This window comes from Leptosomus discolor, chromosome 7 (genome assembly GCF_034619465.1).
Source record: "Leptosomus discolor isolate bLepDis1 chromosome 7, bLepDis1.hap2, whole genome shotgun sequence".
NCBI lineage: Eukaryota > Metazoa > Chordata > Aves > Leptosomiformes > Leptosomidae > Leptosomus > Leptosomus discolor.
This window is the reverse complement of record NC_141397.1, coordinates 66,220,712-66,364,890: the sequence shown is the minus strand read 5'-3', so window position 1 is coordinate 66,364,890 and position 144,179 is coordinate 66,220,712. Positions and strand designations below refer to the sequence as shown.

The 144,179-nt window shown below is 41.4% G+C and overlaps 4 protein-coding genes across 5 annotated transcripts; 1 reads left to right on the top strand and 3 right to left on the bottom strand.

Annotated features, from left to right (window-relative positions):
* Positions 1 to 5,524: 5,524 nt before the first annotated feature.
* On the bottom strand, positions 5,525 to 11,467 carry TM4SF18 (transmembrane 4 L six family member 18). Its single transcript, XM_086468621.1, has 5 exons — positions 11,291 to 11,467; positions 9,579 to 9,668; positions 8,796 to 8,938; positions 5,791 to 5,971; positions 5,525 to 5,569 (listed from the first exon to the last, which is right to left on the bottom strand). The coding sequence occupies exons 1-5, from the start codon at positions 11,465 to 11,467 to the stop codon at positions 5,525 to 5,527; spliced, it is 636 nt and encodes a 211-aa protein (XP_086324747.1).
* A 3,922-nt stretch (positions 11,468 to 15,389) lies between these two features.
* LOC104343046 (transmembrane 4 L6 family member 1) lies at positions 15,390 to 20,213 on the bottom strand. Its single transcript, XM_009946811.2, has 5 exons — positions 20,037 to 20,213; positions 18,198 to 18,284; positions 17,962 to 18,110; positions 16,356 to 16,536; positions 15,390 to 15,404 (listed from the first exon to the last, which is right to left on the bottom strand). The coding sequence occupies exons 1-5, from the start codon at positions 20,211 to 20,213 to the stop codon at positions 15,390 to 15,392; spliced, it is 609 nt and encodes a 202-aa protein (XP_009945113.1).
* A 30,920-nt stretch (positions 20,214 to 51,133) lies between these two features.
* TM4SF4 (transmembrane 4 L six family member 4) lies at positions 51,134 to 55,831 on the top strand. The gene is made up of 4 exons (XM_009946620.2): positions 51,134 to 51,307; positions 51,588 to 51,677; positions 53,818 to 53,951; positions 55,630 to 55,831. Exons 1-4 carry the CDS (start codon positions 51,134 to 51,136, stop codon positions 55,829 to 55,831), a joined length of 600 nt encoding a protein of 199 aa, XP_009944922.2.
* Positions 55,832 to 67,857: 12,026 nt separating this feature from the next.
* On the bottom strand, positions 67,858 to 141,726 carry WWTR1 (WW domain containing transcription regulator 1). 2 transcript variants are annotated; one of them, XM_086467990.1, is made up of 8 exons: positions 141,329 to 141,723; positions 98,943 to 99,076; positions 88,307 to 88,320; positions 87,970 to 87,979; positions 80,514 to 80,677; positions 69,780 to 69,913; positions 69,128 to 69,240; positions 67,858 to 68,042 (listed from the first exon to the last, which is right to left on the bottom strand). In XM_086467990.1, the coding sequence occupies exons 1-8, from the start codon at positions 141,721 to 141,723 to the stop codon at positions 67,858 to 67,860; spliced, it is 1,149 nt and encodes a 382-aa protein (XP_086324116.1). The 2 variants fall into 2 exon arrangements, with proteins under 2 accessions (XP_086324116.1, XP_086324117.1); XM_086467991.1 differs by lacking the exons at positions 87,970 to 87,979; positions 88,307 to 88,320 and having other exon boundaries at positions 80,514 to 80,713; positions 141,329 to 141,726.
* Positions 141,727 to 144,179: the final 2,453 nt, after the last annotated feature.

The window sequence follows — 144,179 nt, the reverse complement described above, 5'->3', positions numbered from 1 at the left end:
TAGAAGACTAAGAATCAGAACACAACTCAGGTAAGACAGGTTTCCTTTAATGACATACAAATCTAAATCTTATTTACCAGGATTAAAATGACCAATTTTAATCACTATTCATATAAAAAAAAGTTTCAGGCACAGTCAGAATACTGATATTCATAATCTCACCTTCTGGAACCTTCTCCACATCTGCATTGAATGGAGGATTCTGTTTCTGGCTTTGGCCACAGTCATTTAGCCAAGTTTTTGAAATCTGACCAAATCTATGATGAAATTCTGGAGTTTCCCAGGTTGGCATCACATGCTCAAAATGATTTCTGCGGGGCTTTTTTTTTTTTCTTTGCCACGGATGAAGGTCAGTGGTTCAGTGGAAAGATCAGTTTGTACAGGCTGTATATGCATCTGCAAATTAACTGAGGTAAAAATGATAAAACTTTTCCCACCTTTTATACTACTTAAATTCAAAGTAATTCCTTAATACTCAGAAAACAGAGTTGTTCACGTATATGTGGGCTATTTGGTTCATTTTTGCTCATATTTCCATCAGATTGAGGAAGAGGGAAAAAACACAGAAGTATCCTTGAAATCCCCACATTTATTTGAGGGTAAAAACATGAGCATTTGATTTGCCTTAGTCCCTTGACTTCTCTAAATTACTCTTTCTTGATTTGCAAAAGAACTGCACATTGTTTTTATTTAAAGATAAAACAAAAACTACTGACAGACAAGATTTTTCCATTACCGCTTTTAATCGTGCCTCACCGAAACTTTAGGATGTTTGTGTGCCTGCACGCACCTCTTATCTTCTCTTAAGGAACTAAAAAAAGCTGACAGACGTGACTGAGCTTCCTGAGCCTGTATTATTATCTTCAGAGAGTGTCCGAAGAGCAGGAACCTCGCTCCTGTGGTAGACAGGGACTAAAAAGACTGAGCACCTAATTTAATTGATTAAATGATGAGTCTGAAGTTTGGTGTCGTTAATATCTCCCTCATTTTTCACACTGAGGATGCTGAAATGCTACGTCTGTTCTGAAAGTCCTCAAAATTGCATTGAAAATATAAAGCTGATCTTTTACTTCAAAAATTTTCCTTGAGGAAAAAAAAAATTAAAAATTTAATATTATGACCAGAAAAAGTCTCAACAAAAGCTCCCAGTGAAATTGAACTGAAACCTCACAATTTCATAATTTCCTAATCTGAATAATGTGTTTATAGTTTGCTGCCCATGCTGCTGTCCTGACCTCCTGCAAACCTTTGCAGGTAAACACCCTTTAAAGTTCTGGGCAGCTTCATTTGTCCTCTGCCATCCTATTCTTTTTCAACGTGGAAAAAGCCCCCCATCCAACATATGAGGAATTAGCAACCAGGAAATCGTACTTCAGTGAGACTCACTTTTACCTACACGAGGAATAATATGCCATAAAATGCAAAGGTGGATGGAGATTCACAGTATTTTACTACAAATCTCTGCCCACAATTATTTGTTGTCGAAACCGAGCCTCTACAGCTATTTCTCGTTGCAGTGTATTAAATGAATAACATTCCTATTCCAGACACGGCATCATAATACTCTGGCAAAATGCATTGCCTGTGAGGAACAAATAATGCTGGAACTCTTACTTCTAGACTTTAGCACTAACTCCTCACTTACTGAAGCTTATAAATTCAAATCTGCAGCTTTCTTCCATGTGTGCCCGAGGTATTCCATGTGAGGATTTCAGCAGGCAGCACCTGCACTTCAGGTTCAGGAGCACTTCTTCAAAAAAGGCTTTCTTGTATGCTAGCGTAGTGTGAGCTTTGTCCTGGCTCTGTGGCCCACCTCTGCTGCCGTGGGAGTGAGGTCTGTATCCTGCAGCTGGAGAGCCAGATGGTCACGTTGCCTCAACCACCACCACCAGAGTCGCCGATTATGTCTAGATTTCAAGTCAGTTAATATTTTTTAGAGGAATCTTGGTTTTCCACCAGGCACAGTTCATAGCACCTCTTGTTAGAGACACCATATTTAGTATTGAATCAGGACTTAAATTGATTAGATCAAGTTTAACTTTGCCTTACATCTGAAAGCCCTGTGTGAAACAAGTTGTCAAATTTGTAAAAGCAACCCACTGTTAGCCTTTAGTATTCTAACCACCAATTGCAAATTAATAAGCTCCTCATTTAAGAGCTGAGCCGTCAAGTCACAGTTGAGTCTACCTGTGGCAATTCAGATGCCAATACCTGGATTATGGATAAAGAGGGTTACAGAATCAATACATCCAACAAGAATTAAATAATACATCTCTTTCTGTGATTTAAGACACTAAAATAGGAGACACCAGCCTGTGGTGGAGCAGAAATGTAAATTCACAAGATCACAAGAAAAAGGATGAATTAAAGACAGCCAAGCCTTGCCAGTGGTTAGGTACAGCCACTAACAATACTGCTATGGGAAAAGCTGTCAAACTACATACTGTTCTTTGTGTCTCCTGTCTGCCAAGCTCCAGACTTCCTATGATCAGAGATGGAAGTTACTGAAAAGTAGAAAGGACACATACAGGAGCAAGATAAAGGGTTAAGAGTCTCCAGGTGTAACATGCAGGTATTTCACTGCTCTCATCCAGCACAGCAAAATCTATCTCAATAGACCCTGTTTGCCAAAAGATAAGCCTGTGTTTTCCCCACGGCTGAGCTGGAGTCTGAATAGAATACCCTGTTTGTTTGCTTTCCTCAGCGAAATGACACCATTCACTTTATGAATATTTAGCAGTTCTAGGGTTTTCTGCTTTGATTGTCTGCTCCACACATACTATTTTTCATCCAAATAACCGAAACCTTTTTTCAAATATTTCTAACATTTTCAAAATAAACAGGTCCATGGTTTGCAGGCATGGAATCAGCAAGATTCTCCAAGACGTTTGGTAGGACTACGGGTTGATTGTTAAGTTTTCTTTGTTTTCCTTCTGTCCACAAACAATAGCCACAAATCCATAAGAATGTGGGATTATCATTTACGATATGATGTATATTTAAGCCTAGGGAAAAACAAGTGTGCAGTTGCAAACAGTCCCAAATTTATAGTCGTGCCTTTTTATCATGCATCTCTGAACATCCATGTCACCTTGAACTGTCTCCCAAAAGACTAGCCCCATTCTTAAACATCATTCATTTCTTTATTACTTCTTGCAGCTTAATAGAAACTAAGCAATTAAAACTTTAGATGCATTCCCCAAATCCTACAGGAAGAAATCAGCTTTTCAAAACAACCTGATAAAGGAGTAGCAAAGAAAAGTCTCAATATTGTCTTGAAACACAACTAAATGACTGATAAAGTCTATCTTTTCTAAGTATCTTACCCACAGCTACCACTTACTGTACAGTTTGCAGTTCTAACAGTGTTTAATAGTAGATGTTGATATAGCTGAATCCCACTAGTTCTGATGCAATAGGGCATTACTGTAAGTCTGAAATACCTATTTCCTTTTCCTCTGGGTGTTCACTCTCCCAAAACCCGAGTGCTGAATACAGCCACATGCTGCTGCAAATAAGCCATATGTCCACTTTATTGTGAACCCCTGAATTCTCACTGGGAATGAAATAATAATTCTTTGAGAAATTAAAAAGACTTTTTAGCTGCTAATTGAAAACAGATTATTCTTTTTTGTCTGATTATTATTGTCAAGAATGTTAGCCTTCCATTGCAGCAAGGTCAGGGTATTTAGAAGAGTATTAATGAGCTAGCAGTGGGTGCTCACAAGGTTCCCTCATATATTCCCTCAAGTCACTTGAGCAAAAAACCCATTTGCCTCTGAGCATAAAATAAAAAGAAACCCAGTGCAGCTATTAACTATTAATATGTACTAATTAGCATGGCTGACTTCAGAGCTGTGTATCTAATCTTTCAATCAGGCCTGGATGGCTTTCTAAAAGCCTTACCACAGGAAGACTTGACAGACTTTTTTTCAGTAATTGCTTTGTGCAGTTAAGAACTTCCAAGACAGAATCTAGCAGGATAGGCTGCTGCCTTTCGTGACCACCATGGTCTGTCTGAAACGAAAAGTTATTAATTTAGAAACCATGACTACATCCAGTGCACTAATTCTCAAGGGGACAACCCCCCCAACATACTGGGCTTTGAATCAGGCCCTTTCTGAACAACAAATATACCTACGTTCTAAACAAAGACAGGGGAGTATAAAAGCAGTTCTATAGCAGTTTTACAGCAGTTTATTAAAAAAAAAAAAAAAAAAAAGGTGATTTCATTACAAAAGCAGTTCCATAGTATTCAAACCTCCCTATTATCAGAGTAAGCTAGAGAGTAAAAAAAATGAACAGTCATTGCCAGGGGCAACCAGACAGGTTAGAAAACAACTAGAAAAACGTAGATGTCAAACAGTTCAAGTAACTTCATCCAAAATAGAGAGGCTTGAGAGGCAAAGATTTAAGATACGGGTTTCTTTTGTCTTTGCAGCACTCAAATCTACCATCGTAAATATTGGAGAATCCATTTCTCTCTTTTTCTGGGGGGAGGGGAAGAAACAATGAAGATTTCCTTGCATTTTCAGAGAATCCTGGCCTGCAAACAAAAAAAAGAAGGAAGTAGTTGCCCTCTTTTTTTCAACTCCAGTTAATATGGAAGTTGTTTGACTGTTCCACATTCAATCTAAATCCGACACACACTCAGAGCTCCAGAGCTGACCCTGCTCTGTGCCCAGGACCAAGCTGACAGTATTGCTTTTGACTTCACTGCAAGCCGGGCTGGGTCCCAGGCTGATGAGGCTCTCTCACCAGCAAGTGGAATGTTTTGAGAGAAATTGCCTCAGGCCTTGACCTTATCGTAGGTTGCTGTCACAGTAAATTCCTCCAAGAATCGCTTCCTTGCCTGCTTGCCCAAGGCCCCTGTGGCGCCTGCAGTTCCCCCGCCCTGGCTGACTAGTGTTGGTCGGGAAGCTTAGAGCTGCAGAGGCACTGCCATCCTACCAGCTCTGCCCTCCCAACCTTTCCCACTTACATGGCAGAACTAACCCTGCTCTGTGTGTGTGTGTGTGCACACGCAGGTGTACATGTATATATGTGCACCTGTGCGCGTGCATGCATGCTTTTGGGGGTTGCTCCTTTTCCTAATCTGAAATCTTTCTCACGTGCTATCATCACTGAGATTGTTGGCTACATAAAAACCCTGACGGCTCCTTGATCCCAGCACAGATGGACAGGGTTGGGTAAAAATGTCTAATTTCACCCATCCTCCAAAGCCGGGGAAACCAAATGCCACACTAAACCACACCACTTCACACCAGTGTGCTGGTTAGCGGCATCAGTCACTTGAGCTCTGGGGTTCCAACTAATGCTTCTGCCCAAAGCAGAGCCCTCTCAGTTATTGTCTCAATAACCTACTGAAAACATAGTAAAACCCGATGCTTAGATCAGGGCTGCTACATGTTACCTCTTGCATCTTCTGTTTGTTGTGAAACCCACACATTGGTAAGAATGGTTTTAAATTGAGTGCTAGAAGAAAGGCTCAGAAATCTCTGCTCACAGAGTAACGGACTCTGCATCAGTGCTGAATTTCCAGCCACATTTTTTTCTTCTCAATATTAGCCTAAAATGTCAGAGTGAGCAGTCACCAATCCCTACATATCACAAGGAATTAGTGGATGAATCAAATGCAATAGACTTATTATCAGTACATATCCTCTAGTAATAAAAGTGCAGTAGCATAGAGAATGCATAAACCAAAAGGGTAGGTCCTCAACTAAGAGAAATTGCTGAAGCTAAACTGACTTGGAGAGGCTGAAGAAATTACCTCAGATATTTTGTTACCTGGACAAAAACGGAATAGGTCCCACAGAGTGTCCGTTTCAACTCAGCAGCCACTTTGAGAAGACAGATGATCAACTCCATTCCACTAAGAGCTATCAGAATAGACAATAAAATGGTGTTCCACTCCACTATGTTAGCAGGTTCGGTGCACCGAGACCAAGCAGGGTAATCTGTGAGGTATCTATTAGAGAAACAGCAATCTGAAATAAATTAAATGTGGCGGGTGCAGTCCAATTTAAATACACATTATTTTACCTATAATATATAGAAAAAACATATTGGGTTTTATATGCTTCAAGTTTAGGAGTCAGGCTGTAGTCTTTCATTACACCAGTGTAACTCCTGCATAGGTTTGTCAAAATCATCTGAGTGAAGAGACTTATTTCCTCAAACAGATCTGCTTCATTAGTTTCCCTGTTGGACACCCAAGTGTTAGAAAGACACTCCATTTTTTCAAATGGCAGAAGCCACGTTTAAAACATGAATTTTCCTTTTATTGATTTAATTTCAGCTTTAGGTTAAGTCTAGCTGACATCAGTACTGTGCAGAGAACAGGAACACCCCAACACCATTGTTCTAATCAGTGCATGCAGCCTAAGTGGCAGAGCTGAGGTGTCGCTGTGTGCAATATCCAGTTGTTCTGGAGCCGTGCTTTGCATCCTTGAGGATGCACAACTGACACGTGCCCTTTTAACTGCGAGACATGCTATAGCTTGGAAGTTAATTGCAAGAACCTTTGTTAGACTCACTTGCTCAGTGTTAGTTGCTTTTTTTCTAAACGTTCATAACTGAAATGCTTTGAGCCAAATGTGGAGTGCATGATTCAGCATCTGGCACTCTATGTTGAACTCAAACTCTCATTTTTATATTTCCAAATGGGATAGTAATGCTGGTGATGTAGCCTGAAGGCTGTAGCTTGTAGCCAAGGCCTAATTGCTTCTAATCCTTATCAGGCCTGTTGCTAAGGCCTAATTGCTTCTAGTCTTTTATCTATTTTTTTTTTCTAAGAAATAGACTAACATTTGTCATGATGACAGCTAAACCTTGAAACTACATCATAAACAATGGTGGAGAGAAAACAACTTAGTAACTAATCACTTCAAGGCCCATAAATAAGCCAAAACATGGGCTTAGATGTAGAAAGGAGGTGCCTCTAGCAGCTTCCCTGTCTTCCTCAGGAATTTGGCAAGCAGCTAATCAGCACGTACGGGTGTCCTGAAACGACTCAATACCTTAAAAGGATAACGTGAGGAAGGGTATTCCACTGCCCGAGACCATCAGAGACCACCGAAAACTCCTGGGCCTGCGCAGAGGGGACTGCTGACCTTGCAAAACAGAGCACTAGTGACCAGGTAAGCATAATTGGTCATAGTAATGAATATATAATTAGATGGGTGGAAATCTGTGCATTCATGTGTATAAATGACTGACAAAGGTGTCCGAGGGTGTGCTAGCTTTGTGGTGAAATACCCTAGCACCTGGGCCTCAATAAAGCAGTATCTCTGCTCTAAACTTTGACAGTTTCCTGAAGAGTCTTTATTTCAGGTAACAGTGATACACAGCAGAGATTGCAGGATGCACTTGAGTGTTTAAAAATAAATCTGATGTAAGTCGGAGGCAGCCATACTTTAGGAACTGCTCCTGTTGGATGCTGAAGGAACTTGTTTGTGACCCTCTGACAAACGTAATCCTCAGTGCATTTGCATGCAGCTGGAAGAGTTTGGCATCATATGACTTGAAATATTCAAGTCTTACAAACCTTTGATCTTTTAAAGGGAGAACGTAAAATCTTGCAAAAGCAGCCTCAGCTTACAGATCTGAACCAAACCTTTCGTGCCTCTAGGAGGCTGGCACACAGACCACACTTTGTCTACCCCGCTTAGGTGATTTATGAGATACAGCAACTGTGTGCAAAAACTACCAGTGATCAAACCACAGACTTCATTGAGCTTTAGGAGTTGAAGAGAAACCCACTGAGTTATTAAATATAAAAATGCCATCTATAATCTTTGAACCAAAACTTTGAGGAATTTGAGAGAACATTCTGAGAAAGTATCCCTCTACACTCACTCTAATCTTACATTCTTTACTACATGTGTCCTACACAGCCCCAGCCCAGCCGTGCCCGGCAGGCCGTTGGCAGGGCCAGCCGGCCAGGGCAGCTGCCCCGAGCGAGCTATGGGTGCAGCCCGTCCCGTAATGTCACGGTCAGCACGGAGGGGGAAGGTTTGCTGAGGAGGGGGAGCTGCTGTGGGCTTCCTGCTGGGGTTCCTCTGGCTCCTCCCTGCTCCTGAGGGCTGCTCTCCCATCGGTTGTGACGGCTGGCTATTCACCAGGCTGAGTACAGCTCCGTACACCTTTGGTGGTACCAGTGCTGTTTCATTAAATTGTTTTCACTTCCAACCACGGGTCTGCTCTCCTCTTCCCGATTCCCCTCCCTGGCTGGAGAGGGGTCATTGGGTGATAAGTGACTGTTACAGTTTAGCCCCAAACATAGACAATGTGATTGTGACCACCACGAGATAAAGGACGCTTATTTAGATGGACCTCCAGGTCTGATCAGTACAAATGTACTTAAATTTAATCTTTCCTTACAAGGAGGCAAAGGCAATACCTTTGTGCATTCTGGTGCTCATTCAAGGGGCTGGAAAAGCCTCATTCACTGTGATAAATGATGTTGTCCCAAACAGGATTCCAATTAAAGTTTCCAATTTATTAGGTGAATAGAGGCAAGCAAACAGCGCTGGGTGCGCTGGTGCACCCAGCACTGTTTGCTTATCTCTACTCACTTAATAAATTGGAAACTTTGTTTAAAAACCTTGTTTGGGACAACATCATTTATCACATTTGCCAATACAGGTCTTGGGTTCAGGAGACTGTGCCTTTTCGTGTAAAACTCTCAGAGAATTTGTATGACTACTGTTTGGTGAACATTTTCATCCAGAAGAGCTACACTTGATGATCTTAAAGGTCTTTTCCAACCTAAATGATTCTATGTTTCTTACCCTCCAGCAGTGTCTTTGAAGATATAATCCCATCCACCTGATGAATTGCAGAAGGGGCCTTGGATCAATCCCAAGGTAAAAATGATGCAACTGTATCCAGAGAAAGCAACTCCAAGCAGGGTTAGCACGATCGAAATAAAACTCTGAAGTAAAGAGAGAAAAATATTAGTGTGGGGACAGCGTCCACAAGAAATACAGTCATTCAACCTGCTTACCTACTTCCTTGGGGTTGAATTTCACATTTGATCGTCCCAATCTTCAAAATTTAGAAAGAAAAATACCAGGTAAAGAATACACATACAAAACAAAGATTAAGACAGTTTCACAACTCTGAGTTAAATATTGTTTGAGTTTTTTTTTTTTTTTTAAACTTGCATTTTTGCAAAATTGTTTCCCAAAATGTCAGAGGAACACAACCATGCATTAAACGTTTGCATCCTAGATAGTGCATATTGAATCACTACTGGAAAAAATAGCTTCATCACCTTGCTTGTATTATTTGGAAGTGATTTAGTTGGGGCACTTCATTGAAACTCTCAGGCCTTCTAGGTTCTTATTTTATTTTACAAGGATTATTTTGTTTGTTTAATTTTATTTCATCCTGTGCATCAGAAGAAAGGAGCTATGCTTTCTGTGACCTCTCAACCCTATTTAGAATCCTCCTCTGTGAAAGGAAGCAGAAACAGAGCAGTGGAGAGGGCAGAAGGATGTGCTGGAAACACGGGAGCAGGAAGGCACTCAGAACAAATGCTAGAGATGCACAAAAATAAAACACAGACTCACCCTGTAGGTTTTGTTACAGCTCTCACTCTGGCAGCACCGATAGAACACGCTACACTCCAGTGTTATCAGAATTACTGCCAACAGAAGAATCTATAAAGGGGACATTATGAGGAGGTCAGTGACATGACTGCAGATATTAAGCCAAAGTCTCCTTTGCCTATGGAAGTCAGGAACTCCATCCTTTATGCTCTGTTGACACTTTAAAGCTGGTCAATAGGACAGCACAATTACTCAAGGTGCACCATGGAACCATACGGTTTTTACTAGGCTGTCACTGCATTTGTTTGTGGTACTTGAGACAAGAGTACAGTGTCTCTTACCACAGCAAAGCGTTACTGGCACAGATACAGCTATACCAGTGAAGATGAAAGAATAAAACCAAGCTCACAAGTAAAAGAATCAATACCAATGAAAGGAAGGATATTTTACTGATACCACAGCATCAGCTCAACAGCTTCTTGCTGACACAGTTACACAGATCAGGGTATCATCTTCCTTACCAACACTGTTATGCTAGAAAGAGTCAGTAGTATGAGCTTTTTGTTAAATTCACCTGGACTTTCATTTGCTTTCCCTGTCAAGTATCTATACTGTTTTTCTCAGAGTACTGGATTATTTAAATCTGACACTAGAATAATTTCAATAAATAAGATTTGAACTCTAGAACCACAAACTGCCACTCAGAGAGGCACTGGTTTCAAAGGAGAAAGATGAAAAGGGAACGTTTCTGAATCTCAGCACAATCCTCTCACATGCTGCTGCCCTATTTGTAACAAGATAATACATACGTTTTTAATAAACTGGTAATAATCCTAAGGCTAAAAATGCTTCAAAATATGAATGTCACTGTTGCAGTTAACTTTTCCCCAAATTTTCAACTACGCTTTTCTGTTTAAACTCTGATAGATTTTTCCCTCATCTAGAAAAGGTAAGGTTTTTCTTCTGCTTTAGGGAAAACACACGATTTCAAAAGAATGTCTCATGTTTTAATAACACGCCCAGTTCAGCAATTTCATAAAAACAGCTTACTTAGGCAGATGAGACCTTTTAAACTACTGGCTGTGTGCATGCACTTTTACTACATCAATGCTTTCTGTCCCTGAGGCTACAGTTCTTTATGAACAGAGTGAACAGCATGAGCAGTGGGCAACCCTGTGTTAGTTTATCACTGCAGATGAGCATACTACAAATGTAATGAGAAAATCCTAGTATGCCAACCGCAGTGAGACAATCTTCTGTATTTAGCCTAACAGTGGCACTTGACGCATTGTGAACTGTATCCAGTCCTCTACATACTGGACTGCATACAGCTCTTCAAAAACATCTGAAGAGTTACAAGAAGCTTTTTTAGTTTTTCTATCATTTTGTCTTGGTAAAAGAGCTCTAATTCAACCTCCATAGAGCATTAAATCAACACAGTGCCTGCCTCTACAACACACGTGTAAAGTACACATGAACAAAACGCCAGCAGGGAAAACCAAAACCAAAACAATTAACCCTGAAACATCACTTACACGAAAATAAATAGTATACATAGCATGACATTCAGTATATTAAGTTTTTTTTCAGTTTGATCGAGTTTTTCTGCCTACAGTGTTTTTGCTAGAGTAATCTATACTGTCTTTAAAAGCACAATTACGCCGCTGCACAGTAACCCAATATTATTTGCAGCAGAATGCAATTCATTAAAAATCTGTAGAACCAACACTTACCATCACACCTGAGAAACAGATCCCTTCAAAATACCACACGTAGTTGGGAAGGTGGTAAGTGGCAGCATGTGCAGCTTTCCCATTAGGGAAGTATAACAGGATGTTAACAACAATACTCCAAAGTGCAAGAGGTATCAGCAGACAACTCAAACAGCTTCCACACGTCTCCAAAGCCATCTCTCAAGAACTTTAAATTTGCTCTTCTAAGGTACCAAAAGATTACAACGTTTTAAATACGAAAAGCATTTGACCTCCTCAGTTTGACTGAGTCATTTCATATTCACAAGAACCAGGTGGCTGGGGTATGACTCCAGAGCTAGAGAAGTGCTTAACAGTTAGCAGAACAATAGATGAATATCGCTGTCCAAACTCATTGTCCTTTCTAAGCATATGTCTTTAAGTAGCAGTTTCCCTTCTGAAAGATCCTTCTTTGTGAGCTTCCAAATATGTCTAGCAATCAGACTCAGGAAGGAACTTGAAAAATATAATTTCCTAGTGACTGCTTAGAAATGCACTCCTCCCGACAAGAAGATTAGGATGCAGATATTCTGTGATATGAGGCAGGTTGCTCAGCCTTACTGCAGCTCAAAACTTTTTCTACCTTACATGGGGAAGGGCGCTGTCAAATGATAAATATGTCCAGTCTCTGTACAGAATTGCCTCACACTACACAGACTTAATACCAGGACTCGGCAGATATGGCCCCAAGGGTGAGCCAACACTCACTGCTAACACGGGGCAACCTCAAAAAAACCACCAAGCTGAGTCTCTGCCACCTTGCAGAGAGTACAGAAGCCCAAATAACACTGGTTAGAAACTGCCAGGCAGACTTATCGTCACACTTTAACTAATTACTCTTTTCCACAGCATTATGCAGCTCAACTGTTTTATGAACTAAATCCTTTATTTATGCAGTTGTTTTATTCTGTGCTTACAGCTAAGTATGCACAGCTACAGCTCTGACCTAAGTACATGTGACTTCTTGTACAGGACAAAAGGTCTGACTGTTTTTTGAAATGCCTGCTGTTTTGCACCGTGCAAAGCCAAAGCCAGACAGTTTCCCCATTTTCATTTGTCATCATTCCCCAAGCAACTAAACATCATTCCCAGTAACACAGAGCTAGAGCTGTTCAAATGCTCACAGCACAACCCAGCCTTCTTTCTATGTCCCTGTGAGTCATCAGGAAAGTAACTCAAAAATGAGCTTAGGGCTTACTCAATAGGAAAGTGGTGGTCAGAACAAAAAAAAAAAAAAAAAAACGGGCTCTATCAAAAGAAGGCGGCTGATTTTAGAAGCAATGATGTCATGGAATATTTTCCTTCTGTTTCCTCATGAACTGTTTTAGGCTCTGCACAGACGAGGCTTCTCTCAGGATCTCATAAAGCCTGTTTGGGTTGTGTGTTGTAACTAATTCCTTCAAATGACATCACCGAAGGAAATGGGCATGGTGGTACTCGTGCAATTACACAATTTTTCTACCCGTTCCCTGCTCTGACTCTTCCATTTCCCTCTCCCCTTCTTTTTCTAGGCGGCTTCATTTTGAAGGCCTCAGCCTTTACTCTGAAGATCTTCCCATACACCCTGTTTTACTCCCTGATCACTACAGACACTTTTTTCAGGCCTCCCTCTAATCAAAATCAGTGGCAAACATCCCTCTGTAGGCTCACAGGCATGGACAGAACTCGTACCATCAACACTGCACCTTACAGATCAGAGAAAACAGCTGAATTAAAACGAGGCACATCACATCCCCAGGACTGATTTTTTTATTCTAAAACTCATAGATCATGTAATAGGCTGAAATCTTGTCTTCTAAAAGCAAAGGCCAAAATTACTAGTAAGCAGCTTAGTTTATAATCAAATTTGCTGCTACTTCCCATAGTAATTTGTTCTGATTAGAAGCAGCTTACTTGGAAAATGACGCCTGAAGCAGCATTCATTCTGCAGTACAGCAGCCTGCATCATGACTTATTTTGCGTTTAAACTGAGATCTGCAAATACCAAATCAAGGTGTATTTTTTTGCTGGCACACTATACTGCTAGAACAGAAAGCAACCATTTTATACTAAGTATTAAGCAAATCTGGTAACCAGTTTCTCAAACTGCCAAGTGTTGCAAGAACTGCTTTCCCATTGCTGCCAATATCCATGAGCTGATGCCAAGCCCATTACCGAAAAGCCAAGTTTACTCTGGATGAGTGCCTTCTCTGCTAACTGAAATGAATATAACCTAAAACAACTGCTTCTCCATGATGCAACTGATAAAACTCGCCAAACACTGTCTTATGCATCAGGCAAAGGAATTCAACTGGCCTCTTCTTAAATGACAACACAAGCAGTGAGCAGTAATGCTGTGCATTAGCGCTACATGAATCTGAGCTTAAGTTTCAATTCTAGACTCTAGCCTAATCATACTGTCCATTGGAATGTCTAAAATTGTTTCAGTTCTTTAATTAGTTGTGTGTCACAGAAAGACAATAATTACACAAGCATAAAGGCAAAAATCTGTAAGTTGCATGGGAATTATACCCTATTCCATCAAGATCTTTTCCTCCTCCTCTCACTCCACACTTAAACTTGCAGATCCTTTTTCAAACACTTAAAAAGTTACCATACTGCACAGCTGCAAGGTATTTGTGTGCCCATGTACACATGCACATTCTCCTCCCTCCCACAGCAGGGCAAGACAGGGATAAACGCAGCATGCAGAAATGGTGTTAAAGACTGCCCTCAACTACTCCTGTGTATTTATGTATGAATAAATGGTATTGCAAGATGCAGATACCCTGAGATTCTAAACAAACTCCCATGTGAGACCTTTTCATTTAAAAATGCCATTGCCAGTGGCATAGTGACCTTGCCAGCAGCACTGTTGGCAGTGCATCATTCAGTTTTACTTTACCTTGTGACAAAACATTCACTGTAATACACTACAAGCTACACGTCAGAGGTTCTTGCACAGGATCTTAGAATACTGCCTCTAGGCTGCTTACTGCTGAAGTCAAGTATTTCAGATTTATCTATCATTGCTGACCTGAATTTGCACTGTATTTTCTGAACACTGCTAGGCCTAGGGGTCTGCTGAGCAAGGTGAAAAACAAGACCCAGACTCACATTTTGTTTTGTCTCAAGACTCTTACTAAGGAGGTAAGCTCCCCTTGTGCAACCAGCAGAAGGGACACAGAACTACGGCTCACCTGCACAGGAACCTCCCTCCAGTCCTTGGAATGGCCATCAGCAATGAACTGCTAGCTCAGACTGCAGACAATGCCTCCATGTACACAGTTGTATCTGTCACAGAGCTGTCACTGAACTGTCATACCCTTGTTGATGCACAAGCGCCTGGCTCAGCTAAACGATCCAAACCAAACAGTGAAGCAGGTCCCACTCTGCTGGAGCCTGCTGGAGAGGAAAAGTAGGTTACAACCTGACTGCTTTATATTCATGTTCTCAGGTCACCACTGTCCTTTGCTCTAAGACCAGGAAAGCAGTGTTTCAGCATGGGCAGGGAAAGAATCACTGACACCTGCTGGGTATTTTTAATACAAATCTTTATTTGTGAATAACAATACATGAGCAGTTCAGAAAAATCCTGAAGAGGTAAAGTGGTCAAGTCCATGTATCTGCCCTCAATCATCCACATTTTACACTGCTGCTTTGTTTCTGCCCCAGCTGAGTATTCATTTATATATCCAAACCAGACTAGATTGGGTTTTTGTTCATTCCAACATCAGAATGAAAGCGCAACTTTATTGGGAAAGCAGCATAAAGTACAGAGCTGTCGTGTCAGTAGAAAGGAAGGGAAAAAAAAAAAAAAGCAGCACCTTTAGTGACATGTTCAGGCAGTTGCCCATACCAAGATGAAATGGACCAAAGAAATTCAGGATACATTTTGCCTTTAGATAAAGGCAGGTTAGTGGAAAACCTGCATCTGACTCCAACAACAAAGGCTGGCCCCAAGTCAGTTAAACTGATGGCAAGGGCAGTTTGACAACAAACAACATGCATTTTAGTATGCACAGAATGTAAAAAAACCAACCCAACACAGAATACTCAATACGCCACACATATGCACCGACGTCAATGCATTGTCAGGTTTCTAGCAAACGTATGTCTGTGGGGAGAACAAAAAGACAGACAGACATATTAAGGGGAAGAATGCTAATATTGTATCCAAATATAAGAGCTAAATTTAACTTGACCACATTTAGACAACCACAGTATGGTTCTCTCATACTGTAGTTACAACATGGAGGACAGGAATGTGAAGACAGTAACAGCTTTGAAAGAGCCCCAACATCTAACTATATCAATTAAAAATGTGAAACACATTCTTAGCCATAATGTGTGTGTGATATAAACCATATCTGGTTCATACCTTAAGCTATTGCAATTCCAACACTACCTCTACAATACTGATTTTAACGATATGCTCAAACTTTTTAACGAGACTCTAAAGAAATTTGGAAGAAATTCCCCTTCCTCACTCAAAAAAACCCCCACCTTCAAAAAATCCTTCAGATCTGTCTGCAGGTTTTGTAAGCTACGTGCAATGTAATTCCTTCTCTTATCTTACTTTTAGTAAGGAAGGCCAGGATACTGCAGTTTTCATTACATATGGCATATTCTCAGTAGTGTATTAGCTGCTGTGAGAAAAATACAGGGCTAAAGCAACACGGTTAGAACAAGCAGCCTACCGCAAAACTGCATCACACTATGCAACAGTGGTTTAGGCTATGGTAAAGACCACCACCACCAGGGGATTTGTATTTCAGTTATATCACCTATATAGTGCTGACGACCACATGAGCCATAGGGGGATAAAAGCCTTCCAGCTCCTGTGCAGACCAACTTCACTCTGACAGCTGAGAAATCAGCTGAAAGCATGTGGTCACATACTGAATGAAAATGCTAAACACAACAGGGCTATAAAAAAAGTTGTACACTGAATTGTTGCTTAAGAATACCTAAACAACAGCTGCTCGGTAAGACTCCACAGTAGCATCAATAACAACAGTGTTTCACGTCCATCTGAGAAGCATAGTTATAACTACAAACGGCTTACCTCCTCATGACTGCAGCACAACCCACGTAGTCCTCCAAGGATGCCATTGACTATCTGTATGAAGCACAGAATGAACTCTATTCCTCCCAAGCAAAGGAGGATGGAAAAGAGGGTGACATTCCACTGCACGATGTTTTGAGGTTCTTGACATTCAGACCATTTGTCATACTCAAACAAGTACCTGTACACAGCAGTTAAAAGCATATTAACATTATGACAGATACATACCATATATCACCATACACTAGAATCAAACTGCATCTACTCTGTAACTCGATTGCATTGAGGACAATCACTCTAAGTGGGAATAGAAAATGCAATTGTTTATTCCATACAGAGGTTGCTCTGTTTAAGAACATGTTGAACTATCAATCATACATTTTTGTTAAGTCTTAAATTCTTTTTTTTTAAAAAAAAGAACCAACCTCTAAGCTATAAAGGCAGAATCTTCTATTATCGATTAAAGCAAGACACAAGCTCAAGAAAGCTGAAAGAGCAAACCTACTTCGCAAAACAACCACAGAGCTTTTCAGGACTGGGCCGTTAATCTAAAGACAGCAATTACTGATCTGAAGCAAATGGGTCACTTTCTCTTGTGCTGCTGTATTTGGGCACTCACATGCCTACTCTGGAAGAGCCAAACGCAGAACCAATTCAGAGAGGTACTGCCATATTCCAGCTGTTACCCTCACCCACATCTTCAGAACATCAGCACTGATGAGCCTTCAGCAAGGACTTAACTCAGTTCTTCTATATCCAGTCATAGTTGGAGGGGATGGGGGAGGAGGAACACCCCCCTCTTGAGAGAGATGCAACTGAAATGTAAAACTCAAACTCTCTGCTGCAAAGGAGCTTCACATGGCTTCTTAGTACTCAAACTGTCTCTAGTCTGGCATCAGCCATAAACTGTACTAGGAACCGCCTTGAGGTTGCCAACCATATAGATACTGTAAAAGCATGTCACGATCCAGACCAAATCCTCCTCCAGCCTCCAGGATTTGTGGTCCTTAATGGGGAATAGCATACAACTCAGCTACATAAGCTTGGTTTGCTTGAGAACCCTAATTAGGGATAATTAAGAGCTTCTGGCCCTCCCCACCCTGCAGCATACAAAGGTTCTTACAGACCTTTTCTAGTTTCATTACAAAAGTTCTATGCCATTGTCACTGATGAAGGTATCATGCCAGTTTACACTGTCACAAAGCAACTTCAGAAGCAAGCCTCACAGAACAGATTCTTAAACAGATAAGACAAATTTCATAACAACCACTATTCATAGTTTAGAAATCTCTCATAAGTCCTAAAACTTTGTTAGAGATATTGACTCGAACAGTATATGGTATGTAGATATCATTAACTATTTATATATATACACACACACATATGTTTGGATCTCTTTTTGTAGGACAGAGGACTCACATTGCTTTGGTTTTAAAGTATAGCAGCATGGGTAACTGATGCCGTCTGCTTAGTTCTTAGTGAGTGAGAAGCATAAACTTACAAATGGATCTTGGTATATGGTTACTGGATATTGCTGAAAGGTAAAGGAATAAAGCCCGTGCGTACATGGGGGAATGTATAACATCCTCATGAACAGACAACTTACCCTCCAGAGGATTCAGTGAAAGGATACACCCAGTTTCTTTCTAGGTGAGTAAAACAATACGGTCCATGAGACAAGCCCAGTGCTGACACAATTATACAGTATCCAGAACCCAGGATCCCAACAAAGGCTGCCAGAACCGAGGACAGCATCTGCACAGCAAACATAGACATGAACTTTCAACAGTCATCACCTTGTCTTTGGGATTATCTGGGACTGGAGTGTAAAGGCTCACTTACTGCACAGCTTTTCCCACAGTCCTCATGGCCAGAGCACCCACAGCAGTCATTGTGAAGCCCAATGAATACAGCAGCTGGAATGAGTACCTAGGTACGGAGCAAACAACCACATCGTTCTATTTTGTTGCACAATCAGGGCAGATAAATCATGCAATGTGAGGACTGTGTTTTATATTGCTTCCTGGCAGGGGTATGGGGGGCAGCCTGTATACATTATTCAATTTTACTCCTGTTTAACACAGTAGGCATCTCGCTACTGATACCAGTAGCGCCACACAGGTATATTTCTATTTCCACTTTGTGCATACACAGCACTTAAGTGCATAAAGAGCCTGTCGACAAAAACTCTGCTGTGGTATTGCTGCAATTTAAGGTACTTCAAAAGTTTTTGTTCTCATTAAAGGCTGCATCCTGCAAAAACAATGCTTTGCAAAAAAATGCATTCACTTGCTGCCAAATGAGGACCACAAGAAAAGGCTCTCAATTATTTGTTAAAAAACCAACTACCACTGACACGATAATCACTGAAGAGTAGCCATCACTGCCTGCGTGACAAACCAGTCTTGACTGCAGTAGAAAATCTAGGAATATTTTGCCCAATTCAGACAATCACCTCATTATAGACATCTAGCTTTTTCTAGATTTTCACAAGCAGTTTCCAGTGACAGAAATGCAAAGTAACAAAGCAGAAGCTACTTGTAGGAAAGTCTTCCATACTCTAGAGCTTTTAGCATAAAATCAAGGAGCAGAGTTGATTAAACAGAGTATCCTCCCCACCAGCACTAACAGGACTTAATAATAGTCTGCACTTATAAAGGGCTTACACCCAGGAGTACCTTGGAAAACCACAAAGAAAGAGCAAAGCGTTATCCCCAAACTGCACAGATTTCCTTAACAAAAGACTAAAATAACAGCTATCCAGTTGAACAGTCACATCCTCGTCAGCCCTTACTCAAACCTATTCCCCGAGCCCCAGTGCTGCAGGTCCAGAAGAGGTTGCACAAGTGCATTCCAGGAGCAGTTCCACTGATTTAACTTGTATTATTCTGTGCGTAAAGCCCAGTCTTTGCAAATCCCAGTCCAGGTCCCAATGGGGCTGTAACACAGCTGTAAGCACCTCTCACCAGACGGAGGGCCTCATCTTGCAATCACTTTCAACCTGAATTTTCAGACACCTTGAGATTTGTAGCCTATTTAAAGGGACTTTTAAAAAGCACATGAAAAAGGAAGCCTGGAGAGAGGGAACTTAAATATGCTACAATGTGGTCCACAAAATTGCAAAGGCAGAAAATAATGCTTCGGATTAACAATGCCCTATAATAAACATATTCATTCTTCATCCTTTGCTGCTGCTCGAATGAAAGCTTTGATAACTGCCACTCAATTCCTCTGAATAAAGAGCTAAGTTAGAAAAATAACTGTAAACATCTCAGATAAAAGAAATTAAAGAATTGTAACCAAATGCTACTTTAGGGAATTGCAAGTAAATGCTAGTTTAGGGACATTTAAAAGAGAATACTTCAATAATATAACAAAAATATAAGATTTAACCCTTTACACAAACCATGACCTGCTCAGAGGCTTGGCCCCAGTTTTACATTTGGATTCTGCGACCTAGACCCCATGCTTTTCTCAGCTTTAAAGTGACATGCTGAAGATAAGATAACCAATTGTAACTAATAATACCTATGGGGTAACACAGCTAATTTCTTTTGATACAACTCCAGAGATTCCTGCTGACAAGATATTTGATCAATAAATTAGTGTAACTGGTAAGGAAACAGTAATACCAAGTAGCTCCAAAATAAACTTGAAAGAAACCACTAGCTCATTACTTACCAAAAAGCCTCCACCTAGAATGCCATGAAGGCACTCCACGTATTTGCCGAGATGATGCTCTGAAGCAAATCTTGTTTCACCATTGGGAAAATAAAGTAAAATGTTGGCCACAATGCTGAGCAAGGCAAGGATGAGCAACTTATAACCAATACACCTAGTACACCTTCCAAAACACATGTCCTCAGCTTTAAAAATCCTTCTTTCACTAGTCCAATCCAACCTCTCTCATACCTGTCTACACCTAAAAGAAGATCAGCCTTTATTCTCACCTCCTTAAATACTCACGGTTACCTAGCTACCTGGATGACATTTACACCTCTTCATAACCACCATTCCCAATTGCAGAGTGAGGGAATAGGGATGGCAGAACGCCACCACCCTTTTTAAATGCAATAATTGTTGACAAACCTAATGCAATCAAGGAAATACTGAATACTAGGTAATTTCACTCTAATATATGATGCTTGGAATGATCACCACTGAACACGAGTAGACACGAACAACAGGCTTAAACCACAACACAAGTTCTGTTAGGAACTGAAGGGAAAAGGTTTTGTTTTCTTTGTTAGAAGCAGCTTTGACATTTAGGTTTATAGACTGATTCAGAACAACCTGAAGCCAGGGAAAGACTCAGATGACTTCAACAGTATTGAGTCAGAGTTTTAGCTATAAACAGAATAAATCTACAGCAATGAGGAGTATGCAGAGCAACCTCTTGTTTTACTGTCCTCTTAATGGAATAAGAGCAAACCTCATCAGAAGATTGGAAAAACAAATAAAATGGACAGGTAGGCTTCTAAGGAGTGTCCTTGCTCTCATCATTTTAAGACAAGCTGACTTTAGATTAATAGCCATTTGTTAAAGCTAAACCAAGCGAACACTGATGAAAAATATCGCTTCAAAAAGAGGATTGTAAAATACAGTCCTTGCACTGATATTTCATGTATAGAAACAAAAAACAAAAAAAAAAAAAAAAAGGAAGGGAAAAAAAGAACCCCCCCAAACAGGGGTTTCCAAACTGTGGTACATGCACCAGTAACATTAATTTACATAGTAAATGGAGATACAAAGTGACTTGGAAAAATTAAGATCAAGCCTTCTCCCTTTTCCCTCACGCAAATTTTGCTAAATAGCCAAGAGGTTTCTTCACATACATACAGCTCAACACAGAGGCATGAACTGCCATGCCCACTGCCACCGCATGATAGCGGACAAAAACCAAGAAGTGCTCAGGCCCAGGCTAGATTCAGGAGGTGCTGCTGCTGCCATCATCATAACATAATATAATTATCATTGCAAAAACCGTAGCTAGACAAACTGAGTTTGGGAATGTACAGGATATTAGAAGTGAGACGACTTCAGTTATTTAGGGGGAAAAACACTCATTTGTTTTTTGTTGGGGGTGTGTGTGTATTTTTTTTTAACAGCTAAATAACACTGTAAACAGAAGTCCACATCAAATCTATGGTGCTCTTGCAAGCGATGTCAGCAACACTTAACCTGAGAGAGAGCAAGGGCAAAAAGAAAAAGGGGGGGCAGGGGCAGGAAGAGAACAGTCTTGTGCAGATGTGGTTTTGTGACGCAACTTCTCCGGGTATTGTAGCTGTTGACCTTGGAGACTTCCTTCACTAGGAGAAATATCCTCTAATTGTAGAAACATAGGCTTACCATTATTGTGCACTTCACCTCTGATGACTAAAACAAGCATAAACATCATCCTGGAAGTTTCCTCTACAGAAGGAGATGGTTGCTCAACTGAAAACTCCCTTTATTGTGTTATGAATTTTAAAAACATTTAAAAAAAAAAAAAAACAAACTCGAACAACTCTCCTCCCAAAACCACCACCCAACGCCACCACCCCACCCCAAACACCACACCATACACATGGCCACTGGGAAGTAGCTTTAAAATCCGTTCTATTTATAACCTGCACAAAAGGCAAGCAATCACTCAGTGTTTATTAGAGATGAGAAAGCTTAACTTTAGACTGTAACTCTGGCTGAGAAGCACCTACTGCACTGTGGCACAGGAAGGACAAAACAATCAAAGGGGCAGTGAAGGAATTTTGATAGCACATGCTAAGGTCCAGCAGGTAGGACCATTGTAAGAGACTTCCATATCCTCTCCTGGCAGAAGGGGGCTGATTTATGAACAAATACAGCAACTGGCTTGTATCCCCAAATCATCAATTCCGCAGAATAAAGTCTGTTGGCAGAACAGCGCTACGTGGGGCAGGACACTGACCCTTCATGCCAGAGAAGTGGCTAAAATTAGGTGCCTTGTCCAATTACTGAGTTTATCTAATACGAAGTCTAATTTCACAAGTGGTCCAAGGATCCAGCAACAAAACCCCCACATCAATAGTCACTGTTGCTGTCACTCTTGTATTACAGCAGGAAGACAGAAGCCTGCTTCTGTCACAAAATAAAGATGCTAGAAAGACTAGCTTTTCCTGATGCCAAAAAGCAGGAGATCTCAAATTGTAGAAGAGCTCTCTACATTCAAGCTCTGAAAAGCTGAGCATTCTCCAGCTTTCTGTACCCAGTCCTCAACCAGCACAACAGGAGTAACAGAAATTACTTTCTCCAGCTCAGTGGTGTGTTGGAAACCATTGCTACTGTTTACCTGTCGTAAAGAGGAGCAGTTTATCAAAGACTGTCAAAGTTACCACAACTTGCAAAGTTACCAAATACTTGCAGAGAGGGAAAAAAAAGCCCAAAATCCACAAACCGACAGAATTTTATCAAGAAAACTGTCAAGTATCACATTTATCCTACAAAAGCAAATTACTTAAACTCCAACCACATCTAGCACCTCCACCCTAAGCCACATTATCAGAGTGACTCATCATAACAGAAGAAACTGAGTTGCAACAGCAAAGAGAAGTGCCATACAAAACCAAAGATCTTTGTACTCCACTAATATATTTTAATGCCCACAGTAATCCTGGAAATACCCGTATCCCTCTACTAAAGACGAAATCAAGGGGGGGGGGGGGGGGGGGGGGGGGAGGCAGGGGGAAGCACATCTGCAAAATAAATACAGAAGTGGTCAGACCGACCCAGACCCATCATGTCAGAGTCAGCATGCTGTCAAGAACAGGTCCCTGACTGGACACTGGGCTTGCTATCACATTTGAACTTGTTGCACATGCACGCTGTAAGGCTCCTGTGCTTAGAGGATGCCACAGAACCCTCTTTCCTTAGCTCTCTGGCACATGGTCAGGACAGTATGGCTGCTATTCCCTTCATGGAAATGAGATTTTTATAGCTCAGCTATCTCAAATCCCCATTTTGCTAATCCTCCCTAAACTGAATGTTGCTCTACTGAAAAACATAACATGTTTCTTCCCAATAATTTCTTCTAATGCTCCAAATGGTCAGTCCTACTGCTTTACACTGCTTTATAGCCACCCCTAGGCGCAGTTTGCTAAAAGACACAATAGCGATCAAGAGACACAGTGAAACAGAGAGATAACAAATGTCTTCCAATTACCTTGGAAACAATCTAAAGAAAAACAAACAAACAAAAAGCCTTGAAGCAAATAAAATTTTTTTACATTATAGAAACTGGTCAGATGGGAATCAAGGGGGCTTTACGAGTATCATTGGCATTTGGGCACCCTACACTACAACTTCTACCACATAGTTTCTCATTGTAACTTGTCTTGCAAAACTTCTGGTCCCACCCACCGTCGGCAAAAGGTTAATGGGAGTGAAGTTCCTATTGTGGAAGCACTGGCAGGGTCTGGTAACTGCACGGCATCTGTAGACGAGACATGGGCTGGGAAATAATAGCATTGGCCACACAGATGCATTTGGAAAGACTGGGCAACACAACGCGTGTGTATCGACACAGTTTATGGATTCATGCTTATATTCCCTTATAAGCTATTCTCATTTGTTCTTCTCTTACTGTTTAGTAGGTTACTGCTCAGAGGCAAATGCTAGCTCAGACAACTGCTGGGAATGTATGATGAATATGCAGTCACCTGTTCGCTAAACTAAGGGAAGCCTCTTGGCCAGCTGTGCAGACAGAGCTCCCAGTGACCTCCCCTTTAATCAAATGGAGAAACACTCATCCATTTCTCAATGTTTAAGTGATGCATTGCTCGTGTTTTCCAGCCATCGTCCACAAAAACACTATGCTGGAACTATGATTGTCCTCAGGCACGCCACCTCACAAATGCGTGTCAACTAGCACCTGGGCAGCCATGAGAGGAAACTGCTCCCCTCAAGTCCTTGGTGTCTATGGTCTCCTGGCCACAACCAGAAGAAAGCTTCCAAATTACCTTTATTAATTACATGACAGCTCCTCAGATGAACTAACAAGCTATTTCTGAGGAAGAGCTACCACCTGCTGCCATAAGACATACCACTGAACATAAAAGCAATCACTCCTTACACAGCTACAACACACATGTATATGCTTGCTTGCTATCTCTGCCATCACTTTGAGACAGAAAACTGATCTGAACCGTAGAAGTCAGCGTGAAGCGAGTGCTCACACTTTTATGCAACAACACGCATTGACATACATAAAGAAGATGTAATTTATTAGTAATAATGCTGACCTAAGAAGGAGTCAGCAATGATGCAACAAAAGTAGTTTTGATGCTTAACCAACCAGCTTGGAGATTCAAAACCTTCCATCAGGACACTAAATGAGTATCTAGAAATTCCTCTCTCTAAAGGAGAGCCCACAAACCTTACTTAAGAATGGCTATTACTAACCCCAGACTTGCAATGCTACTGTAACATCAGTCCATAATCAAACAAACCACTTCAAAACCAAGTGTTTTCTGGTGACATAAAAACCATGATGTAGCCTGCATTCATTACTTCTTACAACAGTGTTATTATAATAGAAGTAGGACATAAACCAAAAAAAATTCTATTTCTGCCACAGCCTGTGGGTGAAATCTTGGCCATGCAAAACAGCCAACAAAAGTTTGTTTCCCTTGGACTGTAGTATTTAGACACAGGTTTGCATTCTGTATTTCTAATCTAATCCCTAAACTGTGACATTCTTGCAGAAGTTAAACAAGCACGAAGCATTATCATCACTGTACTAGAAGCATACTCTCCTCTATACTGTGTGTATGTAACGGCTGTATGAATCTTAAAACTGGGATTAGTTTAGCATACGTATCTCTGCATAGCACATCACGATGAACAGACTGTCTTCAGGCATGGTGTGTCACTTTTGTGACCGCCCTCCCCTGTAGCAATATGCGTAACAGACAGCCAGTAAAAGCCATCCAATTCTGAGACTTCAGAGAACATAGAACAAAAAAAATATCACGATTATGTCTTTGGCTCTTGTGGTACTAAAGTAAATTGTTAAGCATCTTCGTGTTTCTCATATACCAATCCTGCAAGTAGCTTCCTACTTACTTCTAATCTAGCAAAAAAACCATTACCTCTACCATACCATATATTTTATATTGTTAGGCTCGAAAGAAAGGAATGAAAAAAAGGAAAGCAACAGATTTCATTGTGCATTTTGTTTCATTAGCATACGCGTCATGCACTGCTCATGCAGCCTTGTCTCTACAACTGGCCATTAGCAAGTTCGTGCCAGTTAAAGCCTTTTAAAATGATTCTTGCTGAATGACATCACAACTACTGCTTGGCTAGCAACAGCCTATGTACTGATTCCACAGCAGTAAAATGTGAAATTTAGCGTTTAAAAGTAACATGTCTTTCATGTTATCACGACCGATAACACAGCACGCTGTATTTGCTCGTGAATCTTTCAGCATCCATAGTAACTGGCTCACACACATCACAATCAGAAAAGCAAATCAGACCTGACCACTAGACTCTTGTAAGATGATTTCCTAAACTGCACTCCCACTCTTCCATCAACTTTTGCTATAATCATTTAAATCGGAACTCTGAAGTTCATTTAACAATGTACAGTCAGTGCACTGAATTTTTGCTACCAGCTGGTCCTTAGAAGCGCTGTCAGTCATACAGCCAACTATTTCATGGTCATGTTCCTCCACCGGGCTCACCAAGACCTCAAGAATGCTATACAAGTGTAGCACACATTTTTAGTAGCAGACTGTTAACTTAAAAAAACAATTAAAAACTACAGTTAAAGAATAAATCGGACTACAGAAGATCCCTTTTAATCTGAACAACATTTAATGGAGAAAAGCAGAAGAAAGTAACATTTAACACTGATTGTGTTTTAATTAATTCTTAGTCTTTCTTTAAGAAAACACACTGAAACAATACAACCGAGACTGTATTCTGTGTAGGTAAACAGAATACCTGTCTGCCAGATGGTGCCTGTACCGCACACAATGCTTTGCTGCGGCCGCTCCTTTCACAAGGTCTTCTAACTCATACATACAGTGCCATTCTAATGAACTGCAATTTGGTTTGGAGGGTGGGGAAAGACTAAGTTCCTGAATTAGGAGTATTATATTCCTTTGAACTATAATTACAGCTAAAAATATTTATGTCACCAGTGACCTAGCATGGAAGCTAATGCTGCAGAATTACACACATGTTCATACCAGAGTAGTATTCCATTGCACAGCCACCCCCTCAGGTGCTTGGAAGTCAGAGAGCCCCCAGATTTCCACCTTCCTCTAGTGACAATCAGGCTCTGACCAAACAGGTTCTGTGGTGCCCACCCATGGGCCACTGGCTCCAATGACTTCTGGCTCTCAAGTCTTCTACAACAGCTCATGAAATACCATCTTCAACTGCCAGACGCCACCTGCCTTCTGCTTAAGTCGTCAATGCTCAGTAACAGCTACTGAAGGCAAAGACGTCTCCTAGTATCTGAGCTGAGTCGGGTGACACTTTCCTCCAAGAAGGCAGGCCCTGTCTTTGAGGAAACTGCAGCCACATCAACAACAGCACTTGCCTGTCAGGCAAAACGCCTTGGGGTATTTTTGTGTTACTCCCCATCAACTCCCAAGATTTTGATCCATTACACCCTGCCCTGAGTTAAAGACATAGGGCTTAGTAACTGAGCACTACTCGGGGGCATACAAAGGCTGAAGGAAAATTAAAATGTGCCCTGTGGAACCACTATAATTATAAAGCCATTATACAGTTCTTCACATGCAGATTTTTTAAGTGGGTTGCTGATTAATCCAGCCCATGATTAATGCACAGAGAACATAAAAAGACTATCACAACAGGAATGACTTTCCACACCACCTCATAGCTAATTTACTTCAATTCAGATTATGTGCCAAGCAAGCAAAATACTCCTTTACCAACAGGCCTGAGAACAGCAGGCATGTATGACAGCACAGCAACACCACTACTTTGCTACGTACAGATAACGCTGAGAACTGCTGGTTTCACGGTCTCACAGTCACTTCTGCTACTGTGACTGTGCTATGGCTGGAAACTCCTGGCCTAACCATTTACTCTTCAAGCATTAAATTAAGATCATACCACTCCTGGAAGAACTCAAGCAAAGCCAGGCTGCAGCTAAATTGAGGATTCATCCCAAACTTCAACATATTTAGGAGCACCTTTAAAAAGATTAAGCAAAGTTCTACAATGAGGTAGAGTGTACATAATGCAACAACTCTCACAAAACATTTTGTGGCACTTCATAGGGAGACCGCTGTTTTGCCTGTAAACTGCCTTTGTGGCAATCATTTTAAATTCAACGTGAGATGCCTGATTATCTTTCCTTGTAGGAGTTTAACACAGACTCCTTGATGCTAGCAAAGTCAAAGGCTTATCAGTAACTGGGAACAGTGGCTGAAGAAGCAGAAGTCTGCTTGCATGCCCCATATTGTCCTATTCTTGAGCCTCTATGTTCTAATGAAAACGCATCTCCAGACTCTACAGAAAAGCCATGTGCTCATGTATGACACAACAAGAGCCGCAGAAGAAAAAGGGTGTTCCTGCAGCCCTTAAGAGCATCACAAAGGGAAGGAAACAGGAAGAGTATTAACGCAGTGAATAAAACAGATGTACAAAAAGCAGACTAAGCTTAATCCAGCTCTTCACCGTATCTGCTTTGGTTACTTTTTTTTTTTTTTTTTTAAACTGTTTGCAAGCCTGTATTAGCTCTCATCTTCCATTAGCAGGGACTACCAACAGGCACACTAAACTGAAAAAGACGTGTGACATCTAAGGAAAGCACAAACCCAGGGACAGAAGTGGTTATAGACTCCCTCTGGCAGTCTGAGGAAGGAATACAGCTTTTCAGACGGCTCCAGCTCACCATCCTCTCACTTAGACTTTCTATTTAACGCTAGCACATTCCACAGCAGTAACCAAACAGAATAAAAACATGCACAGATCACTAGAAAGGACTTTCCTCCTCAAATTTCCCTTTGGGAGAGCACAGCTCTTAGAGCTCTGGATGTGAAATTTGCTTTCACAAGTAACTTGTAACTTGCTTGTAATATGTGCCAATTAGGAGATTTAGAGGCTCTTTTTTAACACCAGAAAAGAAGGAAATATGCCTGCAGACACAGGTCAGTGGGTTAAGTGATAATACACAAATATCAAGGTAGGAGGCCTTGGTGTGACTGGGTTTCTACATCCTGCCTGGAGAGTTAAAACACTCTCCAGACCAAAAAGCAATTTAACCATCTGTCAGTACACCGCCAAAAAGCAAGCGTTACCTGCACCTGTCCTTGTGGTTGCATGAATTCCCCCAGCACTCTGGAGGAGTGCAGAAGTTCCTGACTGTCTGCAGCAGTTGCTATGGCGAGACTGACAGCGTGATGTGGATGTTGCCCTGGTGCAAGGCACATTCAGTGGCTACTAGACAGGGAGAGGTTACCTCCCCTACTCTGAAAAAGCACAAACATAATATGCCTTATATAACCGAACTGATGAGATTGTCAAACGTAAACTATGTTGCTGAAAGAACAGCCAACTTGCAGTAACCATGCATGACAGCCCACAAGCCTGATCTGATCAGCTAGTCTGTGATTGCGACATCTGAGATGGTACACAGCGACCCTGACTGTACTGAGAAGTGGCAGGATCGGCAGCAGCCTGAGAAACATTCACTGGAGGATGCTCAGCATATGCACCAGTAGATACTGACGGTTAAAAGGGGACTATCAGGGCAGACATGGCAATGACTAACTGTGGCCACTTGTATCTGAAGGAGTCCATTTTCAGCTGCACATCTCTTAAAATTTGGAGAAAAAAGAAAGTGAAGTCACACTCACAGTATTTATAGAGTTAGACGCTTTCTACAAAGCCACATGCAAACACCTATATAAAATACAGACACATCCAACAAAGTGATGTTAAAACAACTTCACATCATATGCTGTCACTTTTGCACTTGTAATAGTAACATACATGTTCAACTGAAGATGGAAGGGGAAAACAATGAAAAGCAAATGGTGGCCCCACTAAGGGATTTCTGCAAGATATATATTGCCATTTTAACACCTGCAGAATATTTGGGTCTGGGGCAGCCAGCCTGTCTGCTCAGCACAGCGAGCATCAGGAATGCACCAGCCCTTCAATGCATCTGCATACACCTGTTCTAAGCCTGCTACTTGCAGTCAATTGCAGCATTACTGAAACATGCATTCAGGAGTTTATTTCTCCCAGCTGCTGCAGCTCAGACATACTGTCACAGATGAGTGTTTTAGATCACCTAAAGAATTTGTAAAAGTGTGAACAGAGTTCGATGGCAAGGTCCACTCCATTACTACATGGAGGAAACATAGAAGGGAAAATTGAGTTAGAATCAATCTGGAATGACTTACACAGAGACTGGAGATGCAGACAGGTATGGGAGATTCTCCTGCTGAGTGACAAGGTTTAGAACAGACCTGCTTCTTTCTGAACTCCTTCTCAGAAAGGAGTCTTGGTGTGGCTAGATCCACTCCCAGTCCCAGACTTGGTCAACGGTTATGGCTAAAAGATTACATGTGCACACCCAATCGTTTGTGTCACTTAGGCAGGATTTCAGAGTTTCATCATGCTTGTTCCCAATTCACTTACCTTCCGTCCAGGCATCCAGCGTTAGTTAGCTCCAAACTTTGAACCTAGGTTTCCCAAAGCAGATTCTCAGATATTGGCTTTTATAAAAACAAATAATTTCATAGAGTAGTACAGCAGCAGGGTCAGCTCAAGTTGGGTGCCTCCAGAGAGACTGACCTGAACAAACAGATCCCAGGGCAATTGCACCCTTACAGACTATTCACACACACCCCTGCCCCCCACTCTCTTCACATGCCTTCCACGCACCCTTTGGTCCCACAGTCATTTTAGTACACTAAAAATCTAAGTATCTTTTTTTTTAGTTTAAGTTTTAAATAAAATTTAAGGAGAGCAACTCCAAATTGGTAGCATAAACTGTGACCTGAAACAAACGTGACACACCAACTTTCAGATAGACACTCTGGGATGACAGGTGTCATCGTATGAAAGACGAAGTACTGGATGGAGCCAAAGTCCTCTTACAGCCACGTAGCGCCTATATCAGCAAGGCATTTCAGCTTTATAACTAGTATTTGGTTAAGTTCAAACACAATCCTGCCAATAAAGTAAAGTAAACACACCTATCTAAAGTACACAATACCAGACTAACACAGCCTGGTACTTATACACATGAGAGTTTCTACCTATGCGTGAGTAATCGCTGTGCTCATAGGACTGTCTTCATTTTCCTTCTGTGAGGCTGGCATTATACCAAACGTTAAGACGACTTTTAGCTACAAGACCCTGCTAAGCACGGACCCTACTGAATTTGCCCAGCCTGCAAAGCCCATCAGCCGCCAATGTTTCATGCCCGCCCTTCACACACACACTAGTGAAACACAACCACGACATCGAAGGAGCAGGGCCGAGGCTGGCAGGCAGGGCAGCAGAGCCGGGCGGAGGCAGGGGCCGGGAGCGCCGTACCGCAGCGCCCGCCCGTGCCCGGGTCTACCGCCGGCTCCCGCCACGCTGCGCTCGGCCGGGGCAGACACCCGGGCCCGAGGGTTTGCCAGAGACAGCAGCGGCGCTCCCGGGAGCTGCAGTCGCCCCTGGGCGCAGGCAGGTCCTCTCTGCCGCCAGAGGGACGCTGCTGATCCCGCATTTGCTGCCCCGGCGTGACCGAAGCCGGTACTGAAGAAAGCCCTCGCCAGGAGGCTGTGCGCTCACCCGCAGACCCACGGGGACCTGACAGCAGCGCCCCCACGCCTCTGGGCACGCTGACTGAGCGCTAAACCGCGAGCCACGTTTCCCTCGTTTCTTCTGTTCCCTAAACGTCCAAGCAGAATTTTTTACTGTTATTCTTAGGCAAGAGGAAAATGCCATGTAGTCACTACGGAGTAAGGTTTGAAATGTAACATCTTAAAGCATTTTGTTTAAAATTAGGCTAAGACATCAGTACACCTCTTCCATTTCTACACTTTTTAGTTTGAGATCTGCAGACTAATTGTTTCCAACAAGTCTTTACTGTGATTTATCAATTGTTATTTTCTCTTTCTGCTGCCTTTCATTTTTTAATTAGTACAACAGTATACATGGACTAATGGTACAAACACAAACAAATTCTGAGCCAAACTGTTTATCAGACATACTTCAAACTAAATAATTCTGAGGGAAGTCTTACGACCATCATATGTACAGAAGCAGACTAAAATCTCCAGGAACAGCTCCTCATCACACTACAGAGCGTACTTGCATGCCTAATCCACAAACGGAAGGGAAGAGAAAATACTTTTTAAAGTTAGTTGAGAACACTCCGTAGCATTGGATCTGGACAGGCTTTTTTCCTAGGTAACAGAACTTTGCAGGGGTCACCAGAGACTGAGAATGCACCAGTGAAGCAGAGTTTCACAGCGTCAGTCAGCACATGCAGTCAGCTGTATTATTATGACCCGCATCTGAAAGCTGCGACAACAGTACAATTGCATTAGATTTACCACACATTCCAAAACATCCAGTGTTACTGCATAATAAAGAGCACTGTGTATCCAGACATTATTCATGTAACTTAAGGTATTAATTTAACCATATTGTTCACAGCATTGTGCAGTAGTTAGCAATAAGGAATTCTGAAATGGTACAAAGCTTTTCTAAAACTCAGTTAAATCATACTGGAGATTTTCTTCAAAGTTTCTATTGCAGCTTGCAAAACATAGTATTTTCAACATAAAAATGAAAACAGTTTCATACTAAGAACCTCTCTTCAACAAAATCACATTTTATTTAGTATTAGAAAAAACTATTCATTGTACAGTTTACTTGAATTGCCATGCCTTCTGACCAGGCTTCAATGAAGACCTTCCTTGAACTGTAAATGGCTGAAAGTTTTTTTACAGACTCGTTCTTCTGTGTCTGAATCATACTTTCAGAGTTGGCCAGACGTGAAAAACAAACACATGCCTTTCAATTCTCCTACTGGATACAAAAGCTATACCTTTATTACAATTCTCCAAAATGCTTAGGGTCAAAACTGTGATTCCTTCTCCACTTGGAGGTACTTTGCAAACATTCATACAACTGCAGGGAGGAAAAAACCAACAAAAAAACAAAAAACAAACCCCAACTTTCCCCCCCTGCTTTAAACAACAAAAAGAACATTATTAGAAATTTATATTAAAACCAGCATAGAGTGAAGGTATTTCTTCATAACACAAACACATAAAGTCCCCACAACAATGTAGTGGCTTTCCCCACTTCTCCAACTCAGTCTTTTAGAATAAGACATGTGTTATAAATCAGCAGTGTCCTGCAGCAGTAACCCAATCCACTGTCCAATCAAGTGTAAGAAAGTGCTAAATACTATCGTTATTGCTGCATGGGGGAAATCTTGAGCCTTCACACAGAACAGATTTCAACTGCAGATTAGATACGCATTTCTCATAATGCACTTGAAGGTTACTTGGTGCGTTCAGGGTCAGGTTGTGGCCTCTGTTTTTGCCTAGTATCTCCAAAAGCCGAAAAAGCTCAGAACCTGTCTGCAGCAGGAATGTGCCAATCGAAACAGTTTGTGAGAAGCACACAGAATTATGAAAAGTCCTCTTTTGCCTTCAGCACAGGACCTGTAAACTACCTGTCAAAGAATAAAAGCCTAGGCCACAAGTCTGCTTGCTCACGAGATGTCATCAGTAGAAGTAAGATGCCCTGTAAATCCTGCCAAATACACATGTACCTAAACTTCTGCTTTGTTGGACACTGTTACCGTAGTCCTGATCACCAGGATGCTCCTTGGGCTATCTGCTGCTCCACTGCAGCCTTGTGTCTCTCAAATCCTTTTTATACTTGAGGTTGAACATAAGGCCTCCCAGCAAGACCAGCCTACTGATAAGGGGTTTCACAGGGAGTAAGAGATGTGGTTTAAAAAGTCCTTGGGCTGAGGAATGCCTGTGACTTTCCGCGTGTTGGGGAGGCATTTTAATGATCTGTTGCCAAGAACTGGGCACCCCAAGTTCTTCTACAGCTGTGATCCAAAAGCAGCCATGTTTGCTCCACTTTTAAAATGTGCCTCTGCACACTGATTTGCCACAGCCTCCGAAATTCCTTGACAGGATCAAGGCATGACCCACTCCTCCTGGCCAGGAATATATTCCAGCAGCCAGCTTTGCAGCCACCTGCTATGGCAAAAATCCACCCCCATGGGAGGAATTCCCTCTCCCCCTGCCACAAGGCAGCCACAGCTCCAGCACAGGCATCCCACTGCCCACTAAGTCAGTGCCAGTTTGGAGGCGTCTTTGCAGGTCTAACCATAGGTCAAGACAGATCAAGCACTTCCCATTCCTCTTCCAGCATACATCATCCCAACAAGCCATGCTCCGGTACAAACGTACCAATGTTTTAGCTGCCACACACACACACACACACACACATCTGCTGAGCCTTACAGCAAACATTTCCTTTAACACTGAGCTAACCCAAAGTGTCTTGCTAAGTCTAAAAAATCTTGTCAAGTTTTATTTATTCTTCCAAAGCTGCTATGTATCTAGACGTTTTGATTTCGCTATTACTCAGCACATGGATCTTCCTGCTTTGAAAACAGGAAATTCACTAGCCCAACAGGTAGCCCATTAGTTCTAAGACTCTGTCCTCTGTTGCTCAACTTGGACACAACTCCCATTGATGTAATTAAAAAGTTTCCTCGAATAAAGGCTACAGGCGTGGATGTGCACGTAGCCAGGTATTTCAAAATAGTCCCTGTGAGCCATGGTGTGGACTTCTGCTTCTTTCTAAAAATGTTTCTCAACAGGTACTGGGTGTGCCACTGAATGAGTAATAACTTTTCCTTGTAAGCCCTGGATTAGAAGGAATGCTTGATCTTGGGAGTAAGAAGCATTATGGTATTACAGGACACTGCGTCTAACAGGTGGGTGTGCAGAGTATGCTGACCTACCTGTTGAGACAACGCAAGCAGTAACTTCTACGGCAAGAATAGAAACCTTTCCCTTTTCCACACACTTTGCAATCCAACTATCATTATATAGCCTCAGCATAAAACAGAACTATACAAGTTTTCAGAAGTACGAGGAATATTAGGCAGTATAACTAGGCAAAGCTCAAATACCTAACCCGCAAGAAATTAAAAGTATGTAATACTTTGCTTTGCGTAATACTTATGAGGTATACCTATACAGATGATCATATCTATACATTGAGTAGAAGCACTCCAACTGAAAAATAACTTAGCAGCAAATCCTTTGTAACATATGCCCTAGAACATTATGTAGAACGAAACATATTATTGTCTTTTTTTTTCCATTATTGTTACTACATTGTAATGATTGCTGTATATGTGACAGAAACACATTTTGTCAGGGATAATGACTGGGACAGCCAAGAAAATAAAGATCACCTTTTTAAAAGTCTTTGTCTTAAATCTTCCATATTTGTTACTTTTTAAAGACTAACAACAGTTCCGAAAACATCTTTTCCACATCATTACAGATATCACCAAAATGTATGACCACTAAGGAAGTATTGTTTCTACAGTCCATCAGCAGTATTAAAGAAAGCTCTTGTTTTCAAGTGCAACGGGGGAAAAATAACCACTGAGTACAGACCATCAAGACTGGCAGCAGATTTCTCATCATTTAAGTCTATAAACCAAACCCCACTGCATTCCTAGAGACTGCTTTCAGCATAACGTGGCTGAATAAGCACAGGAATCCCTTGGTGAATTCTGTGGCCTCCACAATGCAAAAGTCAGAGCAGATACACAACACCATCTGGCAAGTTAAAGCTTCAGACAGAAAGTCATCACCTGAGCTTGTCCTGAAGAGCAGCAGGCTCCTCAGATGAGCTGCATGTAACTTCTCCCCTAACTTTGAGGAAGGTGGCCCTTTACCATTAGGTGAAAACACCAATGCCTTCAGAAGGAAACAGAATGCTCTTGTGTGATCAGCACAGCAACAGCAGAGAAATATGGAGCCAGACTAAATACCAAGGAATTACTAACTGTAGAGGTAGCAGGGATGAAAGAAAGATTTCTGCATGAGAGCTACAAGTGTTTCTTGAAAAATGTGTAACTACTCCAATTGCTATTCATAGTGAAAGTTGGTTGTAGTTCACATACAAAACCCCAAAGATTTCAATTAGCATATTGGGATATTCAGCACCTTGAAATTCACGTCACTTACTCTGTTGCCTAAATAGGAATTATAAGTGAGTAATTTTAGACATCCAAGTTTGTGAGCATTGTCTTTAAATTGTACGCAGTTATAAAGAAGGAATGCAGACTACATCACAGAAAAGCAGGGAGATTTAATGTTTACACTGGTTTGTGATGCTTTAACAAGTGACATTCTATGAAGAGGAACGGTTTATTAAAACACTTAAGAAAAAAAATCATGCTAAGAAAAAAATCACTAAGAAAAAAACCCAAACACGTCAGTGACTGCTATTTAAAGACAGACAAAAACCTAAGAAAAGCATGCCATTAAAAACCAGGAGTTTCAACACAGTCAAAGTGCAGAACTGCTGTGCCTAGGAGCACCTGGTTCTACCTGCCAGCATAAGCGTGGCTCTGAGCAAAAGATGAAACAGCTATGCAACCAGAGCTCCTCCAGCTCTTGAATTCTGTAGAAACGGCAAATTTATCCCATGTACAGACACACATGAAATGGCTTAGAATATTTCAATACTGTTGTCAAATGTACAGGACGAGCTCCACACTCAAAGAGTCTGGTAAGTCAGTAAAAACAGCAGAATACAAAGACAAAGCTGGGTATAAAGACCTCATTGTATTAAGATGACACTTCATGTAGCAGGTCAGATAGCCTTGAGTTACTATAGGTAATTATATTGCAAGAGAACACTTTTGTATAGTGTGAAAGAAGACTTTTACTCAAAGGGAAGGGTGTGACAGCAGCTGAGGCACTTGCACAAGGCCATACAGTAATGACAGTCAAAGAGGCTGAAGAGAATCCCCTGTCAGGTCAATGAAGCACAACATGGCATGGTTGGCATGGTATTATGACACATACGGACTATGATCTGAAAAAACCCAAACCTACTTTGCTACAACCAAGCTACAGGGTTTACTGAGGTTTTGAAATATAGTCACCATTTAAAAAAATATTTTAATTGCCCCCCCCCCGCCCCAAGAAAAGAAGAGCAAGATACCTGGTTAAATTTGAAAACAGTAATTCCCAGCTGATCTAAATGATGTGAGGATTAGCTACCAACACATTAGCAAACATACAGCAATAAAATCAATTCACACACATTGAATTTGAAGCTATTAAAAGAAACCCTTTGTACCACATCTGCAAGTCCGTTCTGCTAGTAGTCCAAAAGGGAACACAGAAACAGAGAGATACCCCAAAGAAAAATTAAAACAAAGACACCTCTACATTAGGCAAACCAAGGCAGGAGACCTCACTGCAGTAAGTTTTTGCCGGTTTCCAAAGCAGTATCCTACTGCTAACCCACATCTCACAAATTTTGTTAAACCCAGTGCTGAAGCATATTTTAACCATGACCAAATCTGACTATAGAACCCAAGCTGAGGTACCACTCATCTGAACCACGACTTGAGGCTGTCCCTTCCCAGGGCAGGGAACATCAGACAGCTTTTTGGGGAGACCCACTTCCAGAGTAGCCAGCCACCACTGCTGTTTCTTTAGCAAGAACAAAGGAAAAAGCCTGCCTTGGCCTTATTTCCTCTGCAATCGCCTACCAGCTGAGCAAGAGGGAGCACAGGCAAAAGGGCCTGCTCATGGATTTTTGCCCCAGGCACACTGCACAGCATACAGTGACACTCAGAACAGAAGAGGGATAGAAAGACATCTTGAGAACACCACAACTTACATATTTCCACCGTCAGGACAAATGCTGGGTTTTACTCCCACCCTCCAGAACAGCAGTAGGAACAACTTGCACTGAACATGCCCAGGGATTTCTCTGGCAAGCAGGAGCTGGGAGCACCTCAGCACAGCACTACAACCCCCAACAGCAAGAGCATCACACTCACTTTAAAGGAGCTGAATTCCACCAAGGTCAGCAACATCCTCCCAAGGAAGCATCTTGTTAATTAGGCCAGATTCAGACCTCCTGTACAGAACAAGCTGCAGACAGCATTGCCTTAAGACTAAGTGAATATGATTGAAAAAAGTTATCTAAAGGAAAATAGCCATCCATAAAACTTTAATGTTACTGACTGACCAATGTTACTGCATGGACAGACCAAATACTACAACAGGTAGCTTCACAGCCTAAAGGTGCAATTTAACCGTTGACTTAAACTGATCTAACTGCAAATTGTTGCTGGAGATTCAGTCCTGTTTCTCTACTTGCAGCTATATATTCCTGTTTCTTCCCTAATATCGGTCCTGGCATTGCTGTGGCCTTGCTCGGACCAGATCAGAGAACTAGCGTGAATGAAAACTAGCCTGGTGGTGGAAACTAAAAAACAGTGAATAACTAGTTTTCAGCCAGATCGGTCCCTTGAACCTCTGCACAGATGAATGAGCATTGTGCCAGCAAGCCAGTGCCATGCTTCCTTCTCTCGGTGGTGGTGGAAGCCCAGGCGGACATGAGCCAGCTGCCAAGCTGCATTCCCGGCCGCAGCGAGGAGATTGGGCTCTGCTGCCCAGGCCATGGAAGTGTTGGCCCTGGAGGCTGGCACCCAGCTGTGGCAGAGGGAGGCAGCCATGGCCATGCTCCTCTGCACAGGGAGTGCGTTTTCTGCCCTCTTGTCGAAGTGTTAAAGACATAACAAAGGGAGAAGGGGGAGAAATCAAAGAAGCTTAGCTAACTGTCAAAGAGGGGAAGGGTCTATAAATTGTTGTGGTGTTTCTTTGGATCCCCATTTCTGCAGCACAGAGGTGCCTTCTTAAGCATTCCTCTTACCAATGCCTCTCGCTTGCAAAAAGATTATGATGTGCTGAGCAAGCACGGCCACCGGTGATGGCCAGGGAAGGGGCAAGTGAGCAGAGCATTGACCAGGGGTGGGGAAGCAGCAGCCGAAAGCAGCCCATCTCATAAGTGCCGCTGATCTCAGGCACCGGTGACAGAAGGAGGTGCAGGAAAAGGCAGCTTAAGAGACAGACATGAAAAAAATGAAATACAAAATCTAAGAGCTGCTACAGTCCCTTGATCTCAGGCCAGCTTCAAAGGGGTCAGCGTATTTTTCACAGATAACTAACTAGAATGATCTCTAATTTATTTCTATTTTTTTCTAATCAGTATGAGCAAGACTAGAATTAGGCTATCACAGTCTTAACATCTGCACAGTTAGAATTGATCACAGCCTTTACACAAAGACAAACGCAACAGAAGCACCGGACCTTTGAGGCCACACAGCACGCTCTGCCCCAGATACCTGGTATTAAGGCAGGAGATGCGTTATCTCTCAAAACAATATGGGAGTGTTCTGAAAGTAGCAGGGTACAGCCTGGTACCACACCATTAAATATTAACACAAGCGATAACTAATCTACTCAAGGTGAGTCAACTCTGACCACAGTTTTAACCATTTACAAAAAAAAAAAAAAAGAAGTTTAACAAATCAAGTCTAAGCACATAAATTATTTTAAGACATGCTACAGTTTTGAGAGGAAAGGCATATGTGAAAAAGAGCAGAATTTTATTTTGCCATTTGGGGAAAAAAAAAAGTTCTCTAACCAGCGCTGAGCTTGCAGTTCTTAAGAGTTTTATGGAACAACCCAGTCTTTTGCATTCAAACTGGATTACTTCCATGCCTTTGAAAAAACAAAACAAAACCCTAAACCCATTCATGACACATCTCTGAAATACATGGTGTCCTCGTAAACAACTCTCTGGGCCTTCTAACTGCATGGTAGCTGACTTCAAATTTGAAGCAGAAACAGGAGCAAGAGGGTTTTTCATAGAATAGATTGTTTCCTAGCTCTCCTCACACAAGTAAACACAGTAAAATTTCACAGCAGAAAGAAAGAAAACAAAAAAGCAATGCATTATGTTTCCTACAGGTTAGATCCGGTCTGTGCTTTTAGCATGGATGAACTAGCCCTATCAATAGGCTCTCACTCTCAATTAGCTTTATTTTTTTCTTGCTGACATTTGGTTCTCAGCAACCTGTAACATTACATTCCCTGCACAACAAGGTTAAGTGCCTATATTTATCTGTTCATGATATGGAAATTTATTGTAGTTGCCCACTTATTACCACGCAGAAAGGCCTATGTTCCACTCACTTCAGTCCTACATTTACTGAAATGAAGTTATGCAGGAAGTGGAAAGAGTTGCCATGGAAATAAAACCAATTTAAGGGAGGCTGCTGCAAAACCTCCATTAATTAACCTATTTATGGTGAAACCATTTCTCCTCTCATTAAAGGTAGCTGGTATCATTTCAACAACACAACAAGAAAAACACAGCTGCTCTTCACTTCTTGTATATTCCATGCTTTAGTGAGAAATGCATCAGCATACAGTCTTGCACCATTTTTTAATACTGAAGTGGTGAAAAGGAATTAATGATTTGTGCTGACTTTGAGTACACAAGTGAAGGTCCATCTATAAAACTGAATATAACTGAAAAAAAGCAATAAAGATTTGTCTTGCTTGTTTTGAAACAAAAAGGTCTGATTTAGAATACGTTTAAAATTTGTTTTCACTTCTGAAATCCAGACTGTCAAATTCTTTCAGAAAAATGTACCATGAACATTTCAGTAATTATATTGACAAAAGGAAATAGTCCATGTCAAATCCCAGCAAATAAAAGAAACTTTAGAGTATAATAAAAGACAAATCTGTGAAATAGTTAACATATTCCAACTCTGCTCTTGACATGCTACTAGCATACTATACCTGAAAACCATATAAGCTTTCAGTGAGGGAGTAACAGTTTCAAGCTGGGACAAACTTTGCCTACAAAAAAAAAGGAAGGTGCAACTAAAAGAAGGAACAGCTAGAATATCCTTTTGTTTAATAACAATTCATCAGCAGAACCCTGTCTAAGCAGATACTGCATAGTGACAATGACAAGAACTACGCTATAAGGAGGGACAGAGCATACCCAGAGGCAAGATTTTCAGTGCCAAAGATCAGTTGAAGTTTAATGTGGATGCTGCTACCAGCAGTATAGTTCTGCTCCCAGCCCAGCAAATTTGATAACAACAAATCAATAATTACCAGCCACAAACAGTATGTAACACAAAACCATTCATATGCCTTAGACCAGCTGGATGTCTGTTTACAGAGCAACCAATCTGTTGCTGTACCCAATACAAATTTCATGACTGCAAGGTGATTTGGTGGAGGGTGAGAGACGAAAATGCAGCACCCCTCATGTCAATGCTGTGAGAACAGGAACGGGGTAAGCTTCTCCAAGCTGCAGCAGCAAAGGAAGAACTGAAGGGGCAAAGAGGTTGGGAGAAGGTGTCGGGGAGGTTCCCGTCCTCCCTCCAAAACTCTAGCCAAGAAATCCAAGCTAAAAAACATAACAGTAATAGCATGTCATGTCCTTGCCTCCATAGGATTTTCTTTGGCTAGGATGGGGCTGTCAACAAACAGCATACAATTCACAAAACACCCAAAATTTTATGTATTTTCAACTGGTTCCTAGAAAGAAAAATACAAATTTTCACTGAATTGGTGAGAAATTAGACCTACCATTGCACGATCTGTCTCATTTCTTAATTCATTTGTTAACCAAGAAATCGATGAACAACTACAACAGTGCAAAGGAAAAGTGGTCAGATTCAGCTCTCCACTACAGCAGTGCCTGGGGCATAAATCCACAGCAGGTAAGGCCTGTGATAGGTAGTCACTCGTTGTCCATAAGGATGAGCACTCCAAGAGTCTGTGGAGCCTAATGCTGACAATAGGAAGTACAGAGACTGCAAGGTCAACCCACCAGCAATTTGAGAGGTGTTGGGCAAAATAATGCACCATCTTAATTGTGGATGGAGATTTTTGGTAAGACAACTCAAGTTACATTTCTTCTCCAACAAGGCTTCCCAAGAAGTCAGTGGGAACCATGGATACATACAGGGCATCTAACTAGGTCCTTAATGTATAACTAAAATTTAAACATTTCACTTATTTTGAAAAAAAACAAAGAAAAAAGTCACATTTGTGAGTTCTAGGCATCCCAAAGCTAAAAACCCAACTGGCTGCTTCCTTTATAAATTCTTGATTCTTGCTATCGGAGGAGCTCAGCATGGCAGAAAATACTATTTGGTCATGCAAATCTTTCTTTTGAACACAATTCAAGCAGAGGATAGTTAAACAAACAGCTGAAGCGGAAATGAAGTGTAAACATGGACTCTGACCCCATTTTTAACAAACGTCTAAGCATGGGAGAAGGACTAGCCAGCTGGAAGCATGTTTGTAGTGATGAGTAAGATAAATATGAGGCATTAAGCATGCCAGTCTCACACTAAAGGGATTAAAATGAACGCAGTACATAACAGCATTCTTATTGTCAATAAAAAGCTGTACAGAAATCACGTCTAAGAACATGAGACATACAGCCTGGAATATACAATCCATGGCAATTCTTAAATTTGAACAAGTTCAAAACTCTAACAGTCTTTCAAAATCAAAATAGGAATTATCCAGCCTGTCTCTCTACAGTCTGCCTCTCTACACCATCAGCAATTTATAATCTGTAATGAGAAGCGCCCTCATTTCAGACAGGTGATCTGGAAGTAAAACTGAACCTACCTATACCATCCAGATATTCCAAGTATCAATATCATAACATAAGATCAAACATAATCTTTCATACCATAGGAATTCTTTCCTGAAAACCAGGGTCCATTATTTTCCTCTCTGACACAGGAACCATTTCCACATAAGGGATTTTAGAGCAAAGATGACTTTAAGGCAGACATCCCTTACAGAAAGACGGGTGAGAGAAGCAAAAGAGCAAATGGGCCACAGCCATGTCATTTCCATGGAGCATGTAAACAATTCACCTGGACAACACAAATGGAGCCAAGCAGCAGGGATGCACCTAGAGAGAGCTAACTCAGTCTGACTGATCTGCAGCTCTGATCTCCTCACTACCATGGGAGCCCACGTGGTGTTGAAGAGCTAGCATACGGGGAATGCTATTTATCAGCAACACAAACAAGCAGCAGAAACTAAGAGCTAGTCCTCCTTTACTCCCATCTCTTCCGAGTCTAGAAAGAAAGATGAGAAAGAGACAGGTATTCTCTTCCAGGGTAAAAGCAAAGCTACTCCATATAAATTTGCAGCATTATTCCTGCTTTACATTCGGGGCCACTTAGGCCACAATTTTGTTTTTAGGTAAGGTGAGTTAATGAATTCATCACAGGAGGATTTTCCTCTCAGTTGCACTGGTATCTTGCAAGGGATAAGAATGCCCAGGCTTTATCTCTGGAACCAACCTTCCTATAAGACCATGCATGCACTTGATGTTTGCATCCCAGTAAAGACAGATGCAATCTCCGCCTACGCCAGCACCGACAGGTTCGGTGACAGTGAGGGCAGCAGCCAAAGCCACAGCAGCACCGCAGCAGCCACAGCAGCATTGCTACCATTCTTTCAGTTATCTGCACCAGAGAGGCCAATCAAAATCTGGGCAGCCTGAAAGTCCTCTTGAAAGGAAAGTAGGACAGAAAAAAATCCAGCAAAATTGTCCAACCACTACATGACCAGATAATAAGGATCTGAGTGCCTACAGATGCAAGGAAGGAAATTCCAGGATCAGAGACATAAGACGTGAAAACGTCTTAGTTTAAAGATGTTTGTTGTTGCAGAAGACACGGAAGTATGATAATTTAAAAAGGAAGACATAAAAAACCCTGTCAGATACAACAATACAAGGATTAAAATCTGGCCTTACCGAACCTGGTGGGAACTATGTACTTCAAGTTTTCACTCAACAGCAATTTCAATTTCTGATGTTTTCAAAGCTTTACAGAACTTGTACAAATATTACTTACAATGGAAATTTTCTTATGAAGCATCAGGTGCACTGACAGCTAGAAAAAGAAAACAGAGGCATACCAAAGCATGAAAAACACTGCTTTTGGCAGGGATGATACACATGGAGGCACACTGTATATTGCTGCATTCTTCAGAAACATACTGAGTCAAGAAAACCAAAATTGTACTCAGCAAGAGAATGATGATGCCCGATACAGTTGTGCACTTCAGCACTCATGGTGACAGGAAGAATATGTAACTGTAAACTCTGTATAACCTCTGTGAATAATTCTGACCTGACTTGACACAAAATCATAGCAAAACTAAGTACATACACACACACACCCCCACCCCAAATAATTAAGAGGTAACCCTAAAGGAAACAGTTCCTTTGTTCTCCCATTTTCGAAAATACTTCAGGTGGAATTTTAGTTTTCAGTACTAATTATTAAAAGTATTTCAGTGGTGCTTAGATGGCCTGCAGCAGTAGTGAAGCTCATTTGTTTTCTGCTACAGTTAGTGTGGTTTACAAAAAAGCAATTTTCATTAATACGTAACAAAGCACCTTTTCTGCAAAGAAACAAAAATAAATATCGAAAGACTCAACAAATGTAACAGTAGTAAAAAGAGGCATTACATACACAAAATTACATAATTTTTACTTACTTAAAACTAATACAAATCAGAGAAGTCTCAGAGATTGTTTAGGGGCCAAACGCCTATTTGCTACTGGTTGACAGTTACTTTTGGCCCCATGGCTAGAAGATGTCTAATTAGTAAAATAAATTTCTATGTAATTTCACTTTAAATGAAAATGTCAGTAACTTAAACATTATGTCTGACACAAATGGAAATCAAAACTTCCTTCCAAATATTTTTCTCTAATAAGAAAGGACTAGGCTATCAGATATCAGAGTGATGTCAAGGAATAAAAACTTTACTTGGAATGGGATGTTAAAATTCAGGGTTCTTCATCTGACCTATTTCCATTCTCAAGAGAGGCGGAGGAATCTCCCACTCTAAGCTGGCAATTATCTACCTACAGTAGATACTCAGTCCAGGACGTAATTAATTTGATCTTTCTTGGAAGCTGAAATCATGTGGAAATCCTGACTATTGACAGCAGAACTGCCCACGTAGGACATGAACCCAGGCTTGTTTGAGTTCCAACATGCCTTCCGGCCCACTTTTCTTAAGCACTCTTCATTAGCATACACTGCTTTTCTGTATTCACAATGATATCAATGTGCAACTTAAAATACCACCTAGGCCAAGCTACATCTGTCACCAGCTCAGAAACGTCAGGAAGAGAACAAAGGTCAAACCAGACACTAGGGCAACTGTGCATGTTGCAGCCTGTCCTCCGAGCCCAGGAGGAAGCCTGGCCACTGGGGCTGAGGCAGGAAAACGCTGTCACAGGGACGCCCACGAGACCGTTTCCTCTTAGACATTTTCCCCTTCTCTGCTTTCACACACCTCACCACACAACTGGCCCCCAGGTTTGACAGAGATGTCTGTGAATAGAAAAGGGGATGAATTTCTTCCATGTCGAAGCTGTGGATGAGGGTGTGATGATGGCTTTTACTTTGCACGTACACAGCCCCACTCTTCTAGCATCTTACCAATATGCATTCCATGTGCCTTCACTGAGAAAGAGTGGCTCATCTGAATCACTAGCAAAGACAGCAAAGAGGAGCAGTGTCTGTCCCCTCTGTGTGTCTCCCTGGGTTCATTACACTGGTATCAGAGCTGGGGGGCTTTCCTGTGTTCTCAGAAAGCTTGTACTTGTTATCCTCCACTGCAGTGAAGACTGGGGTAACATGAAGGGAGACATTTTTCAGCTCATTCTTCTTTGTTCTCTCTTCAAAGAAAAGAAACTTGGTCCTATCAGCCTCTCTCGGGTCCTCAATGCCCACAACACAAAAGGAAATACAACACCGTGTTAAGTGTGTTCAGAGTGGTTTTATGCAGGAACTTCCTTCTGTATTTCTTGCTTGAGATCAGTGTGATACCATACATATAAGATATAAAACACACACACACGATAAACACACATACACAAAAATTTACGTGCAGCAGCAGAGGCTTGAACAGCCCTGGTTTCAGCTATGCTACTGAAAATCTACTCCTACCCATAAATTAGTAGCAAAATCCTCCCCAGCTTAATTGGAGGCAGGATCGGTACTTCTCACAGAAGCTTATGAAGCTCCAGATATCCAAACTGCCCAACTATCCATTTAGAATATGCTAGCAGCTACACAAATCACAAGAGCAAGAACTGATGACCTTGTGTCCTAACTGTCTAATGAGCAGAGTCATTGACACAAGAACTGATCAAGACACACCTATTCATAATTAAAAATTAACATATACATCAAAATACATGTTAAGCCACATTCAACTATCTGAATAAAATCAAAACCTGATTACTAAGATTAGCAAGAAATCCATGGCAACAAAAAAAAAAAAAAAAAAAAAAAGGAAGTTCTTGTGAAAACAGTACTGGTGGTACCTCAGGGGGCTAGCTCAGGTACTGAGAAAAGGACGGTTAACTAGTGTATGCTGCATCCAGGATAATTCACGCTACTTTTCAGATTATCACCTATGCTGCAACTGCTTCTGTTTCAGGATCCCTGCTTCCGATTATTGAACTCTCTCATTCACAGCTACCATGCACTCTGCAGGTTTATATGTAGCCACAGAGCATGTAGCTGTATTTATAGTTATCCTTTATATCTATCAAATTATCTGTTCCTCTCATTTCTCAGCCTACACTTAACTTGCAGATCAGTGCCTGTCTGTGTTTTAAGAAACCAGGCAAAGAATCGATCTGTTTACATCCTTCTGAAACAACCAAAACTATCTGAGCAGCCTTCCATTCCTATTATTTTTCCATAGGAGAGTATGTCATTTCACCTTCCCCTGCACAGCATGGACTCTGTATGACTTGGGAGTGAAGGAGAGGACGAAACACTGTCGCATAGCATGCTAGAAAGGAGAGCCTTCCATTGTGACTCCACGATTGCTAGGAAAATGCTGATAAACAGGACAGGATGACACAACAAAGACTGGCTCCACCCCAGTTACCAGCCCTCAGTGTTTCCACAGCAGAGTATTTATTCCAGGACAAGCAGTTGTGGCTAATGCTTGACAATGGGCTCACTGGTCCTCCTCCCAGATAGATGGCCAGAGTTGGAAAATGTGGGCTAGAACAGAAGGGAAGAACCCCTCTGAGAGGAAATGAGTGTGCAAGTCACTCAGTTTTTCCCTGGAAAAAGGCTAGAGTCAATCTGAGTTTTGTTTTCCAGCTCAGACTGGATGCCACCTCCCCTTAAGCCATCCCTGCTGACAAGTAAGTGTAACTTCAACCTTCACATAAAGGTTGGCAGTAGTTTAAAAAGTCCATGCATAAATAAGAATATAGTTGAACAGAGGAGTCTGGCTAGCCTTCTGTGGTACTGACAATGTTGGTGAGTGGAGTAAGAGGGAAGGAGCAGGACTGTTGTGAAGCTCAGCTTGAAAACCTGGCAAGGGCCTGGTAGAAGCATCTGCCTTTGAGTCACTCACAGTAAATCAGGATGGCAGGGTGCTGGATGCAAGACAATTTACACCTTTCCCCTTTACTGCAAGCCAGGATTCACAACTACAAAAAAGCTGCATTCTAGTCTGATGGGGGGGGGGGGGGGGCGGGGCGCGGGGCAGAAACAACAAGTAAGATTTATGTTCCATCTACAGCAAATATTTTCCCTATGCCTGTTACTGAGTCACTATGCTATAACTGGGAGCCAAATTACAGATGCTCTCTACCCCACTGGAAACGTCATGAAAGTCTATTTAACATATCAAGTGAAGTATGCAGAGTTTTCAAGTTCTGAATCTTTGCCACAGAAGCCATAGCAGGCTGTAGAAAGCCATGAAAACTGCTTACATTGGCCTAACTCCGACATCCTACTGGACACCACACATAGTCAGGACATCTTCATTTGTTTTTCTGCCTGCTCTTCTGTTGCATGATAGCTGTCCTTGGAATGAAATGTTAAGTTTGTGAGCAGGAGCCTTTCAAAATGTTCTCGTCCATGGTCACGTGCATGTTGCACATGGGACCAGATGCTCCACTCTCCTTTAGGGGCCCAACTAACAATCAGTGGCAATGCCTCCAACAGTGGCTATTCCATGAGCAGAACAGGCACGTCCAGCTCCCAGGTGAGACACAACACAGGCCGAAGCAGCACGTGTCTGGCAGCAGGCAGCTCCCCGAGCCTGACGGAGGCAATTGCTCTGGTGGAGCCGTGTGGGACGTAAAGGGCCACGCTTCCCAAACGTATACCAAACAGCTTACGTTGTTTACAACCTCCACTATCCTAGCAAAATGGCTAAGAGAGGAATCACAACGACACAACAATAAAAATGAACACAGCACCACTCCCAGAAATTGTTCAATGAATCACCAGTTACAAGCTCCTCCAAAAACGGCCAGTGCCAATAGCGCTAAACACACTGTGCTTCACAGGGATCTTCCAGTCCACTGGGAACAACCACTGTCACTGTCCGGGCTGTTCTGCTACATCTGCTCTTCCCAAGAATGTGTGGACTTCACTCGTGTTGCATTATATGCAAACTTGAAGCCACTCAAAATTTGTCGTACTAAATACCTGAATAAAACTCTTTTTACAAAGTAAACTAGTGTGATTTTCTCAGGAATTGTGAGTCCACTCAGACACCAGCACTAAAGGCATCTTTGTTCCTAGGAGTGGTCCTCACAAAGGAACCATCCTGTAGTGTCCTTAGTACACGAAATAATGCATATGATTATTTTGGCAGCGGTGACAACCATTCCTGGCCATCCTTTATTGAATGAGCTTAAGTATATATGAAATGAAACATTCTCCTTTTAAACAAAAAACTGTTTGTGTTATCCTAAATCGTGGCACATACTATAATTTCAAAATTTCAATCTATGGAATATACATTCAGGTTTTGATTCATCTTCACCATATGACTTAACACTTCAGTGAAGAGGAATATTAAAGCATTTCTAAGTCAGTCTTCCCTGCAAACAGTCTTGCACCACACAGCACAGTTTCCAGAAATCACAAAATAAATATAAAATCAACCTTTTAATCTCAAATATGGAGAAACACATACTTTGTGTTCTATACCAATAGAAAATGTCTGTACGTTTCTGATCTCCGTCAAGTCATCTACGCAGACTAGTCTGCCAGAGAAAAGGTCAACCGAAGAGTAAAAAGAGTCTCTAGAATCATCCCAGGGACTTCTGATACTCTTAGGGAAATGGGAGTTGTTCAAATAAGTTCTTAGTTTCCTAGCACCACGGGAATTCCTGGTGCCAGAGGTATGGAGCTGATGTGAGTCACACGTATTTTATCTCAGTGGTACTTCTGGAAATGAAGCACCATTTTTACTCCCCAAGCCATTAAAAGCTGTTTTTGTGACTGGTATTGGGAGTTCCATAAATTCTCAATAATAAAAACTTTCAGTGAGTATTTCCTACTTCTGTTGATCTACGCAAATACTTATTTTAATTAAAGCAATAATAGACATATCAGAAAGATATGATTATCAATTAACCCATCAAAGAACCTGACAGCCTTTAGCATTTGCCCGCTTGGTTACTAGTATCTAGGGAAGGACACATTGGAAAAAGTAAGATTTCTTTGTAGAGATTGCTCCACTCAAGGCCAAGTGAGTGCATAGTCAATAAGTGAGCTGATTTTTTACCTGCAAAGATTAAATCATACTGTGGTAATTTGCTTAAGTCTGAGAGCGGGCTCCCTGAAGTAAACATGAAGCTCACAAATCTAGTCAAGTCTGACATGAAAACGGGTTTCATAGTTTCATCTTTTAATCAAAAAGCCAAGACCATGATCCTTTCTGCCTGAAGTTAGACAGAATTTAGCTACTGAAAACAGTAAGAGTGCACCCAGTGCCACTCCTAAATTAGTAGTAATTAATTTTGTTTAAGTTTGATGCATGTTTTACAGCAGAACCCCAAACACACTACCTGCTAGAGACAGCACCTGTCTGTGTTCAATCCTATTAGTGCTTTCAGGAAAAAAAGCATTTGAGAGCTCTCTCACAAGTTGACAACCCTTCCAGTTGCACCTCACAAGTACAAGAATTGCATATCTAATTAAAGAGGATTTCTAGCATTACTACTGTCACCTTAAAAACATATTTGCCTAAAAAACATGAGGTCTGGCCCTCTAATCTGATAAAACTGCTTTATATCCTTCTGTTTCTGCAAAGAAGCCTAAAGCTGCCAGGCCCAGGCTCTGGTTCCAAATACGCTTCTTCAGCAGCAGTGGTGGCTCAAGATGTCCCAGTCCCTGCTCTCCTGGCTTCCTTGTATCCGCACAATTGTCGGTGTGGCTTGTGATGAACCAGATCAGGGAATTAAGTCTAAACAGTGACGTGGGTTTCTTTCAGCTGTGTCATTTCTGTAAGGATGATGGCTGCAAAACCCAGCTTATTCAGCATTGGCACTTAACCTGAACCCATAGCTCTGGGCAGTTCAAGACAGCTTTGGACAGTTCAGTATCATGTACTTCATGGGATTTTGTGGTTGTGCAAGGTAAAATTTTAGATATTTCTGGGCTGACTGTCTTTGAATATTCAGCAGAGATCCACTATAAGGATCAAAAAAGTCCTTCAAACATCTTTAAAAGCTTAATTCAAATTTGAATGAAAATTTCCTGAGCTTTACCCTCTGAGCAAAGTGGAAATTGTTGTCCATCTCAAAACATATAGAATTCTTACGTCCACACAGGGATGGCAATGGAATTGCATTTATCACTGTCTCCTAGGAATGAAGATTGGTGTGAAAATCAGCATAACACAAGTTCTATAGGACAATATACCTAATCTAAATGTGAAAGAGAAGGTATACAGTATCCATTAAAGAGCTGCAGAGCCTGCTTTAAAAGAGCTGCTTGCTTGAATAAAACGTTGCATGCTAAGCCAGTGAGGGTCTCATTGAGCTCGAGTCTACCACATGCAGCGTAATTTTAAGTGGAAATTTTGCCTGCGCACAGATGAAATGCTGGGCTTTGAGGGAACACGTTATCCTTAGTGAACACAAAATGGCACAACAGAAGGAGCAAGTCCACTGAAATGTTTTTTATCATTAGCCTTTTTTCAGAGATATCAGCTGCAAAGCACTGCCTCCATAACAAGTCATTACCTATTGTAAATCTATTACTAATCTGAGTGCTTTGAAATAACAAATGACTAGCTCAACTTTCCCAAAGAAAAGAAAATTCACTAGGACTTTTCCATTGCACACGGCTGTATTAACATCAGCTGCTTCGTTCTGCATTTTCCTGTCAGTCTTTACAAAGAAGTATTCTGTACTGTGAAGAAGGACTGTGCATTGTAAAAATGATGATCCAGAACTAAGAAGGGTATCTACCCATGACCTGAGCCCAGATAATGAAGTGTCTCATCCACATTAGTAAAATATTAACAGGGGTTATTGGTTGTCATAGTAAAATGAGAGGCTGTACTGAACGTAATTTCATTTACGGATGTTCAGAAAATTGACATCATGGCTGCAAGAACATATAAATAACCAGCACACTCCATTTCTGATCGACTGCAGCAACATCTCTGAAGGAAGCATTCTACAGGCTCAGCTCCTCTAAAGGCACAGCAGAAACTGGATGTTGTAAAGTACACCAAGAAGCTCCTTTTTATAAAAGAGTTCTGAGAACATCTGAGAGATTTTTCCTCTGCCTTCCGTTGTGTTTGCCATTTCTTCAAAAAAGCATGTGCACAGGAGGTTGTGCCAAGTGCCTGGGAACCATTCTTATCCCCCTGGCTGTGCTATGTACCCTCGCTAACATTTTGTTGTTTTTCCCTGGAGGAAGAGTGGTGGAAGACAATATACACATTACAGATGAGGTCTGGTACTTCGGAGGGATCGTGGGATCTGGCATACTGGTGAGTACACAAATGCAAACATTCCCCCCTCTGCCCTCCCTCCCCTCCACCTCCCCCCCTCCCCGCCCATGACTTTGCATTGCCGAATTTCCTCAGTACCTCAAATGCAGGTTGCAACACTGCAAACTGTTCTTTGATAAATAAATTACAAGTCATCCAACAGTTTTGCAATAGGTAACAATGTAGTGATAAGAAAAAAAATAGACATAAAACTATTATATTTAAAAGCAAATGTAACTTGAATTCATTCCAATTCAAACTGTATTTCTGTTATTGGTAGATGGTCTTTCCTGCCTTGGTATTTATGGGCCTTAAGAATAATGATTGCTGTGGATGCTGCGGCAATGAGAGCTGTGGGAAGAGGTTTGCGGTAAGTGAGAGGAAACATGGCAAAAAAGTAAAAGCTAAACTGTTACTGAAACAATATGTGTATCTTCTGCTGGCAGTCACCGAGAGACTAGGCAGATGCTGTCCACAATGTTGCACACAAAGCCCTGACATTTGTCTGAGCGCTGCAAAGTGGAAATAGCAGGCTGTAAAAACTGCAACATGCCTTTGATGTTGTGCTGTAGGTACCACAACTGTACTGCCTTGGTGTACTTTGGTATCACATGATACCTATAGTTGCTGTCACAATCAAAACTAATTTCTGAAAGATCTGCACTTTGTTTTGCAAAGTATAACAGTTCTCTCTAGCTATTTTTTGTGGCAGTTTTAAAAATTATTCTGACAGTTGAGCACTGCATTCCCAACTCGTTGCAGACCCATGCAATGGGCTGTGAGTATCTCATCAGGTTCATAGGAATTTTCAGGTTGGAAAAGAGACCTTGGGAGGTCACCTACTCCAACCTCCTGCTTAAAGCCAGGCAGAGCAGTCTCCACTTGGAACTTATAGCTTCCTTTCACACTAGAAGTGAAAAGTTTCAAATGGATACCTTCAGAGAGTAGTAACCATTTCAAGCCTTTTAGCTTAAAAATAAGATTGGAGAAAACCAAATATATTTATACTAGGAAAGTCTGTCCTTTTGAAATAAACTGTTTGGCTCAAGTAGATCATTATCCTTTTTTATAAAGGAACAGGCTTTCAACTGAAAAAAAAAAAAAAAAGAAAAAAAAAAACCAAATAGGAAGAGAATGATGACTGTGAGGTTTACAAGGAGCCTTCCCTAAATCCCCTGCCTTTGATGCAGTCTTCATGCAATCCCAACAAAGCAGGTGGAACTTCACGGAGGGGGAAATGGAGCCACCTATTTCTCTTCACCACACTGTATTACAAATTTTCTGTTAGCAGTGCATGCATCTTAGTTTAGCTTTGAAGAACTCTTACAACTCAGCGAGCACCAAACCACTCGCGTTTTGCTGCCAAGCTGCCGCTCGCCCCTCTGCCAAGCAGCTGGACGGGCCATGGTTACGGACAAGGGCTGAGCTCGCTGCCTGTGCTCATGCCGCTGGGGCCAGCTGAACCCGGCACGCCCAAAACGTGACTGCGTTCTGCAGCGCAGCACCTCGTGAACGACTCATGTTAGAGTGCAGCTGACTGAGACTGGGAGTGCGCGTACAGTCACAAGTATTACATACACCGTACTAAAGAGTCCTGGTGGCCTTACCACGGCGTGACTGAGAACTGAATTTGCTCTTGTGTGTTAGCAGCAGCACCGTTATCATGATGTCTACTGCAGAAACATAATGTTTAAGTCAGCCCCATCAGATATGTCAACATAAAAATGCATGTCAACACTGAAGGCAAGAGTCTCATGATGAGGGCTGAACAAATGCTCACAGACCTGAAAGTACTTTTTTTTTCCTCCACCTGTATCACTTTGATCCAATAGAAGACCCTAACTCTACCTACAAACTATTATGACTACAAGTGCTTCAGAATGCAAGCAGGGCATTAGTTTTGCCCTGATTTACTTACACATTAGTATATATGAAAACGCCACAGTGGAAAGCCAGAAAAACAAAGACAGCCTTTGCAACCACTATTACAGTTAATGATGACGAGTACCTGCGAGGAGATACAGCATGCTAATATGAAACCCGAAGGGGAGACTCAGAAAGGAAAAACATAATCACCCGGTCTAGATATGACCAAGATAACAAAGCTAACTTTGTAAAAGGTACTGTAGATATTTTTTTTTAATGCCTTGAGTCGTCCAAGACTTAAGTCTTGTTTATCTCTTGAGAAAGACTCGCTTCAGTGAAACACGGGACCTCAAACAACAACGAGGTCTACTGGATAAATACTGTCCAAAGGGGAGGAGTGCCATCTACTGTGTCAGCATCCACCCCTCTCCTCTTCAGGCAAATGGTGCTCAGCTTCTAAATGCCAGTGCAGGTACACGTTATACATTTATTACGTAATTGCAAACTGATATATTTCAGCTGTTCAGAAGTTAACTATTTTGACGATTAAGAGCTGAATTTAGGGAACGTACGTGGACACTAATAGGGTACATTTCATTGTTTGAATGAGAACAAAAATAACATTATTTTTTTCTTTTCATCAGATGTTTTCTTCTATAATATTTGCTGCCGTTGGATTTCTGGGAGCTGGATACTGCTTTATTCTGTCAGCAGTAGCCCTAAACAAAGGCCCTAAATGTTTCACTGGAACAGAATGGACCTATCCTTTCCAGGATGGGTAAGACAAGACTATCAGAAAAAAAGTTACACGTTTTAAGTTTGTGATATGATTTAACTTCCAAATCCACTGTACAAAAATGGGAATGACACTGTTTGTCTAAAACACAGCTCTTAGAAGAGCCAGCAACGCACATCTATACTAAATAAGGTTCAGGAGCATGGATGTAAAGAATAGCAAGTACAACCAAAACTACTGATTTCCAAAGGAGCCAACAGAGAGAAACGCACAGCCTCTAGGTTATTCTTAGGATGATAAGCAGTATATGGGGATATACTCCACTAGATGAATAGCAGTGACACTTTATATTGACATTTGATGGTATTCAAATAATTAGTATCTATGTGTCATTTTATTTTGGTTATGGAATGTGGAAGTTGTCTGTTCCTCACACTCTGCACCTCAAACATGTCTGCTGTCGGGTATATTTACCACTTTCAGAGAGGTGGTGTGAAGAACATGAGACCCTAGCAATCCAGTAGCTCGGGGCTGAAGTCAGCAAAGGGCCAACTGAAAACAGGGTACAAAGTGTTACCAAGGAGAGAAGGTGTGATCAGAACAGATCGATAAGGGGTGCAGTAAGCCCCCCAGCACCTGAGAATCTTTAATGCAGTCTTCCTCAGTCAAAAGTGGCCTAGCAGTGTTTCTTGCATAATACACCACAAAATTATAGTTCAGGTTGAAAAGGGAAAAAAAAGGTAAAAAGAAGTATAATGTTGTAAGTTACACATTATTTGTTCATGGGCTAGTGAGGGCTGGAAACCAACTGCTTTTGTCTAATTCTGTCTGGAAAAATATGCTCTGTTTCAAACATAATTTCGGTCGCAGTCAAGGAATTACTTGACAGGAACATAGAAACAAAACAGCATTAAGAATATGCAGAGGAAATCTACTAAGTGGTTAAGCACTTAAAAATCAAAATACGAGTGCAAAAATTATGGAAAATACTTTTACCTAATACTGCTGTTCTTTAGATGAGGCATCTAGATAAGCAAAAGCTGTTCTTTTCAGCTCAGTGGGCAAGAGGCAACTGCTCGATTCACTTGTTTTGTTTTCATTATGATGTAATACAGTAAATAAAGACAAATATTTAGGTGTAGAATGCAACATTGCTTCCTTGTTCCCAGCCAATTGTGAGGTACTGGACTGAACACCCCAATCCAGCATTCAGACCTTACACACGCATGCACACATACACAAACTTAACCTTGTAATCCAGCACAAGTGCGAGGTTTCTGCCCAGGAGGAGCCCCCGGCCCATGGGGCACAGTGGGGGGCACTCCATGGCAGTGGAGGCCAGCACTGCTCCGTCCAGCGGAGAGCCGCTGCACCAGGAGCAGAAACGCCTGTGACAACGGCCACTGGCACAGCCGAACATCCTTTGGCACATGCTTGGCTGAAATCTCTTCTTCCCAAAATACCAGAAACCGCACAATTGTATCAAACACACACTCGTCTCCGTTCCCTTCTGATGCCTTGTCTTTTCAAATCAATTGCTTCAACTGGTGTACAAACTAAAACAAAATCATGTTCTAGACACGTAGCACCAGCATAATGGAAATTCTTTCTCGCCGTACTGAAGCTAACAGAACCTCAGCCATACCACAACAGCGACAACTTGTCAGCTCTGTCAGAGCTAACATCATCGTCTTCATAACTGTTTTCTCCCTGCCCCCAGGAATTACCTCGGTAACCACACATTGTGGAACGCATGTCAGTCACCTGAAAACATCATCCCGTGGAACCTGACCCTCTTTTCCTTGCTGCTCATCATGAGTGGGATCCAGGCAGTGCTCTGTGGCATTCAGGTGGTGAACGGCCTGTTTGGAACAATCTGTGGGGACTGCAAGTGTTGCGGATGTTGTGGGGTGAGCAACTGACAGTTTTCTTTCATTATTTTGTGTACTGATAATAGCTATATATACACCTGACTAGCTGACAGTCTGAAAAACTAAACTAGACTTCATTCAGTGCCATGATCATGTCTTCTAAAGTACATGTGAAACCCTACAGTGTTGCCAGGTGTTGAAAATATGATCTCAGTCCGTATTTATGGTGTTTATCTGACAGCTTCCCACAGCCACTGGGAACTAATAAAATCCTTTGAAAGTTACAGGAATAGTGGCCACTAAATTACCTTCATGTTTTTGTTTTTCCAGGGAGACAGAACTGTCTAAAGAATACGAATACTGTAGAGAACCCTCCATTTCCTGAGACGCTCCCTTTCGCAACCGTTCCATAAAGCAGCCCTAAGATGCACCGTCTCTGGCTAAGAAGATGAGAATGAAGGGCACTTCCCCTCACTAACATTATGAAGCCCTGACTCCCTTTCCAGGCTTCCCGAAACCCCTGATCACAGAATAAAATAAGTGAAATTCCACTCTCGCATTCATATTTATTTTCGTAAAACAGTTTCCATTTAAAAAGAGAGTATTCTCAGGCAAAATATTTTCTCTCCTGAGTCAGCTTTCCAACTGAGGACTACCAAATGCTGCTGGTACAAGCTCAGTTGTAATGCAGTTGTGTCTGTTTTCTTTTGAGGTCTATCAGATGGAAATATCACAAGTCTAATGTTTTTTTAATATGTTCACATTGCGTGGAAAAGCAAGGACTTCTCTCTTCCAGACCTGCTATGATTAAAATGCTCTCTACAGAGTCCCTGTTACAAGAGAGATTCATGAACCGCATGGTGAGGTCTCTTTTCTTGACTGTGTCTGACAGATGGCTGTATTCAGCAGCACTGCTGTGCAAGTGTAGGGTCAAAGTAACAGGCAAAAGAATAGAGTGCTGTGGATCCATAGTCTGAGGTGTTACGAGCCATCTCGGACACCACTATAGCCTGCTTCACACCAGGAATTCAGTGAGAAAGACCAACCCACAGCCATTTCTCACCACAATGGGCATCTGGATTCTTCACTAACTCACACTCAATTTTCCTCCAGTCACTCTCCCCAGACAGAATGCAACAACACAGAAGGGCTGTAGAAGATGAAACTGAAAACAGAAAGTATAAGAATATGGGAAGCTTGTACAGAGACTTTCCCAGCCTACAATTCTTTGTATTCCAGGGACCTCCTGAGACAAAGGTTCCATCTCTGCATTTAACTCTTCTTGAGGGACTCCTCCTCCATGAAGCTGTGCAGTCGTTTCTTGGATCACAATATCTCTTCCATAGTCTAACTTGATGCTATGGGAAAAAACTCCTTTGCTCTGACTCTGTCACCTGTTCCTTTCGTTTGATGCCTCCTAGTTCTTGCCTGCAAGAAAGAGGACACAGCCAGTCCTATCCCTGCTTCTTCATGATACCTAATTTCACAGGTTCTCTCCTACCTCCTCTCAGTGGCCTCTTTTTTTTTTTAGCCTGAAGAGCACTAGTATATTTACCCATTCCTCATACAGAAGTTGTTTCACCTTTATTTGAAGTTTTTTCAACTTTCTCCACTACACATTGAGATGGGAGGGACGGAGCAGCAGTGTTCCAGGTACAGGCACAGTGCCCTAGCCATTTATTCCAGCAGCAAAGTTCATTAGCTGCAAAGACAAGCATGAATCACAACCTGATCGGTCACTGCTGTGAATCCCACAGGTCTGGTCTTTTTAGAGAGCAAGCCGGTTTCTCATATAGAACATCATCTTCAAATGTATAATTTAATGATGTAGAAATATTCACAGCAAGTAACCAAATTCGTTTCTACTTGTGAAGTAAAAGGGCTTTTAACCTCCTGTCCATGGCACTAACTAATTAACTGAAATCCCTTGTCTAACAAAGGTGATGCAGTGACTTAAAGCCATAGAAAGGCGGGTCTGTGTAACCTGTTCTTAAAAATCTCTAAGTTCAGGGATCAAACAGCTTCAGCATTTTATAACACTGCTAACTGTTCTGAAAGTTAGAAAGACATTCGTCGTATGTAATCATGCACCCCCGTGGTACAAAGCTGTTCTCTTCCCGGTAGGCTTATGGAAAAGTCTTCCTCTTCACATAAAACTTTCACATACTTGGAGACTCCTATCATATTCCAATCCTCACCTCTAACAAAACAAAAAAAACTTCACTCTGTCATCATAACTCATGTTCTTTCACAACCCAGTATTCATGTGTGCTCCTGCAAGCTTCTCCTACAACTTCCCAGAAGCTGAACGCTGGACTTGTGACTTCAACATGGGTTACAATTTCTATTCAGTCCAGCCGAGTAGCTCGTAACTCCTCTTCTTAAAGCTTCCAATCTATACATGCTTGCAAATGCTATTTATTCATCTTTTTGCAGAAGTTTGATTTAGCTGTGTTTGGCACAATGCTACGAAAGAGATAGGAAAGGCAAAAGAGTTGAAAAACAAAAATACTTTTTAGAAAGAATTAATCTTTTAAAACTTAAAAATAAAGAACTATTTCCCAAAGAAATAAAGGAGGAAATAAGAAGGACTGGAGAAGTTTGAGGGATTCAGACCAACTGATATGCTTCTTAAGAAATTCCTGAAACAAATTTTCACATACCAGCTTGCCAGACTGGATGTCTCAAGGCTTCTAGTTCATCAACATATTTGCGACATCTCTTTCCTAAAATTTTCCTCCTGAAATAATGATTCTGTGGTGTGTGCTTTCAGAAAATGTATTTCATGTACTCTGTACCGACACTAGAGATTCTGAAGAACTTAAAAGTATTCAGAAGCAGTAAAAGCTGGTGAGCAAGATGCAAAAAATGTTAAATAGCTAGATTTAGGTACTAAAAGTTACATTAATAAAAGCAAAACGGCCTCAGAGATACATTGTGCAAGACGATAAAAGATATTATAAAAAAACCTCTTTAGAAACAGCTGTCTCTCCCACCTGTTCTACTGCACTGTAGGGAATTTGAGAGTACCCTTTAGATCACCACCCACTGATGCACCCATCTTACATCTATTCTTTCATCTGCGGTTAGCAGCTGTCCTGCACCTCATCTTGCATTTGTCTTGTTTTATTTATGTGAAGCCTTTGGGAACATGGAATGTTTCTCATCAGTATTCCACAAAGGGACGGGTAGCTCCATAGTGTACAATTTTGATATATTAATAAACAGATACATAAATGTTTGTGGGAGCCTTGAGATAAGAAATAACAGACAGGAAGCTATGGTAGCTAAAACCGAAATCAACGGGTGCTTCATGAGTCAATGCTTCTAAGATGCCCAGCTCCACGGTGCTTTTCTAACATGAGCTAATATACAGCAGATACCGAGACAAGGCACACATGTTTCACCTGGACTGCATTCGTAGCTTGGCCTTGGGGTGTACTGAACAAGCACAAATGAACTGGAACCAGCAACTCGGCTGATCTAGCATTTCAAAGTGCTAAAGGCAGTGCTCCTAATCTACTCCGTTACGGCTAACAGCTGAGACTCTCCCCTAGCATTTAATCTCCAGGCAATCACACTTAGCTCCAGTGTCAGTTCTGCAGTAATTGGAGATTGCTCTCTGTGTTTTTACTGAGCAAAGCATCCAGTAAAATCAAGGCGATGGACTGATCACAGATGGTTGTAACAGAGAAAGATATAATAAGCCAGTGGTACTGCTGGGAGAGAAGTCACAGTAAAGAGGGTACAGTGGCAGACCAGGACAGAAAGATGATGGCAAGAGAAACCACGAACAGGGAGAACTGGAAGTGTTAAAACAGACCTCAGTAGTCCCAACCAACTTCAACACCACACTCAGTTTTGGAGTGTACAAATGTCAACATATATACACTCACACAGCTACAGAAATCCTAGCAGTCTGAGGGAAACGTATTCGTATCATTTGTAAAATCTCAGAGATGCACACGTTTTCTGAAGCCTCATTATTCACTCATTAAAAACTGGCTGCTCAGTGACTGGTTAACTAGGGTGCTGAGAGCATGGCCATTTTGACACTGTGTGGCGTCATTTTAGCTGAGAGTTTATACAAAAAGAAACACGCAGGTTATTTAACAACTGAGGTTACAACATGTTGAGTGTGTGCATGGGATTTTGAGCCCACGCATTTCAACTTCAGCCCGACCAAACGATGGCCCTGCACAGCTCAACTACACACAGGTGGAGCTCTCCTTATTGATTGTCTCCTATCAACAGACTGCAAGGAGGTGACACGTTAACCACAGCACAGCGTCACCTGTGAACGATGCACCACTTAACCGGCAACTCTTTGCAAGAAGTCTGCTTCTAAAATTAGGAAATAACATACCCAAAGTTAGGACGTTTGCTCAGCCGAAAGGAAGGGATGGGTGCTAACATCATTCCAGTCTTGAACGTTCATCACTGCCCCCAGTCCAGCCTCGGCTCCCCCTCACGGCTCTGCACTACTCGCGGCGCAACCAGCAACCGCGCAGACAACGGCGAGGCCTGTGCCCGCGGCCCGGCGCCCGCAAAGGCCCCGCAGGCCGAGCCCGCGCAACCGCGGGCCGAGAACCGCCCGCCACCGCCTCACACAGTGCCCCGGCCCTGGCGGGGCCGCCCGCGGCGGCAGCTCCCGCACGCTGAGCCGCAGCCCGCGCCCTCGGCCCGGTCCCGCGGGCCCGGGTCCCAACCGGGGCGGCGCCGCCACCTCCCTCGCCCACCTCCTCCTACCTGCTACCGGCCTCGGTCCTCCCGGCCCCGCGGGGCCGCCTCGCTCCTGGGCAGCGGGTGGGAGCTGCGGCCCCCCCGGGCTGCGGCCCCGCTCCCCTCCCGCCGCCGACCGCGGCCAGGGGCGCCCCGGGAGCGGCCGCCCGGGGCGGCGGCGGGAGCAGGCGCCAGCGGCAGGTGCGAGGCCGCGGGCCGGCGGAGCTGCCCTCGGCGGGGCCGCCCCTCGCCTCGCCCCGCGCGGCGCCTCCTGCTCTGCCCGGCCGCGCTCCCCGGTTCGAGGGGAATCCTGCAAACCAGAGCTTACCAGAGAGCTCGTTTTCAGAATGAAATACAACACAGCGAAACAAAACGACCCACCCTAGCACGTGGTCTTAATTTTTCTGGAGTATCACCTGTGATTCTAGCCATGGCATTTTGAAGAATCAGCAGCTACCCCGTGGCGGACTCAGGCATTGCTGATGGTACAGGGAAGGGTGAGCTTTGAGGAGCAGGCAGGGAAAAAAACATAAGGAAGATTTTAACTGAAGTATCACACTGAAAATAACATCGTTGGGATGCCCTCCCTACAAAACTCTGTGGGAACTGGTGTGGGAGGTGAGACTGTGGTGGTGCAGACCCCCTGGGCCGCGTTGCGATGTCAGGACGAGCCAACATCGTGTTCTTGTCTTGGCTACATGTGCAGTGAGTCGGGAAGATCTGGCACTTTCTTATGTTGGCTACAAGTGCAGTCAGTTGGGACGATCTGGCACGTTCTTGCCCTGGTTCCAAGTACAGTGAGTTAGGCCAGTTAGGCGATCCCTAACCATTCCTGAAACTCCTGCTGCCTGGATCACAGACCGCTCTGGAAGGTACCAGAATTACCTGACAAGAATTCTGGCCAAAATGGGAAAATACCGACCAAAGTCAATCATCTCGTGATCCTATAAATACTTATCCTAAGTGAGAGCCTTTGAGCTCTCCGGGATTGCAGCAGATTGTATTTCCCCCTGGGTTGGAATACCTCTCACAGTAGATTTTGCGAGGATTTCCAAGGTCATCCACTGATAGGTGCCAATGAAGAAGGGTGCAAAGATCGTCTGCTGACAAACATGGATAAAGGAGAATAGTGAGTAATTCACTACAATTAGATTTCGCAAGGTTTAAAAGATTGGTAGCAATAATTTACTACAACTTGTAAAGAGAAAAAATTCTTGATCGTAGGTTAACCTCTGTATCTGTGTGCATGTGTATGTTTGTGTGTGTGCGATTCGATTTAGGAAACTGTTCTAAGTCCCGTGTGAACCTTGCCATTTTCAAGTCTTTAATTAAGTTGTTGTGTTGTTTATAGCAAACTTTATTAAAGCACTCTGATAATTGTCCAATGGTTAAGTATTGTTAAAAGCCATACAACCTAATCTTGTGATTTACTCTAATAGTGCTAAGATTTCTTAAATCGCTGCCACCTCAAAGTTGTGTAGGATCCATATTTGAAGAATAGCCATGAGCAGGACGATTCCTATGAGTAAGAATCAGACTGAGGCAACAAAGGGAACCTTGTGATTGCTGTCTACTACAGGCTCCCCCATCAAGGGGAGCCTGTGGACGAAGCCCTTTTACTCCAGCTACAGGAGGCTTCGTGCTCACAGGCTCTCATCCTGCTGGGGGACTTCAACCACCCCAACGTCTCCTGGAAAAGCAGCACGGTGAGCTGTAGGCAATACAGGAGACCTGGAGCACCTCCCTGTGAGGACAGGCTGAGAGAGTTGGGGCTGTTCAGCCTGGAGAAGAAAAGGCCCCGGGGAGACCTTACAGCGACCTTCCAGGACTTAAAGGGGGCTACAGGAGAGGTGAGGGCAATCTTTTTCAGCAGGGCCTGTTGCAACAGGACAAGGAGTAATGGTTTGAAACTAAAAGAGGGCAGATTTAGACTAGATGTAAACAAGAATTTTTTTACAATGGGGGTGGTGAAACACAGGCTGCCTAGAGAGATGGCAGAAGCCCCATCCCTGGAAACATGCAAGGTCAGGTTGGAGGGGGCTCTGAGCAACCTGACCCAGCTAAAGATGTCCCTGCTCGCTGAAGGGGGGTTGGACTAGATGGCCTCTAAAGGTCCCTTCCAACCTCAACTATGATAATCACTCATTTCATGACAGACTCCCAGGAGTGACGTGCACACCACTCACCCAGCAGAAAACACCAGCGCTGGAATCCTTTTCAGGTGCGCGGTTGTTGGTGCAGCCTGAACTGGCTGTCTGAACTCACGTAGAGAAACGAGAACAGAACAACCCTCGGTGGGACCACGACGTTAAGTTGTTGTCTGGGAAAGCCAGAGCACTGACATGCTTCCCCTGGAACAACTGGGGTTTTCAGTACCTCACAGTCTCAGGAAGTGCCTCCCTGACGAAGGGTTTATTACAGCTCCTTGGCAACACCACATTGGAGTGGCAATCTGCACAGAGCACCGCTGAGCCGCTTGGACGAAAGAGAGGTCCCTTCCAAGACGTGAGTTGGCATCATTAGGAACAAACTGAATGACCTTTATAAACAAACACACATTCAGTTTTGCTGCCAAAGAAACTTGATAAATATTCCTGAGTAAATAAACCATGAATTAACAAACACCTTGTTCCTCAAAACAGGGTCAGAAGCTAATACACTTTGCATTTCTGTTTAGTGGAGGTTCAAGAGCTTCTTTATGTAAACGCAAGATATTGTTAGAAGCATTCTATCAATTAATTAGAATAAATTATGTAAGGGAATGATTCAAGGAAGAGTATTTAATTAATAGTAACAGCTGTATTGGATCTTAAATCACCCACATCGTGGACCATGACAGTAAAGACCAGATACTCAAATACAAGCCAGGATGTTTAGGTTTCACGGCTTGTTCCAAGGAAAGAAAGGTATTTTCTTAATGCAGAATTTAAGAAACTTCTTGAATAAGGGATCAAACTGAAAACAATGCACTATTTAAGTCCCCAAAACAGAACTTAGCGGCAAATGGACTTGGTGCTAACTCTCTGCTTAGAGGTAACAGTATTAAACAAATCGTAACAAAACATTTGTGCTAGTGAATTACGAATGACAAGGCGCCGCTAAATGAAACAAGTAATGGTGGCACTGGGAAGCAGGTTGTAAGCATTACCAGTAAAAGCGTAACCACCACTCACGGCCCTAATAACTACTAATAAACTGAAACATAATGGTAAAATAACCCATTTCATTTGCTAAGTGCTAATCATGTAGTTCAAAATGTATGCTGTTTGCACAGACTAGTATGTCTGTACCTTTATTCCAAGCAGTGTGTCCTGGGACAGAGCCCCAGCCCAGCCGTGCCCGGCAGGCCGTTGGCAGGGCCAGCCAGCCAGGGCAGCTGCCCCGAGCGAGCTACGGGTGCAGCCCGTCCCGTAATGTCACGGTCAGCACGGAGGGGGAAGGTTTGCTGAGGAGGGGGAGCTGCTGAGGGGTTCCTGCTGGGGTTCCTCTGGCTCGTCCTCTGCCTGCTCCCGAGGGCTGCTCTCCAGTCAGTTGGGACAGCTGCATATTCATCTGGCTGAGCATAACTCTGGGTGTCTCTGTTGGTGTTGGTGGTGTTTCGTTAAATCTCTTTCATTTCTACCCACGGGTCTGCTCTCCTTTTTCCCAATTCCCCTCCCCGGCTGGCCAGGGGTTGTCAGGTGATAGAGCGATGTTATAGCTTAGCCCCGGGTACGGGCTAAACATGGACACAGTGTTATACAGATCCCCAGGAAGCACATACTAAAATCCTCCAAACAAAAAAAGAAACAATTTAATAAACAAATATGCGTCCAAAATCTTTAAGTTCATTTATATTTGTTTTTCATGTACAAGATCAAAGAAATAAAAAAGACAGAATCAAACCCTGGATACAACAGTTTGATCTGACTGCTTTTGATACATACAATCTGTTGCAAGGTACTCAAAATTAAAAACAAATATTCACACATCATATAACAAAATGAAAAGAAGTAAATAAAAAAGTTAAAGTACTAGCAAGTACATGGATGTAGTATATTAGGAAAGAAGTTTATTTGAATACCCATATTTTTCTGTATTTAAAATAGACATTTAAATTCTTCCTTTTCCCCAAACAGCATTTGTTACCAGAAAGTCAAACCCAATCCCTCCCCAAGTTACATTCCATCAGTATTACCAGAATACAAACTGTAATTAACAACATGCCATTACTTCTGTATCACCCAGACTTCTGTATGCCACCCTCAGTGATGGGCAACAGTAAAACTGTCCAGCTGGCACATTTACTGCACTTATACCACAAGCAGGCAGTGTATATTTAGTAAAGTCAATGTTCAAAACCTGAAATAGTACAGTGAAATAGTCAGCAATAAATTCAGTTTCATAAGAATGACATATGCTTTGAACACTTAAAAGTTCTGCCATAAGCCTGTTTAAAGCCAGAAACTTTTAAAAAAAGAGAACTTTTAAGAAATATTTTGTTGTTGCTGCACTTCATCCCCTCCATTACAAAAAGGAAAAGTTTACAGTGTAAAGAATCACTTTCAACTTAACTATGATTTGGTTCATGACCGAATAAAGATGTGACCCAAGACCCTGGCAGTTGTCTTACACTGGAGGTACTGTTTCACATAGCGCCCTCCTATGTGAAACCCAACACTGCTGGTTTATTATGGAAGTCATATGGAAACATAGTTCCTGATTTGCTTACCTCTTTACAGTCTTTGAACCAAGACACTTAACCACCTGAAATGCCAATGAAAGAGGAATCAAGTTTGCAGCCTCACGATTCTGATGAACGTCTTACGTGACTTTACTAGAAAACTGCACCAGGTCTCACCGTAAGAAGCGCGGCCTTCAGTCGATGAGATTGGTGTAGCCAAACAGGGGTCAGCACAGGTTCGCTGACTCACACCAGCTGAGAACCTGATCTGCTTGGAGTATCTTTTATTACGACAAACTTAAATTTACAATAGCACAGACTTACTAGCAAATGAACAAACTGCATTTTCTAAACATAATCTAATGAGGAGCTGTATCAACCGAACCACATGGGAGCTCAGACCTCCAGCTACTGCAAATTGTTCTAGCACCAATGGCTTTCACTTTGTTAGGCCAATCACGCAGTGCTGACGAGCTAGCCTGACAAGTTGGCATTGCAACCCGATGCCAAAAAGTCTCCAATTCTTTCTCCAAAGTCAGTCATGTCCCTAAAGAACAAAACCTGGACCATCTGGTTTTCGTTTAGGCTGACAACCTGATGAAATCCTTGAAAGGGAAGATTAGTCGTTATTACAGTAACACTGGTCAGCCCTGCCCGGTCCCCTGTTGGTTGAAAAAATTTCTGCTATCTCAATAGTTAGCACTAGCAAAAATAATGAAAAAAACCCAACAAATAACCCCTCCAAAAGAATAAAAGAAACACAATGCCCATTCAGTAAGTAAATTCTGAGCAGACACAACTCTGCTGTTACATCTCATTTTCTATTTAAAAAAACCCAAAAAATAACATAAAAAGAGCTACTTTTCCCTGTGTAATGAAACTTCCATGACTGTACGCCTTTGCCTTCCACCTCTTTTTTCAAATTTTGGTGTGCGTGCTTTTTGCTGTCCATCTTCTGGTATCGTGTATGCCCAGCAGTTCACCATTGACAAGGCAGCTGATATCAAGTTCTTCTGCTACGTGTTTTACTGGACCCTGGGGATTCCTCTTTGTACCCCATCCGCAGCCACCCTTCCCGGCAAGGATCCGCATTCATCACGTAACCATTTGTCTTCCAAACCTACTCCATATCCCCATCACTTCACCTCTGACCTTTTCACCTACCTTCACCCAACCAGATGGAAAAAAGTCTTTAGCGATCAATATTCTGGTGCATCGGTAACATCCTGCCGAGTGTTGTTAGACCGGGCAAACACATGTTTACACTGAGCGCTACATCTCTTCCTCTCTCTACATAGCCCGGATTAGGCTTAGAGAAAATTTTAAATGCCTTTCATAAAAAGACATGGTTTTCAATATAAAAAGCTTGAATTCTTAGATTATAAATAATATCATTTCAAAATACTTAAGAATTTTAGGACTTCATTTGCATTTCAGGGGAACTGCAAGCTTAGTGTCCTTGATGCCTTCTCAGTCCCAGACCTCTGATAAAGAAGCATTCATAGGGTATACGACAGGTAGAAACACACAGAACACGCCTTGTGTCCCGCACACCAGTTACAGTCCGTGACAGACTTGAGAACTAAGCGACTTTACCAGACAAGTGACGATACTGCTTTAGCATTGCCCTGATAAAGTCACCATCTTCTTTCATGTATACAACTACATGTATTTTGACATTATCAGTTAAAAACACTACTGAAAACAGTATAAGCAAGGGGTTTTTCCCCACTACATATGACATTAACAAGTTGTGCCACATTTTTCAGACCTGATTTTAAAAGCATGTTTTTGCATTTAAGCTATTTGCCACATATTTTATATATATGAAAAATCATTTGTTCATGTGTTAAGTTACAAAATTGTAGTGCTTAATATAATAAACATCAAAATAGAAGATATTTTTTAAAAATGCTTTGTTTATAATACATTGCTTTGCTTTTAAAAGGCAGCAGTCAGTACCAGGCTGGTTTATTCTGCAACAATGCTGTAGTGTAAAAATGTTGCTCAACCATGCTGGTACATTCAAGATTGGAAGTATTTGTTTTCCAAAAACTATACAGTAATATACTGAAAAGAGAAACTGCATTAGTACTGTTTGTGCCTTTTCAAATACATAATGAGAATTAAGATGGCTGATATGGATCAGATTTAATCTGTATTCCACACAGCACAGTTTAGTTACTAAGAACGAAAAAAAAAAGACTTTTAAAGCTTCCGATACTATTGTCATAAACGTAGTAATAAAACTGCTCTCCTGGTCCGATGCTGTGAACTAAGTGACCCAGTAATTAGCTTTTGTGATTCATGAAAGGTTTGTGATGTTAATCAGCACCTAGGAGATCAGTCAGCGACCTGCACAAACACCATCCACTTTCTGTCCTTAAAGTGAGACATTTCTGCCTGGTCTGAAGAAGTGAAATACAGATGTGTAAAGTAGTGTGCTTTTTTTTTAAAGAGGAAAATATATATATGCATATATGTATTTTTATATATATATAGTGTAGGTATTTTATATTTAAATTAGTGTCAATCAAATCCAGGCAGAGATTAAACTGACCATGAAGATGATGTAAGAAAAGTCATTAAGGCAGTAAGTTGTATCTCTTGAGGATTTTCAGATACTCTACTGCTATCTCAAGAGGAAAAAGAAATGTTGAATTGCATTGTAGGCCCAATCAGCATTGAATGATTACAGCCAGGTAAGGAAGGGCTCATTTTTGTTGAGTACTGACTCCACATCATTGAGAATAGGGATCAAGTCTTCTGACTCTAGAGTCCCAAGATCAACATTTGTTCCTGGAAGACAGTCGAGGAAATCAGGGAAGCGTGTTTGTTGTGGATTTATGTTCATCGTTGTCTGTGCTAGAGTTTCTCCTAGCAAAAGTAAAGAAGAACTTTTGAAATACCAAACTCTTCTTGTGGGTAATTCAAAACAACACAATTGATATAAAAATTAGACTCCCCTTTCCCATAAGCACTTCCGAGCATTCCCATCCACTACAAACATTACCTCAAAACCGTATTTGCTTGCAGAATGCATATTCTAAGAGTTAATTTCCTATCCTTGCTTTGCTCTCAAACGCACAAAAGGCCCTTTCCAGCAGCGTTCGGAGTAACCGGCCTCTAATCTTCCACTTGGGAAGTGCGATAGTTCCAAGTTCACTAGTCTGCATGGGGAGCGATGCAACTGAGTCTTACGTAAACCCTCTACCCTGCTCCCCGCACAAGGGTGAAGCTGTCCATGGGGCACAATTGAAAAAAGTGGTTTACAGCAATTTAGCTCTACAATATTGTATTACTTTTTTTTTAAAATAAAGTAATAATAACAAGCATGAAAACCTTTATAATAGAGAAACCTTTCACTCTTTGCATCATCTAGAACTTTGGATGACTTCAAAAGGAAGTTTAGGTGAGGAAGTGCTGAGAATTTCACTATCTGGAAAAAAACTTACTGACTTCCTAGTGATTTCTTTCAGTATTTTAAACAATACGAGGACACTGATACAAAAATAAACCCATACCAAAACCTAAACTGGCTAAATACATTCTGTCTGAAGGCAAATACAACTTTGCCATTGTAAAAGACTTATTAATGAGACTGATTTCCCAGAGTTAGAAAACACAGTGATTCCTACCAAGAATGTAACCCAAGACCAGATTTTTACTCCTCCTACCTTGGACTATGCTATGAAGACACAAATTAAGGCTCACATTTTCCAGTTTTTCCTTACTTTGTTTAATATCAGTTTAAGGTAGAAGGCTAGAATCTGGACCTAAGTTAAAGCTGAGAACCTTCTAGGCACTAAGTGCGTTTTAGGCATTTACCCCCAGTCTCAGTCTGTTCTCTTGCATAGGAAAGCCAGAGATTATCGTTCAGTTGTGCAATTATAAATCATTATTGGTTATAACACAAAGTTATTAATTATCATTATACTTTAAGCTAAATCAGAGTATTCTACCTGTGTCCATCTCATCTACGTTGCTGAGGAAATCTTCAGGTGTCGTTGGTATACTGTAGCATCCTAATCCCAAGCCACTGTCTGTGCTCTGTTCCCTGGAATGGTATGGCCCACTATAAATTGAAACATGAAAAAGCCTCAGTAAAGACGTTCTGGTAGACATGGTCCCTGACCCTGGTGTTTGAAAAAAGGCAGTACGGTACATATTAAAGTTAAATACTGAGTCATTAAGCCTTATCCTCAACTTTGGCCACTAATGTGGTCATGTTATATCAGCCCAAATATAAAGCAACTGAAGTGAGGCCACTCTTAAATTCTGAAATACACACGTGTATATGTAACTCTCCAGATAAAAACAGTTCTGATAGGCTAAAACATTTTTATTTATCCTTAGGTAATGTACCTCTTCTACCCTGAGTCTTCTACACACACCTACAGTACAGTTAAACCCATCTGTTACCATTTGTTTGATTTTTCTAAGATTCCTTCTTGAAGTATAAATGGAAAGATCTCAGGTCAGCCACTTAGCTGTACCCCCTGTTCACAGCAAGCACAACAGCAGACGATACAGGAACCTACTTTAGAGAGACAGCTTTAGAAGTGTAAGGAAGGCAAGTGAACCAGTTGCCTACTGAAGAGGACATAAACTTGCCTGTTCAAGAAAGGGTCGGATCCATTATTTGTAACAGGCCTCATGTCTTGTGTCATGGCAGGTGTATTCACAGCTGTCTGAACTGGGACCATGTTTTCTGAGTCCATGGGAAGTTGTCTGCATAGAGCAGCTTCCTGAAAAGGCACATAAATATAAGAGAAGGGTTATTCGAACAGCTCAGAAGTACTGGAGTCCTGTAACAAGCAAACATGTAATAGATACACATCTTCTTATTTAGGAAAGTAATTCTAAACAACGTGGTGACTATTTGCTTACGCTGGTGTGAAGAAAATCATAATGTAGACAGACAGCATCTTTCATGCCCACCTGTGCTGGTGTAAAGTGCTGCTGAATCCACATTCCAGTTACCGCCAGGGCTGGAATCCAGTCCCGTGGCTCAGCCAGCAGGCACATGTGTTTGAGGACTTTCTAATCAGCTTCACAGTGAACCACAGAGCCTGCTTGCCCGTCTAAAATACCCTCACTCTTTCTGTGTGATGCAGACCACAAAATGCTCATATAAATGGCTTTACTGGCAGAGCTGTCATGTTGGCAGCCTCTAGTGAGGGATATAGTGGCAGACAGCTTGAACAAGTCAAACCTCGGACAAGCACAACTGCCTGCAGAATGACTGCACCTCTCTAGCCTTCCTGGCCACGGAGATAACCCCTACGAGATCCAACTTCCTGTGTCATGACTTCGGACACCTTGTGCATCACCTCATCCTACAACACCGACAGGCCTGCGCATTACAACGGATTACTGACAGCCTGTCCACGCCTGCCAGGCCAGCTCACTCCAGCTGAGGGTTTTCACACGCCAACTAGAGCTGTAGAACACTCAAATTACAATTTCAGTTTACTGTTTAGTGAGGCCAAGTTCTCCGCGAGCTGGAGCAGCAATAATAAAACAGTTTAAAACCTACAGGCTCAAATGTAGTCTCCCATATAGCTGTTTCTAACAGCTTACCTTAAGTGAAATTGCTCTCAGCTTAAACTGGTGCAAAAGAGAGCAAAATCAGGCACTGAAACTAGGGAGTTTCTACTAGATGACATAATTTGCTATATACCACAGCAGAAGAATATCACTTGCAACCACAAAGTACTTAACAAGTTAGAAGAAAACCGCTGGAACCAAGACTTTGACCCAATAATCTTTAGAATGAACCCTCTGCCTCATAATAAGCATCTGCCTAATGACCTGTCTCATGCACACTGTCTTTAGGATGACAAACAATCAGTCAGAGCCAAAGGAAACTTGTTTCAGGACTCTTCCTGAAAGGTAACTTCTCCTAGCACTATGTCTGCGAAACATCCATGACATCTAGTGGTACAGAGGTCCATACAAAGGTTGTCTGGCCCCATGGGGATGTTCCAAACAAATATCCTAAGACCTTAAAATAATAATGCCATGTCTATTTTTTATCTCATCCATTCAACCTTATTATTATTTTTTTAATGAAATAAGCAAAGGATATATTTAAATCCTAATAGAAACCTTTTCTCCACTGAATCAGTCATTCATTCTCACAAGTACAGAAAAGACTGACATGTTTTTAAGGCTAGAATATGACGTTTTACTATGTTTTCAACTGAGTTCTTCATTGAGGAGAACCAGTCTGGTCTCTTCGTGAACAGAATAACAATTATTGATCGGGAATTAACATACATTGGTGCTGATTAATGCAATTGTTTCCTTTATAATCCAATCATCAATATATTCACTGATAAATAATAATTTACATTAGATGATGTCATTGTTTAGTAAGTGTTAAGAATAAATAGTCTGAAGATTCTTAATAGCTTATGTATGATAGCTTTATTTGTCAGGTATTAATTCTAATGGTGATATTTCTATTTATAAATAAATCAGCTGGAGTCTGTGAAAAAGCACAAACCTCAGAAAATGGGCAGACTGGATTTTTTAACTGTCTACATTAAGATACTGAAAGTATTTTTTTAAATATAAGAGTAGCAACTGCAGCAACACAAGAAAGGCTGATACTAGAAAGATGGCAAGAAAGAAAAAAAAAGACAGCAAGCAAGAAAGAAGACAACCAGAAAGAAATACAGAAACAGAAAGCAAGAGAGAAGACAAGGAAGACGGCTAAAATGAGGCAGGATCCACTTAGAGCTAGATTTTTTTTTTGTTAAAGTCCAATCCAATGAAGTTCATGGTTTTGATACTTGGGCAGTGCATTTTCAAATCTAACTGGACACTGTTCCACACGAATAAAGATAAGATCAGAACAGAAAAAAAGGAAGAAGAAAAAAAAGCCTTTCCCCTAGTTTGCCAATATGTAAAATACATCCTGGTAATCATTCTGGTTGCTGTAATTTCTAAACATCAAATGCCATTACTAAAAATAAAATAACTGAGAACATCCTGTTTCAGATCCAAGTATTTGTCTCTTTCAGAATGTCCTGACTAAGTCCTACCTTGATGGGGATGATTTCTCTTTGCTACTCTGGACATGTATTAGTGCACTGAAAATGCTGCCCCCAATACTACCCTTTTTTACTGTAAGGGCGATCGAGCACTGGAACAGACTTCCCAGAGGCGCTGCAGAGTCTCCATCACTGGAGATACTCAGCACCTGACTGGACACAGGCCTGAGCAACCTGCTGTAGCTGACCTTGCTTTGAGCAGGGGAGCTGGACTAGAGAATCTCTAAGGTCCCTTCCAACCTCAACTGTCCCGTGACCCCGTGAATCAAAGAATGACCATGTGCATACGTACATCTTTCTGTACAAGATTCCGCTTTTCAGTTTTGGACAATCTTCTCAACAATTTCTTGCCAGCTGTCGTGCCATTTTTTTCAATTACCAGATTGAATTTCAATCGTATTGCTCAACACAACTGCACTGTATCAAACACGAGCTTGAAGATTTCTTGCCTGTAGCAGGTGGCGCAAAGCCTTTTTTGTATCCCACAACTTCTCAATGGATCATATAGTACAAATCAGTGTCTCAACTTGTTGGGGACTGTGTATGTGTGTGTTGGGGCAGTAGGAGAGAGCTCCCTGCTCATGAAAGAGAAAAAAAGAACTAAAAATATGCTGCCCAGAAAAATAAGAAACCTAAAAGTTGACAGTAATGATTAACCAGAGATGACAAAGGCTAACAACCAACTGTTCTACCAGAGAACACAGCCAAAGAAAATCTATGAAGGAAAAGTCATGCACCCGTGGAGAGGAAAGGCCATTATTTAACGGTGTATTTGTTGACTATTAGTAGGTGGATTCACAGCAAAAGTTTTGAAACTTTTGATTAAAAATACCAGATGTCTAGCAGGGATGATATTCTAGTGCCTTGTGTTTCCACAACAGGTAATGATGTACTGACAGCCTAAAGTTCTATCCGAGTAATTGATTTTACATAATTGTTCTCACTATGCTGCCAAAGACAGCTTGTTTCTGAGACTAGTAAATTCTATTACTTTGAAAGACTTGTATTCACTCCACTGCTTTTCTCAGCCAGGAAGGACATGTAGAAGTCCCGTATTAAGACAAAAGATGTATATGAAGAAAGTGAGGAAAGGTTTCCAAACAACACTGAGAAATCTGCACAGTTCCATGGAATTGTTTTTAAACATAGACACAGATAAATCTCTTCTTTATGGAACACATTTCATTAAATGATCACAGGAAACGTGAGGCTGTTCTCATTCTTCATGCCTTGTCTTCTTCCTTTGAGCTCATTACAGAAGCACAAACACACCTCTCTTCCCTCAAGTCTGTGACTCCTCTGGTAGCTTTCCAAACAGCAAAACACAAAGCACTGGTAGAGACTTCTGAATCTCTGACTGCTTAAAAAATGCAGTTGCGTGTAAAATCAAAGCACACTGCAAAAAAACATAGTGGTGCTCACAAAGGGAGTTCCATATCTTTAATCCTCCATGAAATAAATAGTCTTCCTCTCACACTGAACTGCACAGAAATAGGCAAGAATTTCCTTACAGCTTTTTATTTCTGTTACAGACTGACTCAAAAAATGCCCAGCGAAACAAACAACACTGAAAAGAGCAGAGAATTTCTTACATCTACTGCTGCTGGCTTGTTCCATCTGGCAAAACAAGCAATAAAAACTGCACCTGCACTACCTAGATTTAGTTAATACAGATACACAGGCTGCGTTTTAAGGACACTCCTCCCACAACAGCTTAAGTTACAAGACAAGGTTTATCTAACATGGAGTAAACTACTCGACTACCAAGTATGTTTTCCTGAGTGCTGAAAGCCCTGGGCACAATGTGCAAACTCTTTATTGCATATACAGTTAACTGCTCCGAGCACCCTTAGCAAGTCCAGTTGTAACCTCTAGTTTTCACGTTACCCTAGAAGAAGAACGTTCTGATCGTGCAATGTCTGTGCCACTTCAATAAACAGCGATGACCATACTTGGGACAACTAATGGTAGCTAACAGGACCAAAGTGACAACAGAACAGGTTTTATTGTCAGCTGGATGCCCAAGTACATGCCACGGGCAACCTTGTACAGGCCAAGCTGAAACCTGTGCTATGTCAATGTCACTGTTACTGGCCTTCTAACCCCAGGTTAGCCTGTGCTTGCTGCAACCATGCCTTCCTCTTTCCAAACAGACACGGGCACTGCCTTCCCCCAGAAAGACACAAAGATGCTTCTACATCATATTGTAAGGGGGGAAAGATCTAAAGCACCAGTAACTTCTCTAACTTACTCCCTGTTTCCACAGTAATTTAACTTCCAAAAGTAGCTCAGAATAGACTATTAACAAGTCAGAACAAGGGCTACAGTACTGCTGGGCATCAGGCTGTTCATCCCGTGGTCAGGAAGATGAACAGTCAGCCATTTGAGAAGGATTTTTGTAAAACTCGGAGGTTTTTCACTGAATTGCCTTCCACCAATAGGAAAGCATTGCAAAACGTCCATTCTTTCCAGGGCACTGGACGTACTGCTCCTGCACAGAGTGCTGTGAATTTCACAGGTATTTGCAGACCTTAATGCTGGCTAGCTGTTCTCTGTCCTGCAGCTGACCGATGCAATCAGGGAATTCAGATCGCGATCGAACTGGAAAGCATGGTGCCAGCTACTGCCATAGCCAGGTTTATTAATCACATCCCCAGTAACTGGCCCTTCTAACCGCTAACTGCAGCAGGGCCAACAATCCATTCCATGATTGAGACCGGCCTTGCAAAGCAAGACAACTTGTGAGCTGAAAAGCCCCCAGCACCCTGAATCTGGCATCTACTAAATCTAAGTTCCTGTCTCTTCTTTGTTGCAAGAAACGCTACATTTATTAGAAAGTTACTTGATCTGCTCTCACTTGGGGAATGGTGTGGCATCTCCCATGCCTTTATTTCAACATATTGCATGCTGCTTGTTGCTCAACATGTACTTTATAAGATGGAACAACAGACTCCTGCCTGCTGGAGTCAGAGTTAGCCTGGGGAAGCAAATGCAGTACCGTCTCTTCTGTACATTAAAGCATGCTCCTCCTCTGCTGCTGCCTGATGCAGATGATTTGTTCAGAAGTCATGTTACAATTTTAGTACTGCTACAGATGTTCGACTTCTTCGCTTCTTTGACATTATTACAGCAATGGTCAATAGTAATGGATCAATTACACAATCACAAAAGCTGCGTTGATAGCCTGTTATGTCCTGCTCTCTATTCTAAGCGTGACTACAAGGTTCTTAAGAACAATACTGAGGAATATCCTAGCCTAGGTTAAAAAGTCTGGCAAAAAATACCAAAGACCTCTTACAGCCCTGTGAATGGCAGTATTACAGTTGCAAGCTACAACAACAGCCGTAGCTATTCTAATCAGCTCTTAGCTCTCCAACACTGGAGGACCTCCTGTCGGCCAGCAGACAATCCTCAGCGTTTAGTTCAAAAAGGACCAAATTCCCACAATTATCTGCTTGGCACTACAGCATATGCTATTTTAAAAACCCAAAGGGGATTTTCAAAATAAATTACAAAACAAAACAAATTAAAAAGAACCCCACAGTTCGCTGTCACATTTCCTGGAACCCTCCTTGGCAGAACTGAACTGAGCTCCACACTTAGTTGCCAAACAGTCATTTCCAGCCGGGGGAGACGAGTGAGGGCATTTTTATAGTGAGTTCTACATTGCTAGTCACTGCAATTCCTCTTCTGCTAATCCTTATGCTTAGGGCGGAAAGTGAGACATCTAGATACCGCCTGTGCCATCAGTCAGTCGGACTCTGGGCCAGTCTGTGCTGTGGAAAGAGCGCAGCAGGGCATTTTTCATTTCAGGCCATAGCAGGCCAGTAAGGTTCTCACCTGCGAGGACAAAACAGTGGTAAGTCTTCCTCTGCATCCTCATACACTGCTCCTTCTACAGCCTCTTTTGAGCCCCTGTACCTTTCTGTGCACAACTTCATGGAATAGGATCAGGGATCAGAAAGGAGCCTCCAAGTATTGTGGCCTTTTTGTGACTGTACCATTCCAAACAAGGTGCAGGACGGCACTTGTGCAACTGGAGAAGTGCTGGGACATCTCCCCTGTAGGACCCTTTCAGAGATTTCTTACTGACATCACCTCTAACTACTTCCATTTCCAAGAAGCTCTTGAGCAGCAAGCAGATTCTCCCTTTTCCTTTGGAAAGCTGACAAATATCAGTAAGAAAGAAAATGAACTCTTTACAAAATGACAAAACAGAGTAAGAAAACATTTAAATAGAAGCTGTCATACTGGTTTTCTGAAATGATGCCCTTCTTATATGTACTCCGTCTGCAGTTCTAGAGGCTCTACCAAGTAAACAAAGAGGAGGACAAAGAAGGAAACTAATTCCCTAAGCAGAGAGCTTCCAGAACTGCATACTCCTCCCAGTTGGGTGTGCTGCTCCACCCGAGCAGCTGCAGCTAGGAATGGCTGTGGGGAGCCCGCAGCTGCTGCCAGGCTGAAAGGAGGTTTGTGACCCACCAGAAGAATTCCTCCCCTCTCACTCAAACTCTCTGTACCTCCTCGCAGTTGCTAGCAGCACACTTACTCAGCATTTTTCCCTTACATAGGGTTCCCTAGAAAAGCAAAAGCAGCAGTGAAGGGTCAGAGCAGAGATAACTGGACTTGAGCACTAAGGACTCCAGAGGGATTTGTCGCATTCTTCTCAGCTGCCAGGGTCCAGGAGTGCTCAGGTTACTGGCAGGAAGTTCACAGTTGTTAGGAAGAATGGATTTTACATCTTGCTTTCCTTGGATGGGAAATACTTTGCTCCCTAAGAGCTACACCAGTTCTGAAACCTTTAGTAAGGCAAAGTGATACTGTCCTGCTTTATACAATGTGGAGCTAAAACACACAACGTAGGTGCAGGGTGGTACTGGCCACAGTACGTTGGAGGCTTGATTGAGTATGACACAGCTGCAGGGTGTTGTGTGTGTATTAGTTTCTAAGTAAAACACAGTCAGCAGAGCAGGGAAACCAGCCCTTGTGGTAATGGCACAACTGTTTCGAAGCTTAATTTGCTCTTGTCCTGAAGCAAGAACAGAGCCAAAAGAGTAAAAATAGCTGAACACGTTATTAGCACGATGGCAACTATGACTAAGCCCATACCAGATATCCCTGCTCTCTTCCCACACCCATCTCTATCATGTTCAGAGCTCTTGAGAGTACAGGAGAAGGTATGCAAAAGCCTTGGGATCACTGCTCACCGCCTTCAACACACAGGTAATGTATCACAGCGGGACTCCCCACCAAAATTAAGGGTAACGGAAACTGAACATGGGCAGAAGATGATGGTGTCTGAACAGTTTCCAGTCTCAGGTCTCAGCCATGAAAGTCAAACTCAGCCCTGACACGAGCCGGTAAAAACGTCCAGAAACTTTAGTGGAATCGTATCTGCCTTTCACCCCTGTTGAGCAAGAGGACTGAGCACTGGCTGAACTTTGCACATGTACATGAATTCACCAAAGACAATGGGAATAATCGCATGCCAAGGCAGCCAAGTGTTGCTGCACAAACTATATTAATATTTTTATTAATAATTAAATAGTAATTTTAATGCTTTTTCTTTTCCCAAATGCAGCTAGATGGTGCTGTACAGTTTCAAATGTACTAATGAATTTTTGTTAAATACTTTTGTTAAGCCATTTTTTTTAAAGTTCTAATAATAGGAGGTAAAAGAGTAAAAAATACAAATGAAGCAAACATACTGTAAAGTGTTTTTACAAATATTCTCTTTCATGTTTTTGCGATTCTACTCATCAGACATCCATTTTAATTTTGTCATCAATCTCTCTTTTACAAAAGCCTATGATATGACAGTATGTACATTCATCTTACATTTAGTCTTTCTGTCTGCACAGGATGAAGTTCCTAAGGTTCCAATGGTGTAACTGGAGAGAGATTTGTACACGGGAATAAAAGTACAATCACATTCTTGTTGTTAGGCGTCTCTATTAGTATAAAGACCCACATCAAACTGCATTTTGTGTATATGAAGGAAAAAAAGTAACTTTCAATACAATTCTAATAACCTTTAATTTGGTGAGTGATTGCAATAATGTCTATTATTACTTTTTGAAAAGTGATGTTTTAATAAAATGCAATTAAAAATTATTTGTTCTGAAATAAAAGCATGGAAAAAGAGCACCTCAAATTCTCAATCATTACAAACTTTAAAGACCTTTTCCTCCCTTAATTTTACTGAGATACTATGTTTAAAAAAAACACCCCAAACAACATATTTAACAAAACCAACATTCGAAGGCTGCAGAGAGAAAAGCAAAAAGCTGGCCATTAATTTCAGGTTTTTGTGACTGCTGCCTCTAAAAGATGACAAATCCTTCTGCACATCTCCCTTCTGGTAAATCTTCTCTCATCATCCAGATCTCTATTTCAGACCTAAAGGTCTCAAAGATGTATGTGTCCCTTTCCTTGCTATGCACAAAGTCTTCCAGAGGTCGTTGAGATGCCTCAGTCTGTTTTCATCACTAATCTGTTTTCTCTCAGTCGTTCTCCTCCAAACTTGGAAGACAAAGCACATCCCTCCTCACTCATGTGTGGCTAGTCAACCTGTGACATATACTCTGCTAGTCCTCCTCAGAGGGCATCGAAGCGTGATTTTTCCTAGGCTTCTTTTGCATTTTACACATCACTAACATTTCAAACATGACAGCAACTTACGGTTCTCTTAACAGATCATCAGAAAAGTTCAGCCAGTTGGCACCACGAGCCCAGTAACAAAGATACTTCTACCTGCTACAAAGAAATGTCATACTGTATTTCTAAATAATGTTACCCTAAAATAACCATGAATTATGGTACAATCCCAAAGGCAAAGGACTGAAGGCATGAAATAATAATTCCACAAAATTATTATTTCCCCAGAGGATGGAAGTAAGGATGGGTAACCAGGGAGGAATGCAGAGATGTTGTCGGAGCACGCAGGGATGAAGTTAGGAAAGCTGAAGCCCAGCTGGAATTGAGTCTGGATAGGGGCGTCAACGACAACAAGAAGGGCTTCTGTAAGTACCCAGGTGACAACAGAAAGGCTAGGGAAAATGTGGACCCACTGCTTTTTCTGTGAGGAAAGGCCGAGAGAGCTGGGACTGCGCAGCCTGGGGCATCTCATCAACGTGTACGAACACCCGCAGGGAGGGTGCAGAGAGCACAGACTCAGGCTCTTCCCAGTGGTGCCCAGTGTCAGGACCAGAGGCCACGGCCACAGACGGACACACAGAGGTTCCCTCTGAACATCAGGAAGCACTTTGTCGCTGTGAGGGTGGCCGAGCACCGGCACAGGTTGCCCGGGGAGGTGGCGGAGTCTCCATCCTTGGAGGCATTCAGAAGCCGTCAGTGCCACGGTCCTGGGCAACCTGGGTCCTGGGTGGGCCTGCTTGAGCAGGGATGTATTGGACCAGACGACCTCCAGAGAGCCCTTCCAACCCCAACCGGTCTGCGATTCTGTGATTTTGTGAAAGTTACCATTTTTAAAGGTGCTCAGAACTGTAACTGCAGCATTTACAAAGACACCAATAATGGTGTTATTCTTGATAAAATGTACTTTGTTCATACTGTTCCTGACAGAAATAGGTTATTTATTTTCTCTAAGGAAGCTGATTAATATGCCATGCAAAACACACCACCACCAGTGGAGTTGTCCGCAACAGAAGAAACACAATCGTCAAAACTTTTTTCCTTAGGGCAGTGTAAAGGAATTTACATATCTATTTTATATCTACAATAGGAGTCATTATATAGAGCTGAAACTCCAGAAACAGAACAATAAACAAAACACCCACGACCAATCATCTGGAAAGTCTTTAAATCAGAGGTTAAGATGTGAATGTGATTTTATTTTAAATCAAAGGCAAAGTGTGCAAGTTACAGAGTTGGGAGCAGAGTCAAGAGCCACTCCCTGTTTTCTGCCTTTATCTTCAGTTAAGCATGAACATGGTCTACGATGCAAACCAAGTTAAACTTCAGAATTAATCAGTGATAGTTGATCTAGATTTACAAACAGACGCAGAATAGAATGTGGTCCTTACGCTACTGTTATAGCCGGTAAGAAAGACACCAGGTCTGTTACTTCTGACAGATGGCCATTTTGTGTTTCATTCAATGCTAGTTTAGGGGAAAAAAATGAAGTGTTCTATTTATATTAGCTTTTTGGTTACTCTTACTTAACAATGGTTAATCTTGACATAAAGTACCAAAGCTACTAATTGTAAAAATGTGGATGCTTCGAACTAAAGGCTCTTGAATAAAATAAGGGTATCCTTGGCATTACCTGTCGCAGTAACTCCTCCTGACGCATCCTAATTCGCTCCCTCTCCATCTGGATTCTCTGGAGCCTCAACTTCTGCTGCTGCTGTTGCTGTGAGGTCAGTGCACTGGGCAAGTTCAACAGCCCTGGCTGCGGCGCCTGGGGAGGACGACTCTGCTGCGACATGGCTGTGCTGGGTGTCATTTGGTGCTGGTGATTCATGACTGCAGGAAAGAAAATAAATCACGGCTGGTTAAGCAGAATTGTACTCAAAGATAACAGAGGGCCTAGGACACATGTTGCTCATCTACAATATAGAGTTATTCGAACTACTGTATTTCAAATGACTGAGATAACTACTCCATTACTCCGTACTAGTAACTGCTTAATAAATTATTTTTAAGATTTCATAGGTGTATAAAAGACAGATACTTACAATACAGCAAGTATTTATATTCATCCTGGTATGTTCAAATATTTACCTAATGATATGCAGTAAATGGCATGCAAGTTTTTTAATTGAAAACTCCTCTACAAATGTGTGCCTATCATATGCAGTAAGGTAGTAGAAATGTTTTCAATCTTAACACTTTCTTTATTGACCGATCTAAACTAATCATTGTAAGAATAATTACCAGCATAAATAATGAGCACTTTCTGTGTTTTCCACTATACACACTTTTTTCAACGACATGCAGATGAGAGACATTCCGGTTCCAGGTAAGAAGCAAACCTCGTGGGAGGTCCTGTTCCCTGGCAGGCTGTAGCCTTCCTGTATTACCATGGACAAGTTATAGTCTCTGTGGACTCATCTATAAATGAGGGTTAGTATTATTCTTACATCTTGCTGAAGTGTTTTACGCACTCCTTACCTCACCGGCACTCACACATTACAGTAATGAAAAGCAGCTTGAGAACTGTAACCGAAGGAAAAACGTGCATCTAGTGAGACTCAGCAACAAGCTGGACTGCCAGAAGTCACAAAAGTGGCGCAACACAAAGAGACCAGAAACTATCAGAAGTTACATCTTCCCGTAATATCCTTAACATACTTCCACTTACTTTTTCAAAGCAGGTGAAATGCCAAGGAAAAGACAAATTGAATCGATTCTGTACCACATTCATAAATAAAAAAGCAAAGTAGTGAGAATCACTGCTAACTTTTCTTGATAGATGCCTTTGTCTCTTTTGAACGAACGCTGCCCTTTTTTTTCAAATGGCCTCAGCCATTCCGTGTTTCAGGATGCAGTCAGAGTGAAGTTAGCTATCCGAGTTCACAGCATGAGAATTACTATCAATAGCAAAACAAGGTAATTGCAAGTTACAAATACATTATACCAGTTCCATTATCAAACTCAGCAAAAATCTTTATCAAACTTGTATTTGCCCAAATTCACTGCTTTAATCAGTTACATCAGGCAAGGCTCGAGTTTAACGAGTTCTTAAACGCAAGCCTGTACAAAACTAATCCAAAAAAGATGCCAAGTTCAGGCCTGCCATAACTCCTCTCAAGAGTTACATAAATCAGGTAAGGCTGAACTTACAATTCATGGTTTCGTTTGCAAATGAAAAAGTTCTAATAAATTAGAGATTAAGGTGTCTGATTTTAAACCTGATTTAACACAACAGAGGGATTTGTAACGCTCTTTTGAGTTCTGGATATGCAAGCACCATGTTGTATAGTTAATGTCTTACAAAGAAAACCAAAATAGTCTTTTGCATGTTTGATTAACAACTGAAACCTTCTCTGTTAGGGTAGTCAGATTTGCAAATGACCCATTAATTCCCCACCTTTGGCAGGATATTCAAAAGGTTCATCTGGGGAATAATTCCATAGATGGCAGGTGAGAAACAGGACCTTTTGTAAGCAAACCTGATCTACATCCATGTAAACCAACTAAACCCTTTCACCTGCAGACAGAAGGCTGCTGCTCAGACAGTTAATCTTGCTTAGACTGTTAATGTTACTTAAATCAACATAGTATTTTCTGGTCCAATTCAGAAACTATAAATCAGAGCAGAATCCGCTGTTGGATGGGCATTTTTATTCAGAGAACTGTTATGAAAGAAATTGCAAGTCTTTGTGTAGCTCCACACTCACTCTGGTAATCATGGCACAAAGCTAAAATAATCATTTGGCACCTTCGACAGCAGGTGTCCCTTGGCCATGGAAACACAACCACCCCTTCTCTCTAGAAATGCTTCCCTCTTAGCAATAGGCTTGGAAAAAAACAGGAGGAAAATGAGGCAGAGCGGATAGCCTCCACTGGTACTTCTTATTTTTGAGTAAAATGTAGCAGTCCCCAGCAATGCGACCCAACACCTCAGGTGAACCGTGAACAGTGCCTTCTTTTCCCTCCCCACCTTCACATTTCCAGTAAAAAACACACACAGTACCTAAAGCCAGTCTGGACTACAAGTGGTGGCCATGTACTGCTTTAAAAATTAATTGACATTTTTGCAAGGATTCTTTCACTAATGGGGCAACAGTATAATTCACAAAGCTCTTACCTTTTAACAAGAACACCCCAGATACTAAAATACTCTCTAGAAGAGATACAGTATTTTTCTGTCCAAAGGACTAAGGTTTGTATCTTCCTTTTTATCTTTTCCTCACAGTTTTCACCACATGAGAACTGAAATCTCAGATCAGTTCTATGCTTCTCAGACCAGAACGTATTTATGCCGTGCACACGTCTGACCCCGAAAGGTTTGGTTCAGCAAGCAGCGTTAGAAGTGTGCATTGAAAGAAATGGGTTGACGATTTCACAGCCTGGATACGTACGGTACCCATACGATGCAAAACACTGAACTTAACTCACTCTGCCGAGTTAAAAATTTTCTTTCTGCAACTGGAATAACAAAGGTACGCAGGCATGAGGCCAGCATAACGCCGTGCTTCGTCGGATAGAAATATTTACATGTGCTCACGTCTGATCTGAATCAAACTCTTCCTTCTGGTGACCCAGGATCACACAGTCCATTTGACTACGGAACCATTTGAGAGTGCAGCTGCACGATATTTTAGCTTCAGTGGCGAATCCAGCTCAAGAAATAATCCAAGTTAAAAGCAGCCCTGCAGTAATGTAACCTCTCACGGATTCGGTTTATGTGTGGTCCGCAAACAGCTGCATCCACACAAATGACATTATGCTTCCTCACGAAACCAGAGTGTTGCCGTTTATCACCTCTTCCACACCCAGCTGCTTGTTCCTGCTCACATGCTACCCCTTTACTCAGCTGGCAAAAGTGTTTTTGTGGCCACAGAGCAAACTAAAAATTGCCTGGGGATAACAAGAAAATATTTTCTGGCTAGATCAGCTCCCAGCAAAAGTAACTGGGTAGCCATGAAACTGCTTATGTGCGGCCAACATAGGAGTCCAGCTGGGAAAAACAAGCTGGTTGCAGGAAAGACAGACCAAAGCCAGCACTGGTCAGTAACTTTTCAGTAGTAAAAACCCAGACAGGTTAGCAAGCTGTCGTGCTAAGAAGGGAAAAGTAGGAATGAGAGCTGAGTGCAGAAATCAAACCGCTTTCATAATGGGAAAAGAATATATGGAACCACATTTTAAGGTCCAGTGAATCTAGTCTTATTCACATTAAGATAAGTAAGAAATGTTATAAGTACAGTCATATAAATTGTATCAGCATAAACCTGGTGTTAAATGGCCAGGACCACGAGCACTCAGGCAGGAATTCAACTCTTCTCGTATGCATAAGCATGTGCTTAAATTTTTGGCATGTCAATGGTTGAGTGAATAGAACAACCATGCTAAGAATCCAGACTGCCTGAAGGATTATCACAATACAGTAAGTTCTCCATAAGAAAATTGCTTTCATTTAAGCTGCATATGCAAATGATAGAAGCAGGCAAAGTTAAGAAAAGAGTATAATAGCCTGTAAGGTGTGTCTGTGACACACTCAGGGCTAGGGTGTGAGTTGCAGTACTATTCGTCATGGCTATGTCATTGTCTTTGCTATATTAAATACTCCCTTCTTCTTCATCAGCTGATCTGTACCCATGTATCACCATTGAAATTATACATGCAAGAAGGCAAAGAACAAGACACTGTGAAAATGTTGAGGAATTCTCCCTGAGCTATGGTCTCCAATAATCCTCCAAGTAATTTCTTCTCACGGGGACAGACAGAATATTTTGGTCCAATGAACTCCATACCTTAGAGCAAATTACTTTTCTTTCAAGCAATACTATCCATTGTTACATACGATCAAGGAACTACAGGAAGCTCAGTACAATGAGTAAAGTAAGCATTCCCACACCTTGCCATTAGGAGTATAGAAATTACACTGAATAGCACGAGGGGTAACGGTTTCAAACTGAAAGAGGGGAGATTTAGATTAGATACTAGGAAGAAATTTTTCCCTGTAAGGGCGGTGGGGCCCTGGCACAGGCTGCCCAGAGCAGCCGTGGCTGCCCCCTCCCTGGAAGTGCTCAAGGCCAGGCTGGATGGGGCTGGGAGCGACCTGGTCTGGTGGGAGGTGTCCCTGCCCGTGGCAGGGGGTTGGAACTAGGTGGTCTGTAAGGTCCCTTCCAACCCAAACCACCCTGTGATTCTATGAATCTCCTACAAGTCAAGTATGCCGTAAGTATGAGATCACATTTCTAAGAAATAACAAAAATCTACTTATAAAAGAAGTTATTTACATCACCTGGGTTTGATAAAGCTGTAGCAGAAGTTTTACAAGTTTCAGTGCAGGAGATGCACAGAAGGCGAAGGACCAGGTAGAAGCTAGTTGGCCAATTCCACCACCTGTATTATTTGGCTCTGCTCCTCTTTCAGTCAGTGCCTTTCTCCTCAGGGGTTTGTAGGTCTAAATCTCTGGATACAGGTCCACGGAAAAATAGATCTGCTCAAAACTACCACTAATTGGAATGGTTTTCAAAGAACCATTGATTTGGGTCATGGACACAAACTTACTAGAGGTCACCTGAACCCGCTGACACGTTTTTCTCCAGCATACACTGCTTCAAGAAAAAATGGGATTCAGGTAACTCTTGATTCAGTTTGAATACCAGACACCTCCTTCCATAGCAGCGCAAACTGGGTAGACTCAAAAACATTATGGACAGAGGAGTCATGTATCTGTGTTTTCAAACAAATACAGACAGTTTTATCAAGGTGTCTGGATAGAGTATGTTTAAGATTAAGTCTAACTAAAATGGAGCTTTAAATTGATATGGTGATAAAATCAATTTATTAAAAAATATAATTCAAAACAAGTTTATAAATACACAGGTGCTAAGGCCCAGGTTTTGATCCAACCAACTGCGTAACAGCATCACTCCACTTGAATTATTCTTGAGTGCAATCACAACAGCATCCCATAAGCAAATTTGGGACATATGTCGTCTACTTTGTGAAGTCAAATCTAGTTTTTGGGTGTGTGCATGCACACACATAATGCACATTAAGTTATTCTAACCTAGCTCAAAACAAACATTAACTGAAAATATAAGTAGTATAAACCACAAGACTGTTAGGCGATTCTTTTTTAATATCTATTACAGAAAATGAAACCAAAAACTGGGGCATTCTGCAGCACCTCCCACAACAACTGCTGCATTCAGCTGCTCTAAAAATACATCCTAAGGGTCAAAATGTTACATGTACATAAAACAGCTGACTCTGGGAACTAGCTGAAGAGTAATTAAATCACGGCAGATTTACAAGCACTTTCTCACTGGCTCCACTGAAAGGCACTGAAATTATTATAGGCAAACCTTCAGGTAATGCGCTAAGTTTTAGGGCGTTTCTGTAGCAGCATTTCACACGTGATGGCATGTGGAATGTGTTCCTCTGCAAAACTGCCTGTCCGAATAGTCCTCCAGACCTCTGAAAAGCACTGCCCATCACCTTCCTGGAGGCTACTGAAGCCTGGGCTACATGAAATGCAGCACATAATCTCCAGTTTGAAACAGTCCCACAGGATAAACCACGGGGCCAAAGAGATGCTGTGCACGGAAGATTAAGTGCTTGCTCTTTTCCCCCTCAGTCAATAGCCACCCTGCAGCCACTGCTGCCTTCCTCAGCAGGGCTCTTAGCTGAGGTGATTCAGGCACTACAAATCTCCATACAGTTTGTGCACTAGCAAACGCCCATAGGCAGCAGATAAATCCCTCACACGTGTTGTATTTCCCTGCTTGCTCAGTTCCCTGTCATCTCCTCATTGTGCAGGAAACCAGCTGACTCACCGGCCTCACACGGGTAGAAACGCTTGAGCGTGAGGTTGCATGTGAACGTGCACACACGCGTGCTTGCCTGCGACTGGGGCAGCACGCTAAGCAACGCAGGACAAGAGAGAGGTGCAGAATGTACTCCTGAGGAGGCACAGTACAAGAAAACAGTTCTAAGAGCTACTGCCTGCAGAAGCACATGGCTGCTGCAGCAGTGCTGGACAATGCTCTGCAAACACAGAATCTGCAACAGAAGATCTCACTTTGTACACAGAACCGACCACAGAAGACGAAGATGAGAAAAATGGTGGAAAGATTGTATTATTGGGAAAGTGTACAAAAATGAATGGGACAGTGTTACCGGGAATAATCCCCCAAATCTACAGATGTAATAGATACGCTAGAGACAGTAACTTATGGGTAACCTTACATACATAAAGAGTATCCGATTAAAGATAGGAAACAGTCATGGAAAGCATGACTGTGGCTCTCAGGAAAACAATATAACTAATAGCAAAATGTCTTAAGTACCAGGGAAAATCTGACTGAAACATCCAGGAAAATGAAGAAAATGGTAACAGCCAGTAATGCTGAACAAGTGTATCGGCTCCAGCTAAAGGAGCAATGAATTAAGAGTCGGGCTGACTGAGTATTCTGGCAAGCACAGCAAGATAGTGGTGAAAATTCCCAGACTGCACACAACAGCCAAAAGACTGTGAGGAACAGAACCACTTAAACATTTCTGGTGCCAGAGATACCCTTGGGCAGCTCATAGTCTTGTGTAAGTGTAGTGATGGTCGGTACCAGCCATTTTCAGCGAAGTCTGCAATTGCACGAGCCAGTCCAGTGCTTCTGATGTCAAGCAATCCAGAGACACTGTATGGGCTCCTGCTTTACCCAAGAAAAAAGCTCTTCCTGTTTATGGTGCTATGAAGAGCATCCAGCATTGATATCCTCCAGATCAGCCAAGAGTGAAATACAGTGAATTTTCAAAGTGTTAACTTTGTGGTTTGCTAAGATTAGCTCTGTTACTTACACAGATCAGCACTAGCTGCATTGAACAGGCGTGGATTAGACTTGTGCTATATCCAGGGCCAGTCTGGGTCTAGAGGCAGCTTTATTTCCTGTAGGTGGTGCAAAGCCCACACTAATAAATCCTTCTGGACCTTGTGGAAAGCATGCAGGCATATATAAACTGTTTGCAACGTGCTTCCAGAACAAGGTATACTTGAGGCACTTCATTTTGTGGAAGTGTACTAGCACCAGCTTTGAGAGGATCATTACCAGAACTGGGCTAGGTCTTTGTACAACTCCAGGTTTGGGATTCTCTGCATAATCCTCTCAAGATAAAGAAAGATGACTATGCTATCGGAATGCAGACAGGCTTATACTGAAAACTGCAGCTTCCTGCATCAACAGCTATTATCTCTGAGAAATTCTGACCTGAGAAAATCAGAAGACCTAATGAAATGTCCAGGTCAAAGAACATAAAGAAAGTCTATCAATGGTAAATGATCCTTCCACATTCCATGCAAATCTAGTGGCAGTTGGAATACTGAGACCAACGATGCACAGAAAGGAAATGTGGTGATGTTACGCACAAAGCCAAAGGCACCAAGACAGGCACTGGCACTACTAATGTGAAACCCACAGCACCCGTAATCATCCTAAATGAACTACTAGCCCAGAAATCCTGCAGTTTGGCAGAACAGTTAAAGCTACTGAATGGTGTTTCAGAAAACCTAATGCAGTAGTGCTGCACAAGCTGCAACCAAAAGCACTTGCCATTGGAGTCTGGATAGACAGGGAAAAGGGACTTCTTGGTAAACTGAACAGTTCCACTAGGGAGACAGCTGGCTACAAGCCTTCGAGATGTCTGGCAGAAACCTGCATGTGCTGTACAGTGTGTGCAAGTACATAAAGCAAACCCAGCCCTTTGGGGCTCACTGGCCGTAGGTGGTTCAACGCAGTGCAAACGTGCCGTCAGTCCATCCACAGTCTTTGAAAACTGCAGTTGTCCTGCTGTGGCGGATTGGGCCCCCCACCAGCCAACAACTAAGCCCCCAGGCAGGCAGCCACCCAATTCCTCCCCATGCCAGCAGGATGGGGGAGAGAACTGGAAGAGCAAAGGCAAGAAAAACTTGTGGGCTGAGATAAAGACATCTGCTCATATTGGTCCTGTGTATGCTTCTCCACATTTCATGACAGAAAATTATTGTTCCCTTACACTGTGGCAAAAAAATGCGGAAGTTTCCAATGTATGTAGTCCTGGAATGATACAATTAATAGGACTAGACCTTCCACAAAATAAATTAAAACCAAGGTTCAGATTTGCTGGAAACCTTTTTTGTGACCTGTTTTTTGTTGAAAATCATTACATATTTTTACCGAATCTATGCTTGCAAAAATTACACCAAAGTGTAAAAATCTGTACCAATTAAAACACCGTCCTAGACAGGCCAATTCCAAGAGTAAGTCTCAACAGAGTACCTGATTCTTGCTATTAATTTCTGGTTTATACATCAACTGATAACGAAGTGTGCTTTTAATTACCTGCATCTTTCTAGACATTCTCTTTACAGAATCAACACCATTAAAATCTGCAGTCGCATCTGTCTCCCATATAACTATGCCAATACTTATCACTTACAATAATTCCCCTCTTTTTTCTCTATCCCCTTCCCCCTCCACATTTTCAATGCACACCACTGTATATAATGTCAGGTAGGTTTTATCCTGCAACGCTATCCACTTGGGCAAAAACCAGCATCCAGACAGAACTGTAGTTTCCTCAAAAGACGCGTGGAAAAGTATGACGAAACAAGTATTACAGGACCAAGACTTCTCACTGCTTTGTATTGTCCACTGTGTGAGTTCTTCAAACAACAAGAAAAAAAAATTTGGAACAAGCAGTTAAGTTGCTTGTCTTAAGGGCAGAGCTATGACAATACCCATGGGGAAACCAGAAAAATACAGTACCTGGAATACCTTTAAGCATGTTTGATATGTCTAATATTGTCTAGGTTTCAATTAACAGTGAATCTTTAAATACACCAGTCAGAATGACAAGAATCCCAACAACGGAAAAATTACCCCTGTTGTACATACACAGGCTTAGTTTGAGGAAAGTCTTCTACCTGCTTTTCCTGGAACTAGTCATCTGAACCAGAGCTGAACTCCTGTACTGAACAGCTCAGTAACACTGGTTTTGAATATAGCTGGTAACTCTTTGTCACTAAAGGCTTGAATGAGCCCAGTGAAGTCAAAGGAAAGTCTTGTGTCAGCTCCAGTGAGCAACGTAACAATTCCACAGCAGTCTACACATCTCCGTTCCTTATGATATAATTGTATGGCACATCTGTTGTGCTCTTCATGCAATTTTATTAATGCCTGCTATTATTTACATTTGAATTCTAACTTCGTTTTTGAGTGCTATGAGGAACATAATGGAGTTTGGGTTAAAACAGAAAAACCTGTAGCTTTTGCTCCAACTAGACTATTCAATATGAACACTGATTTCAGTACAATGACAGTCACCCGACAAATCAGTGCCACTAACAACCCTTTTCAGTCTGTGGTCTGGGGAGCCTTAGGACCTCTGGACTGGCTTTGAGAGGTCAAAATGTAACTAAGGAACTGGTCTTCCGCAAGCTTAAATTCACTAGGCAGGGTTTGTCACTCCCAGTATTAACATTTCTAAGGTTCTGCAAACAAAAGAAAAATATGAAAAGCTCACATTTACCACTCTATGGTAAAGGAGATTAGATGTAACATAGCAGGTGAAAAGTATTCACCATTCTGGCAGACAGCCTCAGGGCGGCCTTGAATTCAGTTCTCTCGGGGAAAAACAAATTTATTTTGCAAAATGAAGTAAGTCTCTTCAATAAACAGCCATTACACAATTTTCCAGCTCAAATGGAAGTGAGTAAAAATGTGGAGCTAAGTTCCAAACCTGGACTACGTGGCCACAGCTTCATTGCAGCCCACGGAACTATTTAGTTCACATCTCAAGTTAGACCTATGTAATTTTCTTTTTCAATTACTGAAAAATAAAAAAAATTCTTGTATTGCTTTCGTTTGCCTTTAAATTCATAACGATATTCTAGTGAATTAGGTTTTCTGACACTGTAGGAGACCTTTCTGTTGATGACTTTGCTAGACATACACTAAGCAAGGATTATTTTGTGGGCAAGAGACTCTGCAAGTTGCATAAGCCAAAACATGCAAGTGTAAATTGTTTCTGACATACGCATTGAACTGATTGTACCAAATTTTATTATTTTAGTGTCAGAATTGTCTGCATGCAACTGTGGATCTTTTTCTCTACCCTGTTTATGGGCAGCCCAGAGCTTAATTCATAAGAACTGGCCAGCTCAGGTGTCACGCAACACAGTCTGATGAAAAACAAATGTCTACAGAGGTTAAAAAAAAAAAAGAATGAACCCAGCCATATTACAGTTTTGACTTAGTCACGACACTGTGAAGAAAAAAAGACTAGGCTCCCCTCCTTTTCTCTCTCCGCTTCTGCCAACAAAGAACCGCTTGTTTTACTTATTTCCCAGAAACAGCATTAGCCTTCCAACAAGGTCAGCAAAAAATGCTGCTTTTCAGTTCTGGTGCATTTTGTTCCAAAAATCTGTAAAGCATTAAACCAAAAAGTTGTACTATCCCAGTGCACAGAGAGTCCTTTATTCAGATTTCTGGGCTGAAAATAGCTGTACAGAAATTTCTCAACAGTTTCAACTGTCATGTTAAGTTCTGTGATATTCACGTTTAACTAATCTTTCCTGCCTTCAATGATTCAAGCTTTAAAAAACCCAAATGAACAACCTGCAGGTGCAGCATAAAAGCTAGGATCAAGCAGGAAATTATTTAAAAGATTAGAGATTTATTCTATAAGAACTTTTAACAATAAATCAGTAACAACAAATAATGGTGGGGGCTGCTTGACTGGAGAGACTGCTTTAATGCCAATGACTGATGACCATTATTATTTAAAACATTTATTAAATTATTTTTACTTCTGTTTCATGCAATCTTCAGCTTTTGCAATTCATTCACTTTAAAACTACGAAAATGACACTCTGCTCTTGCACTGGCACATGTTTGGATTACTAACCTTGAAGGGAAATGCTTACACGAACAGGAACTTCTTTGTGTTAAAATTAAAAATTACTAGATTTTGAAACAATACCAACATCTCTTTTGAGCACACCAACCTTTAACACTTCAGATTTATTAGATAGTCAGCTGCTGGTTTAAAGGCGTGTGTCCTTCGAGATATTTGGATTTAACTGACCTGATACTGAAGTTAATTCCTATTAGTCTCTGGAACTGTCAGCCACTGTCCTTAAAACATAAATAAATTACTCCATTTGAAATCTGCCTGATAAACTATTTCTTAGAGGTTTTAATTGCAAATAACAAAAAAACCCACCAACATTCTTTACCAGAGTTGTGTCATAAAAATCTCATTCCCACAGAATGTGCAAATCCTCTACAATGCTTTCAGCTCTCCTGTAAGTATTATTTCATTAACCAGGAGCAGGTGCCAAAATTATTCACATCGACCACAAATGAATTGTGTCCGCTTCTTTCAGGATATCCAGTAATTAAAAATGACCTGGGACAGGAAGCCTTTCCACTGTGAAGGTGGTATGAGGGTATGGGCTACACTGAGGGCAAAACATATTCCTCTCAATGTTATATATCTGTAGCCAAATTTCCAGCCAAAGCAAACCAAGCCTTGCAAAATCTAGACCATTTCATGTATGTTAGTTATCACTAAAATACATACTCCCTGTTCTGAAAGGCTTTGGGAGCTTCTGCATTCTTATCTCCAGAGACTCACTTTGACACAGTAACCAAAAATGCATTTTATCATCCTCAAACAATAGCAGCTACACCTCTTTTATCATGGCAGGATATGGAAACTTTGGTTCATGTGTTTATTGCTCTTAGACAGGATTATTGCATTGTTTTATTGGTTGGATTTCCTGGCTGATTAAAAAAAATGAAAGCAGAGGCAAAGTGTCACAGCTCCCAGTTGTATCCAGACCCAATTAAATTACCGTAGTAACACAGCTGAAAGCTAAACTTTTTAGATTCACAGATGAATGTCTATGGCACCAACAGCTGTCAATGTAAGAGCCTCATCATGTTAAATTCTATTCTGTAACACATAATGTCTTTCACCTTAGAGAACTGGTGTATTTAATAGTTAAAACTATCCTGCTTGTATCCCTTAGGTCATGCCTGCTGGTGGTGCTTGACAGAGTAAGCTTCTAAGGTAAGGAGCTTCATCCTCTTCAGTAGCAAAAAAAAAAAAAAAAAAAAAAAATAGTTCTTCATCTGGAGTTTGACACCGTAAGTTAACACGGCTGAACTCTCAGGATCAATGCATTCACTGACCCTAAGCAAATTAACCTTGGGCTTTTCATTATTCTATGCCTGAACTGCTTGATCTATAAAATGGAGATAAATATTACCAGCTTCTACCACAGATGTGCCATGTTGTTTTATTTTTCACTATATGCTATATTCACACATGATCTGATCAGGTGAAAGTGCAGATGCCAAGTGCAAACAAGAGTATATGTAGCACACTTCTCCCTCTGCCAGAAACTGTTCTCTTGCTTTTCAAGTGTGTATGACACATTCTGAAACTCCAGCACCTAGTGCTGGTGACATAGCACCCGCCTTCTTTATGGTGCCAGTCTCCTACCTGGTGAAAGCAAGAGAACTGCACCAGGACTCTCTAATCTGTCACAGAGGTTTTCCAGATCTGATTGCATCAAGCCCCAAGCACCTGGTTTGATCTCACAGCTGACTCTGCCTTGAGCAGGAGGTTGGGTTAGAGATTTCCCAGGGCCCCTTCCCACCTGAATTATCCTGTGATGGCTACAACATTAAGTTTTGCAAGGCCCCAACCCTCAGCCACATGTGGGAACTCATCCTTCCTTACCTCAGAATACGCACCCTTACCTTTGCAAGCTCAAATCATTACTTACCTTCTAGCAGGTGTTCCTCAATTCAGTATATCTGAACGACTTCACAGGTTCTTACAACACCCCTTTGAGGATGCCACTAGCAGACAGCTGCTATAAAACCAGCAGCACAGAGATAAATTAAAACAATCTGCCCCAGGTAAAGATAAGAGTATGGGAACAGTAGAAACCTCAGGAATTATAACATTAAGCATCTTACGATTTTTTTTTCCTGCAAATATGCATATTAATGAATTAATCTTGACAGAACCTGAGAGAACATATAGTTATGAGGTATTACGTCAGAGTTCAGAATTGAGAATGATCTGGTACATCTTCTAAAGTCAGGATTAGCTGGGCCAATAGACACTATGCACTAAGACAGTAATTTACAAGTTATAAAATTATCAAGTTATCAACCATCATCATAGAACGGCTCAGCTTGGAAGGGACCTCAAAAGATCATCTTGTCCAAATTCACATGAAAGATAATACATTATGAGGGAAAAAACAGACAGGGTAAGAGAAGATGACTCAACTCTAATGCACAAGGGATCTACACAAACAGCTCTGCCTGTCCCTCTGCTTTGCTACTTGTCACTTCTTCCCTGACAGCCAGCTCATACATGACTGTAGCTTTTTAAAGCCCTTCCAGCCACCACCCCATCCCTGTGCAAAGTGAGGAGTCACACAAGTTTTCTCATGTACCAGAAGTGGGAAATGTGAAGTGGTAAAACCAGGTACGTGTTTCTGTTGCTGCTGACACTGGACTGTCCACCGTGAAGAGAGAGGCAAAGACGGCAGTGGGAGCCAGGCTCTAGGGAGCACCAGGGACGTACTGCCTGGCCTTCGCGGAGTTTAGTTAGACCAAACACACACTTTAACCACTGTTTACAGTTAGATAAACTGAAAGCCCCTTTCCACACCCAAATAAACTCAAAGGTATTTTACAAAGTGGTAGTGTGCGCAAAACTCTCAAAGCACCCAACTCTGGGCTCTACCTAACAGGCATCTTAGTCAATCACGCAGGACCTTGAACAACTGTGCCCTGCAGTCTGCAGCTGGTACTGGCTGTAAGGCTTAAGTTCTGCAACCGACTGCACCGGGATGGATGCCACTTTGCCCAGAAGGTCTTCTGAGGTTTTCTGCAGATAAGAGTCTGTTCTTTTGGTATGAGGATTTTACAGAACTTGTGCATATAAACGCAAGCTAATTCATACAGAAAACATAAATACCTTCAGAGGGTTTTATTACGTTATGTGAAAATAAGTTGCAAACATGTTAAACTTGAAAAACATTTAAATGAAGACCAGATTGTGCTCACCAACTGGATGAAGAGTACAATCACAAAAGAAATCTCTCTATAACAGTTCAAAGAAAGTGGGATGAAAATAACAATGGTTTTGAGTGTTGCATAATGTAGAATAGACTACAAAACAAGCAGCATTTAATTAAAAATTGTTGCAAAAGAAACTTTTGTAAGGATCTAATTTTTTCCCCTACATCTTCCTACACATAACCAAAAACCACCCTCCACAATCTCCTTACACCAGTGGCTGCCATTAAGGCAGAACAGCTTCCCTAGCTTGGACTTTGACACTTCCAGAGAATAATTTGGTCATTTAAGTCAGGCAGTAGTTTGACCATTAGCCTAGGTGCACTGCAACTGCTCTCTCCTTCCTGTCATTCACAGAAGTCCATGGAGCACGGCCTCCTAATTCAGGGACCTAGGTCAGACGCCTAAAATAAGGTTGTACAAATATGCCTCCTTCCACATATGGTCTTTGATTCTACCACAATAATGGAGTTGACTGGCAACAGAGGACACTTTATCAATCAGTTGAAAAAGACTACGTTTCAGAATTGGCAGAAAACTAATACATGTGCAGATTCAGCACCACAGTATATGGGATTTATGAAGATGCAAGAAATACAGTGTTTCTGGTTGACTTCAGTCAGAGGCTCATCGTTTCCCCTGCTGCACTCCAACAACAAAATACATACTTAAAAGGCTACTGCTAATGTTGTCCTTTCCTTAGTATATCCATCTACAAACTCTCTCAGAAGATCAACAAAGGTAACATATTTAGAAAAAGCAGACTGAACAAGTCTGAATATATGCTAACTGGCAACAATATGCTTTCAATCTCTGGGACAAATTTCCCTTTTTATTCATGAAACGTGGTGAATTTAGCAGTGGTGTGTAAACGAGCATAGAAACCTGCCTAGCAAGTATTACTTTTCTCTAAATTTAACAAGACTCATCAAAGGATGAAACACCTTCAGATTCCTTTGTTATGTCGCATTTAAAAAGCGATACTTTAAATGTCAGTGAGAAAATGAACACTGCTGAAGTTATAAGAAAACCAGTACGTGTAGCTCAAAAACAGACAACATAAAAACCACGGTAAGAAAAGAGGTAGAAAAATACAGCAGGTTTTTTAAGGTCTATCTACTAATTTCAATAACCTTTCACAGCACGTTTCTCTAAGTCTCAAGCATAGGCATGCTATGATTTGGTATCACTTAGTCACGCTCTGTGCTTTTGACAGAATGTTTATAAGTACACTTTGTACACCTCCCAGCAAATACTGCTGAAAGGCGTTCATACACCGAAGCAACAAGCTGTACAGAACAGACCACATTTTCCATTTCTTCATAAAAAGCATAGCAAGGGAAACACATGTGTTAGTAATTGGAAGCGCAGACCAGTGTGCAGACCTGGAATACTGAAATCCTCTTCTTTTAAGTGGCACGTCTTCAAAAGAAAAACTTCTTTTAATTCCTACAGTACCAAAAAACGCTAAAGCAAAAGACAGATGCATGGACTTCGATTGCTAAAAAGTTACAAAATTATGGCCAGAAGAGTGGCTTAACTTGGTATCCCGTCTCCATTTCTCCTCTGATGTCTGTAAGAAGTTGGCACAATCACTTCTGGCTCAGAGGTCTGACTGCCAGACCAACAAATTGCTCACTTCAATGTCTGAGCAGACCAAGAAGGCAGGTTTAGCAATAACACTGTTAGCATCACAAAAGAGCAAAAAGGCCCTTCCTTTTGTCCAAAATAATTTCAAAACAGAGACATTCTACTTTAGTACTGGAAACTGCACTCACAGGTATTTTAAACTGTCACATGAAGTACTCAGAGGCTACTGTATTCTGTGCAGATTACTGTGATCTTGTAATTTCTTCGTGTATATGTATGTGTATATATACACACACAGTATCTAGATTAAATCTTTTTAACTAAAATAGTGTCACACTTGGTGTGTTCAACAGGTGGACTGGAAAATCAGGGACTGTGATGCTGAATTTAATACTGTAGTGCCGAAAGTGCTACTCAGCTGTGCAACAGATTTGCTTGCTCTCAAAGTGTCACAGCATGCCTTTTGAAAGCCACCAGAATGAGAAAAAGTTCAATAAAACATATTGACAAAATATTTTCTAGATTATATATACACGGACACTGTGGAAATTGTTACCTACTATTTCTAGTGGGCTAATGTTTAGGAAATTCAGTCACAGCTCTGAACCACTATGCCAAGCACTATAGAAATACCTACCAAACAGTGGAACCTCATCTACAAATGTGACAGGTACTGAACGAAAACCAGTGTGTATTCAATGCGACAGACTGTGAAGTCTGTGGAAATGCCCAGGCACCTGAAGTCCCTTCAAGAACAGACTCTTAACTCGGTGTATGCTTTTACTTCTAATCCTTTGTACCCTGAGAAAGATCCTCCTCTAAAATGCAGTTTACAAGTACTTCCGTACAAGATTTGGCATTGATTCACTTCCACTGACAAACTGGGGGAAAAAGCTTGTTGTACGCTGTCCTGATTTATGGCACCTCCTTTGTTTTTTTAATTAGAATGTAACAGTTGTCAACATAAGCTGAGCAGTTGGTATGAACAAAAAACCCACTGTCCTATTCTTACCTCTTGGTCATTTCAGAATTGCTATGAACAGACTGACCTAAACACAGCTGTGGTTTGAAGTAACACCCGCAGAGCAATTGCTAGTTTTACCATGTAGGACAACACACTGCAGTAAACCCTAACCTTTTGGATTTTACTCAGGTTTCTTCTTCAGATATCCACTCTCACAACACAATTTGCTACCATCCACTAAATCACATAACCAACACCTTTTACTCAATATATTCAAGCAGGGCAGTTGTTGAGAGAAAGGTAGAAGAAAGAACTGAACTGACTTACCTCAGGGGACAGCCTAGGTGTTCTTTACAAATTTAAGACAAAACCAAATATGTATATTGCATCACTGCTACTAGTGACCACTGGCAGCCAAATGTTTACCATTTTCTTGGTACATGAAGAGACAGCCCTGATGAACCACTCTGCAACTGAATAATCATGAAATCGTGAGACCAACTTAGCAAAAATTAACCTCAACGAGAATCTGGTCTGTGTTTTTCAGACTACCTATTTGACATAGTTTTGTGACCTGGAGCCTGTAAGCTGACCTATCTGTTCCTCATTTGCTTGAGTGGTAGAAAAGTCAAAGCTGCAGAAGTGAAATATTAGGGATTATTTGTAATTCTCAATTATACATGATAATGTTTTCTTCCCTTTACATCTTTTTGTTAACATTTTCAGAGTTTTCACAGCTTTATTTTCACTAAGGCTTATATCTGGCAAAATCAGAGGAAGATAAGTTGATGCTTAAATTTAAACTTGAAGTGCTAAACAGGAACAGCAACGAAACCACACCATTTACAGAAAGCCTTTGGGTAATTCACACTGCAAAACAGACTTTTTAGTATTTTGCAGCTTGCTTCCAGTGAAGAACCCAACCACCACCACCATAAACAAACCAACAAGCAAACCAGCTACAACCTCTGACCTGAAGAAACACAGGAAGGACTGCAGACACGTTATCTACAGCACTTTGTGCAGTAAGCTTTGAAAATTACATAGTGGACTTGTAGAGGCTTTATACCACCTCTGAATGAAAAAGCACAAGAAGAGCTTATTTTTCTACATTTAATACTACATCAAAAATTTGTCACAGAGGCTCTAATATAAAATGCACGAGATGTTAGAACTTCACCTCAAACAGTACGAATTCACTTGCCGCCAACTCAATAGAGGGAAAAATAAGGAAAGGAAGTAGAGAACATACTGTGAGGCTTGAGAGCAGAATAAGAGCTACCCTTCTTGAAGCAAAAGTCACTTTGGCAAACAAATTAGTAAAAGGTGGCTCTCCTCTCTCTTTTGTATTTTCACCACAGAGATGACATCCAGTACTCACCAAGATTTGGCTGAGACATTGCCACAGACCTCTGCGGTACTGGTGTGGAAGTAGGTGCATGGTGGCTCATGTGATTCAGCGGTTGGTTCATAGTTTTTCGAGGATCTTGCCATGTTGTAATTTTTTCTATGTGACTGAGAAAGAAAAGATAAAACACAAGCTTAACACAAAATACCTGTGTATATTATGGTTAGGCATAATGTCATGAAAGTCCTATTTGCTTTGCTTATCCCACGTTCTTCTACCCTTCTCATCTCGCCCTAACCCACTTGAAATTATCTATCATCTTGTCATTAATTCTTTCTTCTGACCTCCTGCCCCTGCCATTCTAACTTTTTATGCACTACTGTTGAATAATCACTTTTACTTGAACAATTTGTGAATTCTGTTATGATACGGAAAATCTGTACTACACACTCATCTTCCAGACTAGGTAATCGTCCAAAATTGTTTACTCTTGTCCTACCAGTCTTTTTCTACGCACTCAAATATATGGCTATTCTTTGTTCAGCACAATATGGTCATTTTGAAAAGACAAGTGTTTGTCTCGCCAGATCCAACTGCTTTGTTCCCTACCACACCATGAAAACTAGCCTGTCTGTATGTCTCCAGGAATGCCAGAATATATTCTCATCACCAAAAGGAGCAGATTATGTCCTCTTGACTCATGTGTAATCACCAATTTCTCTGTAACGGCACTAACAGTTTTCATTGCAATGTAGTCAATGGAGGTCAAAAGTGACCTACACTCTAGCAAGTAAACCCTCATGTACCTGAGTTACTCTGAAAACAATGGAGTAGTGCATAAATCTGCATGAGATTCTACTGTGAGATAACTATAAATATTAGATATTTATAAAAATAGATAACAAATACGAAAGATAACTATTACAGAGATAACTATGTGATCTCTGTGAAATATTTTTTGCCACAGAGTACAGTGGTGAAGGAACTGTGGTTTTGTTGCAACTGAAGGTTTTCACTGAAATGCATTAGCTTTGAAAGAAACTTACCAGGACAAGGATTTTAAGGATCAGCATATAATTCTATTTGAAATGAGAAAAGAAAAAGGAACTATCTGCAAGCAATCAATAGTCTGGTATCTATCTAAGGAATGTCTGGTTCCGTGTCCAGCTTTTGCCCAACTGACTAACCAGGCTACCGATGACCGGCTGGACTTGGATCAGCTTTCCTCTATTAGTTTTTTGTCAGAAAACTCTAAAAGAGCTAAGTCTTTAAGATAAGCATGTAAAGAAGGATAAAAATGTAAATATTCTGTGTCTGGAAAACCATTCCAAAACACCTTTCACAAAAGCGTGTCTAACATCATCTTTACCGAACTCAGGCTCAAACTCGTCATTGCTACTTTCACCCCCACGACTAGCACTGCCATTCCTGCTGTGACCACCCCACACCTTCAGACTCAGCTGACCACCAGTACCATCTCACAGGCAACTTTCTGTCTTTTGTGATGTTACCACGTCCAAACTCTTTACAGTAAGTCTCTGACATTACCAAAAATAGCATGAATTACAAGCAGTAAAAAAAAAAAAAAAAAAAAAAAAAAGCACAACCTGAACCATTTTTAGAAGAATCGAAAAAAGTGACACTGTCTTTATTTAGTCTCTGGCTATTTTCTCTTGCTAATATCTTACATTCAATGTGCAGTTCCAAAACTAACTGAAGATCACACTTTCACTTCACTGCTTGTCTAAAGCTCAGCCTCTAAGCTGTTGAGTCGCTTCATTTCTTCACAGCTTCTAGAATATTTGTTTGTTATCCTTCACAACGAAACGGCCCGCCATAGCTTCTCCCTAGCATTAAAACATTTTATTCTCCCCTCATTTTAAACCTTTATTATATTTTAGTTTTTCTTCTTTTTACTCTGAAGTTTTCAAGTATAAGAATTCTTGTATCCAGTTCAGTTAAACTATCTTTTTCCAAAATGGCATTCTGAATGAAAGATGCTGCTATAGCAATAAATTGGGCAATGTTTTCTGTTAAGTCCTAATGGTGCATAAATGAGATGAAAAGCATTTTTTTTTGAAGTTCCATTGTTAAATAAAAAGATTTGTCCCCAAATAGTGAGAAACATGTTTTTAAGCACGAGCTTTAGTGAGAATAGTGCATTTAAAACAAAACAAAACAAAATACCACATAGGAATTTTCTGTGTAAACATGATAACTTCTCAGCAGCCATAGCCAGGAACCACGAGTGGCCCCGCTTACCCTCTTTTTGGTGCCATCCTGGCAGTGTACAAACATATCTCCTTCATTAAAAAATATGCAGACAGAGTGTCTGAAACAGAACCCTCAAATATGGCTTTGATATTACGATTCAAGATCAAGTAATGGCTGGTTGTTACTAGAATTTATTACTATGACCACTAAACCGATTTGGTTTTACCCAGTTATTAAAGAAAAGGCTGTTAAACATTAGACAATGCTTATTTAACAACCTAAGATAGTAGAAACAACAAACCCCTCCCCATCACACACACACCCCACCCCCCAAATTCCCTAAAATCAGACTAAGATTCTAAACCATAGGGCTTCATTTCAGGGCAGAGAAGCCTCCCCCCACTCCGACTTAGACTGTTTCTGTAAATCCCCCCCCTCCTTTATTTCTACCTAGGTATTGAAAAGGTTGTGTTAAAACTCTGCAGAAAAAAGGTACTGCTTCATTCCACCTGAAATATATTGGATTTATACTGGGATAACAGATTTTGGCCCAGTATCTTTTTATTTATACAGGAGAATAAAAGAGTACGTACCAGTGACAGAAAATAGCCTTTTTTTTAGATTCTTACAGCCTCCTGGGTACTGGAACTGACAAAATTCAATTCAGAACAGCCTCTTTTTCCTTAAAGGCCAATGAGTAAACATTACAGGTGGATTTCAAACACTAAATGTCCTAAAATTCAGGACCTTCATCATTAAAATCAGTTCAAAGTCAGTTCCTAGTCTACAGCCACCACATGCAAGGCGGCTCCCACCCACCACCCTGTTACAAACGCTCAGGAATGCACACTGCTGCGCCGCCAGATCAGATTCAGTCACCACGAGCAGGCGTTGTAGCATCACTGAGCTCTGGACTGTCCATAGGACTGGGTGTTTCTTTAAAAAGTATGATACAGTCCAATGTTAGAGTAAGTCAGGCTGAAGCTGCGATTTCACGACTGGCCGAGGACAACCCAAGTCCCTGCTGCTGCTGGGAGGGGAAGTCCCATGTCCCCAGACACGTGTTCTCATCCCTTCTCTTGGGCTGACAGTAGTGACCCCGCCATCGTGTAGCCTGCCAGACCAGGCTAAGCAAACCCTTATGGCTAACGCTAATCTCTTTCTGTTTTGTCGATTCTACTTTTGCTGGACTCTCATCCAATCAGCTGTACAGTTGCATGAGGAAGGGAGAGGCGATTCAGAGCCTTACTGGAGGAAGAGCAGCATTTCTGATTGTGGAACCACACCCTTTTACCACTGTTTGTTTCAACTCTGCAAAAAACAATTTCGCTCATACATGTGAAACTTCATTGTAATAAAGACCATTTATTCAGCTCTGACATGCATATTGGTACGCAAGAAAGAAAAACACTACGGAGAGAACCCCTAAATATCCTTAGCTGGGATTGTTATCAATCCATCTGTTCCTTGTTTTATCATTTCCAAAACTACTAATCCCAGACGGCTTTTTTTCTTGGCGTACATCACATAGCCTACATCACATAGCCTACAACAATGAGACAGAAAACAAAGCTTCAGACAAAGGCAAGTTACACAGGCTAGAAATCTTGCCTTCATTGCTAAACTGTACTGGTACTGGACAATGATTAAGCATTTAACTTTCAGCATCACTGAGACAATTAGGTATCACTGTGTTAAACCCCTGGTCTAAGTGTCCCCTAAGGCACTGCCTTGCATGCCAGTTTTACCCGCTTTATCAGTGTCATTCAATTGTTATAAATCACTTTACACACTTAATTCTGGTGCATCAGCATCTATACAGAAAGATAACCTGTTTCATGAAATCTGTCTAAATTAATACGTAATAAATACCACAAAAAAATCTTTCTTTCACTCAGCCCTAAGAGCTATATTCTGTTTCTGTAAGTTGTAAGAACTTTCCTCTTCCTTTGAGAAAATTTTCTAGAATTGCTACTTTATACTTTTTTTTGCATAATTTTCTACAAATGATAATAACATTTTCAAGTTTTTCATAAAGCAGCTCAAAGTTATGTAAATGATATTTTTCAATTTCCCTTGTCACTTTTACTTTCCTTTTTCGCCTAAAAGGCAGGGGGAGAAGAAAATAGGAAATGGAACAGTAATATAATTTTTCTTTAAAAACCTGTGTGAATAAAAAAGTGCTGATTACATTTACATAGACTTTCTGTAACAAGTATTACTGATTGCTCAACCACAGACAAAGCTGAAACTCAAGGTCAGAACAATTCTGAAAAAGACTAATTTTATGAGTGCTCTGAATCTCTAATTATTTGCTCTTTTATTACTATTATATTCTACTATTATTATATATTTATTATTACCTCTTTTATTGCACGCCATTTTCTGCTCATTATCTATAGACATTATCCAAAGAGACAGCCGAAGAGTTTGGGAGAGAATTAGTGAAACCGTTCTTCGCTATAAATTTTGAAGGTAAGTGTCTCCATCACATGTGTATGAATCCAAAGAGGAAGAGCCCCGAACTTCAAAGATATCTTGCCTAATCTATAATACTGAAGTAGAGAGGGCTGCTATGTAGAAACGTGATGAACTTTTAAAGTTTTTATAAGATTCTCATTTGAGGAACATTCAAACACATGACAAAGTAGCCCCAAAATACGTACTCAAATTCTCACTTTCAAGTTTTTCCAAAGAATCTTTGCATTTATTATTATAAATCCTAGTATCAGAGCAAGCCACTTCTTAACAAGGTCTTTATTCATAAATAAGCAAGATAGGAAAGAAGAGACATTCATTGTAACTTCTATTGCTGCATCACAGATGAGACTCATGGGGAGGTCTTCATAGGCAAACAAGAAGTTTCAGTGTTCCCATCAAAATGGGAGAAAGTTAAATATTTACAACTCAAATGAGACAGACCAAGTATCTGTCAAATATGACACAGAACATGCTACTATAAATGCCATGCCTGAGCTGCCCAAATCGCAGCATTCGCACCCATAAACTCCTGTGAGGCACAATCTCAGTAAAGGTGGCCCCTCATCAGAGAAGAACTAAAGCAAAGCTGGGATCTAAACAACTCAGTATTTTACTATGACTTTTTGATTCTGTTCCACCCGTTGGCATGTTTCCTGTTTGGGTGTCCGCTTCCCACTTTTGAAACGCCAGTCAGTGCTCTTCAGAATTTGTGCTACTGCTGCGTACTGCATTTTTAACTGCTAGGCTCTAATCCCCGACTTCCACTGCAGCCTTGCCAAGGCAGCTCAGTTAGTTCAAATTAGCAAGCAGCAGCATGAAGTTACTAATTCTCTTTCTGCTTGTACTAACTCCAACAACAAATGTATCTCAGCGGGTTCTATTTTCAGACAACATTTTTTTCCTAGTATGAGGAAATTCAGATCTACTCATCTAAAAAGAAACCGTTTAAGGGGAATTGAGGAGAAAGAACTGATTTGAAATACGTAACTCTGTAAGCGCGCTCTCGGCTGAAATAACACAAACTTGGAGTCTGTCTGACTTTGTAGTGTGGGGTCCTTTATCGGGGCTTTGTCACACGGAGCGAGAGAGTGGATCCTGCAACTGAGCCACATCAAAGTAAAGCTGCTCCAGGGCAAGTGGGAGGCCCGTGAGTCACCAGCACGAACACCCCTCCTGTCCTGACTCATTAACTGCTCCAACTGGGCCACACTCACGCTGCGCTGGAGCCTGTCCAGCCATCCATTCCCTTCTGGCCACACCACCACCGCTAGACATTGGGAAATCTGTTTACATCTCTGCAAGCAGAGCCAAATCATTGCCCAACTTTTTCTCTGTTCCTTGTAAACAAAGAAGGGACAAAAAGGACATTCGTCTCAAGCAAGAGTTCACTCAACAGTGCTCTGACACTGCGTGATGTGGCAGATACACTTTTACACAGATGGAAAGTTTTTTTAAATTTAAGAAAATTACCTTGGGGCCAGTCTATTGTGTGAGCCTGATGATGGTACTGCAGTGCAATTTCTGGTAAAACTACAGCCAGGGCCAAGTCCTGGTATTTCAGTAACCATTATCATGCAGGATCTAGCAGCAGAAGAGAAGTTGTGTGTAAGCTGTTAGCGCCTTAGGAACTGACTGTAAAACACGCTGCTACAAAGCAGTCTGTGGACACCACCAGAGATGCTCCCAGCAGCCACAGAGCCAGCGTCCCCATCCCACTCTGCCAGTGGCCCCGGCCACGCTCCCAAGCAGGGCTCCCTCTCATGGGGTGAGGAGGGTTTTCTCCCCCAGGCAGGAGCCAGCCATTTGGCCCTCTCTCTGATCCTAATGAAAACAACCATAACATCACAGGTCTGCCGGCCCAGGGTTCTTGAGACCACGACCCACGTGAGCAGCCCACCTTTGCCTCGACCACCGTTCAGCACGGCCCCAGCGCAGCCTGAAGACAACCAGTGGAATTAACAAGGAGAAATTCACATTCATTTTCATTAATGCCTCCATCTCTGTAGGGGCCTAACCCCCCGGGCTGCTACGCACTCAGCCCTTCAGAACACCAGTGGTCCTGCAGAGTTCCAGGTCATTGCCTGCTCTGCAGGACACGCCGCGAGCCCCAGCAGGTGCCACAGCCAGTCCTGCCCCCCGCTCGTCCCCACCTGCCGCCACCGCCTCCGTTCGGTTGGTACAACTGGTTCAGGCTATGGACAGCAACTCAAATGCGCAAACCAATCCAGATTAGAAACAGGCCTAATCAAAGTAATTCTTTATATACTGGATCAATTCAGCACAACTTAAGGGCTGGTACAGAAGTTGGGGTGACTGGTCAAGGCAGGAGCTCCACACACGTTTCCTCATGGACTGTCACGCTGGGCTAGATAAAACGCCAGCTTTCCAGAGACAAGGCCTCCAGCAGAGACCTGCATGCAGCCTCCCCCCGACAACTACTCCGAGCTCACTGTCCCTGGACATTCATCCTTGCGCTCCCCATGCAGTTTGCTGCCCCGACCCCCTTCAGTTACGCTATGGTTTTGCAGGTCTGCACTATAGTCAAGATGCACAAAATTAAGTGGGTTAAAAAGAACTCTGAATAAGGAGGTAAGTGTAGGCTCAAGCAGTTGCGTCTGCTTACCTTTAAACATGCAAAGTCCCCTCACCTATCTGTCAGGAACTGTCTTTTATAACCTAGTACGGTGACTGACGGCAGAGATGAAAGGACCTGTACTGTTACTGTCCCTCTTGTTGTCCTTTATAAGATGAGCCAGGGCCTGTTCAGGACACTGCGCCCCTCAGACCTTCAGGCACTCACTCCCTGCCCAGAAGCAGCTTAGAGGACTAACCTCACACACAATGGGCAATCACTAAATAGACGTGCATAGGTATGTGCTCCTGAATGCACACAAACCCTCTTCTGTAAAACAAAACAAAATGAAACAAAAAAAAAACGAAGAGTGACCTCTTTCCAATTATTTTCTAAGTTATATTTCTTTTAAAACTTCAGTGTAATCAAAATATTCAACTATTGGTCTGGGAAGAGACCCATACAGTATGTTCACATTAAAAAAAAAAAAAAAAACCATAGTGAGTGTAAAGAGCAAATCAAGATTCATCTTGCATAGACCAACTGAGAAACAATTCATGTTAGCATACTCATTAATTATGGTGGTACCTACTAGCTGTATCTTTGTTTGCACCAAACAATAAATGCCCATTGTTTGCTGTACACATCAGCCCCGGTACATTCATGCATCTCTAATAAACCTTGTGAGCTGCCTGCGGGCAGACAGAAAACCACCACTGAGACAGTCCCTCATTTCCTCTCCTGCAGAAGAGTATTCAAATGGAGGAGCTGGCTTTCATCTTTCCCAGTACCTCTTATACAACAGTGTCTTCTACCACATCAGTCCCATCTGCAAACAGTTCACTGGTTGTCTGTTATTCCAGATTCAGTTCAAACTGACTTCTCGGTTTAGAACTGTCCATGCACTTGACCCAGCCAATTTCACAGCACTTTTATCATTTCATTCGCCTCCTCATGCCCTTTGCTTATCTAGCTTTGGCTTGATCTCTCTCCCTTCAAGCAATCTGTCTCAAGCAGACAATGTACTAGGTTTTTTGGGATTTTTTTGCAACTCTTTCCATTGAAAGAAACATCCTCTATGGCTTTGCGATATGAGCTACCTCAAAATTCTTATATTATCTTAAATATTTTCTCCTGTGTTCTACTTTTACACTCTCGTCTCTTTCGCTAGGGTTTGTGCACACAACTGCACAAAATCCGCTTTAGATGGCATTTAGTGCAGATTGTTTTGAAGATCCTATCTACTAAAACTGAAATAGCCAAATAGATGTGGGAGCTGTGGGTGAGCTGTGCTGTAGATCGGAGAGAAAGGAAATACCCTTACTGAGAAGCAGAAATAAACAAAAATCTCAGCTTCTTGCTAAACTGCTTCAGAAAGGTTAAAAAAAAAAGGCAGGGTACATCTTCTAGTCTCAGGATCAGACTCTTTTTCTTCAGCCTCAAACCTGGCTAGCTTTTCACAGCCTTTGCTATATTTCAGTGAGTTGGGGAACAGTTGATTCAGGTTGTTCACAGATAATGATTTTGGAAGAGTCTGGTTTGGTTTTCACTCACTGTTAGAGACATCAGATACATAAATACCTTTCTACCTCCAAAACAGTTTTGGCATAAAAGCAACTTAAGAGAAGTTTGCTTTCTACTCCCTGGTTTTACTGAATGTTGAATATTTAAAAAAATGCTTCTTCCAGGCTTCATGCAGTATAAATTTTATAGCCTTTTTTCTAAATATGGCATTGTTAAAGATACTGTAAAAGGTGGTTTTCCACCTGCAGTTCACTTCAAGTGAAATTTATCTTAAGCCTTGATGTTTTTTCACATCACAGTTACTCCTTGCCAGGTGGAGTAATACAGCATTAAAAAAGAAAGTGTAAAGGTACTGAAATTAACTAACTCACTGATTTCTCATGGTAATGTAGATTAAATCAATGTTTTTGAAAAGCCAATCTACCCATTCCACCAGTTAAACTACATAGTACTTTGAGATTTTCAAATGCTAAATGAAGTCAACTAGAGTGTGAAATCATGATTTTGTTAAAACATTTCTTGACAACTGCTTCATTAGCCTTACAGAATCTTGTTCATCTCTAAAAGCCTAGTATCACAACTTCTTAAAAATCCTAGCTCTATTATTAAGTGATCTTTATGTCTTGCAGTTACAGGTGAGCAAAACTTAAGATGTGAATTGAATGGAAATGATTTTCAGCTTTAGAAACAATTACCCTACGTGCATGTGTCCAATCCCCGCAGAAATTAACGCAATTCCTGTGTATATACAGACCATACACTATCACATTGTGCTAAAAGAAACAGGACGAGGTCCTTCACTGTACTGGATCTTTGACATCACGCAAGTGAATAAGCACGAAAGGAAAGATTACAGAACCAATATTCTTTCTCATTAAACAGAGAATTCACAAACCATGACTAGACTCTAAAGTTAATGAAATCTACTTAGTAGTCTTAATTTATTAAAAAAACAGTAAGTTGCAAGATTCCAATTCACCCCCCAAAAATCACATAAAGTGACCTTCAGAAGTATGACTTTACTCCTCTAAAGTAAATGGTAAAAAAGGTGCACAAGTACTTAGTCCCGGGTAACAATTAGGATGAAAAAAATTACTGTGCATATAAAAAAAATTCTTTTTTTCTTAGGAAAACCTTTGATCTCATTTCCCTCACATACTTCAAAATTATTTCCAGGCCTAGTGTCTGTTCCTAGGAAACTTCAATGGGAGAATGGTGAGACTCACTGTGTACAGAAAAATAAAAATACTGATTTGGGTAAAAAATTAGCTCACAAATGAGTATTTTTAAATGCTTACCAACTGCAGTTATGTTTATTGGCGTGTTTAGAAATCCCCAAACCCACTGTTCACTAGGGAAACACCAACAGCTCCCTAAGGGTCACAGCAGCAGTGGTGCCCCTGTAATACCACCATGAATGCCATGCCTTAAGGTGGTTCATTTGATCAAGGGTGGGGCCAGGAATCTCTGACGGGGATGAAGAGGATCAAGCAAATTCTATAATTAACTGGTATTTTACAGCAGCTTATGGCAGCTGTTGGAACTGGTGGGAGGACTTGCTGGGGGGTGCCACAACAGCTAGCATGATTCCTCCTCACCAGACCACACGCAGCCTACCACCCTCAGCACCGTCCCTGCCCACGTCTGACCAAGGTCATCCTATACCAACACCTGCTGGTTCTGCAGACCTGGGGAGGCACTTCGGTTATTGCTGTCATCTTTCTAATCCTGAAAGGGGGAGGAATTTATTGTTCGTTAAAAAAAAGTGAGAAACATTTTAGATTGTCTCTAGTAAGAAAACTGTACATATGCAATGTGCTCCCTGGGATATTAAAAGGGAATTTGTGAATACTTCTTCGTAAGAATCCTCCATTAAGCACTCTTCTTAATTCTTAACAAAATTCTAATGGATCAGATGATTCTCAACTTCAAGTAGCTTTAGTTTCAAAAGACAAGCCGTTAGTATTGGACATACTGTAATTGATATATACAAATATTTTGTATTTCTTTGCAGATGTTCTGTCTTCTCCATGGCCATTACAAGCACAAAAGAAGGGCAGGACGTGGTTCAGTAACTGTATGTGAACACACTGTTCTCTCTGTAGCATGCCATTGGATTCCTCGTCCTTTGCCACGCTTCTTTTCTCCTTCTCTCACCACAGCCTGGAAAATTTCAAGAACCAAGTCCTGCCTCTCATCACAACATGAAAAGGCTTTACAGAAACTACAGTGCTGTCTCCAAACATCACGCACCCACCTATGCATTTGATAACCATAACACATTAAGTAGACTGCAACAGTGGCAACTACCTTCCAAACAGTCGCTTCTCTTAAAAACTGAAAGCTTGAAGATCATGCAATAATTTCAGAAGGATAGTCCAGTTTTTAAGGCTCCTTGCTTGTTTACAGCTCTGTTAAATGCAAACTTAAGTGCAAATGGGACAGAGTTAATTTATGATGTGAATCACATCTTGCTACAGACAATGAGCTTCATTCTGACATAAGCCCACACAGAACATGTTTGGAGAAAAATCTTTATTGGCATAGACAGTTTACATGCCAGACTGTGCACACAGAGCATCAATTTCATTAGGTCTGCAGTTGTCTTAGTCTTTTCTTTTAGCTCATGTTTACATTACATACACACACACACACACAAAAAAAAAGGAATGTGAAAAGTTTAATACAACGAACCAAAATAACATGCTTTGTGTTAGCTTCTTTTGGTCCAATGTGGTACCACTGTTAATTATATAATCGCACACTATTTTTCCAGAGTGCCTGCTTTACATACTAAGTGTGTTTGACTATTCAAAAGCTCAGTTACTGAAGTGCTGTTAAGTGTTTTCCTTATCTAGCAGGCAGCTTCATCCTGTGTCTACTGCAAAATTCTCAAACTCCCTTCTAGTGACAGATGTAATAAACTGTCTTTAAAAGATAATAAGTAAATCATCACAGTGCGACTTCAGAGATTTCCTTCCAGTTTTGCAAGGCTGTCCCCATTTCACAGACCAGGAATACAACGTATTTAGAAACATCCAGTAATTTCAGGGAGCACTTCAAAACATCTAGGCCCTGACCTTACAAAATAGGTATTGCTTTTGTGTCCAAAACATAGCATCCAGTGGCTTCAGCTATCACTGTGAGTGCCTGGCATATTTAGAAATCATGGCGGGGGGGGGGGGGGGGAAGATGTGTGTGTTTCTCAATCACATACACCCTTCCATGCAGTTAAATAGGGATAAAAATCCATTGTCATACAGTCAGCTCTAAAACAGATGAACCGAGGATGACGAGGTAGAGTCTTTCTTTAGGCTATCTTGTGAAGACACAATAAAGCACAAAAATATTTCTAGCAAAGAACGGGTAAAAATGGCATTCCCTGCAGACAACATTTATCACATCCTTCTCTTGTAGCTTTATCACCTGTAACAACCACACTAAAAATTAATAACATCCGCAGAACAAGTATTTCTCCATCAGCCTGACACTTTCCAGTATCATAGAAAGAAAAGTTGTTAGGTCTGTTTCTCTCCCAGATACTCGAAGAATGTTATTACCTTCTTTCTCATCCACACAAGCAGAATGTACCCTTATGTTTACACGGGTCCCATCTCCTCTAAGAAGGTATGTGAGAAATAATGAGTTATTTTAAAAGAACATAGTGATGTACTGCACAAGAAGCTAGATGGGATGAGTTAGCCTATCGATGTATGTATGGTTGGCTAAGTACAGACACAGAGTACTTGTCTGGCACTGGCCGACATCCAGGGCCATGCTGCAGGCGTATGGTACAGAGTGCTGGTAAATTTGGGAACTGGGTAAGATTCTCCTTTCATAAGAAATGCTCTGAAGTAGGAACACCAGACAGTTGCAGTGCGTTTCCTGCTATTTAGCACAGGTGACTTGACTAACATATTGATCTGGATGTTTCCAAGCCTCTGGGGCAGACCATGGGACACTCGGGCTGTTGCAAATACAATCAAAACCAGAGGTAAAGTCTGTTCTATTTTTCTGTCGTTCTAAATCACCCACAATACACGAGGCAGTTGAAGGTCACAGTTCCACCCCGGCAGATTGCATTAAAAAACCAGAAGCAGGTAGCCCACGCTTGGCTAACAGTCTGCCCCTGTGGTTTCATGGACACAGCGCTGTGGAATGCTCTCACCATCCCCTGTGTCGTCCCAGTAGCCAAGCAGTGGCAAGGTGAAATGAATGAACACCTTGGTCAACTTGCTGAACCTTCGGAAACAAACCCTGGTGATTATTTCAGCTAGATTAATGGATTGATCCGACCGACCTTGCTGCCCCATGACTGCTAGTCAAAACAGAATGGACAGAAAGGGTTGGCAGGCCAGGCCGCTCCTTTCAGCAGTAGCCTGCAGCCAGAACAGCCTAAATTGTGAGAAGGCTGCTTAGTTTCAGTCTACTTCATATTCCGTTGTGGTCTAGTGACTTCTGAGAGAGGAGGGAAGAAGGGGAAAGATTAAAGGAAATCTACAGCAATATTTTCATTTTATACCAAAACCAGACATCATCAAACACATGCTTTACTAGATTTTTAGCACGAATAACTTTTACAACTCCCTCCCTTAAAAAGAAGACATTTGCCTATTCTTAGGGCACTCTCAAAGCACTCACTGGCACTTAGGAGTGAGCTGGTGCAGCCAGACCATGTTTACAGCTGCTGCAAAGCACTCCGTGCAGCCCCTGCCGCATCCTTGAAACAACTGGTGGTAGGCAGCCAGAACAGCTGTTAAGTATTATTTTCTAGCTCCAGTATTTTAATTATCTGCTGACATTGTTCACTGTTAATGAGGAAAGCAAAAAAGTTTGCCTTATTCAAGGCCAAAATATTAATAATATTTTTCAAAACGTCATGCACACAGTATATACATATGAAGAGAAATGACCTATTAGGCGGAAAAGCTTAAAGCTGCATGCTCTTGATTTCATTTACACTGTTCAACAGTTGGAAAGAGTAAGATTTTATCATTTATTATATCACCAAAAACACACAAACACATAAACCCCAGTATCTCTCAATCACTTCTCCTTTGCAAGTGCAGAAATTAATAACTAACATTCAACAGTTCAGCTATTCATTACTGCAGTAGGTTCAAGCGACAGTCTACAGTATTTCAACCTGCAGGTTTAGCTAATAAAATTCATGGCACTCGCTTTTTCAGACACAGATAACGTTTCATGAAAATTTTATGAAGCTTTAACAAGGAGACACAATGTAATTATTAAACTGATTAACTATGGACTTTGTTCTCCTACTGCATGTTCATCGTAATTTCTAATCTAGAAGCTGCAACATTACATAACTATTTGAATATTTATTATACTATGCTAAGTACTAATTAAAATAACTTCTTCAGTGAAAAGAGTTGCTCTTTTCCTGAATTAGTTCCAGCATTATTTGCTACCGTGAAGAGAACTTGAAGAATGTCCTGCTAAGCTTCCCTATAACTGACTGATTCCATTGTTGGTATACGCTGAGGACTTAAAAAACATTAAACTAGTTATACAAATGGAAACAAAACACCCTTTGAGTTCTATTGGCAACTTAACCTTTAGAATTTGGATGAAATCCCAATTCTTGAGACAAAGGAAAAAAAGGTACTGAATGAAACTATTATATAGAACATTCTTACGGGATTTTTTAATGTATACAATATATAATGGCATTAATGTGTTCGTTTACTTGATCAGAGCCTGTAGCACTCATATTTACAGACACATATTAATGATTCTATTAAAATCACGTTTATTTTATTTTGGGGAAAAAAGTATTCCTTTGTGAGAGACAGATGACATTTTCAGATTAATGAAGTTACAGAAATTGTTAAACAGGTTACAGAATGAAAAATAATGAACTGCCCTCCACTTGAGCTAGAGGGCTATAATCAGGTTTGGTTGTGAATGCCTCTATTTACTAATATAAAAGCCACGTCAAAAGTGACCATATCTATGAACAATCAGGGGTTACTTACATGAAATACAGGAATACATGAAATACACAGATACATGAAAATTCTATGATTCTATGAAATACAAAATGGTGCTGTCTTGTAACAAGAAAGGGAGAAGCAGTCCAATCTAGTCTGTATTCTTTTACTACCAGCTGGCATTTCTAGACAAGCTGTATTATTTTAACCTATTCTGCATTCCAGCAACAATAAGTAAATAAATAAATAAGAAAACCCCCTTCAACTATGCAGAACACCCTTACAGGCAAATAATCAAAATCTTCCCCAGGCAAGAAGAGATATTAGCACAAACAGCCCAAAACAAAACAGGACACAAATTCCCTATGAAGTTATAGGCAAAATTCTCTTTTAAAGTTGTATCCCACTGCATTGGCCAGAGGCAAAGGAATGTATGACACTGCAGAATTTGGTCCCACAATTCTCTTCTGCAGTCTAGATTTTTATTTCCTGTTTTGCTTTCTGAGTCTGTCAGAAAATCACCATTAATGTTTCCAGAGCACTGTATGTTTTGCATGTGCATAAAAAAAGGGGATTTTTTTTTCTAGTACCTGTGTCCTTTTGATCAGAGAACTAATAGTGTTGAACTCATTATCATGATACCAATAAAACTCTATCTGTGCTATTGAACTAACCATCATGTACTGTTTTCTCTTTGTAATCTGAAGAAATGTCAAGAGCTTCAGATCACTGCAATATATTCAAGCACACTTTTGTAAAAGGTTTTTGTTGCAGAAATAAATTATTTTCTACTCCAACAGTAGGCACACCTGCAATCCTGTCTACCTGCTGGTTTTGATTTCATATAGGAACCAGCGTTTCTTAAAAAGACAACCAAATGGTGTGACCACAGTCTCTACAATTTCTTTCCACAGATGCACAGCAGTTGTTCTAACTTTCCCTATGACGAGCTCTCTTTTTCCCATTTTGCTTGGTCAGAGTTTCCAAACGGTAACACGAATTGGCTTGAGGAATACATGTCCCAATCAGACAATTCTCCTGCACCAGAAACTGAACACTCTGGCTCAAAATACACACATTTGTGCAAAGCAGTTCCTGGTACTGCAACTCTCATTCAGAGATCATTCTCACAACCTCGGCTTTCAGGTCAGTACATTTATTAAGCTTCAAAAAAATTTAAAATGGCTTCTGCTCTCTGAACTTTACAGTAGCAATCTTTATAATTCAATGTGAATGCCAATGGCTACAGCACAACAGACATCAGAGCCAAACTACATCCTGAAATACATTTTTTCTTTTTCCTCAAAGCCTCAAATCCCTAATTCTTCAGACCAAGATTTACATCTTGTCAATAAGGCTTTAACTAGTTTGCCAAAATTACTCTGGCAAAAGCATTTTCTCCCATGATTTAGTTACAACACAGGCAATTAAAAATAATGTTTAGGCAACAAGCTTCGTTTACTATATCACAAATATAATTATTTCGGTGAATAAAATTACTTTGGATGTAGACAAATACGAGGTAGCTAAAATTATTTTAAGTTTCGAGCACCTCAAATCTCTCAGTATTTTAGAAAATCATTTTTAGATAATTTTCAAATAATTTAAAATTATTTTGATTGTTTAAATATTTAGAAAATAATTTGTTGGGTGTTTTTTAATTGAAAAACTGTCACAAATGATGTTGTGACTGTTAACTGTAAGTGCTGAAGTTCTATCAACTTGCCAGTGATGCAAAGCATCACACTTATTTTGCAAATGTATTTAATGAAAGAAACAGACACTGAAAAAAAGGGCAGCTCACATGTGCATTACAAGATTGCCTGCTGCCTGTGGAAGCAAATCATCTGTTGATTTCACCGGGAGTGACGCTTGTACAATGAGTATGGAACTGCTTAGATGGTTAAAAAAGAATCTGAGCTTCATGTGCTTGTCTAACTACCAAAATGCATCTTTTGGTCCCTACTCTCCTTTCAGTGTTATCTGCCGTAGAATAATCATAGAATCATAGAAAAAGAAGCATTCTTTCAAACCTGTGTGTCTGAAGTCAAATGAACACTTCTAAATTTCTTTCATAATGGGTAATATGTATATACGTATGCCGACGTGGTTACTTGAAAGAGTTGTACTGCCCAAGCATTTTCGCAAGGTTTGAGAACCCTGCCCTCCCACAGCACGGTCTGTACTAACCAGCCTGCTAGTCAGTTGTAACTACACACAGATGACATTCTTGCAGACAGTCATAGCCAGAGGGGTGGAGGATCCATACATATTTAAAAAACAAACAACTAACCAGCTTGCCCGCACCCCTACAAACCCAAACCTTTTAGATTTCATTCATACAGTAGAAAAAAGTTAAGACTCTGGAGGACATGGGCAAAGAAAGTATCAGGATGCCTTTGACATTTCCTCTGTAAAACAAATTCAGCAGAAGAAAATCTGCTTCATTAAAACTAATATTGAGACGTCCATGAAGTTGAATGGATCAGGGCTTCAACTTAACCTCTTCTATTTGGACCATTTTTAACACTATTGAGAATACAGTAAGGAAAAAAGACCATTCAGGATAAACATAATTTCTAACAGACAGAAGGTAGAACAGCATGTCGCCCTCTTCGTAAGTCCTCATAAGGTGAGGAAAAGGAAAGCAATCAACCAAAATCAACTGTTGCATGCTAAGAAAAATGGAGCATAGCTCTTTCTTCTTCTCTGTAAGATTGAGAAGAAATCCATTTGGACTCCTGATATTCAAAACACACGCTCGCTTTCAGGACTTGAAGAAACATCTGATGGATTCTATGAAAATAATGACAAAAACCTGTCTTCCACCAACATCAGCATCTTCTCTATGATTCCATATTACCCATTTACAGGGCTCTCTCAGAACATGGGAAAATTTCAAAGGGTTCAATTTCTTATATGTCATACGCACACAAGAAAATTCCCACCACTTCTTCCAGTGAATTGACTCACAGGAGACAAATTAGAATTGGTTGAATTTCTCACAGCATCTGTGGATTTACATGTTTTTATTACTCTCTTGCTTTAATTTTGAAGGTCAGCTTAGAATATAAAAGAACAACTTCAATAAAGAAATGGTTCTTTTTGCAGTCAGCACTGGTTATCCAGTGCCCTGGCCTCACTCAACTTTAACTCATGGATTATGTGCTGCAAGGTCCTCGGGACTTCACTCTACTGACAAAAATGGGATTAGGTTATAAATAACTTTTTTCAGGAGTTTCTTACAAAACTTTGACTACCAAAAGATTGGTTCCAGCTCTTCAGAAAATTTTAGTACACAAAGGCCAGGAGGCATCCTATTTAATTATTTTTTTTCTTTATGATTCAATGGTGGAGGTGATTAGCTAGCAGATGAATTTTTCTTGGACCCTATTTCTACCTTCCATATGACGAGCTGGCTAGTTCCCATGGAAGAAAAGGCAGTACAAATAACCATACTAATCGCTGGAGTTCAGAAAGTTGGCCTTTTACAATCTCAAACTACTGTGTATCCAGGAAATCCTGCCAGACAGTCACTGTTTGCAAATGGCTGGGAAATGTGATCGTTTGCCATGAAAAACAGATGAAAAGCAAAGACCAAGTCTTTGCCCTCCAAAATAAAGAAACAATGTCTGGTAGCTGACAGTTGACCTCAACTGAGGAAGGGTGACAGTTCTGCATTGGTGCTCTCTGTGCGTAACTTGAGAATTTTAAAACAAGGCCAGAATTTCAAAGAAGATTTAGCTGAACATTAGGAATTCCTGTCAATTCCGACACTGCAGTAATATTCCAATCAAATCTAGTCTATTCGAAATGAAATTTGTCTTTTTAAAATTTAAGTGCAAACGTGGACAAGAAAGACTTCCCTTAGGCTGAGCATAATGTATAAAGGTATCAGACATCTACCGATGAAGGTGCATCTCACCGGTTTACAACGGGGTGCATTGTTCAATTAGAACTACAAGCGCACACTTTTTTGAGGATTACTGGTACAAGTACAAGAAGTTGCGTACATTTCAAAGGAGTATACTGTGCTGTATTGAAAAGGAACAATGCTGTGATATTGAAGCAGCACATACTAACTACACCACTAGCAGTTCAGACACAGGCCCTAAGCCTGTTTATTTAGTAATGCAGAGGAGAGTGACTGATCAGGTAGCGAGCAACCTATGCATTAAACCTGGCTAACAATTATAACTTTGGGGCGGGAGGAAGAGAAAGAGGCTTGCCATCCTCAGAAAGGGTGTGACTATTTTTTTAATATTACAACACTGTACCACAGATACGAAAAACGCAAATATTGAAAAAACATTAAAAAGGCAGCATCATAGAATGCTGTAAAATTTCCTAATAAACCATTTAAGATCTGGTATCTAAAATCTGATCTTTAAAATCTAGTAGGAACTAAGTATTTTAGACCAGCTTCTTACCTGGAAAACAGTCTCCCTGTATTTCAACTGGACTTCTTATTAAATAAATGTGGAATTACTTCATAGAAACAAGAATATCCTGAGTTGGAAGGGACCCACAAGGATCATAAAGTCCAACTTGACATGACTCCACACAGGGCAACCTAGAAGTTAAACTAGGAATCTGAGAGTCGTCCAAACACTTCCTGAACAAGGGGCTTGTGGCTGTGACCACTTCCCTGGGGAGCCTGTTCCAGCACTTGACCACCCTCTCAGTGAAAAGCTTTCATCTAGTACCCAGTCTGAACCTCCCCTGACACAGCTTTATGCCATCCCCTCGTGTCCTGTCACCGGACATCTGGGAGAAGAGGCCAGTACTCTCTCTCTGCTCCCCCCATGGGGAAGCTGCAGACAGCAAGGTCACCCCTCTGTCTCCTCTCCTCCAGGCTGTACCAACCTAGTGCCCCAGCTGCTCCTCAGGAGCCAGGTCCTCTACTCCTTTCACCACATTTGTTGCTCTCCTTTACAATTTCACAATGTAAATATTTTTGACAGACACTATTTTATTCAGTTCAAAGCCTTAAAATCTTTTATGTTTTGGTTTTTTTTAAAAAAAGGCAGAAAACGTGTAATATCCAAATTCAATGAAATAGCAAATGAAAATGAACTCTTGACCAAAAATAAACTACTAGGAGGCAAAAGAAACTTTGTGAGAATGCAAATTAAGATATGACCCGCATGGAGCTCTGTCATCTTAATGAAGATTTGTGATGTTTTACTGGTATAATGAGTTCAGAGGCAAGGAATAAAGCAGGCCTCTTTAAAAATTTATCTGGTAAAATTTAACCGTTGGCACTTTAATAATTTACAATAATGAAAATAATCAGATCATTACCTGACAGAGAGATAAGAGCAATCATCCTGTATTTTTGTTTTCAGTTCAGCTTATATCAGCCAAAACAAAATCACAGTCTTTTTCTTTCAGTACAACTGAATCGTGACCTGAGATACACATCAGGTATCATCAGGTATGTGGCCCTAAAGCCATAACTACAACACTAATGAAGTCAGAGGGTATTGACATTACCGTCCTTGACATACATAGCTTTGTGTAGTCATCTTTGTTCTTGCATATAATGATGCCAGGGAATCAAATGGAGCTATTTCCTTGTCTCATTAACCAGCCTCTGTACCAGGGGTCATACCAGACCAAGAGGAGCAGGAGACCACTTCAACGTCTGTTGACACTGCAACAATACTCTAAAAGTATGAACATATTAGACACAAAGAGACAACACCCCCCAATATTGCACTCCAAGTTGTTTCTTATAGACATCATCTTGAAAAACAGTACAGTGCATGTTTTTCTACCAAAGCTGAACATATGGAGAAAAAACCAAAACAAAACAGACTTTTCTTCATGTTCAATGTTCAGCTTCTGCTGGGAACCCCTGGACTTAACACTCTGCAGTTACAGAGCTTGGCTTTGAAAGACTCAGCTGAAAAATAAAACACTATTTTGTGCCTCTAATTTACAAGACAGTTTTGTCACTCACAATTAAATGTTACCTTAAATTAGGAATTTTTAAGTATACAGTTGCCTGACTGTACCACAAATCAGACAGTCAGATAATTAATTTTATTATTTTATTTTACTAGACACACGTTTGGAACCTCAAAGCTGGAGGAAAACTACAGATCCAATCATTGTTTCACAGGCAATTTCTCATAACCAGGAAAAGGACTGAACAGATCAGAAAAGTTTACAAGGCTATCCACAGGATGGCACAGGTCACCATAGGGCACCACAGAGCCTCCAAGAAGACGACAGTATTTCTGTCTTCAGAACAAGTTCAGTAGTGCGCAGTACGGTATGAGAACACATGAAAGGAGGCTAAGTAAAGCACCTAGATGTTTAATAACTGTGAACTTTTCATGCTGCGCAGTCAATGAGTCAACAAGCCAGGGAAATAACATGCAAGAGGACAACTAAAGACAGCTTTAGCTGTCAAAATAAAGGGGTCAAAATAAAGGTTGCACAGGGAAATAATATAAAGCAGCAGAAGTTTCATAGAAAAAAAAATAAATGGGCCTGTTTACTATAAACATAAATGACACAGGGCAGGGGGTTAGATGGGTTGAGAAGTCATAATTTTTCAGGCGCTGAACTGCTTGCAAGGTATACACCAGTTTCAAGTCCCCTGATCTTTTTTTCATGTAGAATGCATGCCTGGCTTCTGTTTCTAAAGAAGTGAGCTGCTAGTCATCCAGTTTGTGAAAAAAGGCTTAAAAGGCCAGCAAGCACCTTCACAGTGTAATCAGATGAAGATCAGTAAGAGTTATTCACTATGACTTGCAGGAAGGAAAATTGAACTTCAGTAAGTTCTGCATGGCCATGACTGTAAACTCATCTACTGCTGTACTTGACAGCAAGCAGTTAGCTTGCTAACCCCACGGAGCATGAAGCACTGCCTCAGCAGATGGGAACTTCTGTATGCCCTGCTGAGGGGCATCAGCTTCATGAACTAGTTCTGGAAGAGGCATCCAAGTTCAAAACCTCAGCGAGAGAATGGTGTCTTTGGCAGAAAGAAATACACTTTGAAGTTCAGTCCAACCATGCAGCTACAACTGCAGTGAGAGAAATAACGGTGGTTATTCCCAGAACAAGTGATTTTCACAGATGTTCCTGAAGGACATAGTTGTCATAACAGACGATGTTCTGTCTATATCTTCGACAATAGAGGTCCCTTTCTTTTTGGCAACTGTGACATATCTAAAAACAAGACTGTCATACATACAGACATGCCTGTTCAATTCATCAAAACTAAACCCACTTCCACAGTCCCACCTGGCATCAGGAGAAAGGAATGGGGGGAGGAGGGGAGGAGCTGGGCCAAACTCCTGCAACAAAAGACTTTCCCCACAGCAAGAGCTGGAGTGTATTCTCCAGCAGTTAAGGAAACCAATTCCTTATCCCCTATATTATGTAGCACTGGGTTACTTTTGTCTGTCTGTAAGCAGCTATATGAACAACTTCTGACAAATACTTACACTTCTCTCTCATCTTTCTACAAAGCAAAACCCCTCCAGAGAGGGTTCAGCTCTTTTCTCTCAAGTGCCAAGTACTGTGGACTTTAATTCAACACTCCAACTGATTTCAGTCAGTATTTTGCTTAGTGAAAGGCAAAACCACCAACTCTTATTAACTCATTAAACAAACGCTTAACATTTTTATTAAAGACATAATCTAGACACGGCTGTTCTACTGAACTCCCCTGTCTTATTTCTACTGAAGTGAATGACAAAACATCCCCTGACTTCAGGGCAAGAAAGAGGTGGTCATCTTCAGCAAGATAAAGCAGAGCATATCCAAGATGATACTTTCTTCTTCTGGAGAAGTAATGCTCCTCAACCTTCTCAAGCAATAGGGCACTTGGAGCTGCAGCGCTCAGATACACTCAATTCTCAATAGCTAACGGAACACGGAGAGCGTACTGCTGAATCATATAGTCTTAAAAGAATGGCTATTTATCAACTTTCAATGAAACAGAGATTTCCTAAGTCTCAGTAAGTTTTTTCACTAAAGAAAAGCTACCAGTTAACAGTAATGTGACTGCTAACAATAAGATCAACAAATAAGTTAAACAAAAATTTTAACAACTAAATACTGAAATCATCAGCAAACTAAAATCTTCTAGGTTGCAAGTTTAGTGAGCTCTTCAGAATTTTCTTGTAAAGATATACATAAGGTATTGTAAAAGTCTAGTAAGTGTTTCAAATGAGAAAATGTCACGTTCACCCTCTTCAAGAAAAGCCTTTAAAGGCTTTTTTTTTGTTCATTAACATCACTAGCACAGAGTCTAACACTGCAAGAATTACAAAACACCACATTGTATTTCAGTAGAGATGCATTTAATGAGGCCTGAGAATCAGACCTCCTACAAATGTTAGCTAGGAATGAGTAAATGATTCAAACCCTCTGTAAGTAGAGTTCAGGTCACAAGCAGTAACTGCTTCAGGTGGGTAGAGGTCTTTGAAAAGGGAGCTTCTTTCACTCGCTCACATTTAAGGCATTTAAACTAAAATATTCTTCATGGATAAATCCTTCTCAATGACATAGAAAAATAAATTATTTGTATCTTAGCAGTTCCATTTTTTACTAATCTCAGGAAACATATTCTGTAGATTTTTAGTAATCATGGTATAATTCAACAGTGAAAGGAACCTGGGCTCCACATGCATATGATCATGTCAGAAGGTATGTCATTTATCAACTCTGGATTTACATTTGTAGTCCTTTTTATGGCATAATTAGCCCCCTTATCTGAAGTTCTACCTCATACAGAAAAGAAAGGCCAAACCAGCTGTGTGAACAGAAGAACAAGTACATATGCCTCACTTCTGTTTAAAGTGATCATCATCTTGCTTTAGATTGTTTTAAGCAGATAAGCATTAAGTGAAAGTAGAATTAGCTTAATAATGCTAACAGATTAAGGACTAAAACATAGTCTAGTCATTACACCAATTACAAGCTTCACGTCAACAAAAAAAGCTACTATTTTGATCTCATCAAGAATACACGTGACAAAAAGAAATGGATCTGTTAAAGGTGACTCTCAAAATTTCAAAGTAAATATAATGTGTCCTGGTTTGGGTTAAACCAGAACTAATTCTGGTTTAGTGCTTTTACTTTTCAGTTAAGTCTCTTCTAACTAACAGCACTTTCCAAAAAACAGCAGCATGTATTTCCAGACAGTGACTGCTTCTAGCAGTGATAAGGCCTGATGTTTATAGTTAGTACCACGGAACGGTATGCAGAGGCCCTTGCTTATACTTGTTCCTATAGTGACCAAGGTCACTGCCAAATCTTGTACTCCATGTTGGGGTACTCAGGATTGCCTCGATCCAGGTGCAGGACCTTACACTTGACCTTGCTGAATTTCATGAGGTTGGCCTGGACACACCTCTCCAGGCTGTCAAGGTCCCTCTGGATGGCATCCCTTCCCTCCAGCGTGTCCACCTCACCACACAACTTGGTGTCGCTGGCAAACTTGACGAAAATCAGTAAGTTTTTTATCTTTGTTTCAAAATACCTGTATTTAAATGCTTTACAGTGAGGTGATCTTACCAGGATCAAGACTCTTCCATAGCCCAGCTGGAATTACACTATCAAAGGAAAACTCATTCAAACATCTCAAAGGAATGTGTAATTTGTAAACTGCAATCTCTCAGCAGTTAACTTTCTTTTTTTTAAAAAAGATGTGGTTCATGTAAGATTTCATGTATCAATCAAAATTTTAAAGACTGGCATAGCTTTGTCTCGAAAACCCTAAGGTAAAACACCAAAAGCAGCCTTTGCAACTTTGCTTTTCTGTAGAGGCTGGACACTGACTAGAAAACACTTCCCTTCTGCCTGCATCCAAAACGCTATCCAAAAAGGCAAGCTGCAATACTGACATGTTGCACTGACAAATGCACAACAAAGGACAAATGTCATGTCTCTATCGGGTGGAATTTTTCCAGTGATATGCTCTTTCCATATGGCCCCAAGCAAAATTTTAGCTAAGACTTTTTTTTCTTCCCTGCTGTTCCTAGTACAGTCATCAAGAAAAAAACAAAACAAAACCACTTCAAAATAGCAATTTATTTATTATGAGAAAATTTGTGTTCTGCAATCAAAAGCCTAAAAGCAATTTTGGAGCTTGGCATCAAGATGCCTGAGAGAGTTGAGCTGGTACCAGTCAAACAAGTTGTGGCAGTTACAAACCATAAAATATATTTGAATTGTTTTGTGCAATGAATCTGCAAAGGCTGTGAACCAAGTGGCACCACTCCTCATTTGGATATAAATCTACAGTTTCTCCCAGCACTACCTCGAAGGCAGAGACTTCAGCTACACAGGGTCAGATTAATTTCTGATGGTACTGCACTCTGCAAGCACCCTTTAAATACAGGCAAGATAAACCTTCCACAGAGTATTTTATTTACCTGCAGAAGTGAAAACTAAACCTCACATATTTTCAATACAGCTATTTCATTACAGTTTTCAGGGAGTTCAGCTCGTATCTGGCAGAGGGCAAAAGCATGAAAATAACAGAAGTTTTTTTACTTGACTTTTCTTTTTCTTAGGATGCATTCTGAGCATAGGATGCATTCTAAGCTCCCTTCCACTTCACGGGTATCAAAACACGAAGGCCTGATGTTTAAGTTTTAACAATGTTTATGTTAAGGGAATAATTTTTCACCAACATACACTGCAATGGGGCAATATAAACATATATAAACATATAAACATATAAATATATATAAATATATATATACACACTGCCCCCAGGGAAAAAGAATAGTAACAAAGGTACCAGAGTGGAGGACCAGGTTATGCACAGCAAGGTACATGCAAGGCTAGTACCAGTGATACACCAAAGTATCAACACCTCATCACTTAGTTATTGCTTGGGGCTGCCTATACTTAGAACGGCCATCCTACTGCAGTGGTTACCACGGTATGTGATCTTTAATACTCCACCTTCCTTTCAGCATGCAGTCATTCTGCTTTTTAAAGGTGCAAAATGTCCATGGGTATTTTCAGCATACAGGAAGGCCAGAATAACAGATCTGAGAAGAATGTGCCTTTAGGATTAATCATTTCTATAGCAAAAAGAGCCATGCCGAGTAATGTGACTATTAACATGCCAGGCTTTTTCAGTCTACCAAAATTAATTGGAACATTTTATACATTAATCATGTAATTCCATTAAAAAAAAAATCTCAAACTCGTGCAGACCAGAAAGAGCTCTCAACTCAAATTTCCCCATTTGGTATTTTCTCTAGCTTTGAAAAGCACTTAGTTATAGGCAGAATCTGTACCAGCCAAAGGGCAGCAGCAGCACTGAACACTGTGACAGATAACGTAGCTCACAAAGGTGTGGAGACTGGAGGTTTTCAAAATACACGCTGCTGTGCTGAAGTGCTTAAATTTGAGGTTTTCGTATGTGTAGGTGGTTTTTTGGTTTTGTTTTTAACAAGCTCATCTTAAGTTGTTCTTCACATGTCGTTCAGATGATATGAGGAAGACAGTAAAACTGTAATATCCCCCCAGTATCTAAGAAAGAGTTACTTCCAGTTTGCTTTATACCTTTATAAATGGGAAGCAAGAGAATGCATTTCTTTTTCAGTCTATCTTCTTTACAGCTTCCTGTTTTTTCTAGAAAAATGAATCAGACATTTGTTTCTCCAAGATAAAAAAAAAAAGAAAAAAAAAAAAAAGACTACTGAAGATACTGTTCTAGTAGAGGCCATCCTGGCAGAAAAAGGAAATGTTCCTGATACAATATCCTCAGCAAAAGGTATATCTTTAGCAAAACGAACCGACAGTACCTGAAAACTACTCAAATAAATGCAAACATATGTCTGTATCTACAGGAAAAGTAGCACAAAATGGAAACTGACAGTGCTCCTGTGTCTTAATTGCATCCCCATTTGTTTTGTATGCAAGCTTATGCTTCTCTTTCACCTTCTAATGTACTGCTCTCTGTTACACACAGCATGTCAAAACCTCAAAATTTAATGGATGTTTTGAGAAGTATTTGACTATAATTATATTGCACCAAATATTGGAATCAATCACAATACCTAAGTTTTGGCAATTATTGGACAAGAAAATCAACACGAGAGTTTCCATATGATAATCTAGCGGGTCTCTCAAATCTGAGGTGTTTTTTAAAAAGCAGACCATCAGACATGAATAGGATTCCTCCTTTTACCTAAGACAACCCCAGATCACGCAAGAGTTGCTTTCTGGAACATAGAGCACCTGAAACCACCTCTGGTGCCACAGACGGTTCATGCATTTCCATGCCGCAACACAAAACAGTGACCTACCCCAGCAGCATGAAACTTCATCCAAATGTTTGGCAACGGAACAATCATGGCAAGTCTGTTTCTGTCAAACAATTTACAAGAGATGGTAGATCTAGCTCTTGATATCATTAAACGGAATTTAAGGAATCAAAGTTAGATCATCTTTCTGTCCTCAGAGCTAGTCTACCATGGAATGAAAATAAAAACAATCATGTGAATCATTCAGTCACTGTAGACAACTGCTTAAAACCATGTTTCTCCATAGATCTGGGTGAGTATTCGCATGGTTAATACCAAGAGCTATCCTCTCTATTACAACATGCAGAACAGAATTATCTTTTCTCATAACAAGATAGAATCCAGGGAAAAAAGCCCTACATTCTAGTCATTGTCAAAAAGAAGTTATTTAACAATATGCTGTGGCTGGGTGAGACAAATGCAGGCACTGGTGAACAAAATCAGCTTATTCATCATGTGAACAGGGTTATTTTAATTAGTGTCAAAAGCCAAGCACATCTGGTGACAGTCCTAGCTAAGAAGACTCCACACTGGCACAGCTACTAAACACATTGGTACACAGATCCCCTTACTTCAGCTATTTGCAGGAAAAGATAATCATTACTTTCAGTGCTAAAAATAGAAATTCCAAAGGTGAAAACCTTGGAACATAAACTTTTGCCTCATCTTGGTAAGTGCTAAGCTTTGAAAACAAACCATTGCCTACAGAAGTAATGGAGAGCTTGACACCTCTCAGATCATTAACAACAATGTAAACTTAGAAAAATATCTACCGATTTTGGGAGCCTCGTCTGGATAAATGAGGAATATTAGCATGTCAGATAATAATAAATTTAAATAAAAGCTTGAAACAATATTTGGACTATTACAAAAGGGTATGAAATACTCATAAATTCTCTGTAGCTAATGGAGAAAAATTTTCACACAATCTGTAAAATCGTTTTATGCAAATTGAAGACATCACAGATTGCAAAACAAATTTCCTGCAAGCCAGCGATAAATCAATGCATAAAAGGCATTGTGGGTGGCATCTCCCATACTGGAGCATGTCAGCCTTTTGTTAGGGAACCAGCGGGCTGGAATAGAGAATACAAATTCTCGAGGGGCGTTCCTGACTTTCATGTCGTCTCTCTGCTTGGGCAGGGGAGCCAAAATGCAATCACAGTCACTGGCTACTAACTAAGAGGCAAACTGTTCCATTAACAGTGGAAAAGGAAACTCTGAGAACAAAATCCCACAGCTGAGTCATTAAGGTTCTCCATACCTATTCAGGACCTGCTAGGTTTGAGGTAGGGGTCATACGGTCCTTCTTGAGTAAGGATACAAGAGAAGAACAAACCCATCAATTCTAAATTTAACATTCTGGGAGTCTCTTTTCTCTTTGGGAAGATGAGAGTTGGAATTCTTTCCATTGAATTTCCATTGAAAGACATATTCTCACTGACTCTTACTCTCCAAGCACAAACTGCAACATAGCAGCAGAGCCCCGACACACACACCACTCTCACCAGCAGCTCAGGCACCCACACAGCAATGCACTCGGTCATCCTGGACCCTGCACGGCAGAGGCAGGCAGTCTGGCTGCCTGACCTACCAGCCCTTTGGCCCTGGGACCCCAGAGAGTAACAGGCGGCCCAACATTTACGCTGCAGTCAGAAGTGTCTCTCCAACAGGACTGCAGGCTCAACAGAGTGCTGTCAGGTGCTGGGGTCTCCAGCCACCGCCTTGCACTGCAGCCTTCCCCCGTCATGTCACTGTCACAGATAAACCCTGCCAGGTAACCAAGCGTGTGTTTCACGTCTTTATGCTTCACACCTTACGTTTCACACTTTTACAAAACAGGGAGGTGTGGATCATCTGCTTCTCAATTGAAAATGCTCAGTTAAATAACTCCTACTCACAAGAGCAACCGATCCCAAGTATGGATTTGAAAGATCAAACTTCTCCTTTGCAACAAAGAAAATCATAGCATCGTAGAATCATACAATGCATTGGGCTGGAAGGGACTGCCAAAGGCCATCTAGTCCAACCCCCCTGCAGTCAGCAGGGACATCTTTAGCTGTGTCAGGTTGCCCAGAGCCCCATCAAGCCTGATCTTGAATGTCTCCAGGGATGGGGCCTCCACCACCTCTCTGGGCAAGCTGTTCCAGTGCTTCACCACCCTGATGGTAAAGAATTTCTTCCTAATTTCCAACTTAAATCCACCTGTTCCCAGTTTAAAGCCACTGCCCCTCGTCCTATCGCTACATGCCCTTGTAAACAGTCCCTCCCCACCTCTCCTGTAGCCCCCTTTAAGCACTGTAAGGCCACTGTAAGGTCTCCCTGGAGTCTTCTCCAGGCTGAACAACCCCAACTCTCTCAGCCTCTCTTCCTAGGGGAGGTGCTCCAGCCTCCTGATCATTTTTGTGGCCCTCCTCTGGACCCGCTCCAACAGGTAGCATGTCTTTTTTATACTCAGGGCTCCAGAGCTGGACGCAGTAATCCAGGCGAGGTCTCAATCAGTGTAACAATCACCAATTTCATTTTGCAAACCATCTTTTCCAAAAGAGATGTTTCATTGTAGCGGGAAATTACCTAATTACATGTTTTGCAACATTTTTTTTAGATTGTAGATATGATAAAGACACTTTTAAAATCTATTGAAACAGCTAAGCTACTGCCTTTCCATTACATCAACTTGTTTTTTCTGGTAACTTTATTTTATAAACATAGAACAAGTCCAACAGCACTTTTCAAACAAGAAAGGCCTCTGAAATTGTCTTAATAAAAAAATTTAAAACAAGCCCCCAAACACTCAAGTGAACTAATGATTAAAAATTAAAATTTGTCCAATTATGGGTGGCTGAGTGTGATACTGAAAAAAATTACCTGTCACCTAATGTCTCAGACTTCCCAGAGAACTGTATTTTCCTTTTCCAGATGAAAATTAAAAGCAAGACAACAATAACAAGTGTTCCCAAAGATGGAAAAACATATAGAATTGTGGTTGGGTGACCTTCAGCTGAGGCTCCACTACAGCTGATCATATCCACAATCTTCGTACCAACAATTGTCTACAGAGGCCTTCACAAGGCTGTCAGAACTACTTTGAAACTGAGCTTTGTACATTCTTAACCTATTTTTGGAGTGAACTTAGAGCAAATCATATTAAAAAAATAAAGAAATGTAAATACAACATAATCAAAGTAAAAGTCATACGAAAGCAGTAGCTCCAGAAATTTTCATAGATAGATGCTTTTTTTTTAAATTGGAATTGTGCCATTTTTTTTCTTTTTAATGGGATGACTGATTCAACATTTTTCTGCTTTCAAGTTTGGCAGAAATTTAAATAGATTTTTTTTTTTAATCCTGGGAATGTCACAAATGTCAAACCAGGACCTTTCCTAGCTTTGGTAACATACCTTTTACAACATATACATCTTTACTGACTAATCTCAGTGCTAAATCTTTACCAAAACCTTAATTTCTCTTAAACATCAACCATTTAATGTTCCAGTTTCAAGAAGCTGAAAATAGCCTTTTAAAATCTCATAAAATATTTAAAAATCTCTTTTACTCCAGTTATTCAATTCAACACTGTCCACTCTCTTGCAGTGGCATAATTTCATTGATTCTCCATTGCCATAAAGTCTCCCAGTAAGAGACAAAAATCAAAATGCCAAATATAAAACACGAATAAAGAAGCAGAACCCTCTGCCACCTCTAATAAAAATTAGTTTTGTCTAAAATTATAATCTACCATTTGGCTGATGTCAGGGCTGAAAGACATTGAGGGCAGCATCTCTGAAAAGATCATCCCATAACTGGAAAAGTCTTCATTAAAGGAATGTCTGTCAAAAAATCATGTATCTGCAGTGTTATATATGTGTGTGTACATACATACATATATATATATAAATACATGAAATCCTCCAAAAGTATATACACATAGTATATCCTCTAAAACACATCCTCTGCAGTATGAAGGGCTGATAAGAATCACTGGCATCACTATACTCCTTCTGCTAGCACAGCTGCCGCATCAGCTAGATGAGTTGTAGACTACACATACACACATTTATTCAACACTAAAACCTGGTACACAATTTTCTGTTAACTTCACATCACATCAAATCCTCATTTTTGACATGTGCCTATGTAATTAAGCCATATACATTTGCAAAAAAATACTTTTTCCTAACCTCTCAACGCAAAGGCACTTATATTTCTGTCTAAATATATACACTAGAATGAGTACAATGACAAGCATGACTAGGAAAATGTACTGTCAAAACCAAATGTGAAATAAAAAAAAATCTTTTGTGAAGAACTCCCACACTAAATTCTGCTCTTGCAAGCTCAAAAATGTTGACCTTTCACTACATTCCCCACAAAGCTGTACAGCGATGACCACACAGTGCAGGCTGTACCCATTTACTGATGCAAAGCCTGCTTTGTTTGAGTCCCCGGGACACCTAACCCTGGGGAAGAACAGCACTGGCAAGAGGCTGCAGAGAAGCCTATCCGCACAATGTAACTTCCTACATGGCTCTATAAGAAACCGTACAGAATGGATGTTAAGATTAGAAAAGCTACTTTTGTCCAAACTGTCCAACTAAACAGACAATCAAAGCCTTTCTTAAACAGCAATTACTTCTATTCCTGAAGCTTCTGAAAATACCATATTTTGAGAAAATTCTGAAAACATTTGAGTTTCCACCTTAATGTGCACAAAAGGCTGCTTAGGCAAACAAATGACACAAACCAGTTTGGTCTTCTTCTTTTCCTTCCTCCTTTTTAAAAAAGGAGACTCCAAACCCACATCCCCGAAATGATTTATCAGGTAAACAGACCTTTGAAAATATGGTCTGTAGATCTAATGAGCTCCAGCTGGGCAAGGTGCTCTTACATCTGTGAAGTCTGCTCCTATGAAAAATTCTGTTCTACCTCCAAATGCCTTTGAAGTGTTGCTGTAGTTTGTACAAACTACAGTCAGTTTCCGTGAACAAGCCTGCAGGAGAAGGATATTAAAGAGCAATCTGCAGTCTTCTCCAGGGATTTTGAACTCCTGCTGCTGGTAGAATGGCCAAGAATCACCAACGACTACACCACGATATTCTGGGGGTTAAAGTCTGAGCCACCCTACGGAAACACAAGCTTTGTATCCACTTAGAACGGTAACACTGCAAAAGGATGCGAGCTTACATCGTAAGAAACAACTTCCACGGAGCAAAATTTGGTTTTTATTCCCATACACTACCTGCCTCAATACACAGAAATTTTTCATGGACAAGAACAGACACTGATCAGTTCTTCATGCATATGCCCTGCATTATCAGTATCACTATGGAGAGCTCTGAGTTTTGTGCTAGCGCCTCAAATCTTTAACATGCTATTTCACAGGAGTTACTAGAAAGTGGGAAAATGTATACTTCCGATTTTACACACCACAAATGAAGGCACCGAGAGATTACGTGATTTCTTAAGAGTCACACTCTGCAGCACAACAGGAACTGCACTGCTGTTTCCTTCAACCTAGGCCAGCTTCCCAATGACTCGTACTTCCTTACGATGCTGCTGTATTTAGGGGCTTCACAGTGAAGGTGAAGCCTAAGAAAACACATCAACCAAGAAGTTTTGAGACCCTCTTTGAAAAAAGAACAGACAGAATTTAAGACTGCTAGTGGCTTTTAAGAATCTCACATAAACAGAAATCTCACAGTTCAAATACAATTTTTGATTTCAGAAAAACAATACACTTTAGTACAACCTTTAAGAATTTCTTGACAGAAGACTGTTACCTTACACCATTGCTCACCAATCAATCACTGAAAAATAGGAATGTAGAACATTTAACAAAAACACCAACAGTAGACAGATGAGAAAAATTGATCACAAGTAGAAAACCAGAATTACTTGCAGTACAGGGAAAAACTGAAATGTACCGTGGAAGTTCCTTCTATTCGCAAACCTGAAAGACTATCAGAATATTGAACCCAAAAAGGGTTAGGGACTCATCAATACCCAGTGAACAAAAAGGAGCATTCTGACCAAGACAGCAGCGAGGAGCCAGCAGATGTTGCATAGGGTATGGGCAGACCAACAGCTACTGCAGGAAAAGTCATGTCTGGACTTGCAGCTCTACTATTGCTGTGCTTGTGCTGTAACTGCCTATGTGCATGCTGCCAGCCATGAGGAAACGCACAACAGCTAACTCCTCTTTCACACCTCCCCTTATATTGCAGTAATTTGGGGTGACATGAAGCATTATTTCAGTTTTAACACAATACGTCTGTTCGGTTCTCTTAGCATGCCTGTATCTATCTCTTCACTGCAGCTTCAGTCACATCTGCCTCAAAAATAGTCACAGGTAGGGGATACTGCAGTACAGTGCAACGTTCACAAGTTTTACATTCTTGAAGAGTTCATACAACAGTCACAGGCATCAGCATTCACACTAGGTCTGGACTTTCATTTGATCAACGTAAAAAAGATCCCCAAAACACCCCCCCTCCACCCCACATCACGCCCACCTCACTCCCTCTCTAAAATGAAGGGGGAAAATGCCACAAGTCTGTATGTTGAAACTGAGCCCACGTGACATTTCCTTTGGATTTAATTGCTTCCATACAATTTGCATCTGCTAGTCACGCTAGGCCCCAGAGCGCTCAATACGCTGTTACAAAGAAGCCCTTGTCCTGTAATAACCTCTTTAATCAAAGGGACAGGATTACGGGTAAAACAATTTTCAACTTCATCCAAAGCATCCAAACAGGAAACGAGTCAAAGCCTAACCACCAACTCGTCCAACATGATTTCAAGGAGTGAACAGCAAAAAGCTCGAAAGGACAAACTTTACAGATCCTTCGTTCGCAAACCTGTTCAAAGTTGGACACATTCATCAACTTAAGAGGAAGATGCCTCTGCATCTCTGATGCATGTCGTCTCTTTATCAATTATAGATTAAAGATGGTCAGGCAGACCATCTTTTAGATGTTGACTATAGCAGCTCACAAAAATAAAGTTACTACTCCTCTTTCTTTCTTTGAGCAACCCAATCCATTAGTAAAGCCAATACCCTTTCAGATGGTTCCAGAAAAACATTTTGATGGTAGTGTTCTTAATTAACACCGGTATTTAGTCTATACACATCTTTCTAAAAATATGCTAATTGATATAATTTTCTAATGATGAATGCATAAAGCGATCGTATTTTCAGCTCATACAATGAGGTGGATGATGACAGCTGCCATCCATTCATGCACAAATAGTCCTGGACTTTGGGTTTAACACTAAGGCTAAAGGATTAATTGAAGACAAATTTCACTAAACCAATGAAATTCTCTGCATGCACATTATTCATTTAGTAGCTTAAAAGTGTGCAATATATCAAATTTTATACCAACGTACTAGTGTGTAGAGCAGGGTTGTCACTGATTTCCTTAAATCATTTAGAAGTGCATACACCTAAATTTAGTGCAACTTTTGTGTCTAGACAGCCCTTTACAACAAGTTTCTTAACTATCTCCTCAACGGAAACCCTTCTTGGTAACACTTCTAGGGTCACTGTAGTCTTGCTTAAAGCTCTCCTCGGTGACACTTTACAGCTAAGTCAAAAACGTAGCTTGCACCCTAACTCAGAAAACCCAAGAAGAGAGTGAATTGGATCACATCCTCTAAATCAAACATGTCCTCGAAGCAATTTTGTTCCAGATCTGCTTTCATCCTCAGATTTTATTAAGGACCACATTTTAAGCACCATATTAACCACCAAATTTTAAATCCCCACAGGTGACATGATTTTAGATTCTGAGAAAACAGTCTATTGATCATGAAAAGACAACATCTTGGACCAGAAAATTAATAATTACTAGCTTTCATTGGAAAATCAGTAGCCGTTCCTACTACGAAATTCAGAGGAGAAAAAGCAGCTCATAGACCCTTGGTGGGTTTTTAAGTTTTTAAGAGAGACTCCAACATCAACACAGAAATTAGCTTTTCTTCTCAGCTATGCTTTATAAATTTACATCAAAAGAAGTTATTATTTATCTGTGCAGGTCAAAACTTCCTCTAGTTAATCAGTCTGATTTTAAAGTAATCTATTCCAAATACCTATAATTGTCAATGGGAAGCAAAACTTTAATTTCCACAAAGTTAAATAAACATATGAGTAACTTCTTTTCACTTCACTATAAACTGTACGTTTAGGCCTGGCAGATCCTCCTGTTAGTACTCAAAGCAGACTTCATTAAATAGCCCATTTACAACCAGTGTTAATAAACACGATCCATCGCTCAGGCTGCAGCAGATCTGTGGAGTCACTCTACAATACTGTAAGTTAAAATGCCATGTTCTGCTCTTTTCACCAGCTCTCTTCAGTCAAGATCTAAAATAGATACCTATTGGTCAGTAAGATGTGACCCAGCTCTGAACGGGACCATCCAAAGACCCTAGAAATAGTTTTTCACGTATCACTGGATTTCTGTTGTAAGGCCGCTGTTATTGCAACTAGATCTGCATGCTTGACACATTCACGTGCCTTCGGCAACAAATGCAGTTACCTCTAAAAAAAGTGTGTTAATCCAAACCTAAAATTTTAAGCTCATGAACAAACAAGTGGTCCATCATATTGTTAAATGAAAAATATTTCTGACATTCTGATTTTCAAAAATCTGTGTATTAAATCACAAAGCTCTTTCCATAAACTACTAGGCCACCTTACCACTTAGTTTGAAAGCATGAAGCTTTAAAACGCTGGCACAGGCTGCCCAGAGCAGCCGTGGCTGCCCCCTCCCTGGCAGTGCTCAAGGCCAGGCTGGATGGGGCTGAGAGCAACCTGGTATGGTGGGAGGTGTCCCTGCTCGTGGCAGGGGGTTGGAACTAGGTGATCTTTAAGGTCCTTTCCAACCCAAACTGTACTGTGATTCCGTGAAAATTAATCTGAAGATATTATTTGTAAACTACTGTCAGCAAATGAACACGTAAACTTATTCTTTTGTATTAAAAAACATAATTTGGGAAAATAATTATCATTGTCCAGCAACTATTAAAATGTGACAGAAAAATACAAAACACAGATAATCTAACTCGTACGGCATACATAATGTCCTGAGAACAGCTTTTTAATTAAAAATTCCACCACAGGATCAGATGAAAGCTCCTGTTAAATGGAAGGATGTTCGGTTCACCAAATTCAGGAGACAGTCAGTGAAACTTAAAAGCCCTCTGCACTTCTTAAGCTCCATTCTGCTGTGAATGATGATGCAGTCTACAGTCAAAGTTGCATAGATTTTACAAAAGACATGACTTTAAGTCCTTACTGAGTTAAAGATTAGCAACATCAAACACAGACAAAAGCTTTTTCATGCACAAAATGTGAATTTTGGCTTGACCACCAGAACAAAAGTTTCTGCCCCACTTCTCCTGAAAAATTCATTAGCAAGTGTACTTAATTAAAAGCAACTGAACTTCAAAGATAATGCAAAATGCAAATTTTAACCCATAAAACAGTTCAGCCAGACAATTCACTGTAAGAGAAAGAACTAATTACACGTGGTTCACTATCAACTTCATAACCTACAGCAGTGAAACCTACCAAGCTTGCATTTTGTGCATAACGAGCTGATCACATTCGTTGTCCATTCATTTTGCATACCATTTTCATCGCTCTTTATTTCTCAGTATTTTACTGCCATATAGTCCTTTGCATCAACAGAACCACAAAGAAATTAAATTACTACAGTCAAACTGTTTTTTTCCTGTGGAGACCACTGCAGGTCTGGTTTTAGTTCAATCACTACTAGTATAGCACTGAATATGGAAGTTAATCTTTCAAAACTTTGAAATCCAGAAAATAAATTTAAAAAAAAAAAAAAAAAAAAAGAAAAATTCCACGTCAGTACTGTTGTACTGATGTACTCATGCACTTAACAGCTAGTCACACAGAATTTCCTCAGGCAGTACATATACTCTGCTTAAACACACTTGTGAAAGAGCCATCTAAAATATAAAATTAAAAATATCCAAAACCAAAGAAAATCAGTGTAGGCTTTCAAGTGATCACATGAACTTCATTGTTTGCTCTGTCTGAACATTCCTATCAAGTTACATGTTTATATCAAGCTGAATACAATCATGAGAACTTATTATTTAGTGGAACATATCAATAAAAAAACATTACTATAAATCAAAATGACACCTGAATCCTACTAGGAAACAGCATTTCCTTCATGTAACATTAAAAAAAATAATAAAATTTTAACTTTGTATGCAGATTATTACGAAATAATTACTGTTATAGTCTGTCACTGGTTATTATTTACCATATTTGCCAAGTACAGTAACTAAATTAAGCTCATACAGATGTATCTGAAATATGGTCGCATTTGGTACATACACATTAAATTGAGAAACTCTCAAAGCTGGGATAGCTGAAACGCAAGTTGACTGGAATCAAGGTATGCACTTCTAATGAAGCAGAACAGCCTACAAGTACCTAACAGCAAGAACATGGACTAGCATCTATGGCTTTCATTAGTATGTCCCAATAATAACTTTCAACATCAACAGTTCTTTAATAAAACTTATTAAACACTCTTGTGATTGCCAGTTCTATTGTTTCTACTGTACTTTAAATTTTAAACACCTGATTTTCAGAGCATACTCAAATTTATCTATATACTAGAAACTTAGAAAATATTTTGTACTGAAATAAAACAGTTATTCCTGAACAATGCATAAGGTCAGCTTCTGAAATTCTTGTTCTGTCCCCAGTTGGGCAAGAATCCAATCAAGGCCTAATATTTGCAACAAACTAGCTAGAAAACTAAAATAATTCTCTGGTTTGAGAGACAACTTTGAAATTCCACTGTTTTTCTTGCTTGTACATAGTACCAAAGATCATTAAATCAAGAGAATATTACAATTTATTTCTAATCCTAAAATTATTTTTCCTATTTTTGTATTTCATATTTTCTTTTGTAGGAATTAAATGACCTAACTGCAAATAGTTCTGTCTAGTTCACACACTGATCCTCTCTCCTATGTGATTACATTAGAGGTCCCTCAGAGAAAGCTGAATTGCTCAAGTTTTGCCAAAATGAGATCTGGCCCAGTCTCAGAATCTAGAGGCTGAAATTACTCCACGATCCCAGGAAGGTAAAAATCAATTCTCATTTGCACAAAAGTTAATGAAGTTCTCTGGATTTGTGTCACCATCAAAACAGCATTTGAACTACAGGCTGCAGTTAAAGGAGCAATCAGACAGACCTCTGATGCTGTCAATCACAGCTTGCAAATTTAGTTTTGATGTGCACATTCCAATCTCAGAACCTCCTAAGCATCTCCAAAATGAGTGACAAAGGTGAGCTAAAGTTGAATTTACAGCGATTAAACTGTGGTATTGTACCACAGCTTTCCTGTCTGGGAGGAACTCTAAGATAGTAGATACATGCATTAATTCCAGATAAAAGTCACCGGCAGTAACACATCTCAACATTCCCTTGCACATTATAACTTATTTTTAATAAAGGGATGCTGGAGGAGTTCAGGTACTAAGTCCCATATGAATAACCACTGGACACAGGGGACAAAACAAGTCCCTTAATGTGTGGAGTACACACTCCAAAAGCCGCGAGCTTTTGTAAACGTCTCTTTCTAATGCACGGCACCAAAAACCAGCAAGGACGCGTGGCCTCTTGCTTTGCACCATTGCCCTACAAGGGCCAAAGCTACCTGGATGTAAGCCCCACCTCACAGGGCACGCATCACATCCATGAGCCATTGTGGTCCTAACTGTGCAACAACCCTGCCAAGGTGTCGTACAGAGGTGTCCCTGTTTCCCACATTGTTACCAGAACTTAACAGAGTAGCTGTCTCTTGCACTGTCCACCTCCTCCCCCATCTCTAGTTGTGTAACTACGTTCCTGAGGCAGAAATGCACCTCTAACATGAACACCATACAGCAGCAAGCACAACATCGATATAGATTATTAAAAATCTCTGCAGAATTAACACAAATGGCTTTCGGGGAAAGGCTATATTTGGAAATCATTTGAGCACTTCGACTGTCTTAATATTACTTGTTTGGTCATTTTCAGAAGGAAAGCATTTTCATAGTATTTACATTACTTTTCTGCTCCTGTTGTCCTTCTGGATATGCTCAGTAATATAAAACCAACCATGTGCTAAAGCAAGCTTCTCCACCAACAGAAACCAGTAGGAAAAAATCCAAACATGTCAAGTAAACCAAATATTGAAAGTAATTAGCCTTCCTTCCCCTTGAGCAGGATTTACTGGCAAATACGTCCTGGTACGGGAAATGTTCACTGTAACATTTTAAAAAACATACTGTGATAAAAGTACCAGCGGCAACGGTTTCACAGATCTGTTCAATGCAAAGGCTGTGTGCTCCACATTCTGCGTACCTTCTGGAACAAAACCAGAGTCTGACCAAGAAGCACTGTACACACAGAAAACATTAAAACCTTGGTCTTCATTTGAAATATGAGGCCGTACCACCTAGAAACAAACTGGTGGAAAGTAATACTTGAAAAATTCTTTTTACAGAATATGTGTACACAGCTCAGCATGTGGATCGATACGCAACTGATATTCCCACTTACCAACACAAGAGCCACGCAAGGCAGTTTGCCTGTCTCTCCAGAAACCCCTTTTATCAGAAATAAATCACACTTAAATTTTTTTCCACACATGCACGCATAGAAAAATGCTTCAGATAACAGTGCTGTAAGTGTGTGTTCATTGGTCTGCTCTCCATCCCCCACTCCGGTGGTTTGGTATTTAATTGCAGGGTGGAGTGGTCCCCAGGCTACTTATGTTTCTTCCAGTCACAGCCAGAAAATTTCTGCAGGAACTGACATGCAGGAGTGTGACTGCTTCGAGTTGTAGCTGGTTCCCGGTCAGCAAGGTTAGCTCACTGTTCACCCGAACTCCCACCACTACTTTTGTTCAATAATTCTTGAAAACGAGTTTAAATACAACCCATTGCATTCTAAACTTCAACAGGTAACAAAGGCTTTAACAGGACCTAATTTGGCTATTTGCTCTTAATTGCCTTCTCAGTTTTCTTTTGCTAATGACTACAAACAAACCTTTTTCATTAACCTGGAAAGAAATAGCATTTTTTGGTCAGACAGGCCTTGAGTACAGGAAAATGTAACCTTGTACACCTGGTTTGACCAAATAGGATTTTCAGGCACATCATCTGATTGAACCCCATGTATTATTGCACATAGTTTTGTGTGCACACACCACTTTCCACAAATAATCTTAAATTTCTGCAAAAAATTCTGTTTTCACCAGAAAACACCACTTGCAAAACACTGTAATTCATATGTGATCATTTTACAGCTAGGTATTACTCCCAAAAGCATTGAGGTATAAAGAAATACATTATAGGTGTAAATACATTATTCCAATTAATTTTTATAGAAATGAGAAAAGTTCTGCTGGATAAATAAAACTGGGGAAACAAAACAAAGACTAACTTAGGTAATAAATTACATAGAAAATGAAAATTTTAGTTTACATACAAAAAAGTATGATGTTAATCAGAATACCAGTGTTGACAGGATTTGGAATAAAATGAAAGACACTTTGTGCCTTTACCCATAGCTTTTTTTTAAATAACGGACTTGCAGTTCTGGCCTAAGCAACAAGAATCCATCAGCTTGGAAAACTCTGTCTCTACATCAGAAATGTGTGACAGGAAGGTGAAACCACATGAGCTCATGTTGATAACAGTCAAAAACCTAACAGCAGACAAAGATTACGTTGCACAGTTTTCAGCCAGAAGTACCTGAAAACACCTGCTAGCCAAGCCCTAGCAAGGATTTACATAAAATACTTATTTACGAATGATTTCACAGTGCTATCTGTCAGCTGCCACTTCTCTGTCCTGTTCTACGGAGAAAAACCGCAAAGCGTGGAACAAGAAGGTCTTCTTGTTCAGGTGATAAACCAGATTAATGAAAACTCCTAATTTGGGCCCTGGCACATGTCCCCCCGGTATTACAAACCACGTGCAGCAACACACAGAATGGCAGAAAGAAATGAAACGTGGTTTTGTGCTTTGCTCCTAACTCAGGAGTGTTACAAGAGGCAAAGATCTAAACTCTGACGAGTAATTCGAAGATTGAGCTCTTGAGTAACTCTCTGGAGATTCCAAGGCCACAAGGCAAAGAAATCATTACAGAACCATGTAAATCATGCATTTATTCATTCTTCTGAACAGTACACATTCTCTATCTTTCCCCCATCGTGCATTGCCTATATGCCATTTACTATGGCTGAATACACACACGTAAGGCTGAGTACGAACTCAAGATGCTACTCTTCTGACTGAGAAGGCGAGTAAATGATCTCCTGTAGCCCCGGCAGTTCAACTCCCCGAATACCCTCAGGTAGATGCTTCACCAGTAAATGTTCCATTAGCAAACATTTTATCACTGTTTACCGGGTTAACACCGTGCCGCTTGATCTAGAACGAATCTGCAGCAGATAACAGAATCTGCCAAGGTCAGGCGCTGTTGTCTTAATAACGTTACAGTTATTCCGTATTTTCAGGCCTATTAAACTGCTTTGAATCAAATGCCGAAGGTCGTAAATGAAACACTCCGGCCAAAATCACCGGCCCGAAGGGACGGGCAGTCACGCTGCCACACTCCTGTCACAGAAATCAGGGCGCCCCCTCCGCCTCCCTGCAGACACGGACCTATAAATACCGCGACCGCCGCCCGCCCCGCAGTAGCGCGGGTTTCCGTTCGCGGGAACCCTCCGTGACACGATCGCGGCGGTTCGCAGCGGGGCCCGGAGCGCTGGGCCCGGCGGTGCCCTTCCCCACCCTCGGCCGTGTCCCCCCGGCAGCTCACGGCCACACGGCGCCCTGTTCCCTCTCCCGGAAAACTCCCGGGAACAACTTCCTTTCCAAAAATCAGTTTCTGAATCTCGGACGCGTGGCCAGGCAGGAGAAACACACGGGGCCGGCGGTGCACCGGCACACCCGCCGCTAAAACCGCGTTCCCGCCCGCGCCCGGCGCCTCGACACCCCGGCCGCCCCCCCGATGCGCATCGGTGAAAGGGGACCGAGCTTCCCCACATCCACCCCTGGCGGGGAAAGTCTCGACGCTCCCCGCGGAAGGCCCCCCGCCGCCTCACGGCGCTGCCCCCCCACCCCCGGAGCTCCCCCCGCCGCCGCCTCACGGCGCAGCTCGCGCCCGGCCGGCCCGCCGCCCCCCGCCGCCCCAGCCCCGTCTGGCCGCCGCGAAACTTGGCCGACAACCCTCCCCGGTGGGGCCCGGGCCACAGCAACAGCCCGTCGGGCCACGAAAACGGCCCGCCGTGCCGGGACCCCGCGGCCGCCCCGGGGCCGCCCGCCACCCCACTCACTTGAGGAAGTAGCGCTGCCCGGTGTGCGTGAGGGCCATCTCCCAGCCGGGCGGCAGCGGCAGCTCGTCTGTCACGTCGTAGGAGCGCTGGCGAAGGTGCGCGTGCTGCTGCGCCGCGGCCGAGCCCACCAGCGAGGCGGGCGAGGAGTGGGAGCGGACGTGCTGCGCGGCGGCGGGCCGCGGCGGGGGCGCGCCCGAGTCCGTGCTCGACTGCCGCGAGTGCGAGCCCGAGTCGGGCTCCTTGAAGAAGGACTCGGGCAGGATCTTCTTCCGCCAGGAGCTGGGCTTGGGGTTCATTACCGCGTTGAACAGCGCCTCCAGCTCCGTGTCCAGGTCCTGCGTGACGTGGATCACCTGCTGCCCCGGCGGCGGCGGCGGCGCGGCGGCGGGGTTCATTTTCCACCCGGCGGCCCCGACGGCGGGCGCACACGTCCGGGCGGGCGGGCAGTCGCCGGGGCCGGCCCCGCTGCAGGCCGCCGCCGAGGACGCGCCCTTCGGAGCCGGGTGGGCAGCTCCCCGCGACCAGCGCCGCTCTGCCGGAGCGGGGAGTGCCTATGCGCCCCCGCCAGCAGCGTCGGTGTCCCGGGCGGCCGGCGGAGGGGCGGGGGCGGCCGGCGGAGGGGCGGGCGGGTCGGCCCCCGGGCAGCGCGCCGCCCTCCCCCGGGCCGGGCCGCGCCGGGCAGCGGCGGGACGAGGGCAGGGCCGGCCCCTCCCGCCCGCCCCCCTGCGGCCCCGGCCCGGCCTCCGCCCCGCCCGCGGTTATGCAACTGCCGCGGAAACTTTGGGTACTCGGAGCCGCTGTGGGACGGGGGGGGGGGGGGGGTGTCCCGTGCGGCAGAGGGGCCCCCCGGGGCGGCGAGGCCGGGGGCTGGACCGGGCCTGCTGGGCGTCCCTCAGAGCCCACCGGCATCGGGGCCGCGGTGTCCTTCAGAACCCGCCGGGCTCTGTCGTCGTCCCCTTCCCGCCGCGCCGCTCGGGCCGCCGCTCCCCCTGTCCCGCACGAAGTTGGCGGCGGCCCGGGCAGGCGGCGCCATGGGCGCCGGGCGTGGCGTTGCGGGTGAGTGCGGAGCCGCGGCCCCGCTCGCCGCCGGCCCGGAGCTCTGAGCGCTGCGGAGGGCCCAAGCGCCCCGCGGGGGCCGTGCGGGCTCGGTGCGGGAGCAGCCGGCCCGGCCGTCGCCCCGGGGCCGGCGGCAGGCGGAGCAGCCGCAGCCTCCTGTCATGCAAGGCAGCTACAAGCGCTGCTTCAGGGCGACTTAGAGCGTTTTCTCTCCTGATGCAACTGGATTTCTGTCAGCCTAATTAGCTCTGCGTTAAAACCATTATTCAGGAAGTTCGTGGGTGATACTAATTTCTGGAAGCAAAATGATGCTCAAATGAGTCCACGTACAAGCTTCACGGCATAACTTAGTGACACGATGGCCGTGGGGAAAAGGGAAGGAAGCGTTCGTAGTGAGAAGGACTACAACGCTTTGTTGTAGTTCAGGTAGAGTTTAGCCCTTTGCTGACAGGTACGCAGTCAGCGCAGAGTTGTGTCACAGATCTTTCCAGTTCACCATCCGTAGGTGGTTTTTCAAATACGGCTGTGATACCCTGTGGCTCTGTCCTGACTGCCTGTTCACAGTCGCTTGTCCTCGGCCTCGTCTGTACCAGAAGTCAGAGCTGTCATCAGAATGCATTCCTGAGGCTTTCTACGGAGTCAGTGTAACACATACCGGTTTTTTGAATCTTGTCTGATTTTTTGGTGCACTTGGAACAACTTTGGAATTGTGATGTGTCCAGAATTTGCTTAAATCAGGTAACTGCATCTATAGAGAATAATATTGTTCACTTTCCAACTTCAATGTTGTTTTTTACAGTAGGAAGCATATAGTGGTTTTGTGATGACACACATATAGATGTCACACATTGGCCGTACAAACACACGACTTTATTTTAATAATGCATTTCTTCGTTTTATTTCTGCATTTTGGGCAGACTCCAGTCTATGCTGATTGATGAGAGTACATCTTCAGTAATCAGAATCTACGTTAGAAAAGCCTTAGGTAAATAATTTTTTTTTTTTTTTTTTTTTGTGAACTTACTTATTTCTTACTCTGACTTACTTCTTAGGAAGAAGCATCAGCTGTTCTGAACTTCGTTTGGCTTCTCCAGCTCAGAACTTGGACCTGACTCTTGAACAACCGTTGTCCCTTGAGTGGTGTTACATTTAATACTGGTAATGCAGGTTCTGCGATGCAGTTTGAGCCTGTCCATGAACTCTGGATTAGGATCAGTTAGCTCTATGGAACAGGTCTTGCTTGTGCATTTCCTGATTTTCATGCTTCAACAAATACTCCTTGTCATTTATTTTTCCTTACATTTCCTGTTCATGTTTCTATTGGCCAGGCAGATCTCCTCCCTGGGCTGTTTTTTTTTTTTGCCACATCTGCTATGTTTCTGGTCAGGAAACCCAGTACTCGTGAGACTTGTTTATGCTTCCCTTCCCTGAGAATTTTCCATGCTATCTTGTGTACCATTCTTCTGCTACTTCCTTACGGGGTCACTTGCTAGTGTTTTACTAGCTCGGGCAGCTGTGCTAATTGCAGCACCTGCTCCAGGGTTATGCAGATATCACATATGGGTTTTCTGTAATTTCTGTGTGTAAAACCTTTGTATATTAGGTGATTGTGTGTGTGTGCGTGTGGTTATTGTAGAGATAATGATCTGAACGTGAGTGATTTTTCATACAGCCCTTGCAATGGCGTTTTTGCTTCCTCCAGGCCTCTGTATCCTTGAGTTACAACACACCTGTCTACCTGTTACCTTCCTTTCCAGATGACATGCCTCTTCAAGGCAAGGCTCTGGCAGTCTTG

What these genes read in the sequence shown, in the direction of transcription:
- TM4SF18 (XM_086468621.1), bottom strand. Translation starts at nt 11,467, where the DNA reads ATGGCTTTGGAGACGTGTGGAAGCTGTTTGAGTTGTCTGCTGATACCT. An exon ending in GCTGTAACAAAACCTACAGG is followed by an intron (nt 8,939 to 9,578) that starts GTGAGTCTGTGT and finishes TCTTTACTTCAG; the next exon opens with AGTTTTATTTCGATCGTGCT. An exon ending in TTCAAAGACACTGCTGGAGG is followed by an intron (nt 5,972 to 8,795) that starts GTAAGAAACATA and finishes TTTCTCTAATAG; the next exon opens with ATACCTCACAGATTACCCTG.
- LOC104343046 (XM_009946811.2), bottom strand. Translation starts at nt 20,213, where the DNA reads ATGTGTTTTGGAAGGTGTACTAGGTGTATTGGTTATAAGTTGCTCATC. An exon ending in TTCTAGGTGGAGGCTTTTTG is followed by an intron (nt 18,285 to 20,036) that starts GTAAGTAATGAG and finishes CTCCGTACCTAG; the next exon opens with GTACTCATTCCAGCTGCTGT. An exon ending in ACTGTGGGAAAAGCTGTGCA is followed by an intron (nt 18,111 to 18,197) that starts GTAAGTGAGCCT and finishes TTTGCTGTGCAG; the next exon opens with ATGCTGTCCTCGGTTCTGGC.
- TM4SF4 (XM_009946620.2), top strand. Translation starts at nt 51,134, where the DNA reads ATGTGCACAGGAGGTTGTGCCAAGTGCCTGGGAACCATTCTTATCCCC. An exon ending in TCGTGGGATCTGGCATACTG is followed by an intron (nt 51,308 to 51,587) that starts GTGAGTACACAA and finishes TGTTATTGGTAG; the next exon opens with ATGGTCTTTCCTGCCTTGGT. An exon ending in ACCTATCCTTTCCAGGATGG is followed by an intron (nt 53,952 to 55,629) that starts GTAAGACAAGAC and finishes CCCTGCCCCCAG; the next exon opens with GAATTACCTCGGTAACCACA.
- WWTR1 (XM_086467991.1), bottom strand. Translation starts at nt 141,723, where the DNA reads ATGAACCCCGCCGCCGCGCCGCCGCCGCCGCCGGGGCAGCAGGTGATC. An exon ending in AATGTCTCAGCCAAATCTTG is followed by an intron (nt 80,714 to 98,942) that starts GTGAGTACTGGA and finishes TCTTTCCTGCAG; the next exon opens with TCATGAATCACCAGCACCAA. An exon ending in CGTAGATGAGATGGACACAG is followed by an intron (nt 68,043 to 69,127) that starts GTAGAATACTCT and finishes TACTTTTGCTAG; the next exon opens with GAGAAACTCTAGCACAGACA.